This window comes from Xenopus tropicalis, chromosome 4, assembly GCF_000004195.4.
Source record: "Xenopus tropicalis strain Nigerian chromosome 4, UCB_Xtro_10.0, whole genome shotgun sequence".
NCBI lineage: Eukaryota > Metazoa > Chordata > Amphibia > Anura > Pipidae > Xenopus > Xenopus tropicalis.
Genome location: NC_030680.2, coordinates 49,343,846 through 49,465,741, shown reverse-complemented (window position 1 = coordinate 49,465,741; position 121,896 = coordinate 49,343,846). Strand labels below are relative to the sequence as shown.

General features: G+C 39.6%; 2 protein-coding genes across 5 annotated transcripts; one reads left to right on the top strand and one right to left on the bottom strand.

Annotated features, from left to right (window-relative positions):
• Positions 1-2,430: 2,430 nt before the first annotated feature.
• Positions 2,431-55,368, top strand: rbl2 (retinoblastoma-like 2). 2 transcript variants are annotated; one of them, XM_002937323.5, is made up of 22 exons: positions 2,431-2,814; positions 13,452-13,582; positions 16,565-16,765; positions 27,472-27,536; positions 32,093-32,221; positions 32,990-33,150; positions 33,746-33,810; positions 33,885-34,068; positions 34,157-34,323; positions 34,458-34,564; positions 35,120-35,223; positions 40,990-41,127; positions 41,656-41,820; positions 43,324-43,432; positions 44,712-44,951; positions 45,232-45,479; positions 45,689-45,865; positions 46,164-46,235; positions 46,391-46,493; positions 48,453-48,658; positions 49,734-49,901; positions 52,867-55,368. In XM_002937323.5, the coding sequence occupies exons 1-22, from the start codon at positions 2,656-2,658 to the stop codon at positions 53,035-53,037; spliced, it is 3,270 nt and encodes a 1,089-aa protein (XP_002937369.2). In that variant the 5' UTR covers positions 2,431-2,655; the 3' UTR covers positions 53,038-55,368. The 2 variants fall into 2 exon arrangements, with proteins under 2 accessions (XP_002937369.2, XP_012817663.1); XM_012962209.3 differs by lacking the exons at positions 2,431-2,814; positions 13,452-13,582; positions 16,565-16,765; positions 27,472-27,536 and adding an exon at positions 29,686-29,874.
• Positions 55,369-70,725: 15,357 nt separating this feature from the next.
• tppp3 (tubulin polymerization-promoting protein family member 3) lies at positions 70,726-86,975 on the bottom strand. Of its 3 annotated transcripts, XM_012960482.3 has the most exons (5): positions 86,732-86,975; positions 78,875-78,924; positions 77,330-77,563; positions 75,732-75,885; positions 70,726-74,517 (listed from the first exon to the last, which is right to left on the bottom strand). In XM_012960482.3, exons 3-5 carry the CDS (start codon positions 77,515-77,517, stop codon positions 74,329-74,331), a joined length of 531 nt encoding a protein of 176 aa, XP_012815936.1. In that variant the 5' UTR covers positions 77,518-77,563; positions 78,875-78,924; positions 86,732-86,975; the 3' UTR covers positions 70,726-74,328.
• Positions 86,976-121,896: the final 34,921 nt, after the last annotated feature.

Sequence of the window (121,896 nt, the reverse complement as noted above, 5' to 3'; positions counted from 1 at the left end):
CTGGTCCCCACGCCAAATAATGAACATATCGTCAATGTACCTACGGTATAGCAACAAATTGTCTGCATATCTAGGATAGATATATTTACATTCAAAGGAGTTCATATATAGATTGGCGTATGAGGGGGCCACATTGGAGCCCATCGCCGTGCCAGTCCGCTGTAGGTAAAAACTCTGAAATAGTTACATGTCAAGACCAACTGCAACAGAGAGCACAAAAATTCAATTGGCGGAGACCCCTTGTGTCCATCAATAAGTGCCTCCCTGCATGCTGTAATCCCCTCGTCCAGAGGGATAATGGTGTACAAATTACACACATCAAGTGTCACAAATAGTGTATCATCAGGCAGTGTATCACATTGCCTTAAAATCTATAATATGTTGCCGAATGAAGTAGGCAACATACAACTTTTACCAGCACAGGGTGATAATTGATGATGTGCATCTTACTAATCTAAAACTTCCACTACTAAGGTGATGGCTCAAGGTATGGTGATTGTGTTAAAGGTTATATGCAGCATGAATATACAGTAAAATATTTTATTGAAAGTCTGCGGCAACTAAAATGCATAATATAAAAAGCACATAAACAATGCTTAATAAGTATAATTTGTAGAGTGCATGAACTTATTTGTATTTAAAGGTTGGGCCAGCCAGGACCTTTCAGCGTTCCAGAATTTGTACCCTCAGTGGTTTATGATGTACCAACCCTAAAATAATTATTTAAAGCACCAACCAGGGCCTGACTAGGGGCAGGCAGAAGAGGCATGTGCCTAGGATGCAAAAATGGGGGGTGCAAGCACCTACCTCTTCTCCCTGTCTTCCCATAGTTTCAGACGTCTGAACCCTTGGGTCAGGTAAACGGGGGGCATGTTTGGGGTGGCTGCTTACCTTGGTGTGCCCTCAGGCTTAGGTCCGCCATTGGCACCGACATATGTCAAGAGACCATCATCATTCCATTAATGTACTGACCATTTATGTTTGAGTAAGGTTGTTGTGTAAATGTGACATGCTTAATAAGTATTTTAGGCATTCACTTTCCTATTAATATTATTCTACAGTAAAAATGTATTATATTCAGTGCTTTCATTTTTTGATGTATCTGGTCCCTTGCTGTAAGTCATTGTACCAATAAATGTAAAGTTATCCAATTTTACAAATAAAATCCCATGACAGGCATGTACATACACTCAGGGCTGCCATCAGAAATCACGGGGCCCCCCTCCTCTCACGCCCTGCCCCCCAATGCTCCCTCCCATTAGTACAAAGGACACACAGACATTGGTAGCCAGGGCCCCCCTAAAACATTGGTAGCCAGGGCCCCCCTGCATCCTCCAGCTCACCCCCACATCATACTCCAGCTCCCCCCCAGAGTCCTTCCCAGCATCCTCCAGCTCCCCCCCCAAGCATCCTCCGGCTACCCCCAGCTCCCATCAGAATCCTCCAGCTCCCCCCCAGCAACTTCCTGTGGCTCCCCGCTGCATGTGCACAGCTCACCCCCATTGTCCTTCTGCTCCACCCCCAGTAACTTCCTCCAACTCGCCCCCAGCGACTTCCTCCAGCTCCCCCCCAGCAACTTCCTCTGGCTCCCCTCAGCTTTCCCCCACCGCAGCGACTTCCTCCAGCTCCCCCCCCCTCAGATAAGTGAAAAGTACTGAGTAGCAGATCTGGATTTATACAAAGGCCAGGGCCTAGGGCAACATGCAGACCAGCTGCTGCTTCTAAATTTGGACTGAAGGACTAGAGAAATGCCCCACGCACTGACTATAGAAGTGGGCATGCACATGACTGCAGAGACGGGGGTCTAGGGTGCACCCTCTTTGTAAATCCGGGCCTGTTGACTAGGGTTGCCACCTGTCCAGTGTTTTACCCGCCTTCCCAGTAATAAATTATGCTTGATGCCAACGTTATTAATAGAGAAAGACGAATATATGAATTCCTGTAATTTTTTTTACTTATTATGATCCCCATAGCATTTAAGATGTGAATGTTGGTAAAACATGTTATGTCCTAAATGCAAACATTGCATTGCATTTCTAAATTATTTTCTTTTTTATGAATCATACAAATTACTGGATATGTTCATAAAGGGCTGGGTCCCCCGTAATTGCCATTGATACTGTGACATTCCTTCAAGTCGATTTGTTCACTCATTTTGGACCCCCTGTGAAGTAAAGATGACACAGCCCATATAGGAAAACGTGAGTGTTAGTTTAGAAAGCGTAAAAGCAGGATGGCCTCCTCCTCCAAAGAAAGTATTTACATATAGGAACAGTGGGGCTTAGTTGAACTAAAACTTTCTTTTCAGGAAGGAACATAACGCACGCGTACTAACAGAATAGGGCGGCGGATGCTGCTATGTTGTTTATGAACAGAGTAAGAGACTAGCAGGAACTAGCAAGTATCTCAATCGGCAGCGATAAGGAAAGGAAAAGGCCGACCTCTGTGTTGTTTTGGGCGGGGCTACGCTACGCATTTTCCCCATCTATATTAGAAGAACAGTGTCCTACGCTAGTAGGCCTTTCTAATTGGTGACGAGAATATCAAAGCGTTGCTGTCAGTCATTGCCATTTAAATGGCTGCGCAGTGTGAGATGTGGAAGTGCACCGTTCGGGTGGCGGAGGGGACATAGCCGGGCAACTGGAAGGTCTGAGGATGATCAAGGAGGAAGAAGAAGAAGGGGAAGGCAAGCAGGCAGAAGAACAGCTGCGCTGCCGCTATGACGAACTCTGCAGCAGCCTTAATATGGATGAGAGGGCCCGGGGGGAGGCCTGGGAGTATTACAGTAGGATTAGCCAGAATTATACTCTAGAGGTGAGAAATTCTATTTTTTCATGGGCTTGATGAATGCCTGACCTGCGGCCCTCCTACTGCTGTTGGTGCTACTCTGCTCTCCCAGTCTCCGCTACAGGGCATGCTGGGTATGGTAGTACAGTAACAACTGGACTGGAAAAAAAACAAACAGCGTCGCTGCAAGCTTTGGCTTATTAGCAAATAACTGTAGTAGTGCGCTGTGGAGGTTTTTGCATCCCAGAAAATATTTTCATTGCTTTTTTTTAGTTTATTTCACATTATTTAGCATTTCACCTGGATGCCTATGCTGCATGTGTTACAGCTCCTTATCAGATACGGGAAGGGATGAAATGGACGTGGAGTGCAGTAGTCTGTCATAGCTATGACTTTATTCTGATCGCTAATAAGTACAAAACGGTAACAAAAAAGTGCCTTGCGGGGCAGGAGACAAGAAGGAACTGATTGCATGAGCTTACAATCTAAAGTAGGGATCCCCAACCTTTTTTACCTGTGTGCCACATTCAAATGGAAAAAGTGTTGGGGAGCAACACAAGCATGACGAAAGGTTCCTGGGGGTGCAAATAAGAGCTATGGTTGGCTACTTAATAGCCCCCTCTGTGGACTGGCAGCCTATAGGAGACTCTGTTTGGCATTATACTGGGTTTTTATGCAACCAAAACTTGCCTCCAAACCAGAAATACAAAAATGAGCACCTGCTTTGAGGCCACTGGGAGCAACATTCAAGGGGTTGGGTAGCAACATGTTGCGCACGAGCCACTGGTTGGGGATCACAGATCTAAAGGTTCAGGGAGGGACTGACACATGAGGCTGTTGGAGGATGTGTACAATAATTAACATCTTTCTGATTTTTTTTTTTGTGGAAGATAATTAAAAATGATTAACACGGTATTTACAGTAGTTGCACAACTCTGAATTTCTGTGTTTTATAAGCTGAGAAATCTGCCTAGTTATTTTCACATCCTTTTGACAAGCTATATGGAGTGCTTACTTACTGTATTCTCATCTAACTGAGCGTAGTGCAGATCATTATACCAGCTAACTTAAACTTGGAGTTATGCTACCTGTATATATATATATTAACATGCTGTATATTAGCAGCTTTGACTTGATGGCTGCTGTTTGTTTTGGTTGTGATGAGGAGCAGCTTAATGCAGTCTCCTTGGAGATATGTGGACCTTAGCAATTCAGCTGTTTAATTACTAGGGCTCTTGCAGACTGTGTTATTTATATTCTAACACTGTATCCAAGTAACTAAAGCAGAGAAGTGCTGTATATTCTTCCTTTTTTAAAAGAAATATGATACCTTGAAAATATTTTGTGTTAATCTGAACTAGGTATAGTTCAGATATAGTATAGTACTATTTTATGCAGATCTATAGTTCCCTCTTAATTCTTATGAGTTTGTTTTGTACATATCCCTCCTTTTGTGCGCCATCACCAATAAACCTACAAATTCAAATGTGGGATGGAATACTTTTTCACTAGTAAGTAACTGTAAATTAAACTTACCTGCAGCGCATCAGGGAAGGGAGACCGGAGGATTTGTGGCGCACCCTGCGGGGATCGGGTTGGGGCCGCAGGGGCTCACCAGGTTTGTTCCTGGTGCCCCGGCCGCCCAGTTCAACCCTAGATAAATCAATGGGTAGATTTTCATTAAGTCTAGGGAAGGCTAACCCTTTCCAAACCTGTCTGGCACCTAAATTAAAAAGTGGAAAGCTCTTTGCATTCCTGCAAGGTCCGATACCATTGTTACCAGCTGCACTCTGATTGGATTTTTTTGCTTGCAGCTTCTCCAATCAGAGGGCAGCTCTTTTTACAGACAGTACACTCTCTATCAATCAAATGGAAGGTGGGGATGGAGAGATTTCAGGAACTGAAGGTACTTGGAAGCATGGGTAGGCAGAAGAGGCACCTGCCTATGGCGCAACGGTGTGGCCGCGCCAGGCAGGTGGTATTTCTTTCACCAACCACTAGTTCCGGGCCCTTTCCCCCCCCTACTGTAGTACCCCCCCGCCAGTGGCCCCGGCAACCCCGCCACCCTGTGTGTGCACGCGCGCCCACGTGGGGGATAAGGCGGGCCAAGCCAACCAGGTTGCCCAGGGGACTCAGCACTGCTTGGAAATAAGGATTTACAAGAAACATATGTAAGGTTTTACGCTTTTCCTGCCAAGCATGTATGTGATACATGTTGCAGAAAAAGCCTTTGACTGCCAAGCATATATCACATACGTTCAAGGGCCCAAACCTCTAGGTAACGAGCCAAGTCAGTCTTGTGACGCGATTGTTGGAGGGCCCGACTTCTACCACCAGAAACGGTCGCACTCGTGTCTGCTGTTAGAGCTTCTTCCTACTACCTCCCTGAGTCCGCCCTGCAATCTAGGGACCCTCATCGTTTGAAAGGACCCTCCTCACTAAAAAGGTAGCTTTTTTTTTTTTTTTTTGCTTTTTTTTTATCTTTTGCACATATTTCCACACTTCATATACACACATACACACACTTTTTAGAGGTGTATACAGACACACGTTTTTGTTTTTTTTTAGTTCCTTATTTTATTATTTTGTCTTTCCCCTAAAAATATTTATTTCACAGCGTGACCATTGGATCAGGTATTCTGACCGCTAACCATGCTGTAAAATAGTTTTGTTATGTCACTGATTTGCCTAATTGTATTTCATTTTTTGACTTTTACCCTTTCATTGTTGTTTGTTGCATTTCTTTTAGCATTCTTTTTAGCTTTGCCATTTGCTGTAGAAAGACGTCTTTACCTGTTTCGGATTTGTAAGAATGTTTACTTTTTAAAAATATATGGTTTTCTGAGTGTCTCTTTATATAGTTAGGCGATCTTATGGCACATGATATGCAGTCAGGGGCTCTGTTTTCAGAAGCTGACTTGGCAGGTGAAAAAATTCATATGCACTACTTTTATTTGGGGTCCATACATAACCACATACTTTGGTAAATTTATGAATATTGGGCATTAAATTGTTTAGTAGACCCCTGGTGTTCATATTTAGGATGATTTATCATTGTATGTAAAAAATTGTGTGAGATAAATGTGGTCAATTGCAACATTTTTAGGTGATTTTCAGAAATGTCATCAAAACCGCTAAGTTTAGGAAAGCTTTGTGGTTTGGTAGTTTGGTGTAGAAAGATGTCCTTACCCGTGTTTGATTTGTTAGAATGTGTACTTTTCAAAAATATATGGTTTTCTGGGGTTTTCTGTACAGTTTTAGGGTGTTATGGCACATAATATGCAGTCGGGGCCTCTGTTTGCAGGAGCTGAGTTGGCAAGTGAAAAAATTAATATGCATTACTTTTATTAGGGGTCCATACATAATCACGTACTTTGGTAAACCTATGCATATTGGGCAAACTATTCAGTAGACCTTTGGCATTCATAATTGGTGGGTTTACCTTTGTATGTAAGAAATGTTGCAAATTGCACCATTTTTAGGCGATTTTCAGAAATGTCATAAAAATGCTAATTTAGGAAAGCTTTGCAGATTGGTACTTTGGTGTAGAAATGTGTCTTTACCCACGTTAGATTTTTCAGAATGTGTACTTTCTAAATATATATGGTTTTCAAAGGTTTCTGTATAATAAGGGGGTCTTACGGCACATAATACACTGTCATGGGGCTCTGTATGCAAAAGCTGAGTTGGCAGGCGAGAAATCCATATGCATAATTTTCATTTTGGGGTCAGTATACCACAGACTTTGGTATATCTATGCATATTGGGCATCACACTGTCCACTAGACACCTGGGGTTGTTATTTAGGGTGATTTGCCATTGCATGAAAAAAATTGTGTGAGATAAATACGGCAAATTGCAATGTTTTTAGGTGATTTTCAGAAATGACGCAGAAAGCTTTGCAGATTGTCTACTTTCTAAAATACTTTCTAAAAATATATGGTTTTCAGGGGTCACCTTACATTTTGCCCTCTTTTACCACACACAAAACTGCCCATGTGTTTATGAATTAGGTAAATGTAAGCCATGAAATTAGTGTGCACAAGGTATATTTTGGGGTCTGTAAGTGCCATTTACTTTGATAAACCTATGTATATTGGACATCAAATTGTTGGGTAGACCTCTTGTGTTCATATTTTGGGTTTTTTATATGGTTACCTAATAACCTGTAGGAGATAAGATGGCGCAAAGTGGAAGTTTTGAGGTTATTTTGAGAAGTTTTGTCAAAATCACCAATTTTAGAGAAGCTTTGCAGCTTGGTACTTTGGAGTAGAAAGACATGGGTACCCATTTTAGATTCGGGGGAATATGTACTTTCCAAAAATATATGGTTTTCTGGGTGAACGTTCTTTTTTTTTTTGTTTTGTTTTTTTGCTTTGCCCCACATAAAATTCAGTTAATGTGTTGATTTTGCAGAAGCTGACATGACAGAAATGATAGATCAAATGGGGCATTTTTATTTTGTGGCCCCTACATGCCATATACTTATGTAAACCTATGCACATTGGGCATCAAACTCTTCAGCGGACCCCTGGGGTATATAATTAGGATGTTTTATCTTGGTACCTAATAGTATGTTGGAGGTAGGGTGCTGCAAAGTGAAAACTTTGAGGTGATTTTCGGAAATCTCCTCAAAATCGCCGGCTTTGCAGCTTGGTACTTTGGAGTAGAAAGACACAAGTGCCTATTTTAGACTCTGAGGAATGTTCTGTCCAAAAATTTTTGGTTTTCTGGTCTACATCAACATTAGCTTTAAGCCTGTCAGTGTATGGCCAACTTTAGCCTTGCCAAACAGAAAATTCACCCTCCGCCTATGGATAAATCTGTCCCTGACATTACGTCAGCTTGACGCTGTAAAACTGAATTGGGTAGAACTATGTCCCTAGCCTGTGTTCTGAAGAAAGGAATTTAAATAGACAGTGGAAGTTTTACTACACTATGGAAGTATTTTGTTCACATTGGCAGTTAATGTCATACAAAGTGTTGGTTCATGGCATCTGCGTATTTACACAGTTTTTCTGCCATGATTTCAAAGTATGATGAGCACTCCTCACAACTTAATATAGTTGTCTACACTGAGCAGCTTCTGTGTAACTTTAATAGAAGTGTTTGCTAAAGCTTGTGTGCCACCTGTGTTTCAGTGCCATCCGCAGCCCCATAAAGCAAACATTGTACGTCTTTCCTTCCTTGGACTGATTAAAGGAGAGGGAAAGGTAAAAACTAAGTAAGCTTTATCAGAAAAGTCTATGTCAGCCATAAGCACTCAGAAACGCTGCACTGAGTCTTCTATCAAAAGAAACAAGATTTCTTGTCTCCTTCCTTGTCTCTGTAATTCCCATGCCAGAGTCTGCCCAGCTTTCTCCTCTCTCCCCTCTCCTGCTCCCCCCTGCCTCAAGAATGCTAAGAACCCCCCCCCCCTTAGGAATGTGTGAGCTGAGCCATTCAGCAGGAAGCTTCCTCATAGTCTTACAAAGTGCATGTACAGTGCAGGAGCGTGGCATTATGGGAATTTTCTTTACAGAGCTCAGTGGTTTTTTTTGTTTTTGTTTTTTCCTATGAGGCTTCTGATCTTCTGAACAGGAGAAATATGGGGAGACTTAAGGGCACTATTGAGAGAACTGAAGGTATGCCTGCAGCTTGAGATAAACACTTACCGTATATACTCGAGTATTAGCCGAGATTTTCAGTACCAATAATGTGCTGAAAAACGGCCCCTCGACTTATACTCAAGTATATACGGTAGTTTACGTTCTGGCCTCCTGGACATGCGCTCGCTCGCACCGACACCAGGTGCTCTACAGACATTATACATCATTCATTACATTTTGTTTCCCTTTCAGGCTGCAGTTATGGAGCCGGAGTTTCTAGATAAACTTAAACTTGTAATTCTACATCACTCACCCCAAAAAGTATACAGAACTATATAAGAATTAAATAACAAATTTACACATCAAAATTTCAATATGTATGTTTTTATTTTTAATTAAATGAGATATTAACCTGTACAACCTTGCATATGGTTATTTTATGTTGGATGCGCCTCATTTTCCAGCCCATACCTTGTGTTTATTAATATGGTAGTCATGTAAGCACTTGTGAGTGTCCTTTTATTAAATAATTTGATTATGGAAACTTAGCAGTAGCGGCTGCATTTCCCACCCTAGGCTTATACTTGAGTCAATAAGTTTTTCCAGTTTTCTTAGGTAAAATTAGGTACCTCGGCTTATACTCGAGTATATACGGTAATTAGCCTTTCCTTCTCCTTTAAGTTGACCCTATGCAATTAGTGCTTGATTTTTTTGCTGGATAATCTATGGTTGCTGTTTATGTAACTTTGTTGTAAAATGTTTAATGCAGAATCATTCTTATTAAAATTAATAATCCCACATCTGCTTGAAGAAATATGCTTTGAAGGAGAAGGAAAGGCTAAGTCACTTTGGGGTGTCAAAATGTTAGGCACCCCCCAGGGACTTTAATCGCTTACTTTTTACCTCGGGCTGGTGCAGGGCTGGAACTAGGGGTAGGCAGAGTAGGCGCCTGCCTAGGGTGCAATCACTGGGGTGCGCTTATTGAAGGGGAAAGATTTTTTTTATTTTTTTGGTAGTGGTATAGTAGTATTTTATTAACCCACCTTTACTTTAATAAAACCGCCGCCCCATCCCCCCTCTGGCATGAGGAGTTTGTGTTTGATGTTCTAGACCCGGGAGGGCACCTCCCCACCCTTCCCTGCAGCGCCGCTTACCTCCGTACGCCTGCGCATGCGTATTAGGAAGTGGCGCGCACACCTATACACATGCGCGTCATTCGAACACAAGGCAGCCAGAGGAACAGAAGGCGCTGGGGAGCGGCGGTGGGTGGTTGTTGTGCTGTGAAAACGTCGAGGCCTGAGTGAGCAGGACTGCTGGCTAGGACCTGGGAGTTCACTGACAATTCTTAAAAGCTGCTGCTGCTGGCACAGGTACAGATGGGGGCGCAATATGAGGTATTTGCTGCTGCTGCTGCTGCTGCTGGCACAAATACAGATGGGGGCAATATGAGGGATTGGCTGCTGCTGCTTCTGGCACAGTACAGATGGGGGCAGTATGAGGGATTGGCTGCTGCTGCTAGCACAGGTACAGATGGGGGCAATATGAGGGATTGGCTGCTGCTGCTAGCACAGGTACAGATGGGGGCAGTATGAGGGATTGGCTGCTGCTGCTAGCACAGGTACAGATGGGGGCAATATGAGGGATTGGCTGCTGCTGCTAGCACAGGTACAGATGGGGGCAATATGAGGGATTGGCTGCTGCTGGCACAGGTACCGATGGGGGCAATATGAGGGATTGGCTGCTGCTGGCACAGGTACAGATGGGGGCAATATGAGGGATTGGCTGCTGCTGGCACAGGTACAGATGGGGGCAATATGAGGGATTGGTTGCTGCTGGCACAGGTACAGATGGGGGCAATATGAGGGATTGGCTGCTGCTGGCACAGGTACAGATGGGGGCAATATGAGGGTCTGGGTGCTGCTGCTGGCACAGGTACAGATGGAGGGCAATATGAGGGATTTGCTGCTGCTGCTGCTGCTGGCACAGGTACAGATGGGGGGCAATATGAGGGATTGGCTGCTGCTGGCACAGTACAGATGGGGGGCAATATGAGGGAAATTGTAATGCGGGGGCGCTGATTGAAGCCCTTGCGTAGGGTGCCTAAATACCTTGGCCCGGCCCTGTGCTGGTGCCCCTGTTAGGAGAAAACCGCACCAGCCCAGGGTACCTGCAGCAACTGTCTCCTGTTCCTTCTTCCGTCTTCATGCACTTGCGCATGTGCAGTAGAGTGAAAAGCCAAACTTAAACAAAAAAGTCGACTTTTTCATCTACTGCGCATGCACCGGCCCAGGGATTCCGAAGACAAAAGGAAGAGAAAACACTTGCTGTATGTACCCTGGGCTGATGCGGTTTTCTCCTAACAGGGGCACCAGCCCAGGGTAAAAGGTAGGCGATTAAATCACTGGGGGGTTCCTAACATTTGGCCTTTCCTTCTTCTTTAAAGTAACTGAACTGCTGTCCATATATTTATTTGTACCTAACTATACTATCCAAATAGTAGTAACATGTATCTGAGAAATAAAAATTATACTGGGTAGGAGCTAATACTCAAGGTACTGATTTATTCTTGCCAAACATAGCCAGTGGCCCTATATTATGTTCATGGCAAATTCGCGGCCTGTGGATAAGCACAGTTAGACAATCTGCTCCTATGCTCCTAATTTTATTAGCTTCTAATTAACCCTTTAAGTGCCACAGAATGTAGAATCTACGTTCTGTGGATAAAAGGACTGAAGTTTATTGCATTTTCAGTTCTGCATAGGTGTTGTTTGCTTGATTTTGTCAGTAAAACTAATTTGCCCAAGCCAAAATACTGTGCTCACTAATCTGACAGATTACACTAGGCGAAAAAAAAAATGATTTTAGTGGGGTTTTTTTTTTTTTTTTTTGTATTTTAGCGATTTTATTGCATTTGGCATTGTTCTTTGTTACTTGTCTCTGCCCATGGAAATTTTGGCTGCCTCTGTACAACACATAGTTTGGTACATCTATTCATATTGGGCATCAAACTGGCCCTTGACATTGATATTTAGAATGTTTTATGTTGATATATTACAGAATGTGGGGGTATATAATGGGGTAAAATGCAAGCTTTGTGATGATTTTCAGAAATTTCATTAAAACAGTTTACAATAGCTTTGTAGTTTGGTACTTTGCAGTAGATAAATGTATTTACCCATTTTTGTTTTGTCACAATGTGTCCTTTCAGAAAATATATGGGTTTCTAGGGTCTCCATATTGTTAGGGGGGGTATTATGGCACATAATACACATACCGGGTGCAAAAATTGCACCAGCCTGAGCATCAAACATAAAAATTCATATACACTATTTTCATTTGGGTGCCTCCATACACCACATAGTTTGCTAAATCTATCCATACTGGGCACCATACTGTTCAGTAAAATCAGGTTTTTTTTTGTATTTAGAGCTCTAAATCTTGTTCCAGATGTTTGTTCCACAAAGCTCAGGTATATAGTTTTCCTACCTAAACGAACCCACCCCAGTAAATGCTCCTAAAATGATAGAGCACAGAATGTTTACAAAACATCTGGGAAACCAAAATTGACCCGTGTGTGTGTATGCTGCCTTTTTAAGTAGCATTAGTGTCTCATTTTTCTGCTTATTGCCTTTTATGATTACCGTATATACTCGAGTATAAGCCGATCCGAATATAAGCCGAGGTACCTAATTTTACCTAAGAAAACTGGAAAAACGTATTGACTCGAGTATAAGCCGAGGGAAATGCAGCCGCTACTGGAAGTTGAAGTGATATCACCCCCCTCCCAGCAGCCGATCAGCAGAACAATGGGAAGGGAGCAAGATAGCAGCTCCCAGTATATATGAGAATAGCATGCAATAGTAAGAAATCCAAGTCCGGCTTGGGACTCCTCCAGTTACATGGGAGTAGGAGAAACAATAGGTTAGCTGAAAGCAGTTCTAATGTGTAGCGCTGGCTGAAAGCTCAGACTCAGACACAATGCACTGATATGGCGCCTACGCACCAATATTACAACCAAAAAAATACATTTGTTGGTTCAAGAACACAATTTTATTTGCTATGTTAACAGTGTAATTTAGAACTAAAAGTATATCATAAAAATCATGACAGTATTCCTTAAAAATTTACTTGATCACTTGGCACTGTGACCTTTGCTCCCTTTGTTTGGCAAACCTTCACTGTGCAGAGACAGTACAGGCTGAGCAGTGCCCATAATCTGATGATAATGAAGTGTACATGTAATTTCACAGCAGGCTTTGGGTTGTGTAAGAAAGTGCTTGGCAGCATCTAGTACACAATCTCCAGCCTGGGTCTACCACTTCAAAGGCCGCTGTGCCACACACCCACTGCTTTCTGTGCCACTCCAACCTGTTCATAAGATATATGCCTCAGCCTGTGTATGGCCTTAGTGAACCACACTATTGTGTGAACTGGAAATTCAGGCAATATCTGTAAAAAGACCATAAAACCATTCAAAACATTTTTTAAATTATAGAAAGCAATTAAAACCCTGTAAACACAAAGGGGCATATGTGACTTAGGTATACTGTACAGGTGACCTGTTGCGTGTTGGCCAGTATGAAGACTACACATGGAAAACATGATGAACCTGTTCTTTAAGTATGTAGGTATATGCCTCCGTTATATGTCTGTTATCCCCTACCCCGTGAAGCGTCGTGCTGATGCCGCCGCCATCTGATGCCCGACTGTGCACTTGAAGCCGATGCTGGCGATGCTCGGCACCTTACCGATGTCCCGCGTATGATGTCGCTCTAACGTGACAGTGTGCGCGTTACGTCATCGGCAGGGGGCGGGGCGCGCACCGATCACAGTTCAACAGTAAATCCAAATACCGTATATATTCGAGTATAAGCGCGAGTATAAGCCGAGGTTTACTTTTTCAGCACATTTTTAGTGCTGAAAAACTCGGCTTATACTCGAGTATATACGGTATGTGTGTTTTAATGATTTTGAATAAGTTGCTGAACATAATGGCTTTGATATTTTAAACTCCTGTTAGTTGAACTGTTTTAATTTTGATAGAGCACATTTTAATTGTCTATTTTAATTTTTCAGGGGAATGCTCTGCACTGGTTGGCATGTTCATTGTACGTTGCCTGTAGGCAGACAGTACCAACAGTTGGAAGAGGAACAGTTGAAGGAAATTATGTATCCTTGACCCAAATTCTGAGTTCTTCAGAATTGAGGTAAGTGATATGCCAACATTCCCACATGTAGAATTAAACTAAATAGCCAATAGAATAAAAAACAGCCAACAAACAAACATGAACAGCCAAAGATTATCATATGATATGTACACCGATACTATTTCTATATGCCAACAAACCCACTTTGGTTCACGATAAACAATCAATACATATCATCCCTGTCTTTTTCTTTACCATAATTGTGTTGGGTTGAAAACCCCAACATACTGTTCTTCGACTTGGGCTTATTCTTCTGCTTCTTTGCGCCCCCCATTTCTAAACGCAATTTCTCCTACAGTTTTAGGGGTACAACACCCAAACTCACCACAGATCTTCGCCCTATAGCGGAGCAGGTTGCTTGTGCTTTTCTAAGCGATCCCGCCCCCGTCTTTTTGTGGCGCCGCTCCGAACACCCCAATTTTCCCATTGACTTTGACAAGGAGGATTTTCAAACTGCTGCCACTCTTACAGCTTTGAAGCTACACCACCCAAACTTGAATAACATAATAATGGGGTCACCCCGAATGAAACAGCAACATTTGTTGGATGACCCCAAAGTGGGAGGGGCCAGCAACAGCCAATCAAATTTGACCCATTTACTTTAATGGGGAAATTGAAACTGCTGCCAGCTTTGAGGCTACACTCCCCAAACTTGAATCACATAGTCATGGGCTCAGCCTGAATGAAAATATGATGATTGCTGAATGCCCAAAAGTGGGCGGAGCTGTGAACAGCCAATCAGATTTTACCTATGGACTTGTGGAAATCCAACCTGCTGCCATTCTCACAGTAATAACACCAGGGTCCCCAAACTTTGCACGGTTAGGCACCAGGTAACTGTGGTTCAAGGTTAGAAAAAGTGGGCGGAGCCACCAACAGCCATTCAGAGTTTACCTATTGACTTTCAATGGGGAAATTCAACCTGCTGCCATTCTCACAGAATTAACACCAGGGTCCCCAAACTTTTCACATTTGGTCACTAGTGGACTGCCGTTTTGAAAAGTGGGCGGAGCCACCAACAACCAGTCAGATTTCACCTATTGATTTTTATTGGTTTGTTGCCAGGGTTCCCAAACTTTGCATAGTCAGACACTGGGTGACTACGCATTTAAGGTTTTTTGTATTTTTGTAAGTGGGTGGAGCCACCAACAGCCAATCAGATTTTACCTATTGACTTTAAATGGGGAAATTCAGCCTGCTGTCATTCTCGCAGTATTAACCCCATGGTCCCCAAACTTTTCACATTTGGTCACTAGAGGACTGCCTATTTAATTTTATTGGTTTGATGCCAGGGTTCCCAAACTTTGCACAGTCAGTCACTGGGTGACTTCGTAGTCAAGGTTAGAAAAAGTGGGCGGGGCCGCCAAAAGCCAATCACATTATTTTCATTGTTTTAAGTGGGGAAATTTTAACTGTTGCCATTCTCACATGTTTAATGTCAGGGTCCCCAAACTTTGCACAGTTTATAAAAAAAAAAAAAAAAAAAAAAAAAAAAAAGTGGGTGGAGCCACCAAAAACCAATCAGATTTTAACTATTGATTTTTTTTTTTTTTCATTTAAAATGCTACTTTTCTCACACTATTTATGTCAGGGTTCCCAAACTTTGCACATTCAGTCACTGGCTGACTACATATTCAGGGTTAGAACAAGTGGGCAGAGCCACCAACAGCCAATCCATTTCCACCCATTAAATTTCATTGGTTTATATTTAACTGATGCCATTATTTAAGTTTTAATTCCAGAGTTGTTACTCACTGGTTATTTAGAAAAAAGTGGGCGGTGACACCAACAGCCAATCACATTTCACTTATTTACTTTCAATGTAAAATGCTGTCAGTCTCACAATTCTTATGCCTAAGTCCCCAAACTTTGCACAGTTGGTCACTGGGGGACTGCAGTTCAAAAAGTGGGTTTGGCCACTAACAGCCAATCAGATTCCATCCATTGAATTTTATTCATTTAAACTTAAAATGCTGTAATTCTCACACTATTTATACCAGGGTGCCCACTTTTTGTTACAGGGTGATTTTGACTCAAGGTTAGAAAAAGTTGGCACAGCCACCAACCACCAATCACAATTTACCTATTGAATTTTATTGGTTTAAATTTATACTGCTGCCGTTCTGTAACTATCCCAGGGTCCCTAAACTTTGCAGAGTTAGTCACTGGGTAACTGCAGTTCCAGGTTAGAAAAAGTGGGCAGAGCCACCAATCACATGTCACTCGTTGACTTTCAGTGGGGAAATTTAAATTGCTGCCATTCAGACACTATTAAAACCAGGGTTCCCAAACTTTGCACAGTGGTTTTACTATATAACTGTGATCCAAGTATAGAAAAAGTGAGCGGGGCCAACAACAGATCAGATTTCATTCAGTGACTTCACGTTTTTCAACCCAACATGAAGTTTGTTCTCAAACTTCTCTTTCTAGTTCTAATATGTTACCATAAGGCTTTAGGGGTTAAGGAATGGTTGAATTATGGTCTGATCCAGTCTTCCAAGAATCGATTCCCCATTCATCTCTATGGAGTTTTAGGGCTCTGGCACACGGGGAGATTAGTCGCCTGCGACAAATCTCCCTGTTCGCAGGTGACTAATCTCCCCGTATTGCCATCCCACTGGCGAAAATGTAAGTCGCCGGTGGGATGGCACATGCTGCTCAGGCGATTTTGGCAAGTCGCCAAAAATGCCTTGCGAGGCAACTCCGGCGATTTGCCGAAATAGTCTGCGCAGCGTGTGCCATCCCACCGGCGACTTACATTTTCGCCTGTGGGATGGTAGTTCGGGGAGAGAGAGCCCTTATAATACTCTGATGGGGCATAATCTCCATGATACCAGTGTTGCCAGATTTTACATTTGAATGGTCAAAGTCATCTTACATGAGGCAAGAGACAATACACTATGTAAACAGCAATGCCTTTTGACACCAGTTGCCCAGTGACATATAAATAAACTGACAGTCTTTTGTTTTTTCCATTTTCAGTTTGATTGAGTTTTTTAACAAAATAAAGAAGTGGGAAGACATGGCTAACTTACCAACAGAATTCAGGACAAGAACAAAGAAACTAGAAAGGAATTTCACAGTTAGTGCGGTGCTGTTTAAGAAGTATGATCCAATTTTCCAAGAAGTCTTTAGGAGCCCTCTGGAGGAGCAACCACGCCAGCACAGAGGACGAAAACAAAGGTAATTATATGAAGAATTTCCTATATTATATAAAGAATTTGTTAAAGGGAAATTGTCACAGGAAAGCATGTTTCAAAATGCATTCTTAATCTGTTTTTCAAAAGAGCAAAATCATTTTTTATATGTATCTTTAAAATTTAAAGCGAGGCTGTCAATTTTTGACAAGTGCCCCTAGCTATGTGGCTTAATAAACTTCAGTCACTGTCACTATTTACTGCTGTGATGCAAGTTAGAGTGGTATCACCCTTTCCCCCCCAGCAGTCCATCAGCAGAACAATGGACAGGTAACAATATAGTAGCTCCCCTTGCTGAAAGGATTCAGCTGTCTGAACTGCTAGATGCTTCTGTGCTGCTGCCGCAGCTTTGGGGTAGCTTCAGGCATTTCTCCACCAGCTAGCCCCCAAACCTAAAAAAACTAATAACAAGAAGTGCCTTAATACAATCCAACAAAAATGGAACCTATCCCTGTGGCAAAAAACAATGCAAAACCTGCCGACATGTCTGCAATTCAGACAAAATACAGATTCCGGACACATTAGAGGAATACAAAATCCATGGCCAGTACAACTGTTCTTCCTCCAACGTGGTATACTTAATACAGTGCACTAGATGCCCAACAGGAGGACTGTATATAGGAGAGACTGGCCAAAGCCTGAGAAAGAGGAATACACACCACCGCTTTACCATAACAAATAAAAAACTAGACACCAGTAGGGAACCATTTCAACAGCCCTCACCACTCCATAAACGATTTAAGAATCTTGGTCCTTAAGGGAAACTTCAGAACAGGCAATGAAAGGAAGGTTTGGGAGTATAAATTAATGAAAACTTTCAACTCTCTGGAGAAGGGACTGAACCCGGGCCTTGGATTTATGGCAAATTATATAGATTAAGAACTGCCTGCACCCAGCCAGAAATACCAACATCTGTATAGACACTGGGCCAGTTAATCACATGGAATTCCATTCTCTTCACACTTCAGTAACTTACCCTAATTTATATCAAGTCTCTTTGATCCACATTATCCTGTACCTTATCTGTTTGTATCTGTTTGTCCCTTGCAGCCCCCCCCCCCCCATTTATATGACTTTGTTAACACCTTCCACACAGATATTCTTTTTTTCTGGTTATTTGATCTATGAGCTGAATGTTGTATCTATATCAGCGAGCACCACAGCTTCTTTGTAATCAGCTTGAAAAAGGAACTAGAATGTTCTGAAAGCTTGCTATGGTTATCTTAGTTAGCCAATAAAGGTATCACCTTTATACCACTTTTGTTATTTTTTATTTCAAAAGGGTTACCCTGTAAACATTTTTTGACTGGCTAACACGGTACATCACCTTTTCCTGCATCCACCAGCTAAAATACACTCACTGTGGAACAACTGCTGCATGTGCCAAGAAGAAGAAACCCAAGTTGTGTTTTGCTATCTTTTGATTTGGGAAACAACTGAGCAGTAGAAACAATAGCTTATCTGAAAGCAGTTCTGTTGTACAATGATGGCTTACGAAAGCTCTGAATCAGGCAAATGCACTAAAATGGATGTTTACACACCAATATTACAACTAAAAGAGTGAATTATTTGCAGTGTACAAAGTTAATAGTTACTTAATAGAGCTTCTCCAGCAGAATCCTGCATTGAAATCTGTTTTTTAAAAGCACAAACAGATTTTATTTTTTATTTTTTTATATATATTTAATTTTGAAATTTCACATGATCTTCATTTCCTGGGTGCCACAGCCAAGTGACTTGTGCTCTGATAAACTTAAGTCACTCTTTTTCCTGCTGGACTGCAAGTTGTGATATCACCCGCTCCCCCCCCAGAAGCCAATCAGCAGAACAATAGGAAGGTAGCAAGATAGCAGCTTCCTCATACCTGTATTGCTAAAAGTGGTAGATATCAGAATAGCACTCAATAGTAACAAATCCAAGTCCTGCTCATGAGTTAAGCTATTGTTTTCTTCTATATCATGTAACTTATCAGAAAGCCGTTCGAATCGGTAGCGCAAGCTCCTTGTGAAAACTGAGACCTGGGCACAATTCGATGAGATGGCTGCCTACACACCAATATTACAATTAAAAAAATAAATACATTTGTTGGTTCAAGAATACAATTTTAATTGGTGGAGTGAATTATTTGCTATGTAAACAGTGTAATATGGAAATAATATGCACACCATAAAAATTATGACAGGATCCTTTTAAAGGTTTTTGCTCAAATGACTGCTCTTAAACAAGCTTACATATTTTTTCCCTTAGTTGGAAGAGATCTTAAGGGTATGCAGTGCACCCCCCGGTAAAATTGCTCCTCACAAGCAATTCTCCTTAATTCAGCTTAAAAAGTTCCAGTCTTCCAACATTGAAATATTGGTATTGTCTGGCCAGTGCTAACATTTTGCTTTTATTTTGTTGCTAAACCAATATTTTTGACACATTTACTGTTCTGCAGATGTCTTTAAGAGGACTTTTGCTAATTGACAGTGTTTTTTCCTAGATACATATGTTGCTCTGTCTTGTAATAAGGTTTGCTTTAAATATTGGTCTGATTCTGTGGTCATTTGCTTTGCTTTGGATAAAAAGTTATTTGGTGTCTGTCTTAAACTCATTCGGGCACCCTCTGTCAGTGATTTGAAACTGTGTCTTAGTTCTCCCCTGCCATTAAAATACACTGAAATGTGAATCAAATCCTAAGAAGCGTTCGGACCATGGAGTACTGTCTGAGAAATGGCCTGGGTGTAATAAGAATGTGGTTGGGTCAGACTAGGGTTGCTAACTGCTTGGTTTATTTTAGGACAATCTGGCTAATAACCACCTCTGATATCTCTGATATCATGACCCCACCCCCAAATGTCACTGTTGCCTCCAATGTCATCATGTCATCAGTGAGAGCAATATAACTTGAATCAGTTAATGAATAATACAATAAATCAAACTATTAAAAGATCAGTATATACATCAACAGTGTGACTGTTGGCAAATAAACAGTTACGTATACAACACATTCGTTAGTTTGAGCAGGACAGATTGCTGTTTGAGCAGGAAAGATTGCTGTTCAAAGACATCAGTATTGAGTATTCTTGGCATAACAATATGATAAGTTTGCATTCAATAATGTTGTAGCTTAGTGGTCTATGGAAGAAAGCACTTATTAAAGGAGAAGGAAAGTCAACATCTATTAAGCACACTATTAAATAGTACTACTATTGCTGTGTAAAAACACTATATTCCTGGCTTGCCTAATGAAAGATTTACAGAGATACACATACTAGAACCTACATACTTGTTTCAGTGAACGGCGCCGCCATCGTGTCCAGCATGTCTGTATGGGCTGAAAAGCACAAGCCAGTCCCCCCTCCACTCCCCGCTCCTGCCACAAAGCCTCTGCCGCTCCCCGCTCTTGCCACAAACCCCCACAAGCTCCCCGCTCCTGCCACAAACCCTCCGCCGCTCGCCGCACCTGCCCCCCGCTCCCCCCACCTGCTTGTCACAGAGTTCTACGACGCTGCGTCGCCATGGCAACTGGACGCTCCTGCTGTGTACGCATGCACGGCCTGCAGTAACAAGTCGCCAAGTCTTGAAGGAGCGATGCATTATGGGAATCTTCTCTACACTGCTCTGTGGTTTTTTTCCTGTTTGTCTTTTGATCTTCTGAACGGGTGAAATATGGGGAGACTTAAGGGCACTATTGAGACAACTGAATGTATGCCTGCAGCTTGAGATTAACTCTTTGTTAGCCTTTCCTTCTCCTTTAACAGAAAGGTCTTTAAACAGAGCCTTGAGCTTTGGAGCAAGGCAAAAAAAATAGTTTAAAAAAAAGAAAAAAAAACCCCTTGTCATCAGTAACTTAGGTTGCCAAGGTTGCTTTAGGGCTGCAGCAATAAATGGCAGTCACAGTAAAATGATGGCATTATATCTATTACAGGGGATAAAAGTTATCATAGACTCTTTCCTTACTAAGAGTTATTAATTGCAATCTTAATTATCCCCTTAATGATAAGAAACATAACCCAGTGAATGAGGAATGGCAGAAATGTATTTAAGTTAAAGGAACAGTAACATCAAAAAATTAAAGTGTTTTAAAGTAATTAAAATATAATGTGCTGTTGCTCTGCAAAAAAATGGTGTTTTTCCTACAGAAAAGCTACAATATAAATAAGCTGCTGTGTATCCCTGGGGGCAGCCATTCAAGCTGGAAAAAGGGAGAAAAGGCACAGGTTAAGGCACAGATAACTAGTAGATCTGCTAAGTAACCTGTGCCTTTTCTCCTTTGAATGGCTGCCCCCATGGCTACAAAGCAGCTTTGTTTATATAAACTATAGCAGTCTTTCTGAGGCAAACACACCAGTTGTAGCAATGCAGGGCAACAGAACATTATATTGTAATTACTTTTATACACTTTAATTTTGTGGTGTTATTGTTCCTTTAAATTACGTAACTGCTATGTTATAAGATAAGAGACTTAACCATTCCTTTTAGAGGCTATGAAAGAACTGGAATTATTTTAGGAAATGAAGAAGCGTTTTGTTACAGAGGACAGAAAACAATCTGTCTACCACGCCCTTAGCTATCACCTCAATATGCACCCAAGAGGTATGCGGAAGAACTTCCGCATCCCTGGATTCATTGCGGTCCACCAGAAATCCACGGGGGACCGACTGGTGGACCGCGATCGACGTATTGGCCACCCCTGCTGCAGAGCAACCATCTACTGTTGAGCTAATTAAATGGACAGTGGGAGAGCTATGGCTAGGATTTTACACAGGGTTGTAAAGGGAGACTCAAACAACTCTTTACAAATGTAGGAAAGAAACTTCATTTCATCAAATCTGTGTCCAATGAGTTGTATTGTCAGTCTTTATTACTTTTAATGGGGACTTATACCATACATTTTTACAACACACTAAACCATGTAAAATAGAAGTAAGTGCTTTTATTTTAATACCTTTGGGTTCAAATATGTCCATAACTGCTTGAAAACTGTGCTCTACCCAGACCTTTTGCAAGCTTCCAGTTTAGACTCTTCAGTATGCAGATGGGGCCACTGGCCCTGATCGAAAAGCAGAGAGACACAGAAGGAGGAAATTGGGAGGGGTTTTTCCCTGATACTGTTGAGTAAAGCCTGTCAGTCAGTGCTGTGACCACTTCCTGTGGGAGACTGAAGCGACACTCCCATGTTTCATTTTGCTCTGGCTTCTGATTAGAGAGGTTGTGTATGCAGCTCTCATGTAATGACAGTTTTAGGAGGTAAAATTCTTTCAAAACATCTTTCTTTCTGCATCGAACGTTATATAAAATGTCTCCTTTAAATGTATAGTTTATTAGTAGCATGCATTTCTGATTCGTTTATACAATGTTTTCTTTAACATAGGGGTTATTAACAATATGTTTTTTGCTGTAAACGGCTGTGATTATATTACAGTTAAAGGTGGAATAAAATAGGGAAAGGTAATTCATATACAGCAAGGAAAATTAAGTTACGTCAACATTTTTCTCAGTAAATATTTCCAATGGGGCTATTGACATGAAATTTACACCAGATGTCGGTAACAACCCAAGTAATCCACAAATACAAAACAAACTAGAAAGGGAAGTTTTTTCAATTTTTATAACTTTGAACAGCAAATACCCAGTGACTAACTTAGTTACTTAAACTTAAAGGAGAATGCAAGTCAAAATTTAAAAAGCATACTGCCTAATAGTCCTCCTATTGTTTAGTAAAAACGCCACACTTTTGGCTCCCCTAATCAAATATTTACTCAGTCACACTTACTTCACATTTTCTAGAACAGGCAGCCATCTCTAAAAAGGTATTCTCCCTTCCTTTCCCTCCTTGCTTCATACTGCACATGTGTTTCATTCCCTCCCCCCCTCCTCTGTCAGAGCCGCTTCTGATTGGCTGGTGGGCATGTGTAGCTCAGAACAGGAGACAGGATCAAGTTACACACATGCTCAGAGAATAGGAAGGACAGAGATATTTCAGTGATGTCACTGTAGTCTTCACACTGCTGTAGGCTGCCAGCACCATATCTCAGAGAAGCAAGCAGGAATCTGGGAATTTAGATATGCAGTACTTAGAATGCCTTTAGCATGGGCGTCCACAGAAGGGGGCAAGAGGGGGCACTTGCCCCCCCCTGGAAAAGTAGCAAAAAAACCAAAAACCTTACTCCGTTTCTGCACTGTGCCCTCAAGCCCGTTTTTGCTGTGCTCCGATTGGATCTTTCTTCTTGTGGATTCTCCAATCAGAGCACAGCTTCCTTGACAGACAGTAAAATTGACCAATCAGAGCAGAGATGCACACAGGGATCGGGAGATTTTGCAAACTGGAAACAGAAATAAAGACTGAAAAGAAGAATCTGCCCCTGTAACTTTACCTAAGAACCAACTCTCAACTTTTGCTGCAGTTTTCATCCCACAGGTACTATACAGTTCTAAAGAATCACTAGCTGACGTTAAATTGTTTTTTGCCTGACATCTATAATAATTTATAATCTATCCCCTACCCTAACACATGGAGGGTAAGTTAACTCTTTCCCTCTGAAAAAGCTCATTGTGTGTTTATATATGTGTTGTTGTTTTTTGCACTTACTATTTTTTTTTTTTTTTTGTCATTGTTTTGTTCATTTATAGTAAGTTACAGTGGGGCCAATGTTGTGTATCAGTGCCAGTGTTATAGTGCCAGGGCCTGAATATCTGCCATCTGTACCCACTGCTCCTCACTGTATATAATGTGCTGGGTTTGTAAATACGGACTGCGTCTCACTGTATATAATGGGGAGTCAGTACCCACTGCCTTTCTTGCTATAAAACTAACATAAACACATCTAAAGGGGTGGTTCACTTTTAAGTTAACCTTTAGTATGTTATAAAATGGCCTATTCCTAGCAACTTTGCAATTGGTCTTCCTAATTAATTTTTTTGAATAATTTGCCTTTCTCTTCTGCCTCTATACAGATTTCAAATGGGGGCCAAAAAATATTGCTCTGTGAGGCTACAATTTTATTATTATTATAATTTTGTATTACTTATTTTTCCAAGTAGGCCCCTTAACTATTCATATTCCCATCTCTTGTTTAAATCACTACCTGGTTGCTAGGGTAAATAAGACCCTAGCAACCAGATAGCTGCTGAAATACCAAATGGAGAGCTGCTGAACAAAAAGCTAAATAACTGAAAAACCATTAAAAATAAAAGTGAATTCGAATGCGAACTACCCCTTTAAGCTAACTGATCACAAACACAAATGTTTGCAGATCCCCTAACAGAAGTGCGCGTATGAATACTTTTACTACTAATACTAAACATTTTAGGGTAAAAAAAAAGCACCCCCACCCGCACTTTTGTACAGTATCCCTGGGAGTCAGTGGGAACGGCAAGAGGTAGTTGGGAGGTTAACTTTTTACGTCAGCAGCGAATCCACTAAGTGTCACATTAGCTGTAGGTCAGTCTGTGTATGGGCCATATTTAGCCTCCCCAGTATCATCCTGCAAAAAAAAAAAAAATATATATATATATATTTATATATATATATATATTTATCTGTTGCAGGATGATGCTAGCTTACTTGCCCCCCCTTGGAAAATTTTCTGCGGACGCCCATGGCCTTTAGACTTACTTTTAATTTATATTAACCTTTCATTGTCCTTTAACAAAGTTTAACAACACTAGAATTAATACTTAAATAATGGCATCAATATAAATATAAACCATGACATTTTTCAAACCTAAAACTGCAGTCCCATAGTGACCAACTGTGATAAGTTTGGGTACCCTGGTGTTAATATTGTAAGAATGGCAGCAGGTTGAATCTGATTGGCTTCTGGTGGCTCTGCCCACTTTTTCTAATCTTGAACTGCAGTTACCCGGTGCCTAACTCTGCAAAGTTTGGGGACCCTGGTGTTATTACTGTGAGAATGGCAGCAGGTTGAATTTCCTCCATTGAAAGTTTAAAGGTAAAATCCGATTTGCTGTTCGTAGCTCCACCCACTTTTGGGCATCTAACAAATATCATATTTTCTTTCAGGCTGACCCCATGACTATGTGATTCAAAGCTTTAAGATTGGCAGGGTTATAAATTTCCCCATGATAGTCAATGGGTGAGATTTGGGTCATCCAACAAATGTTGCTGGGTGTTTGGAGTTGCACCACAAAAAGATGCGGGGCGAGATCACTTAGAAAAGCACAAGCAACCTGATCCGCTTTGGGACAAAGAAGTGTGGAGAGTCTGAGTGTTGTACCCCTAAAACTGTAGGAGGAGTAGCGTTTACAAAATGGGGGGCACTAAGAATAAGAAGCTTAAAAAGCGGAAGAATAAGCTGAAGTCGAAGAACAGTATGTTGGGTTTTTCAAACCAACATAAATCCATAAATTAATTTATGTGTAGTAAAGTGGAATGACCCAGGGAATAAGTATTGACCATGCTTACTGAAATGTATTTAATACTTAGTAGAAAAGCCTTTGTTAGTAATGACAGCTTTAAGATGCCTCCTGTATGGAGAAACTAGCCGCATGCATTACTCATGTGAATTTTTGCACCATTCTTCCACACAAACTGCCTTCAAATCTTGAAGGTTCCGGGGGCCTCTTCTATGAACTCAAATCTTCAGTTCTTTACATAGATTTTCAAATGAAGTCGGGTGATTAACTGGGCCATTCTAGCAGTTTTATTTTCTTTCTCTAAAAGCAGATGAGTTTTCTTGGCTGTGTGTTTGGGATCATTGTCTTGCTGAAATGTCCACCCTCATTTCACCTTCAGCATCTTGGTAGATGGCAGCAGTTTCTTATCAAGAATGTCCTGATACATTTCTCAATTTACCCTTCCTTCCTTCAATTATATAAAGTCTGCCAGTACCATATGCTATACATACAACAAAAAAATGTCAGAAATCCAGCAACTGTACTAAACTCTTTCAAGCATCCTTTATACACTTACTTTGCATTGTCACACAACACTTAATATCAAATAATGTTGTTTCCTATAAAAAAAAAATTATATGGTGTATGTCTTATCACCACAGTATGCTAAACAAGCAGACAAAATGTCCTCATTTAAACTTATACAGAATTTTCGAAAGAATTTGGGAAGTTTTTATAGGAAGGAGATGGAGGGATGAAAAGAAAGGGTTACAAATTAGTTATATATGGCACTGGTTTTCCTTGCACATCTATGTTATTTTTTCATGTTCCCTCTGTTGGAAAGAATATCTCATGGCCTAACCCTGTGGTAAGCCGTGCCAATGTGGCTCTGCCATCACCTCTACAGGTGAGCCATCGAAGGTCCTGGACCTCTGATATACAGGTTCCTTTCCTGTAGGGCAGGAGGCTCTAGTCCAACTAGAGTCTTAATCTGGAATAGGCTATCTGCCTTAGTGAGTTTAGGGCCTTTCTTCAAACTTTGTATTCCTTCTTCTCTCAAGTTCTGGACTCTTGGGATATCGAGTGGAGTCTTGTTCCAGAAATAGGCTACCTACTTTGGTGCCCCTTCCCTCAAGTCCTGGACCCTGAGGTACTTATGGTATTGGTTAGATATTGTGGCAGCACTCTTGAGCCGTCTGTCCTATAATCAGGCCAATCTGTGCCCTTTGACCTGTTTTTATAGACTTTGTGACATGTGAGCATGCGACATAAGAACATATTAGTATAGGTGTTTCTAGTGGGAGAGCACAGAGATATCTCTTCACAGCACAGAAAACAAAGAACTGCTCTTGCAGCCAAACAGGTGGCCCTGTCTTCAAGGCCATGGTAGTAGTAACTAAGACTAGCTTGAGAACCAAATCTATCCAGACCTGTGGGTAATCTCCACACACAGAATTTATTCCTTATCATTAGTAAGGCTGCTACATCCCCTAAGTCACTTTGGATTCCTTCTCTAACCCACTTGGCCCCCTCCCTCTGGAATTTATTTTAGCTGTTGGCTACGGGTCATGCTCAGTTCTTCTCAGCACAGATTACTAAATATGCCCTTCAGTCTAGCAGCCTATGAAGAAATGGCATCGCTGGTTCCCATAGAAACTCTGCTCTAGCTCTCCTGAGCTCAGCTTAACCCAGCCCAATCCAAGCAGGCCTTTTATACAATATATAATTTATACAGTATAAATTATGCCATATGGGTAGGGGAGATGTGCCTAACTTTATAGATTGTAGGAAAATGTTGGCTTTACATGTCCTTTAAACCATTTCACTGTTCTTCTATAACATGTACAGATGTGCACACACAAAGATCATGTTGTATTATTAATGTTGAGATATTAAGTATTGATCCTGTTGGAGCAGTTATTGGGTGTTCCTGTGCTTGTTAAAGGGAAAGTAACACTAAAAATTTTTTAAAAAAAAGCTATCTACCCTGCACCAATAATTGCCCTATCCTGCAAACCACTTAGTATTTTGAATGCTTTTAGAAAATACCTGCTAAAACTTGGCTACCGGTCATTTGAAATAAGGCGATACGGGCGAAGGAAGGAGCAGCATCCACTATGTGACGATCGATTGATCAAGCCTAGCCTTCCTTCTGTATAGGAAGGAGTCGGGCTAGGATCGATCAATCTATCGTCACAGTGGAGGACTTATTCTTTAATTACTTTACAGAATAGATAGTATGTAATTTCAATTTTTTTTGTTTTTGCTGTTTGGAGTTACTTGTCCATTGATATGATGTTAAAATAGTAAATGATTAACATTCTTTCTTTTAACTCTCTACTTGCTTTTTAGACGGCAGCCCTGTACAGTGTCTGAAGTATACCAGTTTTGCTGGGTGCTGTTCATTCATACTAAAGGTAAGTATACTTAGGAATTATTCTTACACAAATGTTGACACAAATTCATTGGTGTTAATATTATTGTGCTGCTTGAGATTTGTTCAGTCTGATTACAAACAAATTAACCACATGTGCAGTCAAAACACCCCTTGTGTATTTTATAGGTGAGGCTAGGAAAGGGGGTGGAGTTAGTGTTACAGGGCAGTAGAGCTATAAAAAGTGGAGAAAAGATATCATATTTTTATAAGCTACCTAACTGGAAGCCAAGTAAGTGCTCAGAAAAGAGAGTTGGAAGAAAAAAAGATGCAACACCAGTATAAGTGCTGGATTGTCGTGACTGCAAATGAGAACAGGAACAGTAACTAATGGGATAGTGTAGAGTGGATGAAGGAATGTGTTCTAAGTTAAATTAGTATATGGTAGTTATACATTCTCTGTGTGTTTTAGAAGCTTAGGGGTAAGTTTAGCATGTGCCCTGGATAAGCTTGTTTAGGAGACTATCATATATGGTAAAGATTTTAACTCTAACACAGAGAAAACAGCACTTGGAAAGGAGTATGAAGAGCTGTGCCTTAAAGGAGAATGCAAATCAAAATTTAAAAAGCATACTGCCCAATAGTCCTCCTATTGTTTAGTAAAAACGCCACACTTTTGGCTCACCTAATCAAATATTTACTCAGTCACATTTACTTCTTATTGTCTAGAACAGGCAGCCATCTCTAAAAAGGTATTCTCCCTTCCTTTCCCTCCTTGCTTCATACTGCACATGTGTTTCATTCCCTCCCCTCTGTCAGATCCGCTTCTGATTGGCTGGTGGGCATGTGTAGCTCAGAACAGCAGACAGGATCAAATTACACACATGCTCAGAGAATAGGAAGGCTGCCGCTGGCAGCCTACAGGAAGGGCAGAGAGATTTCAGTGATGTCACTGTAGTCTTCACACTGCTGTAGGCTGCCAGCACCATATCTCAGAGAAGCAAGCAGGGATCTGGGAATTTAGATATGCCTTTAGGCTTACTCTTAATTTATATTAACCTTTCATTGTCCTTTTAAGGTTTGCTTGTACAAAAACAGGTAAGCACATTCTGCAAACACAGATACCTGGTTTCTTGACTTGCTTTAGTTGCAGTAGCTAAAGTTAGCTGATTCTTAGCATTTACTAAGCTAAAAGGCAATTTAGGTGCACAGTTTTTAGTGAAAACTTAGATATTTTTGTTGAAAGCCCAATAAGTAAGTCATGCTGCAAAAATAATTCAGACAAATTCCCCTGGCCCTAAGGGCGAAGACACACGGAGCTCTGCTAAAACGTAGAGACGATTATGAGTAAATGATCAGCTTTTTTTATTTTAGTAGCCGTGGAAAGTAGCTGCTACTAGTAGCTCCATGTGTCTTCACCCTTAGGGCTGTGACACACAGGGAAATTAGTCACGCCACGACAAATCTGTTGTCGCGGTCAACTAATCTCCCCGCAATGCCATCCCACCAGCTAGACTGTAAACCGCCGGTGGGATAGCATAAGCAGCGTTGCGGTTTGCCGAAGTTTCCTCTTAAGGCCGGTGATATGGCATTGTGGGGAGATTAGTCGCCCACGGCAACTAAGGGCAGTGGCAGACAGGGAGATTAGTCACCATGCGACAAATCTCTGTTGTCGTGGGCGACTAATCACCATCCCACCAACGATTTACATTCTAGTCAGTAGGATGGCATTGCAGGGAGATTAGTCCATATTACATGCTTTACATTTGACTGTCCACTAGGATGACTTTAAAGGAGACATAATGGATAAATGAAAAAACTATTCTTCTAGGCAATTATGAATAAATTATGAATTAATACTATCTGTAAAAATTGCCCCCTTTTTGGAGCTCCCTATAGATCCTTTTTGGTCCCGGTTTCAAATGAGGGGTGTCCTAAAGGTACTTGCCAAAAGCACATTAGGAGGGTAGTAGCCAATCGCAGCCTTGCAGGCACACAAGCAAAGACAGTTTTCTGTTCCATATCAAGTCAGCCTAGCTGCTGATTCCCATTCTACAGTGCAGTGTGCTGAGTGCTACCGCTGCTGAAACACAACTTTTTTTAAGTACATTCCTTCTATATTAAGAGGAGTATAATGCACTGGTACAATCTTAATATTCATGTGATATGTCTCTTTAATCTAGCAAGCAAGCTAGCTTGGTTGTTAACATAGCAACCACATACAGGAGACAAGTTTGGGCTTGTCTGTACCCGGCAATCTCCACCCCACAGACCCATAGGACAAGTTTCTAGTCTAAGAACCAAGGCTTTTCACATAGAAATTCACCCTTCTGGCTTCAGATATACTGCTGCTGCTGGTTTATTCCTGATCTGCAGAGCTGGTGGGTAATCCTTGCATTTACTAAATGAATAGGAGCAAAGTACTTAGCCTGCAATTAGCAGAAAAATAAAACTGGTGTTTTACAGTGCTTTACAGTATATATTTTTTAGATGCAATCTTTGATAAACACTGTTATCTTAAAATGTACTTAAAATGTTATGCATTATTTAAATGTTCATAAACAAGGATGTGCTATACGTTCTATGTTTTTTAAGAAGTAATCCTATTAATTGAATAACAAAATAGTCTTTTTTTGTAGTTGCTTACAGCAGTATATTGAAGCTCTCTTTATAGCAGAAATATCTCTTTTTTAGAAACTAGGAAGATAGCAGAAGATAAATGCAAAATGGTGGAAAACAGCTTTACTGCAACTTTACTGGTTCAAATGCCCTTTTCCACCTGCAGTTGCTTCCCTGTTTATATGCATAGCAAACATGTGGCCAGTGGCTGCCAACAAGGAAAGAGTTCCAGCAGATGACTCCAAGGGTTGGCAGCCATTCACTTTTTTTTTTTCTATCTCAGAGCAATATAGTAGTGATGTGCAGGCCGGCCCCATACCCACGGGTCGGGCAGGTTGGGGTGGACCTCAGCACATCATTTGTGGGTCGCGGGTGGGTTCAGGTTGGGCCCTCCCCGCGCACAACCTAACACTTCTGGCTGCCTTTTCCAGTTTCTGTATTTATAGGCACGTGCACCACGCCCTGCCTCTTTTGTAATGTCATTGCAGGCACGGGTCTATAAATATGGGTCAGAAGCCGGGTCAGGTAGGTTTAGGGTTGGGTGGGAGATGAGTTTTTCTCAACCCGCATATCACTACAATGTAGATATCACGCTGCAAACTAAGGGCAATGGCAATCTAGCTCATTGATGACCACGGAAGATCACATTTTTTAACACCTTTTAAGGACTCTGGCACACGAGGGAGATTAGTCGCCCGCGACAAATCTCCCTTGTTGCGGGCGACTAATCTCCCCGATATGACATCCCACCGGCGAAAATGTAAATCGCCGGTGGGATGGCATACGCAACGCCGCAATTTGTGGAATTCTTTGGATCGCGCTGCCACGGAAGATTACATTTTTTAACACCTTTTAAGGACTATGGCACACGAGGGAGATTAGTCGCCCACGACAAATCTCCCATGTTGCGGGCGACTAATCTCCCTGATATGACATCCCACCGGCTTGAATGTAAATCGCTGGTGGGATGTCATATCAGGGAGATTAGTTGCCCGCAACAAGGGGGATTTGTCATTGGCAACTAATCTCCCTTGTGTGCCAGAGCCCTAATATAGAAAACATTCATGTGACAATGTGGCTTAATTACTGTAAATAAACCAGTATCTCCGATTATAGTGAATTTACCTGTTACACAAACGCCATCAACTGAATACCAAATTCACCTCTGAATCAGGTTTTTGCTCATCCAGTTACACAAACTACACTTCTTTGTTTTAAAATACACCAATATTTATTAGGTACATCTGATTATAGCAGGGGCTATTTGATGCACAATAAAAAAATGCTTATTCAATATAGATTGCACAAACTTGATCTCCAACTCTTGCAAAATTGTATACATCTGCATAAAATTATAACCATGTGATGAAAAACTTCCAAGCTTCAAGCTTTACCTAATAATTCTCTGGCTGGGGAAAACTCAGAGAACCCCACTCCATTATACACTGCTAGACACTGGTCTCCTCGCTACCCTGTCTTACATTTCTTTCATCCCTTTGTGCAACTGGTGAGTGGGATTTTCTATGCATTTCATGGTTTTTTGGTTTTTTTTTTTGCTGTGACTATAGACAGAACGAAGTCTACAGGACAATCTACCACATGACAAATGCAAGTAGATATGCCTGTGCTTCATTGGCGTTTGTTGGCAGATATCGGCTACTTGTGCCTGCACCCGGGTGGATTCAGTGCTTTCAGGTGCAGGCACAATAAGAAGATTTTTCAAGTGTACAGGTGGATTGTCAGCCTGCACTTATCCGCAGGCTGACAATTGGCCTTGTGGGGCCTTGCCATAAGGCTGCTGTTGGGCGAAACAATACAAAAATTATCCTCGTGTGCATTTTTTTCCTTCTAATAGATATTTGATGCAGAATAAGTATATTATTTTCAGAGGAGGCAGGGACACATTCTAAAATAAATACAAATGCACACTTCGTTGCTAAATGTTTTATTATTATTATTGTTTATATATTTTTGAAACAGGAAACTTTCCTATGATAAGTGATGACTTGGTAAACTCTTACCACCTCTTACTGTGTGCTTTGGACCTTGTTTATGGAAATGCCCTTCAGTGCCCTAACAGACGAGAACTTTTAAACCCAAACTTTCAAGGTACAATATAAATTACAGAGAATTATCTATATTGCATGAGCTTCCATAATATGCTTGTGATCTGCTTAGTTTTTGCCTGCAAAGTGCATGTTTAGCAACAATTTTATTTCAGTACTATTGAGGGCTGAGAGTCATTGGAACCTATGATGAAAGTACTGCTGCTAATAAAGAAAGATTAAAAGTTCTGTTCTGTTTTACACTCATTTTGTATTACTCATAGAACAAATACTCTGATCTCACCCAGCATATCATGTGCCACCAAAATGTAAGATTTAGGAGGGGACAACTATGGTAGAATGTTTGTTTTATGATAATTAACTGTCTTACAGAACCATAGTAACCACCATTTGAAAGAAATTCCAAAAACACGTTTCTGCTGGGCAAATTTGTTACATAAGATTTGATAAAAAATTGCCTTTAGTATCATGTTTCCAAACAGGCATGTTTATTACAGTGTTATTGTGTTTAAGCACAACTTTTTATTAACTTTTACTTTAAGAGTGATATTGGTCTTTTAGCATTTCTTTCTGGTCATAGGAGCATAATAAAGCAGTTTTTATAAAATAAAAATATTCAGTGGTTTTGAAATTATTTGTAACTGCAATTGCTATTGAAATTATCTGCCCTGCATGTTCTGTACTTAATAGACTTTTGAAGATGCATGCTATGCATTGTGGGAACTGGAGTCTTGGGTGGAGTAGAGATGGATTTTTGTTTAAATCAGGGTTGCTGTTTGACCATTTATTTATTTTTTCTTTGATTATACAGGCCTCCCTGAAGATTTTTGTAGCAGAGAGTATAAAGCTCCCTTAGAAGCGCCATGTATCATTGAAACACTCTGTGGCCTCCATGATGGGTTAGTTCTAGAGGCCAAGGGTATCAAAGAACATTTTTGGAAGCCCTACATAAGAAAGCTTTTTGACAAAAAGGTACAGAATAAAGGCCAATTAGTGACAGGTTATAGTAGCTGCAATATTTATATGTATTTTAAAATTGTAACTTATCTAAGCTGTGGTTCAGATTTATGAACAGGTTTCAAGTCTTTGGAAAATGCCTCTGTTAAAATGCTAAGATAGTGTTTCATCTCCATGTATGATAAAGTAGGACCTTCTTATCCTCTGGTCTTATTTGTTTGGTCATTGATATTGCCATTTTACTTGCTTAAGGGCAAGGGCACACAGATTGAGCGCAGGGTGACAATTCGCCCCTACACTTAAAGGGGTTGTACAACTTTTTAGAATATTTATTTTTACTGAATATTTACAGAAAATAAAATATTTGAATTGAATGTTGAACTGTTCTAGACTCTGTTCAGATACTGTTAAAAAATAAACATGATAGCTGTGTTTAATTTGGTATTACTGTAAACAAAACAATTATCAGAGCTAGTTAAACCAAGTACTTTATAATTTATGTTGCATGCTGGCCAAGCTCAAACCACATTGCATGAAGGACACTTGACTCTAGTTTATTAATCAGATTAATAGTATATTTTTGTATTTCATTGTGATTTTTCTGTTACAGATACTAAAGGGGAAATCTGACTCTCTTGTAGGATTCTTAGATCCAGGAAACTTTGCAGACAGTGTGTAAGTAAATTAATCATTAGATCACAACAAGGTACTTGTTTGCTTATTTATTTAAATTCCTCTTGTGCTTGTAGGAAAGCTATAAATAAGGCTTATGAAGGCTATGTACTCTCTGCTGGTAATCTGGATGAAAGAGTCTTCATGGAAGATGTGGAGGAAGAAATTGGGAGAATAGGACAGTGCCTGAATCCCTCGCTGGGAATGGAGTCTGTAGAAAGGGCAAAAGTAACATATAATCTACAGCAAAACTTTGACAAGGTATGCTTAAAATGTGCACCAAGTTTGATTCCTGCAGAGAAACCAGCAATGAATGAAATACATTAATCCTTTTTCTTGTTTTTCTAAGTTTAAATCTCTTCGGGTCTCCACACCACTTACCAGTTTAAAATACATAAGAGAATGCAGCCCATGCACAACACCCATTTCAAGTGCCATGTACTGTGTTAGCCGTCTTTTTACTATTCTGACTGGATTCAAACCTGCTCCGAGTGAGAGACTGCTGCAAATGCTCAGGTGAGAGATGTGTGGTAATATAGAACCAGCTGTATATTGTTTTCTTATGCATGACTAGTTGCAATGTCTTATTGACAATGTAGAGTTTGCCAGTCCATTTTGCAATCTGTTTTATTTTTCATATGGTAACGCAGATCATGTTCCAGAGATCCCACCAAGACAATATTACGGCGACTGAAGGAAATGTCAGAAACATTTTGCGAGAATACTGACAGTGTGGCAGAAAAACAGTTCTGCAGAGGTCAGTAACTGATTGCTTTTGTTACCATTCATTGAGAGAAATTAGTCTGTAGTTGCCTTCTGATAACTGCCTATCCAAAAAAATGTTTTAATAAATACAATTTTGTTTTTGAAAAGATATAATATGTATGGGTAATGGAAGGATAGGGGAGAAACAGTGTTGCAAATAGAGACCTTTTTTAAACTCCATAAGGGCTATCGACATCTAAAGCTGGCCATATACAATAAGTATCAATTCAATCTAACTGCTAACAAATCAGATCTTTGGTTAGTTTGGACACATAAACCTTTTAGATTATGTTGGTGCTTTACCAATTAATGTAATAATACTGGGACAAAGGTAAAATTATCAACACTGTACAGTGGGCAAAGCATGCACTGTCAATTAGATTTTCTAACTGTCAGATATGGACAACTTTGCATTGCATCTCTGTGCATTTCTGTTCCATTCAATGTCAATATGTATCTTTCAATTCTTAGTATTATATATAGGATAAGCCACCAGTTGTCCCAATTTTCTGATTGCAAATTAAATACCTTTTATATTTTTCTCTAGATATCACAAAAAAGTATTTTCGCCTTGCTGAAGTGCTGTATTACAAAGTATTGGAATCTGTCATTGACCAGGAGAAGAAAAGATTGGGTGATATAGATATGTCGGTAAGATGGGGTGGAGGGTAAAATTTTAAGAGTTGTATCAAAATGTTTTGTAATTGCTATAAACAATTTTGGATTCTATACATAGTGATCATATTATCTAAATGTTATGCACCCCAAGTGATTGTAATCACTTGATGCCCTGGGCTAGTGCTCCTGTTAGGAGAAACCTGCACCGGGCTCGAGTACCCGCGTGAGCCAGAAATAAGCCAGATGTTGAGGAGACAGGTTTGATTTTTCTGTTGGATCAGGAAACACATTATCTTATTGATGTGGTCCTCCCAACAGCTTGTATTCATGCAGTTGTAATGGGATAATTTTGCTGTTTATACAGCAAATTATCACACAGCCTGGTATAAGGAAAATGCAAAATACATAATCTGATGACATTGCTTGGGCTCAATTTGCAGTAAGCTCTTCCTGTTGCCCAAAGATATATTTATGTAAATATATGTGTGTATGTATTTATTCTTATATAAACATGTACATGAATATTCCTGGTTATAAGGGTTCTTTAATAAAAGAAATCAAATCAAAAATATACATTTATTAACAAAAGCTATTGACACGTATCTACAGAAACAACATACATGCAAAATACAAAACAGCACTAAATCTATATACAATATATAACTGATATTTGCAAAGATAATTATAAATGTGGATATGTTACGTATAATTTCCACTGCCTCCCTTATACTTATCCTTCCACTGAGTCAGGCATCTCTGTCCTCACTCCAGGAACAGACTAACTAGATTAACCCATGCCATTAACCTAGAGATTGACCATAGGGTTGATGTTTCTAGTTCTGATTGGTCAGTGACCATTACGTTAATTTTAGTGAGCTGGCCATGGATTCCTGAGGCAGGTTAACCTAAGGAATTTGGGAAAATACAGTTGAGGACAAAAGGGATTGAATTTCCAATTAATCTTGGTCAAAGGAGAGTAGACTTAGCAACTGTGTGCTAAATAGGATGTCTTAAAAACTTACATCTGTGCATCCTGATTCTAACTAATATGTAAACTGCACAACATCCTCAACAAATACACAAGTCACAATGTATATATAAAATACACACATATTCTATTTAATAGAGATGTGCTGCAAGCAAGTCTTCCTGAGTTAACACTTCCTGATACCATTAAGTTCTTACTGGTGTTTTTGGTGGATTTTTTAAAGCACAATAAAAGTTATATTTTACTCAGCAAGTACCCTGATTAACTAATGTGTTTTTCTCTTTCTATATAATTCTGCACCACATTTGGTGCACCTTAACTTAGTATTTTCCCTTATATAGACATGTATATCAGAAACATAATTTATATTATGCACAAAAATACAACTGATTTGGAAAGTGCCATGTCTCCCAAATGTGCTACTACCAGCTGTGTATAGTTTTATGGAGATTTCTGGTTAAAAACATTACCAAAGTTCCTGAAATTGGTATATTTTAAATTTCAAGAACAAAAATTCAGCTATTGGTAGGTTTACTTCAGAAACCATACATTTTTATTAAGAACCCAATCTGACAAATTCAAACTATGCAGCTACAATGCTTTCTGAAAGTTCATTTTAAAAATCATATCAAAGCTTCCAGTTATTAGGATCTGCCACGTCATTATGTAACAAGAGAAAACATTCTAAATATGAATGCCAGAGGTCTATTGGATGATGCCTAATGTACCTAATAGTTACATAGGGTTGATAAAAGACCAGAGTCCATCAAGTTCAACCCATCCAAGTAAACCCAGCACACACAACCTATACTTACCAATATATACATTCACATACATAAACTATAAATACAACCACTAATACTAACTGTAGATATTAGTATCACAATAGCCTTGGATATTCTGCTTGTTCAAAAACTTATCCAGGCCCCTCTTAAAGGCATTAACAGAATACCACCTACTCTGCTTCATAGGGTGATTCTTAACACTTCTACTTTTTCTTATTAATGGAATAAATTGAGTAATGATTTAATATCATTTTAAATGACAACCATTTCTGCTCTGTGTTTTTATCAGAAAACATAATGCCCCAATCTATGCCCTGAAGCGCTGCCCTTAAGGAGCTAAAATTTGCCTTCCTAAAATTCAGTGTCTTTGTTGCCCCCGTGTAAATTTGTTTCCTGCACCAAACATCAAATGAAATAACATTATGGTCACTATTACCCAGGGGTTCAACCACTTGCACATTTGCTATACTTTTGACATAAAGTTGTCATACAGCAAGTTTATAAACTTGTTCCCATTTACTGTCCTGGCAGTACTATGGCTCCAGTCAATATCAGGGTAATTAAAATCCCCCATTATTATCACTTGCCCCAAACTAGCAGCCTTTTCTATTTGCAACAGGAGCTGGGCCTCCTCCTCTTCGCTTACATTAGGGGGTCTATAGCATACCCCTACAATTAGTTTGGTAGATTCTTTACTATATGTGAGAAGCTCAACCGATAAGGATTCAGCTCCCTCTGTTACCCCCATCACTTCCTCCTTAATATTTGCTTTTAATTCCTGCTTAATGAACAGACACACCCCTCCTCCTTTTCTATTGCCCCTGTCCCTCCGAAACAATGTATACCCCCCAATATTATGTTCTCATCCCTTGAGTCAATGCCCTTTTTTATACAAGACAACACTTTATTTGCTTTAGTAGCCACAGAATGACACCGCCTGGAATTAGACAACTTGTTATCTACAAAAACCCCTAGATCCTTCTCCATTAAGGATTCCCCCAACAAACTACCATTCAGTAGATAGTTTGCCATTATATTATTTCTACCAAAGTGCATAACTTTGCACTTGTCCACATTGAACCTCATTTTCCAGTTGCTGACCAGTTTTCCAATTTTGTCAAATCGCTCTGCAAAATGGCAGCATCCTGCATGGAATTTATAGTTTTGCACAATTTAGTGTCATCAGCAAAAATAGATACAGTACTCTCTATGCCCTCCTCCAGGTCATTAATAAACAAATTAAAAAGCAAAGGACCAAAGACTGACCCCTGCGGTACTCCACTAAACACACTGGTCCAATTAGAAAATGTTCCATTTACCACCACTCTTTGTAATCTATCCTTCAGCCAGTTCTCTATTCAATTACAAATATTATGTTCTAGGCCAATATTCCTCAATTTGATCATTAACCTTCTGTGAGGTACAGTATCAAATGCTTTAGCAAAGTCCAAATAGATGACATCAACTGCTACTCCAGCATCTAGGTTCCTGCTCACCTCCTCATGAAAGGCGACTAAATTAGTCTGGCAAGATCTGTTACGCATAAAACCATGCTGGCACAGACTTATAGTATTGTGAACTGCAATGTATTCAAGTACCCTATCCCTTATTACCCCTTCCAAAAGCTTTCCTACTACTGATGTCAGACTAACAGGCCTATAGTTTTCAGGCTGAGAACGGGATCCCTTTTTAAATAACGGCAACACATTCGTTGCCAGTCTCTCGGCACCATGCCAGACCTCAATAAATCCTGAAAAATTAAGTGAAGAGGCTTGGCAATCACAGCACGCAGCTCGTTTAATACCCTGGGATGAATCCCATCCGGTCCTGGACCTTTGTTTACCTTTACATGTTCAAGTCTCTTTTGAATTACCTCCTGAGGGACCCATGCGTCAGTAGCTAAATTACTAGAACTGGGCATAATAAAAGGGAAGCCTTCATTAGCTGGCTCCTCAGATGTATAATAGGTTTACCTATGGCATGTAGGGGCCCAAAAATAGAAAAACCCCATATTAGTTTTGTCATATCAGCTGCTTCAAAATCAACACATTTGCTTCATTTTAAAGAAAACAGGGTAACTGCTCACCCCAGGAAGCCATATATTCTTGGAAAGAACACATTATCCTGAATCCAAAATGTAATGGTTAAATATTTCTTTCTACTCCATACCACTAAACTTTCCTAAAGTTAGCAGTTATAATGAAATTGATTAAAATCACATGAAAGTTTCCATTTACAACTTATACCACAAATCCTTCTGTACCAAGCTTTAAAATGTATGCCGTGTCTACCGGGTAGTTTAATGGCCACGTGCATAGCATGTGAAAGCCCCAAAATGAAAGTTATGCATGCAAATTTTTATAGGGATCTTGCTCTGCTTAATACTAACTAGAGAAACGCTAAGCAGAACAACTTCAAAACACACCTTATTTACTCAGAGATAATGTTTTTTTCCTGACTGTAGCCTGCCGGTTAAAATGATCAGCAGGTGCTTTTGTTACAAAATTTTTTATAGTAGGAGTTTTTGATTGCATAAAATGTCTAAAAAGAAAGAATTGTGATTTGCAAAAGTGCTTGCAAGAGCACTCTGAACGACATTAACTTGTTTCGAAAGCTTTATATATCCTTCAACAAATTACATAGGTATCCAATTTTGTAAATAGGGCGATAAAAAGTTCCTGAATGGCAGGAGAATGGCCCTGACAGCAACAAAGAAATTGTTAAATTGGAAAATATTTAACTACTGATATTTAACAAATTACCCCCTAAGAGTTATGTACTTACAAAACACCAGAAGAGGATCAATCACTCTTAAGGTAACCTGTACTGGCATAGTCAGATGGTTCCCATTCAAGTCAATGTAGGGCAGCCAAGGGTACCTTAGAGCCATGGTATATGGATGTTTTAATCACAGCTAAATGTAATTTTAGTCAAAGCCCAAGTTCACCACTGCAAGTTGCTTTCTATTTACATCAGTGGGAAGTGCAGGGTTGCATTTTCTGTATAGGCATCCAAGGGCACGTCCCTAGAGCAGCAGCAATGTGCCCAGCGCCGGATTTCAAATCCGAGCGCCCGGAGGCCACCCCGCTCAGCCGCCCCCTGCGCATTTGCAACTCACCCACCTAATACCCCCCCCCCAGCGCACGCATGCACATTTGTGGGGGCACCGATATGAACACATACGGAGCAGCGGGGAGAGGTCCCCGCTGCTCCGTATGGAAGCAGAACGGCGGGGCGGCATGCCGCCCCTAAATGTTTGCCGCCCTGAATGTGCCTATATCTGTAGCTTTTTTATCTTTTTTTTTTTTTTAAAAAAGAAGGAAAGTCATTTTGGCATTTTTACTGCCAACAGATTTGCCACCTAGAGTTCATTGGTCTTCCTAGCTTTCTGCTGCAGCTCTAGAGGCTGGTAGCTCAGATTACACACAGAGAGCTGTGCAGACTCTGGCCCCAGGAATGAAGATTTTTTTTGAGAGAGGCAGTCAGATACCAAAGAACATGTTTACAAAAAAAGAGACAAGAAATCCTGTGTTTCTTTTGATAGAGGACTTAGTGCAGCTTTTATGTGAGTTCTTATGGCTGTATTTACATAGACCTTTCTGATAAAGCTTACTTAGTTTTTACCTTTCCTTCTCATTTAAAACTCCCTGCTTGCCCTGGACAAATGTGGCTAAATCTGGTGGTTGAGCTGGGAGAGGGTACCCCAGTACAAGGCTATTGCATGTGTGCTGAGGCTTTAGTGACTAGGTAGTAGAGGGAGTGGTCTGGGAGCTGTGCCTATGGAGGGACTGGATGCAAATCTGGCGATAAGGATGTGCCATGAGTTGTTATTCACGAGATCTTTTTAACTGGTACATCCAAGAAAATATTTCATGTAAAGTTTGGGTATGGTGAGGATATACTGTAAAACAAGGTTAATTTTAATTACAATATCCCTTTAAATGATAACCAAAGACCAGTGAATTTTTTTCATGGTTTATTGATGTAACTGGCTCATTTTCTTTGCTCTTGTTTGTTTATTTGCAGAGTATTCTAGAACAAGATGTTTTCCACCGCTCCTTGATGTCTTGCTGCCTTGAAATCACTGTATTTTCCTACAAGCCTCCTGGAAATTTCCCCAGTATAATTGTCATGTTTGAGCTGGCACCATATCAATTTTACAAGGTACTTTTGTAGATAATATCGGTACAATATAAATGTGTAGGTTATTGGTACTTTTCACACTTTTGTTCTTTTGGTTATGAAAACCATATTGATATTTGGGTAGTTAAGTGGAAAGGTTCAATTTCATTGATCCCTTGATTTTTGGGAGACTACTTTCTCTACTTTTTTTTGCATTTGTAGATAAATGTCCCTCTTAGTTTATTTGTTCATCTACCTGTCTGTGTATCTGTCTACCTTTATGTTTGTATTTAGCACCAATAATCCTGTCTTGCTTCCATTTGTTTTGCTGCTGGCCATCTTGGAGTCAGAAAGGAATTTTTACCCCCTCTGAGTCAAATCGGAGAATCTTCAGAAAGGGTCTTTTTTTGCCTTCCTCTTGATCAACTAGTGTTTTGGCAGGTTATATATAGGCACGAAAGGTTAGGCTTATTAGACTTGCGTATTACTATGTTACTATGATGAGAAAAAAAAACAGTGCCATGGCATCCTAAATAATCAGTAAGAACCAAGAATACATTTACTTGGCAGGTTATTGAAGTTGTTATTAAAGCAGAGGAAGGCCTGTGCCGGGAAGTGGTAAAGCATCTTAACAACATTGAGGAACAGATTTTGGAGTGCATGGCATGGACGCATGATTCACCTTTGTGGGACAAGATCAGAGAAAATGATGGAAAGATCCCACTGTGTGAGGAGGTACAGCTCAGAGAATGTGCACATTATTGTTTATATCTTCTTTAGCTAATTACCAAAAAAGGCACAAATTCTGTCTAAGTTGTATGCATGCACTATATTGTAGAAATTTTCCTGCCCTATTAAATATCAAGTGGTTTGCAGCATGTAATTCAAGATGATGACACAACACTAAATGGTTTTGCCGTCAATGGAGACCCTAGTTTTCATAAGACCATAAACTACAACTTATGATGCTTTTCCTGTAGCATAGCAGTCAAATCACTGGGTTTTCTGGGAGTTACCTAGTACAGGTATGGGACCCCTTATCTGGAAACCCGTTATCCAGAAAGTTCCGAATTACGGAAAGGTCATCTCCCATAGACTCCATTATAAGAAAATAATTCTAATTTCCTTTTTCTCTGTAGTAATAAAACAGTACCTTGTACAGGTATCTGACCCCTTATCCAGAGACCCATTATCCAGAAAGCTCAGAATTACGGAAGGCCTGTCTCCCATAGACTCAATTTTAATCAAGTAATTCAGATTTTTTAAAAGATATAATTAACCCTTATTGGATGCAAAACAAATTAATGTTTTATTGGTGTTTCAGTAAACTTAAGGTATAAAGGTCCAAATTACGGAAAGACCCCATATCCGGAATACCCTTGGTCCCGAGCATTCTGGATAATGGGTCCTATACCTGTACTTGATCCTAACTAAGATATAATGATTCCTTATTGGAGGCAAAACAATCCTTATTGGGTTTAAATTATTAAATGATTTCTTAGTAGACTTAAGGCATGAAGATCCAAATTATGGAAAGATCCCTTATCCGGGATCCTAATCCGGGTCCAGAGCATTCTGGATAACAGGTCCTATACTTGTACCTGGTTTCCCAGAAGGGCAAATGCATATATGCAGTGAGCATTCAGGTATGGCAGAGATGTCACCAGGATGAACCCAAGTTTTTAAGTGGTGCTTTTTGCAGGGTGCATAGTATATTATGGGATGCCCATCTAGAATAGAGTCCATTTTAAATAAATAATTCCAATTTAAAAAAGGATTTTTAATTTTATCTGTAATAGTAAAACAGTACCTTGTACTTGATCCTAACTAAGCTGCATAAATCCACATTAGTAGCATGGTGGCAAAACCAAACCTATTGGGTTTACTTAATGTTTAAATGATTTTTAGCAGACTTAAGGTATGGTGTTCCAAAATGACAGAAAACCCCAGGTCCCATGTGTTCCAGATGATATATCCTGTACCTGTATACTTACTTGAAAACACACGGCTCTGTGCCATTTTTCTTGAAAAGTTTAAACTGATATCATAGAGCAGCATAATCTTTTTCAATGATGATGATTATTATTATTATTATTATTATTATTATTATTATTATTATTATTATTATTATTATTATTATTATTATTATTATTATTATTATTATTATTATTATTATTATTAATAATTATTTAATATTTTTTTTGTATCCATGAATTTGTTTGTGTTCTTTTGTTTTAGGTCTTACATCCCCAGCATTTTGAAAAATCTGGTGACAATGGTACCACAGGATCTCTTACTCCAAGAAGAATAAACGAAATACGTGCTGATGCATCAGGTTTAGGAAGGAGTAAGTAAGAAGAGGCTTGACTGTGTGTTACAGTTTATATTTATTATTAGCTGTTTATAGAGCCACATGGCTTTACACATATTATATATGAGTCACATCAGTCCCTGTGCCAGTGGAGCTTACAGTAGTTTATTAATACCCAGTGACACATTATTTTATACTTCAGTAGTAGGTTCAAATAGAGATGCTGGACCTAGACATTTGTGATAACACTCTTATTAGTTGTTTTACGTTATAAACCTATTTTATTATAAAAGATATGCATTTTCATGTAAAAATATGGGGGTTGATGTTCCTAACCAGACAGACATGTCCCATCTTGATTTTGACCAATACTGTCATGGGAAAACATACGTTTTTATCAGTTAAAAGAGCAGAATCCTGCATTGAAATCCATTTTTCAAAAACACAAACAATTTTTTTTTATATTTAATTTAGACATTTCACATCGGGCTAGCCATATTCTTAATTTCCCAGCCATGTGACCTGTGCTCTGACAAACTTCAGTCGCACTTTAATGCTGAGCTGCAAGTTGGAGTGATATCAACCCCTCCAATCAGCAAAACAATAGGAAGTTAGCAAGATTGCAGCTCCCAGTAGATATCAGAATAGCACTCAATAGTAAGAAATCCAAGTCCAGCTTGGGACTCCTCCAGTTACATTGGAGTAGGAGAAACAATAGGTTACCTAAAAGCAATTCTGTTGTGTAGCATTGGCTCCTTCTGAAAGCTCAGGTTCAGACATAATAAGATCCCCTGATGATTGGTCACATGACGTGAAAGGCGTAGTTGCTACTACACAGATTTTCTCAAGATAAAAGGAACATGCTGACCCACCCTCCTTCATTGTTTGCTGAGGATACTAAAGAAAAATTCAGCCCAAAAGACCAGGAGGCCAGTAAAAATACAGGTGCTCAGTGGAGAAGAAGGGCTCAATATTGGCTACAATAGCAGGTCTCAAGATGAACATTAATAAGTGTGCTAATTAGTGTCCACATGCTATGTAACCTGATTGAATCAACTGTTACCTGCATACTGGGAAAAGGCTACTTGCCTGATATGTTTTTGAAAATTATTCTGGTGAGCAGTTTTAATGAATAAAAGATTTTTTAAATGTTTTTATAAACCATACTATAGGCTCTCACTGCTTGTTTTTTTTTTTTTTTTTTATACAATGCGATAAGATGGCTGCACACCAATATTACAACTAAAAAAAAATATATTTTTTACAGGAATTAGTTTAAAAGCTGCACTTATATTTTTTGCTTGTTGTTCTGCAGGTGTCCCCTCATCCCCAGCTACATTGTGTGACAGATATAGCTCTCCTGCTGCTGGTACAGCACGTCGGCGGCTCTTTGTTGACCCAGACAGTTCATCAGAAGCGGGGAGCCCAGCACAGGCTTCTCCACTTGCCACTGATACTGTAGCAACTCCACCTGTTCCAGGGCAGACTTTGGTAACCATGGCTACTGCAACTGTCACAGCAAATAATGGCCAAACTGTTACTATTCCTGTGCAAGGTGAATATAATGTAAATCCTTCAGGAATATAATTTTGTTGAAATGCGTCAGATTTTCACCATACTATAAACATTGTAGCTTGCATATTGAGTGTTATGGATTTGTATTCCTCTGCTCTGCACTGTTCTTTTATGACTTGTGACATCCAGTTACTATAATGTGCTGTTCTAAACCTGAAGGATATGATTGTCATCTTTTATTTTTCTTCACAGTTTTGCTCCTAGATATCAAAGAGTCTGTCTAATGTAGCTTGTTTTCTCTGCCTGACACTTTTGCTTAGGTATTGCCAATGAAAATGGAGGCATCACATTCTTCCCAGTGCAGGTGAATGTTAGCAGCCAGCCTCACTCTGTGACCAGCTCTGTGCCACCCCTCACTGCTCAGGCTCTTGCAGGTCCACTCAATCCTCAGCAGATTCAAGGTCAAGTCAGTGTTTCTCAGGTCCCAGCATCTCCTGGGCAACAGAGTAAGCAGAACCTGACCAGCAAACTGAAGAAGGCCAGCTCCTTGACTCTCTTCTGTAGAAGGGTGAGACATAAAGTCAAGGTTTTTTTTTTTATTCAATGAATGTGATTTCTTTGATAGGCTTCTGATATAAATAAAATACTTTATGGTTAGCTATATGAGCAAATTATAATTTTTGGTCTAAATTTTTATTGTTTTTTTTGCATCTGCTTTGAGGTACTTATGGCTTTTAAAGTATTTTCATTCCTTCCTCCTGTTTTCCACTAAACAAGGTGTACTGTTTAGCCAGCATTCGTCTCAAAGACCTCTGCCTGAAGTTGGATATTTCTGATGAACTAAGGAGAAAAATTTGGACTTGTTTTGAGTTCTCGCTTGTCCATTGTCCTGAACTGATAAAAGACCGACACTTAGACCAACTCCTTATGTGTGCTGTGTATGTGATCACCAAGGTGAGGGCTGTGCATGTGTTTATAGAGAAAACTGGGGTAAAAGTAATGACCAAATATGCAGTATATTGGTAATTAAAGTGACCCACACCCATCCCAGTCGGTTTTTGATTTTCTTCTGTTTGTAGAAATATGTAGTTCCTATGTTCACTAATTTTATTTATGCTAGTGGTTCTAGTTTACAAACTAAGAATCTGACTGCAATAAAACTAAAGTACATACTGAAATAGTAAAACATCCACTGAATTCAACAAACGACAGTGTAAATCAGACCACTGATTTTATTTGTTTTCTTGAACAGGTGACCAAGGAAGACACTTCATTCCACAATATCATGAAGTGCTATCGTGTACAGCCACATGCGAGCAGCCATGTATGTGACTCATTACTCTGTAAAAATAATTAGATGGCAATGGAACCAACCTCCAAAAATATTAACATGTTGTGGAAAAAGATTTATGAAACGACTAAGACATCCAAATTCTTATACAGTATCTATAACTGTTTATTATTTTTGTAACCCTGTAGGTATACAGAAGTGTTCTCTTAAAGAAAAGAAGAAGGCGGCAGTCAGGAAGCAGTGACCATATCCTCCAGCCAGGCTCCCCTGCAGAGAATACCAAGGATATCTGTAAGTCAGCTTCACATTTGAAGTGTGAAAACAGACTAAGGGGCCAAATTATTAATTGTTAATTCTTTATGAGTGACACTAATGCATATTACTTATGATGAGGTAATGGTAGTTTAAGATTTTATTTATTTTCTGATCTGGAAGCAAAACATTTCTGCATGTAAAATAATTGCCAGAATCCTGACACAGTGCTGCTTAAAGCTGTCGAACATATTTCCAGGAAAATTTTGATAAAACGTAAAAAAACAAAAACAACATATTTCTATATATATAAATATTTCTGCAGTCATAAGTGGACCACAGATTTTAAGACACTAGAGGGCCACTTTCATAGCCTCAGTTACGTAAAACATTTTTTATTGCAGTGGGACAGTCAAATCTAGCATCTTCAGCTGCATGACTTTGCTGCCAAAGCTATTATACAAATTTCATACTTTACCAGTGACAGTGTGAAAAGATATCACTTATCACTAGAGCAAGGTAAACAATTTCATTTGATCTAACAAGCCTCTATGTATCAACCAACCTGCCATGTATAGGTCCTATATTAATGGTGGCCTAGGGCCAACGGGACGTGCGTGCGCACGCAAGGAGGCGTGCGAGACCGGGCCGCACGGGTGAGTACCCTGACACCCCGTTATTGCGGTATCTGAAAAATAAATATAGTTTTTAAAAAAAAAAAAAAACACCGGTATTCGGTATTAAAGGGGAAGGAAAGGCTAAGTCACTTGGGGGTGCTAAAATGTTAAGCACCCCCAAGTGACTTGAATCGCTTACCTCGTGCCCCGGGGTGGTGCCCCTGTTAGGAGAAAACCGCACCAGCCCGGGGCACCTGGGGCGATGCACTTCCTCCTTCCGCCTTCGTTTCCCTGAGACTTCAAGTCCGGCGCATGCGCAGTAGAGTGAAAAAGCCGACTTCTCTGTTAAAGTTCGGCTTTTCACTCTACTGCGCATGCGCGCGCAGTGAAGCAGGAAGAAGGAAGTGATCACTGCTACCCCGGGCTGGTGCTGTTTTCTCCGTACAGGGGCACCAGCCCGGGGTAGAAGGTAAGCGATTCAAGTCACTTGGGGGTGCCTAACATTTTAGCACCCCCAAGTGACTTAGCCTTTCCTTCCCCTTTAAACGGTATATAGCCCAGCCCTAGCCCTAATTTTATATATGTATATCATTGTCTGCAAAGTATAAAGGAAATATATGGTGGACAATATATACTTTATAGCCATAAGTATTCAGATACCTCTTTTAAGAGGGATTGGCAATTTAAGCCACTGATAGTGCTGATATGGTTAAAATTAGATGGTGTATAATTAGACAAGGAACCATGTAATACCAGCAATTAACAGAATGGGTCATGCTGAGGTACTTTAAATCTTTCAGTGTAGCATCATATACTCTTGGCCATATATTAACTGTTCCTACAATCCAGCCTTGTAGTGAAGGCCCAACAGTAAAGCATATGACATAAAGTTTTATCTGCCAATCCTAAATTAGTTAAACAAGATTGGTGTTCTAATAAGCATGTGTATTTATTTTAGGTCCCATACCAATCTGCCAATAAATTGGGTGGTCAATGGCATGAGGGAATAAGGGGTCCAGTTAAGTTATAACTTTTCTGATCCACTTCAGACTGGAACAAGTTATCTACACGTTTTATTTTTCTTTCCACCAACCACCTCTAGGCATATTAATCCCTTTTTTTCCCAGAACAAGCAGTTGTAGTTGTGACTTCATACTGGTTTCTTACAACAACTTTAAAGACCACTTGTTATTTAGAGTAAGGAATTCTCTTCTAATCTCTTCTTGTCCACTATGAAGTTTATTGATTTTAATAAAACATGTGAGTTTGCTTTTGCCATTGACACAGGATAGACCTACTAGGACCTGGCCCATCTGTCAACACCATTAAAATTTCATACAAGTCAAATTCTAATATGTCAAATGCTTTTTATAATTTCTAGGCAGCCGAGAGCCTAGTCCTGTAATGAGATCCAGCAGCACTTTACCTGTTCCCCAACCCAACAGTGCTCCCCCAACACCCACAAGAATCACAGCAGCTGGTAGCAACTTTGTAGAAGAGGAGAGGGGAGATCTTGTTCAATTCTACAACAATATCTACATTGAGAAAATCAAAAGTTTTGCGATGAGATTTTCTCAATCCAATACAGTAAGTAATGGGAAATCAAGAAAAAAAGACATCCAACTTAAGTGTAAAAGTTTCCACTGGATATGCTCATAGAGTAAAATTTCTTTGTCATTTTTTGAATGATCTATAAATGGTTCCTTGGTTCAAAATTTTAGCAATGTAATTTTGATAACACTATTCTGTAGTTAGCAAATTGTTGGCTTAGAAGTGTTTCTATAAAACTGTCAGACAGAAATCTCATAATCTGTGAGGTGTTTTGGATAAGGTTTTGAGTCATACGTCCCCTTTAGGCTGAGATGTGTTGATGTAAACTGCCGTATCTGAGGAAAGACTTCCTCAGGTACGACTTCTTGAAATGTGTTGTGCCTCTCAATAAACAAAGACAGGTTGCCTTTACACTTTCCTTTACAGTGCATGCTTTCTATTCTTAATGATGATGATGAGGATGCTTAGGGGTTTGATAATTTACCTTTAGGCTAAGAGGTATCAATGAAAATGTGCAGGGGTTACAGACTATTGTTTTCTTTAGGTTGAGCAGTGTTTCAAAATGACTGGGTTCTGAGATTGTAAACAAAAAACCCTATAAGGCTAAGTTTACTTCTGCAAAATGCTTTCAGATAGATAGATAAACTGCAGAGTTGAGTAATAATGGACCAAAGTGGAGCTAATATGTCTGATAAAAATGCATCATGCAGAATAGCCAAAACCTATTGCTGAGGCTACAGTTGTATTGTTATTGCTGCTTATCATTCTGTTTAGGCCTTTTGCTATATATTTGTACTCATTTAAACCATTGCCTGGTTGTTGGGTAAACTGGGCTCTAGCAACTAGAAAGCTACTAAACAAAAATTGCTAAAATTGAATTAAAAGGTAAGCTACCCCTTTAAGTCAGGGCTTTCATCCTCTTAGCTAAAATTCTGATTAAGAAGTGTTCTCTTTTTTTTATTTTTCACTTTTCTACCTGCAGCTGGCTAAAAAATCTGATCAATGATTGGTTTCTATGCCCCCCATGTGCAAATTTGTCCAGCTTTAATAAATGAGCTGGAGTGATCTTATTTTATCTTCTCCTTAACATAGCTCTTCATCTTTTTCATAGAGTGAAGCTACACCTCTTTCTCCTTACCCTTCAATAAGAGCTGTATCACCAAGACGTATCCAGCTGTCACACATCCATTCCATCTACGTTTCTACCCACAATGATGATGCCACCACTGTATGTCCTCGTGAAAAGATCTGCTACTACTTTGACCTTAGCCCAGCAAAGGTTGGTGTACCATACATAGATGACTGTAATAGAATCATATTTATCTGGTAGGTTTCCGTGTTCTCCAGTTGTTAGCCTAAAATGTTACTGTTTTCTTTTGCTCAGTGATATGAAATTGATGTGAGAAGATTTTCTTGTCCTCCAGTGATTGATTTTGAACTGATGTGTCGAGGTTTATTTGTGCCCCAGTGGACTGTATGAAATGTTTGTGGCTAATGTTTGTAGAATTTATGAAGCTTTATTGGTTGGTATAAAATGTGGGGAAACTATGGGTGTTCTAGTGTCTTATGAATTTGATCTGGCAAGTTTCACAGTTAGTGCATTAGTTAATAAATTAGTTAGGAATTGATGTAGGAAAGTTTTGTTGGTCTTCTGTCTTTGGTCTGAAGCTGGTTTGGGAAACTTTTCTTGTATTTTCGTGGTTCCTATAAAGCTGTTGGCACAATTTTTATTTTTATGCTCTGGTGGTTTGAATGAAACTGATGTTGCAAGGGCTTTGTACTAAGCTTTCTTGTGGTCCAGTGATTGGTATGCAGTGTGGAAAGCTTTCTTTTGTTGCAGTGGATGGTATTAAACTAATATGGGAATAATTCTGTTTCTCCATTGGGTATGAAACTAGTGTTCAGAGGTGTTCTAGTGGTACAGTGGTTTCTATACAGCTTGGTTGTAGAAAGTACTCCAGCGACTGGCATTAAGCTAATGTGAAAACCTCTGTAGTGTCCCAGTGTTGGTTATAAAGCTGGTTTGGGAAGGTTTCCATGTCCTTCAGTGGTTAATATAAAGCTTGTGTTATAAGGGTTATATGTTCTCCAGTGGTAGGTGTCAAGCTGATGTGGAAAAGTTATGTTCTTTTGGTTATGAGCTTATGAGAATGGTTCCTTGTGCTCCCTCGGTGTGTCTTAATTTGTTGTAAGTCTTCGTTTACTCCAGTGGTGGGTATAAAGATGATCTTGGAATGTTGTCCTTTGCTTCATTGGTGAGTATGACGCTGATGTTGAAAGGCTTCCCTTGTTCTGTGGGTGGTGAAAGGAGATGTCAACCCTAATTTTACTTTCACTTCTAATGGATAGGGCGCCTTACCCCCACTTAAACCGCAAGTGCTGCTCCCTCAATCTCCTCCTACAGCCTGCACCACCGCATTCTTTTCTGCTCCGTTCTGCATCTCACCAGGCGGCCATTTTGCCGGGTGACATCATTGAGAGCGCGCACCTGACCTCTTCAAGGATTTTTTTTTTCAAGCTTCTGCTTTTTTAAACAAAGCTGTACAAGCTTTTTCCTGTACAGCTTTTTCCTTAAAATGAAACTGTTAGGGCATTAAACAACAATAAAATTAAACAGGAATGAAGTGTACCTTGCTTAAGTATTTCAGCAAACACTGTTTAAGCTTGCAAGACTCACTTATAAAATGCCTGCAGATCAGATTCAGCGGTGAAAAGGTTAAACTTTCCTGCCTGCAGTCAGTAGAACATGTTCCAAGAGAGGGAGCAGAGAGCTCTTGTTTACAAAGGCAGAGTTAGTATAGCAACTGCCTATGCGATCGGCTCATTGGAGGATTGACTGTGGGTGTGGTTAAAGAGTTCAATCGTCTGCTGTGTAGAGAAGAGATCCATCTCAAGTGAGCATGCTCATAAAAACGGCTTGGAACTGGGCATGTGCACCACGCCAGGCAGACAAGGAGATTCTGAAGGGAGGGGGGAGAGGGAGTTACACAGCTCTACAGTGAGAGAAACTCCAAGGGATCGCTGCAGCTTCAGTGTTTGCTTTTGAGGGACAGGAGTGGCAGGTATTTAAAAAGTGCTGTGAGGCTTTCCTCTGCTAAAATTTTTGGTTGGGGGGTTGACATGTCCTTTAAGAAGTTGATGGGGATGTTTCCTTGTGCTCCAGTGGTGCTGTGGGTATGCTGCTTTGTGCTCCAGGGTTGGTTATAAAGTTGATATTGGAAGGTTTCAGTGGTGGGTGCGAAGCCGATGCAGGAAGGTTTCATTTAACTATGTGCCAATGAGCCACATAGGCAAAAAAAACCTGGCTACATCTATCAATAATATCAGTAACTTCTATGTCAGAATAACACTGAAGTATTTTAATCAAGGTCTGCAGTATACTACTTTGGGCTTGTTTAACCTGCTTTTCTGTCACACTTACCCATGTGACCATCTGGTCCACACACTCAGCCAGCATAGGGGTAGTCACAGCAGCAGGTAAGAAGACTTGAACACATCAGGCAGAGATACTGTAACTTTATAACATTTTATTGATGTACACCTGTCTGGGGACCTGTAAAACAGTAGGGAGAACACTGCCACTTTCAGGTACATCACAAGGCCACCAGCCTACTTCTTCTGTGGAGCGAATGCGCTCAGAAGTCATAGAACAAGAACAGTGATCATATAGTGGATTTTACATAACAGAGAAATTTCAACACGTGAATATAAACATACCTGTAAAAAAGTCGGAAAACACTACCACTTTCAGGTACATCACAAGGCCAGCAGCCCACCTACATTACAACAGGAAGTTAATTCAGCATATCGCCATTAACATATTACAGGATTTATGAAACTGAAAGGAAATGCAGCATAGCTGAAAAATATGACACATTACGGCATAACAATCTCAGCACAGTACATTAGGCAAATCACAACAATCAGGCGACAGTGTGAGGATTAAATCATATAGGTTTTTTCACAGCAGCCATTTTACAAACTTTTGGTAATATGTTACACACACTGCAAGAACTGCTAAAAGCTTGAAATTGCTATAGATTATATGTTGCACTCCTGTTCAGTATATTGGTACAATCCAAATGATTTTTCCTGTCAAGAGTTCTTCTTGCAGATCAAAGATATTTGGCAAATATTCATAAACTTAACTGTGTTACACTTGTACATACTGCTAGACATTTATTAAACACTGTATTTTACTGTCAGTATTTAGAAAATCAATGCAGTTTTTTGTATTTTCATAGAGGCTCCAGGAGATAAACAGTATGATTAGAACTGGAGAGACCCCCACTAAGAAGAGAGGAATTCTTTTGGAAGATGGTAGTGAGTCACCAGCCAAGCGAATATGCCAGGAAAACCATAGTGCTCTTATAAGAAGACTGCAAGATGTTGCTAATGACAGAGGGACTCACTAAGTTACATGACTTAAGTTCTTATCTCTTTATTGTTTTATATTCTATTATGTCAATAATTGGCATTTGTTTTATTTGATTTATTAAGAAACTATTCTTATTCTTCTGGCAGCTTTATTGATTATGGATAGAATTTGACTGATTAAAGAGCTGTCAAGCAGGCAATGCGACATTCATTAATTTTTGTTATAAGAAAGGATTATGCTGTCTCCTGCCCTTGCTGATGAAAACCAGTAGTAATCTTAAATCTAAGTCATCATGCTAAAAGGAAAGCAATACGGTTTATAAAAGATTCTCTTGCAGTATTAAGCATTATTTTATACACATTATATATAAGCTGTTCCTGATTTGGGAAATTACTATTCACAGACATTAAAGACCTTCCAGTTTAGAAAGAGAGAGGAAATTTGGTTATACATTGTATGATTTTACATTTGTTGAAAAATCTGAAGGTTTATCTTGTATCAGAGGGCACGGGTTAAGATACAGTTGCCAGATAAAAAAAAAAAAAGAACCAAATTAGTTAATCTGGTTCAGAATGCAGCAGATATAGTAATAGTTACGTTTTTTTCCCCTCTCTGCTCGTATGTTTCTCCTTCAATTTAATGTCAGTTCTAGGACTGTATTATTTATTGTTCTCAACTTTAAACTGAAAAGTAAATATCCCAGTCTCAACAATCAGATAAAACCATTTATAATGAAATTCTCATTATAACCCTATACTACACCACTGACATATAGCAGCTTTATGGATAGGTGCCACTTCCAAGCCTCTTAGAATTTTGCACCATCATCTTATAATAAAGCAATCTTATAATAAAGCCTGCTTGATTAGTGGCAAAACATAGTGTAATTGTCCTGTTATGAAAAGTCTTCACTGATTCTCTCATACGTGACCCTTTATATGTACATTATACATGTATGTTCCCATAATACTAAGCTCAAAACATAAGTGCAAGATGTTGATGGTTTTTGAAGTAATTATACTGTGTTCTGATCTCAACTCTTTTCTCCTTTGTGCCCTATACCACTGAAGTAAAGTGACCAGTTCAAGAAGTGCCTGTTTCCTACCAAGATATATACCTGTTATATAAATGTGTCCATATTTTGTGTATATGTGGCTTAATATTAGGCATCAAAAGAAAATGGAATTTAGGTGATGATTGTTATTAATGTATGTTATTTTATGCTAATCTAAAAGCGTACATGTACTTATATTTGTATATACAATTCTGCTGTTTAATTGTGCTAATGACTTTGTTAAAGCACTTTGTGGGGGGTTAGTGTAATTTGTTCTTGCCAGTAAGGAAGAACCTTTTTTACTGCTAGTTTCAGGAAAGGGAATTATTTAATATTGTTTGCTTGTTTCATAAAAGTTTATTGTTAAACTGTAAATATATTTATAGATTTGATAGATTGAACAGCTTGCTGTGTGAATAATATTACTTATCTTACATAAAGAAAATTTGTGTTGCAGTCAATTTTTTTTGCTGTAGTATTGAATGGCAGTGACTGGTAATTTACATCTTGCTATCACATAAATGGTAATAGAATTGCAAAACTGTACATTGCTGATTGTTAAGGATACTTTCATCAATATCACAGAAATGGTCTATATTGGGCTATTACATTGCCATTTTATGGAGTTTTTTTTTGTTTTCTATTTTTGCTGTTTGGGTAAAACAAATGTCTGTACTTATCTCCATACTAAGTCAGGTTCTGAAAATCTATTTTCTCATAGACTTGACTTATTGACTTAAAAATCATAGTAAAATTTCAATTATTTGTATGCTATTTATCGATTTATAGAAAATATTAAATTTATTTTGTGTCCCAGTATATATATTACTGCACACGCCAGTGACATTTCATTATTTGTTTGTTTAATCTCTCATACTGTGGAATGAGAGTAAGATGAGACACTAGAAAGGTAGCAAAGATTAAGGAAAATTGATTCAAACAAAGCCAATCTGGTCTATAATAATAACAACAACAACAACTTACTTGGCCTACACCACATTTCTTCCCTATTTTGTCCTGTGAGAAACTAAGCATTTCCAATGGATGTGTGAAAGTTAACGACAAATCTTTGTTATCCAATTAATCACTGATGTTCATTATAGTTCTGGTAAAGTTAATTTGCTAGTGAATATTTATGATGAATTTACAGTAATGTTTCCAAACCATGTCTATTAACCACCACATGAGTTGTTTATATGTCTGGTACAAGAGCTTTCTGTACTGTAGCCATACTTGGAAATTGTTAGTATATGTTTTATTCAAAATTCATCATGCAATGTTAAAGATATTAAAATATGTTTAAATGCTGTTAAAGCCTGACATCTGTTTAAACCACAGATAAAGCATTAGATATAGAACAGGTAGAATATATGGAAGAATTATAGAAAAGTAATATGTTTACAAGTCATGACTGAATAGTATTCCTTTTATTATTCTCTTACATTTTTTAAGGCAAGGTAAGGGTTAGTAGCTGACCAGATACTAAATTCAGACCATTTTAAAGGAGAAGGAAAGGTAAAGACTAAGTAAGCTTTATCAGAAAGGTCTATGTAAATACAGCCCCAAGCACTTACAGTAATGCTGCACTGAGTCCTCTATCAAAAGTGTCTGACTTCCTCTCTCAGAAACAGCCTTAATTCCCAGGGCCAGAGTCTGCACAGTTCTCTCCTCTCACTCCTCTGCTGCTCCCTCTCCCACCAGAATGCTAAGAACTCCCTTCCCCCTCCCTTATGAATGTGATCTCAGCTATGACTGGAGCTGCAGGAAGGAAGCTATCTAAAATGACAGCTGCTATCTTAAGCAAAAGGAAAAAGCGTCTAAAGCTGTTTACTCAGGTATGTTAATGGTTTCTGCAGAATAAATATATTGTTCTAGGTGGCACTAATGTGGCAAATCTATTGGCAGTAAAATGCCAAAATAACTTTCTTTTTTGGGGCTTTCTTGGTTGCTGCATTATATCCTAAGCCAGGAAACAGCACAGTGACCAATGTTTCTCCTTATTTGTATACAGAATAGTATGCAAAGGTCTGAAAAATATTTAATGCTTTTTATACCCTCTGTGTTTTAAAGCACAGCTAAGGTAGGCAGAGGACGATCATATTAAACCTGGTGCCTAAGCCTGAGACATAGAAAATGTTTAAAAGTAACAAAGATGGTATAGCAAAAAGAACAGTTGCTGTGAAAGAAAGGTTGGTCCAATTGGCCAGAATGAGGGTGAGGTATTTACTTGTTTTAATAAGGCATTTGCTCTGGACATTTTATTTTTTTTGTATGTGTTTGTTGGAATATTGCCACTTACTCTGTGTCACTTTATGCAGTACAGTGTTTTGCAGTCAAAACACTTATTTTGTGCACTGAACTACTGCACTATCCCATGTGGTATATCTAACCAAGAGCTTTATGGGATATGCTTAGTTCAGTGTTTCTAAGGAGCACCCAGTTGACAGTGACATTCAGACTAAAGGGAAGCTGCACAGCTTGAGAACCTCAGATTTATCCGGTTCATTTGTCACATGTGAATTGTAGAATGCTGGGGAGTTGTCATTCACTAATAGCTAGCAAGCTGCTGCTTGTAGACTGATTTGTGAAGGAAGTATCAAACATGTTGCTGTTAAAAATAAATGCTCTGACCTAATTTTGAGTTAATGCTAGTTGCTCCTCTGTTACTTCACATGAATGAACATTTGGTCTCACATAAAAAAGAGACAACGTTAAGTTATCCCAAACCGGAAAGGTTTTATTTATAAAATGGATATGTTTTATTTTACAGAAAGATAAAATTACATTTTATATTTAAACAGGATCTGGTACAAGCATTCAATTCCCGATTTAGACATGAGAAACTGTCAGCTGCATAGGACAACTTTATTTTAATTCTAAGCTAGGCTTAAAATGAAAACAGATAATGCATTATCTGCCTCTTATGATATAATACCTTCTCTCCCCATGTGTTCACTTCATTTAAGTGCAAATAATCTGACAACTACAAAAAAAGTAAGAGAACTACATCTGTAAGAGATGTAAAAAAAAAAAAAAAGTTAACCTCGTCGGGGAGGGGTTGTGTTCTTATTGGCCCAGTGGTGGTATAGGAAGATATTAAAAAGGAGGTGAAGCTATATTCTTCCACTCTATTGAAGGGTTGGTTATTCCTAGTGTGCCCAACGAAGGAGGCCTTGCTATAAGAGAAGCCAAAATCATAAGTTATAAAGAACACCTTTGTGGGAATTGTTGAGAGGGACCCCATGAATGAGGGCTAATAGGAAATGATAGGATAGAACCTGTAATAGCACACTCCATGAGCTACACAGGGTTAACTAAAATGAGAAGTCTTTTGCTCTATAGAGGAGGGAAGGGACTTCAGTGTGTAGGGGCTCAGGGTTGAGTACATTCCCTTTGGAGACTACACTATGGCAGATAATTGGAGCAGTTCTTACCTTTTATTGGTAAGATTGTGCAGTAACATCTCTATTTGGATAGTCTCCAACAAGTCTAACTAGTAATGCAGTCTGGAACCTTATTTTTTCACCACAAACCCTGACTTATTTCTACATACAGACTCAATTCAGATTGCTTGTAGAAGGATAGTCGGACACAATTCTGCTATATAATGCTAACCATGCAACTGATGACTGACTATCTTACATTTTATGTGTACCCATATTAGGGTATATAAGAGCCTGCTCATAAATATCTCCTAGATCACATGACTATCCATATATTCTATCAATAACTCTGCAGAACATCATAAATTCTTCCAGTGCAGGTCTCATTTATTTTGATGTATTTACTGATTACTTCATGTAAACAGTGTGTGATCTTAGCAACAGTTCTGCTCTCTGCCCCTGACACTGAAGATCTAATTACTCTTAAAATGTTGGCCCCAGCTAAATGTATGAATTGTATTGCTGCCCTTTGGTAATTCTAAGGGTTACGGTGTAATCTTGCAATATCTGAGCCTTCACCATCTCCTTTTATGTCCTTTGCAGAAGTGAACAAATGACATCCACACATGGGTTGGTGAGCTTGTTGTTAAGTGTGACAGTGTGTGTCCATATAAACAGTGGCTACCAAGCAACACACAAACACAACATGCAGCACACTGCTTCCTGCTTGGGCAACAGCAGAAAAAGGCGACTGTCGCCAGGTTGGAACATAGCTCCCTAGTTATTCAGTACAGGGCTAAAAAAAGACGATTACTAGACAAAGAAATTGTGTATACTATATGTCATTTCTTGGCTAGAAACTCCATGCAAAGAAAACTACTGGATGGGGTTGCTGGCCCCGGGGTGATGAAAAGGGCATGATGCATACTAAAATATTAAATAAGCATATATAGAGATATCATTTGTGTGTGCAAGGAAAATTAAATAAATCACCAGCCATAAATCAAAATCTTAACATGATTACCCATTCATTAGTGCTTGGTTTGTGCATTAACAAAATCTCTAGTGTAAAATTAGTGAAACGAAACCTTGTTGTTCTGGAGAAATAAAACTGCTGCATTCTGGGAGATTGCTATTCTCCAATATCACTCCAGCTCAGGAATCATTATTACATGTCAATGACTGGTCTTACAATTTTCCATTCCACTGCTGTCTGCAGTAGAAAGTATAATAAACAAGGACAGAGGTCCCAAAGGGGGGGCCTCCCCCACATTCTGCCTTCTCCTATCAGTATTTATCTTACTGTTCTGATTTATACGAGCTTCAACAAATACTGTATGTGAAATAAATATATATTAAATCTAACCTCTACTGGGACCTTTTGTATCCGTTAACATGTGGCACTGCAAAAATTGTATCTGTGTATACATTTGATTGACAACAGTAAGGGTGAAGACACACAGAGCTACTTAGTAGCAGCTACTTGTCATGGCTACTAAACACCAGAAAATACCCTGCCATAGGCAAATACTGAGAATTGCCTCTGCTAAAACACACGTAGAGACCATTATCAGTAAAAGATCAGTAGTATCTATTTAAGTAGCCATGACAAAAAGCTGCTACTAGTAGCTGTGTGTCTTCACCCTAAAATGTACAGCGGGGTACCCAACCTTTCTTACTCGTGAGGCAAAGACACATGTAAAAAGACTTGGAGAGCAACACAAGCATAAAAGTTAATGGAGGTGGCAAATAAGGGCTAAGATTGGCTATTAGGTAGCCTCTATGCACACTATCAGCTTACAGGGGGCTTTATTTGGTAGTAAATCTTTTTTTTATTCAACCAAAACTTGCCACCAAATCAGGAATTCAAAAATAACTACCTGGCTTGGGGGCAGTAAGAGCAACATCCAAGCGGTTGGGGAGCAACGTGTTGCTCATGAGCCACTGGCTGGGGATCACTGATCTACAGTGTTGCACAAATAAGAAGCACTCTGCTATCAGAAATGCATACATATATACAAGTCCCAAATCATAAAATCAACTCTATTCACAAGACACACCCTCCCTGCACAGAGTGCACTTTGTATTATTATGTCTCACAGGAGATTAAAATAAAAAATTTAACAATTGGATCACAATTATGCATTCATTTCAACTAGAGGCTGGTATATTCAAATTTGCATTTGTTGAGATTAATGAAAATTTCAACAAAATGCAATCTTAACTGTAATTTAGATTTAAAACTCAAATATTCAATGTATATCTTATTAAAAATCTCCAACTAAGTACTCCACCAACTGTTGAGATACAATAGAATTCACAGCAAGTGTATCTTTTTTTAGTGATTTTTAAAAGGTCGTAATGGGGGGTGCAGGGCCCACCAGGGTTTCTGCCTCGGGGGCCCCCTGCACCCCCCAATGACCCCTGCTGCTCCAGCTCCAAATTACACGAAGGTCGTCTCCCATAAAATTTGTTCAAAAATGTTTTAATTATTTTCTTTATTCTCTGTACTAATAAAACAGCACCTTGAACTTGATCCTAACTAAGCTGCATGGATCCATATTGGTGGAAAACCATCCTATTGGGGCTTTTTTTGAATGTATACATGTTTTTTTTAGTAGAGAACCAAATTATGGAAATCTCCCAGGTCCAATGCATTCTATATAACAGATCCCGTGGAATGGTTTAAGAACAAAAAGGCGATGTCCTGCAAGAGCCAAATCCTGATGCCAGTTTACTGAGAATCTGTGGGACAATAAGATTAGAGAAAATCTGCCAGGAAAAATGGACCTAAATTCCCAAATACTTGTATTTAATTGTCTATTGCTAACTGTTATTGGGTAAAACAAGGAAAGCCTCTTTATTTGAGCTTGCCAAAATGTTAGGCACCCACATTGAATAGAATTCCTAGGCTTGTTCCCAGGGTCAGTGATTCTGTTAGGAAAAAAATGCTCTGGCCTTGGAAGTTTGAATTGCAGCTCCGCTGTGCCATCTTATCTTGTTGATCTGATTTTCTGTCAGATTTAGATTTGTGCATTAGTGGAAAGTCTTAAAATCATTACACTACTGTGTATGCACCAATGTAAATCTGACAGAGGGGCAACTGGAAAGGCAAGGTAAGATGGTGCTAAGATTCAAACTACCCCTGGCCACTGCAGTTTTTTCCTAACAGGTGTACAGGGACTGGTCCAATTGCCATCTTGGAGTCAGGAAGGAATTTTTTCCCCTCTGCGGCAAATTAGAGAGGCTTCAGATGGGGTATTTTGCCTTCCTCTGGATCAACTAGTAGTTAGGCAGGTTAGATATAGGCATTATGGTTGAACGTGATGGACGTATGTCTTTTTTCAACCCAACTTACTATGTTACAGGCCCCAGGAAGTAAATAAGTCTTTCCTTGTCCTTTTAAATGTGGGGCTAATGCTAATCTGTGCATGTTTAATCTCCCACTGCCCCAAAGGTAATAGGTTTTTAGAATCACTTAATCATAATTCCATGGGGGAGTTGATTCAACAACCATATTAATTTATTGCTTTACCATCTTGAGATGGCGCATCTAGGCAACAGCAATAGATTGTAAATTATATTGCTTTAATCACTGATTCGCTGGAGGAAATATGCTGAAATCAGGGGGTGGTTTTTGAAAAAAATAAATTGTACAGTGGGATTTCATTCGTCCTCTCACACATTTATGTGTTAGGAGAACACTTCCTATTAAGAAGCAAGTTTCTAGCATCCATCTGTATATACGTCCAGTCCAATAAATACAAGAGATTTGTGCATGTAGCTGAAGTATCTTTGTTTGGCTAGCCATATCTATGTGCCTCTTAGAAGTCAAGAGTGTTAATGGCCAGAGGTTATGATATGCCAGATATGGCAGGGAGAGAAGACAATTACTGTTCTCCCTTGCCTCCCTTGTCATAAAAAGATGGCCATACATTCCAAAACCTCTGTATTATACTTGCAAGCCAGCTAGGTTATATACAGTATAAATATATATATATGCATGTGCTAAGCTGGAGGAATTTTAGTTATACTGATCATATTACCCAGCATGCTTTATATAGAAAGGACATATTTTATTCATAATTGCATATAAAGTAGGTCAGAAGCTATCTAAGGAAAAGATGAGGTAGAACTGCATAATAATGGGTTACTATTCACAAATGTATTTTCTGTTCATTATGACTGTATGAAAATCATCAATATATACAGTCAGAAGAACAGTTAAACACAGATTTTTGTGTTGTGTACACTCACTTCCAATTCCAAATGTGATTTTTATTTTTGGTGAGGCTAAATAAAGACATTTTCCACACAGAATGCTTCATATTAATCCAAGGCCAGTGCCACATATAATAAATGAGGCATAAATGAGGTGGAAACTTCATGCACAAAAACACCTTGTGTAATACCCAGAACATATGGGAGGATAAATTCAGTGTCAGGTTCATCTATATCATAACCCCAGGACACAGTGCCAACTTCATTTAAAATGCCTAAATCAAAAGTGCCAATTCCAGGAATAATACCTCAATTGTGTTTGTTGTAGGAAGGTCGTAGTGGTGTAGGTTTGGAGAGGATAAGGGTTTCTGTCATGATTCTTTTTTTTGTAACTTGAATTTCTAATTGAAAGGCATTTCAATGGTTTACATACATTATTAGAAAGTAAATAGTAAAAGAGCTAAAGAGAGGAGATGGGGGAGGGGGTAAGAAGGAGATCAGTTCAGCATTTGTATTGTTTTAAAATTTCCGTTTCTATGATGTTGCTAGTTTGATAGCACCAATGATCCTGTTGACCTAGGGGGTTGAGGCTAGTATTTCCCATGGGGCCCATATTTGTAGGAATTGTGGGGTCCTGTTTTGCAATCGGCAATGCTTAATTCAAATAGTTTGTTAGTTTCCACTCTGCGTTTGATTTCCATTAGTGTTGGTGGAGTTGAGGATTTCCATTTTGCCGTTATAGCCTGACGTGTAGCAGTGAGGATATGGTTGATCAAAGCCTGAGTGGATCTGTGCATATGTGGGAATGGTTTACCTAAGAGGAACATGCTTAGGTCTATTGGTATTGTAGTATGAAATGTTTTGTTGAGCAAGTCTGAGACTTCCAACCAGAGTGGGGTTATGATGGGGCATGTCCAAAAAATATGAGGTAAGGTGCCTATCTTTGAGTATCTTGGCAGATATTGATACAGATACAAAACAGATACAAAAACTTTGGCATAATGGTCATTTTTATGGCTGCTATTCTGCCAAACCAAGAGAGGGTATGTTGTGACCAGGATTGTAGTAGACCTTTGGTCTTATTTATTAGTGGTGTGAAGTTATATCTAAATAGATCAGAGTATATTGAGGTTATATATGTGCCCAGATATGGGATTGCATTTGTTTGCCAGTTGTAGCGAAAGGCGAAAGCCTTGCAGGGAGTTTGGTGGAAGGTGTAGTGGAAGAGCTATAGTTTTGGTTAGGTTGACTTTATAGTCTGAAAGTAGGCTATATGTATCTAGAGCCTTATGTAGGTTTGGGAGCAAGATCGTTGGATTTGTTAAAGTGAGTAACACATCATCTGCAAAGAGGGCTATTTTGTAGATCGTTGATTGTACCTCGATTCCTGAGATATCAGGCGAGTTCCTAATAACAGCTGCTAACAGCTCTATACTAAGCGCATACAGGAGGGGGGACAGAGGGCAGCCCTGTCTGGTACCGTTAGTTATAGCTATTGATTTAGAAGCCTGACCAGGCAATTTCAGCTGTAATGTAGGGTTGCTGTATAGGTTCTTGAGAGCTTCCAAGAAAGGCCCTGAGAAGTTAAGGTGTGTTAGCAATGAGAACAGATAGGGCCAGCTCAGGCGGTCGAATGCTTTTTCAGCATCTAAGCTTAACAGGACCGCCGGCGTGGAGTTTCTGTTGAGTATGTCTATTAGGTCAATAGTGCGCCTTGTATTATCTTCTGCCTGTCTCCCATAAATGAAGCCTACTTGATCTTTATGAATAAGTTTGGGCAGAATGGGTGCTAGTCTGTTTGCTAAGATTTTAGTGAACAACTTAAGGTCTGAATTTAGCAGCGCTATGGGTCTGTAATTGGAACATATGTTTAGGTCTTTCCCTTCTTTAGGAATGAGTGTGAGATCTTAGTGTGGAGGAGGGAATGAGGTGGCCTTCCAGAAATTCATTAAACAGCTTTACTAAGTGTGGGTTTAAGATATGAGCGTATAATTTATAATATTTGTATGGAAAGCATACATACAAGTCCGGTCCTGGGGACTTACCATTAGGTATTTTTTAAGGACATGAGCTAATTCCTCTAGTGTGATAGTGTCATTTAGCGCCTGTTTATCTTCCTCCGAAAGTTTAGGAAGGTTGGCTATTGCTAAGAAATCTGAAAGCATGTTGTTTTAGGTTGTGGGTGGATTTCCAGAAGTAGAGGCCTTCAAATTGTACAGATGAGTGTAATACTTATTCAATGTGTCTCCTATTGAGTTTTGGTTGTATGTCAATTGCCCAGAGGGGGTTTTGATTGAGTTAATCTTGGACTGGGCTTTATTGTCCTTAAGCTTTCTTGCTAAAAGGGTGTGTTGTTTGTCTCCCTGTTCATAGAATTTTTGTCTTGTCCATAGGATAGCTTTCTCTGTTGCTTTGTGCTTTAGTGCTGAAAGTTGGCGTCTGGTCTCTAATATCTGATTTAAGAGCTGGTCAGTATGTGTTTTGTTGTATTGGGTTTCTAGGGTTTGGAGGTGAGTTAGGAGGACTGTATGCGAAGCCTGTGCCTCTTTTTTCTTGCTTGTGGTTAGAGCTATAATATGTCCCCTAATTGTGGCCTTATGTGCTTCCCATAAAGTGGATGTGGAATTAACTGTGCCTTCATTGATGCTGAAATATTCTTTGATGGTTGTTTCAATCTGGCTGAATGTGTCTGGGTCGTGCAATATTGATTCATTAAGGCACCAGTGTGGCTCCCTCGGTGGTAGTTTTGTTAAATCTAGTGTTAGCCGTATGGGTGAGTTGTCGGACCATGTTATGGGATATATCTCACTGGAGTACTGCAGGTGAAGGCAAGGTTGTGAGATTAAAAAGTAATCTAGGCGGGAATGTATTTTATATACTGGTGAGTAGAAAGTGTATTGTTTATCTTTTGGATGATTGATCCTCCAGCTATCAAAAAAAGAGTATTGCCTGGTCAGCTTTCTAAATTCTCTGGACATATGGTGTGCTGAGTTGCCTGGAGAGGGGCTGGTTCTATCTCTGAGTTGTGAGAATGTTAAGTTGAAGTCACCCCCTATTACTTGGTAGGCTATGTCTTGAGATAGGGATTTGTTGAGTATAGATTTCAGAAACCTAAGTTGGTGATTGTTAGGGGAATAAATGTTGATCCAGTTTAACGGGATGTTCATATATTTGCAAGACAACATAATATATCGTCCGTTTGGGTCGCAGCACACCTGGTCCACCACTACTGGGCAATCTTTATGTATTAAAATCGCTACTCCAGCTGTTTTTTTTTGGGCCCGAAGCATAGAATGTAGTTGGATAATATTTAGATTGGAGTTTGTATGGGCTATTTTGTTGGAAATGGGTTTCCTGTATGAAAGCTATGTCCGCATGTAGGTAGCGGATCTCTTTCAGTACTAAATATCGTTTGGTGATCGAGTTTAGGCCCTTAGCATTGATGGATATTATTTTTTACCATTTTGGGTTGTTAAGATCTTTGGCTACGTTTGCTAAGATTGTCAGGAGTGGTATTATTGAGCCCTTATCAGGTCGTCTGTCATGATTCTTATGGTGTCATTTCTCTTACTTAGTGTAACCGGAGGAGTCATAAATTGGGTGAGCTGGACTTGGGTTTTTACTATTGAGTGTTATTATATTTACCATTAGGTGGAGTGTGGAAGCATTTTTAGCAATACAGGTGTAGCTGCTATCTTGATACCTTCCCATTGTTCTGCTGATCAGCTGCTGGGGAGGAAAGGGAGGGGGTGATATCACTCCAACTTGCACTTGAGCAGTAAAGAGTGAATGAAGTTTATCAGAGCACAAGTCACATGGCTTAGAGCCCCTGGGGAACTAAGAACATAGCCCCACGTCATATTTCAGAATTAAATGTTAAAAAATCTGTTTGTTATGCAAGTTCTGCTGGTGGAATGCTGATGCGTTTTATAAAAAAAACATATTTTCCCGTGACAGAATACCTTTAATTTTTGCCTGTGGTTCCTTCCCATTATAGGTCTTATCTCTCAGAACAATGACAATTCCCAATGCCCTCATTGCCACAAAGGAAGCAGAATAAGGGGTGACTCTGTGACTTATACTCATATTTATTCTTTATACTTCTCTTCCATGATAAGCAAAGCATAACTTTCAGTTACATTTTATTTTCCTAACTTAGAAGTAAGTACATTAACATTGTCTTGTGCAGCCGATTTAGCCTGTTTTACCTACAATGTAGCATTGTAAATGGACCCTTATGGTTTTGTTTTTCATTATTTTTGTGTTCTACACACCCATACTTTTCCCTGTTGGATGCAAAGGTTAGAGAACAGTTTCCACATTCCCAGATCTTCAACAATAACATTCTTCATTGTTCTGCCTCAATCAAATGCCAGAAATTGTGTGTGATTTTCTGAATGGTCTCCAGATTTAATCCTAACCACTTTTTTTCTTGCATAAGGCACACCAATGACCATAGTTTTGTCTATGTAAATTAGCATGAAGGCATGACCTAATCTCAATCATCAACACCAGATTTCTTATCCGGGCACCCAAGGCCACCCCCATTTTCTTTAAAATATCTAAATTTTTCTCTCATCACCTGTTCTTTCTTTATTAACCTTCCTGCCTCTTCATATTCAGTTCACGCTTTCCATGCCCCTTTTTTTCTCATCCATATTCTGTATGTATGGCACATCCATAGTTCATAATAAAACAGAAGTAGATTGAGGCATTTCCATGCAGCAGTAATGCAACAACACATAACATGAGTTATGTGTTTTTGCATTACTGCTGCCATTGTATATTAGTATATTGGGGCAGATGAATCAAATTTATAAAATGAATTAAAAAAATAAGGATACATTTATATCCCAAGATGGAGGAAGCTTTTGCAAGTCAGGCACATTTTTTTTTGTATGCAAACAAGAGCAGTGACCCTTTCAGCACTATGCTAGCTATCCACATGTAAAAGTACTGTGCTCCATGGCCGACATTATCACTGCTTGCCACATCCTGTGACCTATGCAGCATAATCAGGAGTGATGTCAATATTGGTCTCAAATAAGTAAGCTGTTCTTCGAGACTGCTACATTTATAGTGGTTTTCCAAACCAGTGGAAATAATTTTCCTACAAGGTGAAACTACTGAGTCCCAGCTGACATCTGGCCGTCTCTGTGCCACAAACGTGACGTATATTAATAGAGTTTGTCTCAGCCGGGAAATTTGTCCAGCATGAAGTAGAAGGGACCTTGGCAAAAATTGTTTCCAAAATGTATAATCCACTGAGGTGTTAAAGAACAAGAATCTTTAGCAGCCAACCTCTCAAAAATCCTTGTGTAGATGCAAATTGATCACAGTCCAAAATATGACTGTGCTACTGATGGGCAGCTTTGGTTTATTTGGTTATTAAACATAGAACCTGAATTATGTCTCTCTTGGAATACAAACAAAATATCTTCTTTCTAATGGCCTCATAATCCATATTAACAATTCCAGTTCCTTACATACTTGCAAATAAATTCTATAATGGAGTGATGGAAATGTATTCCCTTTTATGCACACACACTATATAAAGAAGCAGCCCAGTGGATCATAATGATACCTATAATTTTTACTAAAAGAGCACTTAAGATCTGTGTTCTCAACCAGCATTTAAGCTTATGAGGAGTTTGTTACTGTTTGTGATTTGGGTTCACTTTCGCTTGAATATAGACTGCAAAAAATATTTTAATTACAGTATTTCAATACACAATAAATGAAACAGAGTGTTAAATTTATTTGAGAGATGCTTAGCACTACATGTTTGAACCACAAGGGTCCTTCCTAGGGTGCAATTTACAGAACAATGAGAGTAAAATCCTGTAGATCCACATAACCCAAACTACATCTAGTCATGTGACCAATAACACCAGCCCCTTCTAGTGGCCAAGTGTGTGTATTATCGTTTTTATCACAGTTAAGTTCTATCCATTAGTCTGGCATCAGAATCACAAGCTCTTTTAGTTAAGCAAAGTTGCTCTTGGGCCATATATTGCAAGCTGAACAAATATACAGTAAGTACGTGACATATTTCCTACTATACAATTTGCAACAGAAAACACTCAGTAATGTGCAAGTTATTAACAGGTTACAAGCAGTAGACAATTAGGACAAGTAAGTATCGTTCTTAGGGTAACACTGTCTTCTTTTTTGATGATATTTAAACTCCAGTAGAAAATGTATTCATCTATTATTAAACTGTAATAATAGTGAATTAAGAAACCATGGGGAATTAAGAATACCATATTTACAGAGCATTCAGTGCTGGAAGTACCGTAGTACCGAGATAGAAAAGTTCAGTAGTGTTATTTGTAATGAAAGGCTGGAGGCTTCTTTCTTTACCAAAATGCCCCTATGCTAAGCCCCCCAGCCAAGAGGTTCTGACCTCACTGAACAGGTTTAAGCTGCTTGAGTGGGTTCTGCCACTCATTCAGATCTAGCTGTACCATGATCCTCCAAACAGCTGGGGTAGTGTTTATATTTGTAATCCAGCCTACAGAAGGCTTGCACTGTCCCCAGCTCTGGGTAATCAAAAAAAAAAAATCTTGCCCTACTAAGTGCTATCTGTGCTAGTTGGGAGGGATAATTCTTAGAAATGGGGACTATTAAAGTAGAAGGAAAGCTACTGATGCATTCTATTGCCAATACATTAGTCATAATAGTGCACGCTAGAACGCTATGTTTATTCTGCAGAATGCTTTATCATACCTGAGTAAACAGCCGTAGAAGCTTTTCTCTGTTTGTTAAAAATAGCAGCAGCCATTTTAGCATGGTCTGACTTCACTTCCAAGCAGCAGCAGCAGCAGCAGCATTCAGACAGGGAACAGCTTCCAGCTCAGATTACAGCAGAGATGGGAAGGGGGATAGAGAAGAGGGGGTAGAGAAGAGGGGGTAGAGAAGAGGGGGTAGAGAAGAGGGGGTAGAGGGAGAGAGCAGAACGGAGGGAGAGGAGCAAACTGAGTAGACTCATGCCCTGCCCTGAAGGATTTTGGTAAGAGAAGGAAGTCTGATACAGGAGATCATGCATACAGAATAGAAGGAAATAAATGTGGTATTTCTTTTTCTTTTCACTGAGAACCACAGAGCAGCAGTTCTGTACTTGGTTATGGCTGTATTGACATTTCCAATAAAGCTTACTTAATTTTTACTTTTCTTCTCCTTTAAAGGGGCAGAATGAGTTTTCTCAGTAACAGCTGAGAGGTTGTCTATGCTTTTTCTTGTTATCAAATATAGTTTGACTCAGTATTTGTTAAATATTAGTTCTTCAACGATACTTTTTAAATTTTTATTTCAGCTGTGTTTTGTGTGTGTTGTTTTTGTTTGAGTAATCTCTTTTTTAGTCCCATTTTGGCAGCATTGGGCCACTGCCTAGTATTGTCACCTGGCAGAGCAAGGCAGTGCTTGTTTGTTAAGTCCAACTAATGCACATTTTGTAATAAATCTTGTGGTCTACTTTCTAAATTGAATTTAGGATCTGCATTTTCAAGGGAACTGAATCCTTACACAAGCTTAGAACATGAATGAGCAACCTTGTGTGTAGGGTTACCTGTATTCCCTTAGAGGCACAATATGCTCGACATGGAAGGTCAATTTACCAGAAACCCCACAAAATAAAGAGTTTTGTATGCAATCAAATACAATACATTGTTACGCAGCAAAAAATATAATTAAAGGAGAAGAAAACCTAAAAATCACTGGGCAGTGCTAAGTCGTTAGGCACCCCCATTAATTTCAGTCACTCACTTCCTATCCCGGACCAGCTTTTATATTTTTCACAAAACCCAGGGCCCATAGTACTCTAGGCTCGGAACCACTGAGCATGAGCCCTTCTAGCATCAAAATAATATCGCAATAAATACTGCTTTATTCACTAGTAAAATAGCAACAAACACCAGAAAATCCATTGATATAGGAAGACTGGCGGTTCCATTTTAAGACAAAATGGAACCTCCAATGGAGGTTCCATTTTTTTTACAGTGAAAGGTACAAAATGTTTTACTCTCCCTGAAATGGTTGAACTGGCAGATACATTAGATAACTTTAAGAAGGGGTTGGATGAATTTTTAACAAGTGAGAAAATAAACGTTTACTGAAATTACGGTTACTAAAGTTTGTTCAGGGATGGTCTGAATCAGGATGGAATTTCTTCCCTTTCTGTGGCAAATTGAAAGACACCATATTGTGAATTTCGCCTTCCTGTGGATCAGCAAGCACTTTCAGGTTTCATTTAGACAAACAACTTGTTGAACTTGTCTGTTTTCAGACATTTACTATGATTTTATTCTGCGTGTGTAAACATTACAGACCAGCATTTTATTTTCCTTCATCTTCAGGATGCCCTTCATGTACAGTTAGCTAAGCCCTGACAATACAAATAAACTGCACCCCCAAAGAAAATACTAAAATAAATCACTTTTAGACATGTACCATTTCAGAGCTTCTGTCATTCCCTCTGCAAATCAATTTTTTTTAATAAGAGAAAGGGAATAAGGTGTTAATACTCACAATACAACAGATTTTCTAGCATTTTATTTTGTTTAGTGCTTATTAACAAATAAAGGAGGATTGTGGGTTCCAGGTGGGCAATTTTAACCAACTGCTTTTGTTCCTTTAAACTCAATCCAATCCTCCAACAGTAGCAAAAACAAGATTAGATTTGGTCTGTAAGAAACGGAACATATTGAGGCTTGTCTCAAAGGGTAATGTAAGGGCATGCATTTAGTGAAGGCCCTGTGAAATCAGGGTCATGTAAAGTGGAGTTCAAACTGTTGCTATGGGAACCACAACATACTCAAAAACATTAAAAACACCTGGTATGATCTTCATGTTTTTGTTACCAAAACATGGGGCCTCCTGGCAACCGTGTATTGTCTCAAAGATTAACCCTTTACTGCCAGACTGTTTTTTTAAAGCTCACTGGGACATACTAATCAGCATCTTTATTAGAAAACATTGTTGTCTTTCTTACAGCAGCTAATAATACATTTTTAAAAATAACATTTCTGTTACTTGGTGCATTTTTAACAAAAGAATCCAAACACTTGCATATATAAAAAGATAGATTTATTGCAGAGTAAAGATTTTCAGATACTTAAATTGAGAACAGATCTTTTGTACACATTAACTATTTGCTATTATGGGAGAGTTCTGTTACATACAACCAGAATAGTAAGCTTGTGCTCAGCTCAGCATTTAGGGGGTTAAGAGTACTTCCCAAGCCAAGTCACTTCTGTGGTTAAGCTGCACTTTAGTTCTGTCTGTAATGTATCTTATTTGTACCTTATCTCATGAGGGATTTTGGATGGCTAGATTATTTTTAGATAACAAAATCTGTGTGTAGCAGAACTTTAAGTTCTATTAACAGGAACGTCAGACTCTACCTGTTGTGAGGACAAATGGTACGGTCGAGATATAACACTGTAGGAAAGTGGCAGCAAGTTGGTAACTGGCCAGGGTCATATTTGGTTACGTTATTGTATATTTGTGTGAAATAAACCAGGATTAGGCCTATTTCTCAGTAACATTAAATGTATTGGCTTCCATGTAACAAGATAACACTGTGAGCGTCAAAAGGCACAGCCATTGTCTGAAAGAAAATTTATGATGTGACCTAACAATACAAAAGTATAATGTAACTTTTGGAGGCACAAATGTGAGTGGGCCTTTAGCTCTTCTAATACAGGGGATAGCTGGAAGGTGAGGACCGCAGGAGTTGAGGTGAGGTGTTGATAACTGGGTGTGTTAACATTCAATTGCACTTAATATTGAAAAAAAACATGCGCAATAGAGCAGGCTATTGATTTGTTAAGTCTATGAAATTTAAGTTGCTTTAAACTGATCTTTATTTGTATTATTTTAAGCTCATGTCCAAGACCCTATCTGTATGGAACACCAGGTTTATTATTTGAAACCCTGAGCGCATTCTTTCTTGCACTATGGTTAAACGTCTATGCTGTGGACACAGTGAATATGTTACTATATTAAAGGTAATACAAATTCTTCCCCCCAAAGTTTAAGTATTGTAACATTATCCCTTAAATGAAACCATCTTGCCAAACAGATTAAATAATTTAAACATTTGTTATTTACATTTTACAGGATACAAGTGCTAGCTCTCTCAGCAACCCCTGACAGTTCTGGTCTTGAACCCAGTAGGATTTGTTTCTGTGCCTTCTACTGACCATGGTGACACCAACCTGGTTGATTCCATGACGACCAAAACTTCCCCAGATACAGCTAATAGAACTAGTGTGTATATCATATTAACAGTGAATAAAATAATATTTTATGCATATCACAAAGTGGTTTCTTTTAAGAAACAGTTACAATCTCTACACTTTGTAGGAAAACTAATAGGACATTCCTATAAAGCATGCACTTCATTTGCCTTTAAGCATACAATCCAACTAAAGCCACAGTATATTAACATATAATACTGAATACAGAACTGAACACAACAATGCCAATCAACAGTAGTGATTCTCTATACAGTAGAATACTTAAACTTTGGATGTAGTTACAGATGACTACGGTTGAGGTTATTTTTTATAATGTCATTAGCAAAGACATTTGTTTAAAAGATGAAAGACGGAAAAGTGAAGAAAAAAAATGTATTTTACTTTCGCCAAAATTTAACAATTAGTATCTCCATTATCCAATAACTTATTTGGTCATTATTCTTTTTTTAAAAAAAAACATTTTATGAAAAGATTAAATTTATATAAGCACACCAACCCATATCAGCATACATCTTTCCATTTTCTATTGCTTTTTGAGCTTTCATTTTATGTGGTGTAGTTAAATAGTATTGAGGGCCCCATTGTTTCTGTGAATACAACCATGTACCTGTATTTCTTTGGGTGTCTCATATCATTATTACCTACATTCTTACTCCATATTGCCTTTAACACATTTTAATAACCCCACAAGATTGGCATGGAATTACTGTATTCTGTACCTCTGTGTGACAGCTTAAGTGTTCAGTCCTGATTTTATAAAACTGCTAAAATGCATTTCTTTATTGTGCCACATCAAACCTATTAGTAAACTTATTTAATTTGTGTTCTATATCTCATTTGTGATTTTTTTTTTTAATAATGATTTGCCAGTTATTGCGTGTACAGGTGCAAGAAGTTAGTTAAGAGCACTGGGCAGTGCAGATGTTCAAAGCCATTTACCCAGGCACAGAAAAAACTTACTATAAAAAATACACTTTGACCCACAGAATTCTTTATTTAAATTTCTACATATTTACATCTAAAGAAAGGAATGCCTCTCCAAAATAGGAATCCAATGTCATCTATTTGACAATTACATATTACATATACTCTCAAGATCCCTCTTGCATTTGTGCACACAGTAACATAGCTGAGCTGCCCTTAACAAATAAAGTTACATAGTTACTGTCCCATTATGTAATGATCAAAGTAAATAACGCTGTTATCACCACATATACATGACAAGACTTACTACATAGTCTAGCTCAACATTTTGGTATACTTGCCAGTTGCCACTATATAATACTCAGTCCTGCTGTTTTTATGGTTGCATTTACATCTCGACAAAAGGCATGCGCTTGGATCTTAATCTGGGCTCCATTTCTTTACAATCTTAGGTTTTTTGTTAATATATTTTTTGTTACTTAAACCTGATAACCGGTTACTAAAATCTAACAAAACTTGTCTTTACAAAATTATAGCAATTGACAACAGTTGCATCCATCCTTATGGACACAGTGGTTGCTAATAATTTTGACCATAGCAAGACCCAGAATTTGGGTTGGAAAGAATGAATAGGGTTGTATTATTGTAGCTATGTGAATTTAGCAAAATACTGGAATATTGTCATGATCTAAAGGGAAACTAGACAGAAAAACCCAACACCAGGATTATAATATGTAAATCAGTGCCATGATAATCCTAGTTTGACATTTTTATAGTTGTTTGTCCATAGTTCATGAGGCTGCATAGAAATATTAAATTCAATATTAATCAAGCTGCAGATTTAACCAAGCACTTTGTGTTCATGCAAGTTAAGGTAAATTTGCACCTGGAGTTGTTTGGAACCATAAGATACATTTATATATATATATTTATATGAACATCCTGATAAATATAGGCTTCAGGGGTAAAGACACAGTTTGATCTATATATCATAAAACAACATTATTAAGGACTATCAAGCTATAAGTGCCACAGTGTAGGTAGAACAAAATACTCAGCTTTATTATTGGGGCTGGCCGATGTTTCTTAGCACATTTAAACGAACAGAGTGCTTTTTGTTCTGAACAAATGACTCCCAGCACCCTGAACAGGCCAATAGCAGTCCTGCATAGCACCCAAAAAATGTAAACAACTCAATAGAACTGAAAAATATTTATATTCCTAACACAAACTCATTACATTCCTTTAAAAAATATTTTATAATATATATATGTGTGTTTACAAAAAAACTTGGATCCTGGCGAGCACTAAAAAGATGAGGTGAAGAATAATACCACTGGATAAATCATCACCTTTAACTCGTGTTAACTGGGTGCTATGAAGGACTGATTTTTTAAATGTAACCCTATAGATGCCACAAAGGCATGATTAGCCATTCTGGCAGAGAATAGGTTAATAACTTATATGCAAATACTCCATTATGCACTTTATTTCTTCACTTTAGCATCATAAGTGCCAGCAAGTTTGTAGGAGCTCACATATCCTGTGTTCTCCACTATTGTTTCCCGGCCACCCTTTCCTTTCCCTTTGCCACTCTCATCGAAGCGCTCCTTGTGGGACCCAGTATATTTTGAGGTGTCTGTTAAACGGTCCACTGCTCCAGTAGCTGCAGGTTTCTGGAAATGGGAGATGGCATAAAATCAGTACAGGGGAATTTATAAAGAACACTTAACACTGCTCTGTTAAAATAAAATGGCATTTCTACATAGAAATTATGTCTTGGACTTTCAGTGCATTTAATATACATGTAAATACAAATATACACAGAGGGTGGACAAAATACCAAATGGCTTTTTTAGTAATATGAAAACCTACTTAAAGGAGAAGTAAGCCCTAAATATGGCTAGAAATGCCATATTTTCTACTGTATACTGAACTGACTGAACCAGCCTAAATGTTCAGCGATGATGAGTGATGATGAGCGAATCTGTCCTGTTTCACCTCCCCCAAAAATGGTAAAAAAATAACACGTAAAAAAAATGCAGTACACAACTTTTTTTTTATGCGCTTTCTTTTGTTACGGGCACAACAATTTTTTTTTTTTTTACGTGGGCGTCCGTCTTGCGAAAAAATCCACCAATCCAATCAAATTATTTCACCCATTGCTATTCAGCATCTCTATAGTAGTAATGATTCAGGCCTTGAAAGTTTTCAGAGGGGATCACCATACTGGAATCTGTTTTTAACACTGTGTACTGAGATACTGGATTCTCATTCCCCAGTACTTTGAGGGATAAGGGAGGTGAATAAAATTTCTGTGCCTCTGAACCTCCAATAAAGGTTCAGTGGTGTTTAGATCTGGTGATTGGGGAAGTCATGGACTGTAATCCACTTCAACCTGGTGTTGGGGAAACCTAGCTTTGATTTGTCTAGCAGCATGTATGGGGGTGGCCTTATTATATGACTATTTGGCAAGATCATAACAGAATAGTGTTTGCATTTTGCCCAGGTGCAGTAACCTATAGTAACCATCAGCAGGTTACCTTTTTATAAGTAAACATCTTATTGATTGCTATAGGTTATTAAACCTGGGAAAACCTTATGCCTTTTATTATATATGGGGCAAATGAGCAGAGAACATCAAATAAGTGCAGCTGTTGTATATTCTAGTTACAGTAAAGTAGCAGCCTTTAGGGTCAGACAAAGCATATCTCCACTTTTCTCAGCACTGTGCTTTTCTGCCTGGCTGAGAGAAGTGGATCCCTTCTCTTAGTGATGTATCTAGTTTTAATGCATGTAGCTCTCATTGTGTGAGCAAAGTGTTAAAAAGTGTAAAAGAATTTGATAATGTAGATATTCATATGGGTAAATGTAAGGATAAATATCATACCGTTATACCAGCGCTAACAGGTTCCTTCCCAACCACAAGCTTGCAGATAGCCTCATAGGCCTCTTCCTTACTCTTCCCTTTAAACCTCTTGCCAGACAACTCCTCTAGTGCCTTTTTAAACTCTTCACAGGTGATCACTCTGGCTGATTTTCCTCTGAAAAGTCAAATTAATACCCATTAAATGTTAATTTCAAACACACCTGACAATGCAATTGCGTCATTGTGATGTGGTCTCAGTGTTTTAGATGTTGTTGAATTCCATAAAGCTGGCAATACAGAGGCTAATTAAAACTGCCAACTTGATCCCTACAGGGCGTAACGATTGGGGGGCGTCAGGCAGGAGCCTCTCCTGACGACCCTTAGTCCACGCCCATTTGTCATTGCCCCCGCCATTTCTCATTACGCGGTGGGGGCAATGACCCATCGCATTGCACCCAACCCCCCCGTGGGAACTGCCGGAAAGCACACACCAGGGGGTGGGGGAAGGTGGCAGGGGCCAGGAGGCCTACCGGGTTGGCTATGGAGTCCAGTCGGCTTGGCCCGCCCCTGGCTGGTCCTACTGATATCTGGCAGAAAATCAGCCAGAGATAGGTTGGAATATGGTCACATTTGGCAGAGATCCGCTTGTTTGGCAACCTCATCAGATGAGCAGATTTTACTATGTATGGCCATCTTAATCTTTGGGCCAGGAAAATACATATTAAGACATAATGGTTCACCTAGATTACCTAGATTACTCTCAGGTCCACTTTATGGTACCGGTAGGCCCTTGATAAAGATCTTATTGGTGGGCCCCCCAAACAAATACATTTGTGATAGAACATTAATATAATGCATATTTGCTGCTCTGGGCAAACAGTAGGAGTTGATAACCGTAATTATATACTATACCACATTATTTTATAAGAAAAAACCCTCAGTAATATATATTTGATTACAAATTTAAGTAAAAAAAAAGAAAATAATTGAAGTTAAAATGGGTTTTTAATAAAAATTATTTTTCTGAGTGTAGAGCAATCTCCCTTCAGCAATATATTTAACCCTGTAAATACACCTTATCTAATTTTTTAGTGCAAAAGGCTGCAGGAAAGAAAAGTTTCTAATATTTTGAGATTTACTGTGCAACAAAATGTCTAAAAATCTGAATCCTACATGATCTTGCAAAGTTTTTGCTGGCGAATTGTAGAAGTCAATGGCAGATGTCCCTTTCCTTCCCTGGAGGATCCTTTTTTGCTATGAAACTTTAGAAGTTTTCGGATTTTTGTGTGGCAATTCGAAAAAGTCAGTTTTGCAGACTTTTTAGTTAATGACAGACATTTGACAGAAATGTGAGAGTTTTTGTAAATCTGCCCCTTAATGTATGTGAAAATACACACATGCTAAACTGAGAATTTGTTTATATTATTAAACATCTGATTAGCTTTAAACATTGTGGTCATGAGTTTTGCAACATAAGGATTCTTATGTTAATTTTATTATTAACCCCAATGTGTCCCATGACTCCCACTAACTGATAAGCTTAGGTCCCTCTTTTTAAATACATTTTTACTTGCAAATTATATACATACTTTAACCTGAAGAATACAATGCACACATACTTTACTTTGGAGAATACAATGTCCACATCAGTGCCAGTAACAGATTTTCCATCGATGACTTTGCAATCTTTACATAGTTTTGCCCAGTTTTTTCCAGTCATTTCTTGGCCTGTTGCCTTGGTATCACCATAGATGGCAAACTTGCGAAAACTTTCTTCCAGAGAGGTGAGATCCGAATTTTCAGCCATGGTCTTTCTCTGAAAAATGCTGAATATTCCTTGCCTTTATGATTAGCTTCATCGGAAATTAAAAAAAAAAAAAAAAAAAAAAAAAGAGTTGGAAATACGAATTTTGGTAGTATCTAAAGTGATTTGGGTAGACTTTGATTTACCAGTTTTGTATCCAGGAACGTATTAGGGTAAAGACACATGAAGCTACTAGTCACAGATACTTGTCACGGCAACAAAAACACTCCTGACAATGTTGATCATTTACTGATAATTTTCTCTCCGTGTGTTTTTGCAGAGGCAATTCTCAGTATTGTCTATGGCAAGGTATTTTCTGACAATTAGCTGCTACTAAGTAGCTCTATGTGTCTTCACCCTTATCTATAAAGCTCTTTATTGCAGGAAACTTATCTCCAGAGAGACCATTAGGGCTCTGGCACACGGGGAGATTAGTCGCCCGCGACAATAATCTCCCCGAGTTGCCATCACCTGCCATCCCACCGGCGAAAGTGTAAGTCACCGGTGGGATGGCACACGTGGCGGCACGATTTTGGGAAATCGCCGAAAAAGCCTTGCAAGGCGCCGCCGCGTGTGCCATCCCACCGGCGACTTACATTTTCGCCGGTGGGATGGCAGGTGATGGCAACTCGGGGAGATTAGTCGCCCGCGAACAGGGAGTTTTGTCGCGGGCGACTAATCTCTCTACACTTAAAATTTTGTAAAATTATTTCCTTTTTCTCTGTAATAATAAAACAGTACCTTATACTTGATCCCAACTAAGATGCATGAATCCATTGCTATTTTTTTGCTACTTTGGCAGACAGTAACAATTAGTTTTACAGCAGATTTGATGTGCATAAGATTTTCTGTATGTACCAACATCCAGTAACTAGAAAAAGCTCATTCTAGCAGTTACTGGTAATTAAACAAGACATAAATAACTGAACACACATTGAGCAATGAATACACTCGGGTGTAGGCACATGTAGCCACCGAAAAACGCAAGACTTTGCATTTTTGGCGAATATCAGCTACATCTGCCTGCACCCAGGCGTGTTCAGTGCTTTCAGGTGCAGGCACAGGTAGGAGGATTATGATAGGCATAGGGGCATATTCTCGCCACATCATGGCCAATTGATTTTATTGCATTATAACGGAATATTCTGCAGGTCCAATTTTCTAGGAGCACAGACTTTTTAATATATATAATTCACTCCATATACAGAGTATGTTTTTATCTTTTTTTGAAAATGCTTATGCATAATGATATAAACTAAAATAATTTTTTTAAGGGAAGAGAAATAAAAATGTGGCTATAACTTTGCATGGGTGTTGTTAAAGGAGATGTAGTTAAAAGAGTGTAGCTTAGAAGTATTACCTCTTGGTCTCCAGTCCTTAAGAAGGATATTAACAAGCTGGAGAGAGTACCTGTTGAAAATATGAGGATATCAGACATTACCCCAGAGTTCCATGACCTATATAAAAGCACTTAGCCACAGTCTTGTTCCTCTACTGGCCATGTAACTCTTTGGTGACTTATCCTTATATTTCACAACAGTGTGTACTATTCCCTGTATAAATGGTGTTTGGGATATTTTCAGTTATAGTTTGTGCTAAATTAGGTCACCTGTTACATGACTGATAGAAACTTTTGTTTTATAAAATGTAATGTATCCCCTGTTGTAAAATAAAGGATGTTAGAAGTTAATAATAGATAAATACAAGTTACTGAAACTAATTTTAGTACAAGTGGATCCAGGGACTGGTCCAATTGCCATCTTGAAGTCAGGAAGGGATTTTTCCCATCTGAGGGAAACTAGAGGGACTTCAGAAGTTTTTTGCTTTCCTCTGGATAAGGATAAACTAGCAGTTAGGTAGGTTTCACTTAGGCAATAAGATTACACTGGATAGATGCCTGTGTTTTTTCAAACAACTGCTAAACGTTGAAGTCCTATGACCTGTATAAAAGCCCTTAGCCACAGCTACACAATCTGCAAAAATAAATCTCCTCATTCTATAAATAAGTAAGTTAGAAAGTTATAAACCCATACAATATATCCCAAAACCCAAACACAATTAACTGCAGAAAACAGATCTTGGGGAAAAGTCTAACTAAACAAGAAGGATCCTTACTACTAATATTCTTACAACAGTGGCCAAATACAAATGAGCAGAAATCACAGTATTTAAATTTAAATGAGGAGAAGGAAAGGTAAAAACTCACTCACAGAAAAGCTGCACTGAGTCCTCTGTCAAAAGAAACACAGGATGACTTGTCTTTTTTTGTGTACACATGTTCTTGGGTATCAGACTTCATCTCTCAGACAAATCCTTCATTCCCAGGGCCAAAGTCTGCTCCCCCCTCCCACAAGAAGGCATAAGAACTCCCTCCCCCTCCCATTCAAATGTGTGGTCTGAGCTACCAACGGCTAGAGCTGCAGCAGGAAGCTACCAAGACCAAGCTAAAATGACAGCTTCTATCTTAAACAAATGGATAGAGCTTCTAGGGCTTTTCACTCAAGTATGGTAAAGCTTTCTGCAGAATAAATATAGTGTTCTAGCTTGCACTAATGTGGCAAATCACATAATATTGGCAGTAAAATGCCAAAATGACTTTCCTTCTCCTTTAGGCATCCTCTTAAAGGGGACACAGAACTCACTGTGATCAATGACCCAACATGTCTAAGCCCCCTTTGCAGTGTTATTTCACTTACCAAATTGCACAGAATGCAAAAACACAGAATGTGAAGAATGAAGAGAAAATACATCTAAGGGTTCCATTTGAGTAAAGATATCATGTAATATATTGCTCCAGCTGTGCCTGCAATTCTGACAGGATTTCTAGCCAATGCTGCTTACAGGCCAACCAGCTTATCTGGCCAATCACATTTGAGCATTCCAAACTATTGAAATATTTAGCAATGTAAAGTGATTTTTGTAAAAATAAAATGATTCTATAATTTTGTTGCTGGCAATGCCAGGTACATCAGCTAGTATATATATATGTATAACCAATATGTAGAAAGCAGAAAGCACTCATGGCAAGAAATATATAAGTAGTCCATTTATTAAATCATTGCATCTACGCATTTCAATCCCCACAGGATCATCATCAGGATCATCATCAGGATCCTGTGGGGATTAAAACGCGTAGATGCGATGATTTAATAAACAGACTACCTATATATTTCTTGCCGTGAGTGCTTTCTACATATTGGTTGTGTATCCTTGGTCAGCACCCAGCCGTTACCTATGGAGCGGTGAGTGCCGATTTTTGGCTCACACACAATAATGAGTAACCAATAAAGTGTCCTATAAAAAAAAAAGCAGGCAAGCTGTATGGAGTTAAAGAAAAGACTTACGCTCATATTTAAAATAGGCACTAAGGTTGCCCATGTGCAGTAACCCATTGCAACTGATTAAATGTTTGTTTTAACCAGTAAATGTTACATGCTAACTGGTTGCTATGGGTTACTGCACATTTGCAAATTTTGTGGGGAACATTTACATTTCACTGAGGCACAAGTGCAAGAGCAAAAGGGGCACAAGAAGCAAAGTGCTGCAGCAGGAGGCGTAGGCGAGCCCTGACCTTACTGCCTGCCAAAGACAGCGCTCAAATTCAAATATGCAAATTATGTTTCTGATTTGGGCCTAATCTTTTGTGGATGATTTAGTTTTGGTGCATCCCTAGTAAGTAAATTTTGATGATGGTTATGAAAAATATGGTTTACATTGTTCCTTTTTATATCTGTCAGTCTGTATACATTATTTCTTGGTCTGCTATATGTAGGTTTGTTTGCACATAGGTTTTTTTCCACTGGTAAGTTTCAGCTGGTAGAGAAGTGCCTGAATCCTCCTATGCTGCCTTGCAGTCACATGAAGAGGAGAGCTTACTGCTGAATGAAACACATCAGTGGGGTAAATACCCATATTGCATCAGCTAAAGAGCCTATCATCTGTAAAGGCAGAGTGCTGTGTAAGTGCTTGCTCCTGCTATTTAGAATTACTGCAAGGCAAGCACAAAATGATTCTATTATGACATTAGCCCACCACATGTCTTTTATGGCACGAGTGAAATACATTGATATGATTTCATTAATATAACCTGCCATGGAACCCTGTTAAAAAATGCAAGCTACTTATTAATCTCACACTAATATGGAATATTTAATTAAAATATTTATTGAAATATACCAAATGGCCAAAGTCCTATTGCTTTTTACCAGTCATAAATTCAATCCTTTGAAGAGGCAAAGTAAACAAAAGTATTAGGACCCATGTTATGTATTATGTATAGTGATTAGCAAAATTTTTCTCCACTATTTACATTTATGCAGCCTGTAAACATCTAGAAAATGCATTTATGGTGAAATCTTAAGCTTTTCCGTATTGCATATTAAATCTTCTCTGCACTGGCCCATGTGCATGTCCCAGTTCTGCTGTATTTAATATTAAAGGGTGTAGCTGTCTCCCTGGAGAGACATGTCTGTGTATAGTGTGGGCCAATATACACTAAAAAGTCATTATTCAAAAAGTCAAATGAACTAGAAAAAAATAATATATGACAGAGGGAGATGTTATAGAAGAGTGTTTAGATGAAGTGCCAAAATGGAATCATGCCTCTCAAACAGACTGTTGGTACTAAGAATCCAATACCTTGAATATACATCAGGCACTAGGACCTCTGGAAAAATTTCAATTTGCTTTTGTGTTTATTTCATGAATTTAAAGATCAACCTCTTTGTATAAACATACAAATAAAGTAAAAGTGTAAAAATAAGAAATAATAGCTGAAAGAGTTTTTTTTCTCTTTTTACTCCTCTCTGCTTTTACAGTATGGATAAACACAGCAAGTGCTCAGTCATTCTCCATTTCAGTACAGGTATAGGACCCGTTATCCAGAATGCTCGGGACCAAGGGTATTCCGGATAAAGGTCTTTCCGTAATTTGGATCTCCATACCTTAAGTCTACTAAAGAATAAATAAAACATTAATTAAACCCTATGGGATTGTTTTTCATCCAATAAGCATTATTTATAATATGGATTATTTATATACTTAGTTGGGATCAATTACATGATACTGTTTTATTACTGCAGAGAAAAAGTAAATCTGAATTATTTGATTAAAATGGAGTTTATGGGAGCTTTCTGGATAACGGGTTTCCAGATAAGGGATCCCATACCTGTACAAAATTAAATATACCTCCTTTCATCAGGTGCTATAATTTGTCCAGGAAATGCTGTGCAAGTGAAGTTAATGCACCTACACAGGCTTGCTGTAAGCAATTACTTCCTGCTGTAGCTGTTTTTAGCCTTGGAATGCATGTCTGATGCATAAGGAAAGTATACATAAAGGGAACCATTTTATTATATGATGTAAACTGTAATGGTATCTGCATTTTTCACTACAACTAATCTGCCTGGAAAGAAACTGCCAATGTACTAAGTTTCATACAAACCCATACTTTATAAAAAAAAAAAAAAGTTTTCTTTATTGGCTGAAAAAATATCAAACTTTACTAAGTCATCCAGGAAGCCAATAGCAACATCTACATAAATGTTAAGAAATGCACCCCATAATCACACTGTTGCATGCTGAAAGGCTTCAGCTAAACAATATTGTGGCCAAAAATGTAGCACCACTTTTTTGTGTTTCATAAGCATTCTGTTATGCATGTGTATTAATGTTATTGTCAGTTGCATAACAGGATGCAGTGTTCCCTCTAATTTCCTCTAACCAAAATCTTGAGGCATGTGTATATGTGGGGGTGACAAGGACATAAATATTTTTTTAAAAAAATGTATTAAGCAAGGATGCACAGTGCTGAAACAATTCAGAGTCTGCACAGGGTGAACCTTCTCAGGTTTAAGCATGGCCACATTTAGTTTGTTTGTTTACTGTCCAGTTTTACAGGAAGAGTGCAATATATGAAAACCACAAACAGCAATTGGATAAAGTAGGTGCTAAGAATTAACTTGCCCACAGAGATTTTACCAGCACCTTTCACTGATTTCACATTTGATTTTCTCTCCCTGTGTTGTGAAAGCGAACCAATTTATCAAGTTTAAAAACTTGAAGTCACAAATTTACAGCGAGCAGACTAACTCTGCTATGCAGATTTGCAAAGAATAGCATAAACTCTGGATGCAAACCTCTACACAACATTTGCTCTTCTAATAGGGATTTCAGACACTATATAGGAAAGCACATAACTGTGAGCACAAGGGCAGTTTATAAAGAAAAGTTAAAGAGCAAAAAAACTGGGGTAAAGGGACAGATAAAAGCAGAATCATGTGATGGAATGGGAAAAGGGAGCAAAACAGAATAAATGGGCAAAGGTTGGGGATGGAGACCAAGGAATAAAAGAAAAACACAGGAGAAGAAAATTTGTCTAAGTGAGATAATAAATGGACTTCATAAGAGGAGAGAGAAAAAGGGGGAAAGAAAACCAGAAATCAAAACATGATAGTTGATAGTTTAAGAACACAGAAAAAGGGGTGGGATAGAAGAAAAGTCAAAACAGAAGGTAATTTAAAATGTATAAATGTGAAGACCATAATAAAAAGGGGAAGAAAACAGGATAGTACCCAAGAGAAAGGTGTGCCAGACTTAAGTAAAGCATAAGAAAAAGGGAAGGGGTAGGGAAGGACAGATAACAAAGGAAAGGATAGTAGAAAAGTAGAGCATAAAAAGGGTTGGGAGCATAATGGGAAAGTATACAGATCCCCACCACTACTTATGCAGCCTTTTCCTAGTGTTATTATAGCCCCATACTTCTAATAATGACAACAAATGTTTATTAAATTTATTAGCAGAAGGCCACAGGCAGCCTACTCTAATTCCAGTGCAACAAGGATGTACGTAATATGGATTTTAATGAGGTTTCATTGAATCTGGCAGCTGAGCAGTTAATATGTACTGGCTGTAGATAGCTGGTGCCTCTATTTGTTTTGCAGATTCACCACCACCCTACTGAACATCCCTGTGGGCCCTGCAGGCAGATCATGTCACTGCTATTTCTCATCCCTTAGATCTCCATGGCAACAGTTTGTAATCGTGTAAGCAATGTGTAACTGCTAGTGAGCTCAGGGTGGGAGACAGTCCGGCTCTTTCACACAGTGACTGGATCAGGATTGTGCCACGTGAGTGCATTCCTTCTAATGAAGCCACCATTTAACTCTTTCATGGCAAGCAGAACTGGGTGAAAAATTAATTTGATTTAGAAGCCATAGATTGCTAGTGTTTTGCATGCTGTAAAAAAGGAATAACAACTCCTGAGACCGACTCAACAGATGTTCTGCTATGAAACAAATATTCCCTATGGACTGAGACAGATTATTCCTGTTAAATGATTTATCCTCTCTGGTTCAAAAGTGATAAACAGCACAAAGGTGCTGAAGTGCAGTTCCTGAATACAAGGTACATTATATTAACTTGGCTTTTCTTGCTCAGACATAACAGGCTGAAAATTAATTAAATTAGCCTTTCATGAATTCCTAACAGAAAAAGAAATGTACAATTTAAAGCCTGGAAGCAAATTGGAAGGGGCATATTGGGTGTGGCACCATAAAACAAGGAAAAACTGTGGATTCTGCTTACAGCTTTCTTGTCTGATGCTGTTGGATTGCCATGGAATGTGCCATGAGTTTTCCTACCAACACACTTTTGGCACTCTCAACATGATATCCCTTAAGCAATAATCCCCAATGCAATATATTTACTTTAACCGACTACTGTATTCTCACTTGTAACCCCAACATTTATATTGCCCAACTGCACATTAAATACATCATGAACATTAAAAACTACAATATATTAAACACCATCTAGCACTGTCTGTCTTTCTGTCTGCTTATCATATAACCCATGAGAGACACATTACACAAAGATTAGCACACATATGTCAGCAGTACAGCAGTATCTGTAGTGTATTGTTCTGTGGAATTAGTACTCAGACCAAGCACACTGAGCCATCAGAGTAGCACTTATACTGGTGGTTAGGGTTATTTTAATAATGTAGTGTCACACTTGTTCACGTACATACAAGGCTTGTTTATGTAACACGTTTAGGTGTATGCTGCTTGAGTTATGATCGGTTGTATTTGGAAGGAGGATAAATGGATGTCACCTTGTCCGGGACACTTGGTGAGTACTTAGCAGTGGAGAATGAGGTAATAATTATCATTTATACTGTGCCAGTACGTTTTGAAAATAACAAACATGGATCCATGATTTCAATGATTCAGCATAAAAGACTTACAGAATAAAACAGAATCAGAGGTAAAAACAATAGAACCTGTGTGAAATACAGAAATATGCAGAAAAATAGAACATCTACAATGGCAGTTTTACTTACATGGGTACTGGTTTATTTACCTTCTTGCTATATAAACCTAGAACATTCCAGCATAGTGATGTTTTGTCATAAGCGGCAAATCACAGATAGGACCTGCCTTAAAATACTGTATATATATATATATATATATATATATAATATAGAAATGCCACTCGCATGCAGAAGTGAAACACATACACATAACACACAGACACAGTCCTGCCTGTATACAAACTGTGTTTCACAGTGATCCAACACAATCCTGCCCTCCTACAAACTGTGTATAAATTAATTCATAGCTCTTTGCTGTGATGAAATTAATGGCCGAAATCTGTAAGGACTGAAGTACTCTTGCTTTTGATCTTTAGAATTCCTTAAAGAATTCCGTAAGTATTATTTTCCCACTCTACATGAACAGATGCAGAAGAGGGTCTTGCTTCTTGCTAACACACAGTAGCTAGGAGGCAGAGATAAAAATAATCCACATTAGCAGGCAAGTGTCTCTGAAACAGCTCAGGACGGCACAGTGTTTACAAAAAAGCATGCCTGTGAACAGCTTCAGCATGTAAAGCTTCTGTTCTAGTGGGTATCACTATCACACACCTCTGGCTGCTACTGGCATGTCAAAGGATGTTGCCTCTTAGCAGCACGATTTGCAAATGAAAAAATATGTACTATTTCTATCTTTTATCAAGCATGTTTCTAAGGAATACAAAGCCCTTACTCTACATGCACCTGTAAAAAAGGGTTTAGAATATGATGTTCTTCAGAGCAAGAAATACTTTTAATCTCATTGTCATTCCAGTTAAATTATACTAATCAAGTAAAACGTGTGGGTTGTGAAAGAGAGGATGTGATGTTATATGCAGGGTTCTCAAGAGAAGAATCTTCTCTTACCTCCTGTTTGCCTGTGCTCTGCTATAGACGCCTCCTCTCCCCTCCTGGGCTGTAGAATGAAATGCTGCTTTAAAGACTGTAGGGCTATTATCTTCTGTTTATTCCTGTATCCATAGAGACATCCTGTAAAACATCAAGGGAGTGTAATATAAATATAAATGACCAAGGTCATTTAGAGGCATAAGAGATGCACCCTCCTTGATATAGCAGGCAAGATTTCACTGGGTAGAATCTGCCATACAAGTCACTGGAAGAGGTTCTTTGTAAGAGGGGTGTGGCATCCTGCACAAAGACTGCCAATTAGGTTTGGCTTTAGTGATTTGCTGGTTAATGCTTCGGTGACTAGGCTCCTAAAACTGCAGGTATACCCATCTTCAGTCTCCTGCCTAATGCAGACTGAATGATGCATTTCGAAAAGATTTCTTACAAAGTGATACTTATCTACAGAATATTTTGTCAATATTATTTAAAGTTAATATTTCAATCTAGGTTTGTATTGGATATTTAAGAAAAACTACAGTAAGTGAAGATTCCCAGTTCTAAATTTATTAACCTTATATATCGAAAATCAGCTTTTTTTTTTTTTACCAGCATGCGCTTTACTGCATGTACTTGCACCTCAATGTCTGCCAATGCAAGAACACATAGAAGTTTGCACTGCTCTAGCAGTCACACAACAAAAACATTGTTTTACCACCAAAATATTTCCAACAGTTTCAAGATTATTTACAAGTCAGGCTACCAAAGTGCAAAGGGGAAACAATATGGGTACTAAATGTATCAGACAGTCCAGAAGGCTGAAATTTACTAGCTGTAAAGTATAAAAAAAACAAAACTATCCAATTTTAGTAAATGTGCTGCTAGGTACCTGTGCACTGTGCTGTATGTCTTCACTACCTTTATTGTATTTAAATTATAGGAAAATGCTGTGTTTATTAAAACAGGGAGAAAACAAACATTGCATTTTCTCTCCAAAACATGGATAGTTTAAAGGGAAAATACAGTTCAACTTCACAAGGGAAAACCCTGTCAGATATATTTTTTTCTAAGTTTATCTCAGGCAGTTTTCCTGTTTCTGACTGTTTTCATAGGGTTACCACAACCATACTGCTGATATTGTGAATTGCTGAAAAATGTACCATATGACCATTTTTCTATTTAAGTAAAGCCAATGCAATACTGCTACTGGCAATGGTGTTTTAGTTAAAAGTTAATGTAGCAAACTCTCTCTTTTCTGTCATGTAGGAAGAAAAGCTGTACCTGCACCTGTATTGCAAGGTTATTGCAGAACACAGATGGACACTGAGTGGAGCTGATTTACAAAGATGTTTTGATGTCATTAACTCTTATGGGCTATTGGGAGCTTGCCAAAGCCAGCTATCTTAATGTCTTTGTAGTCACCAGGGTCGGAACTAGGGGTAGGCAGAAGAGGCACCTGCCTAGGGTGCAACGGTAGGAGGGTGCCAGGCAGGTACCTCTCCTTTCACCTACTTCTTTCCCCCCTCACTGCAGTACCCCCACCAGCGGCCTGCAACCCTGCTGCCCTGTGTACACATAGGTGGGCCAAGCCAACCAGGTTGCCTAGGGCGCCCGGCCAGCTTGGCCCGGCACTGGTAGCTACTGTGGCCATGGGTAGAGCTATGTCATGCCCTGAGCTATCTAGATAGACTGCCCTGATACATCCACAGAATGGATCGGTCACCTCTTTTTTACTTCAGAGGATACATTTATTATTATTAGTCTTTATTTATTTACAACTAGCATGTTATGCAGCAAGGAATTATGGTGAGAACAAACTCTCTGCAGAAATGCCCTGTTCAGAAACAAACTCAGGACTCCTGGGTACATTTTAATACATATGTGGATTTAAAAAGCAAATGTTTTTAGCTTCCCTTTAACTGTAGAATTGGGTGACTCTTAAAACCTTGTCTGTGATCTATCATCTCTGTAAATGGTAAAATAAGGGACATTTCCACAACCTGACTGTGCTACCATGCTTATTCCTTAAACACCTTTCAGTGGTTCCTAGGGACATGCCCCAAACAGCAACCAAATTAACCTTTTGTAATTGGATAGAAAACTGGGGAGAGTCCAGAGACGTTCAACTAAACTGGTAAAGGGGATGGAAGATTAAACTATGAGGTTAGACTGTCGAGGTTGGGGTTGTTCTTTTTTCCATAAAAATGATCAGTGCACCAGAGGCCACCTGTTTAGATTAGAGGAACGGAACTTTCACTGAAGCAGAGTAGGTGGTTTTTCCACGGTGAGGGCAGTGAGGTTGGGGAATGCCCTTTCAAGTGAGGTTGTAATGGCAGATTCTGTTAATACCTTTAAGAGGGGCCTGGATGAGTTCTTGAACAAGCATAGTATCCAAGGATATTGTGATACTAATATCTACAGTTAGTATTGATGTTGGTATATATGGTTTATATATGTGAGTTTATAGATAGGTCAGTATAGGTTTGTGTGTGCTGGGTTTAATTTGGAAGGTTGAACTTGATGGACTCTGGTCTTTTTTCAACCCTATGTAACTATGTTACTATGTAACCTACACAATGGATTGTATAATATTTACTCAAACAGTTGAGATCTGTCTTCACTCACATAACTCAATAATCCTCAGCAAATGAAACACAAAGAAAAATCATCCTTGTGCAGACATTGCCCTATTAGCAGACTTTATTTGCTCTGCCTTCAGTCTGTTTACCTGTTTCCTCCCATAGAGCAACTTACTCAATCAGTGTTATTATGGTGCATCATACACAACAAACATGAAAAATAATCTGTTGTGATCTGTTGTCAAGAGAAATAATTTGTTGTGACCCAAGGTGTTGGCATTTCCCACTGCCTTAGCAAAAAGGTTATTTAAGTTGTCTCTGGATAGGAGCTGATATCAATTCTTGTCGAATGCATTAACGGCATCGATTTTTTCAGCCTTCCCTGCTTCATGTAAAACATTTGCACATAAACAGAAACATCCTCTGCACTACATCAAAGTCATCCCTGGTCTAGCCAGTCCTACACTCACTTTTTTCTGATTTAATTCTAAGGCTTCATTATACATTTTACATTTGGATTGAGTTTTACCTGGAACTTGCTTGCTTTCAAGGTCAAAATTTCCAAATGGTTGCCCTTTAATTGGCCCCATTGGGATCACCTGACTGAGGACCTCTTGTTGCTGTCTATATAAATGTTGTGGTCACAGCCTCATTGCACCCCTGCTTAATGGTTTAAAATTTAGTGGTAAACACAACTTCCCCAGGCATTAGCATATCTCACATAGCTACACATTTTGACAAAATGGAAACTTTTCAGAGAATTATGTCAATACAAATATTGTTAAAATTATAAAAAATAGATTATATATTTTAAACACATGTAATGCTTTTGATGACCTAGGAGGTAGGTTTGGGGGGCCCTGATGACCTCTTATTGCCTACTATGCTGCAGTCATTCCTGAAATTCAGTTGCAGGACCTTACAGCATGGCACTTTTATTTATATTGTAATTAGATGTATCTGACATTGTTAGGCAGCTTCAGGGGCCCAAAACTGGGTCCTGGTGCCAATTAGAAAGTATCATTGTAATGATTTATAAGCTCACTATTTACCTAACTGGGGTCAACTTGTATGTAATGAATCCAGGTCTGCCACCCACTTTTCAAGCTGTAAACAACAGAATCTTAATAATAGGAAGAACCCACAAAGGTAATTTAGTTGAGCTTTTATAGACAATTCTCTGCTGCTGTGATCTACTGGTCACCAACTTTAGATTCACTCGTAGATCATGATCTACTTTTTTGAAACCATTGCTATTAAATTTAATGAAAGTACTACATACAATAGAAAATAGTAATTTAGGGATTCATAGGCAGGGATTAATGAAGATTTAACAAAAATTAGCCTCCCCAAAGGCAACCAACAGCTGTATATTTATATATAATCACAAGTTTAATGGCCTTCTATTGGTAGCTTCCCCAAATGTATAGATTTTAACCCATAGCCCTGAACTGAATGTTGGGCCATAAATCAGGCCAAGAAACTCTGCTGTTACCACAGGCCACAATGAATTCCAACAGTTGTAGTGTTAGTAATACGCAGTGGTATTGGAAAGTAAAAAAACATACTGATTAGAAGGTTTATGAGGATGGTATCAAGTGGTGCTATAGCCAGGAAATGCAATTCCCTTGGAATGAATGGTAGCTGAATGGCAGTTTTAGAGGCTTGCCCTTATTTCTGACCTAGCACCACTTCATACATAACCCTGTTAATGACATACTCGCATACTGCAAATTCTTATCACAGTAATGACTCTTCAGTAGTCATGCATGCACAGTATATTTACTTGCAAGGCAACTAAAGCCCTAAATGTTTCTTGCAAGGGATCATATGCTTTGCAAATTCACACATTTAATGTCATTTTATAACTGTAGAGATCTGAAAAGACTTGCATTTAATTTGAATTACTTGCTCCAAATATACTGTTATAAAATATACTGTTTCTTTTAAGACTGTAGGTTTGTCTCTATTTTCCCAGTCCTCGGGCTGGGTAAAACAGTTACTTTGCTACTGATATGATGGCAACAGGAGCAGGATTGCCTGCAGGGTAGTGGCTCCACATTACTCCAAATCTAAGTGCCCATAAATATTCCTTGTTGGTGCAGTGGAGAAATTATATAAAAAGGTAAAATGCTAATTTACTTACACCCTGGAACACTGGAATAGTAGCGTTGTAAAAGACCAGCTAATCGCAGGAAGCAGCACCATAAAATATCTCCTTTTATATATATATATATATATATATATATATACTTATTTATATTAGTCTTGGTATTCATTCTTCCTGTGAATACCAAGACTTATACTTATTTATATTAGTCTTGGTATTCATTCTTCCTTTGTCTGGTGGCACATGGGTTTCTACAAGCAACTGGCTATAGTTCCAGAATGCTGAGATCTGGCTGTTATGCTAGACATCTGCTTTTATAGATTATAATTTTGTAGAAATATGTTTTATTTTGCGCAGTCTACCTATATTACCAGTTTCATTTTTACTCTGAACTGTTCCTTTAAGGAGCAAAGGCTCACAGAAAGTGAGGATACATCAGTGAAACATATCAAACTTTTAACCCATATGAGTAAATTCTGAAGCACTGTGTTTCACGACTTGAACCTTTACTGATCCTTAGGTCAACCAAAACTGCAAATCATGCCTATAAAACCACATATTTTTATAGTTTAAAATAAACGTATATACATAGTACAGGTTTTAATGGGACAATAAGCTCCACATCAACAATGTTCACTAATTAAAAGTGTTTATGTTATGTTATATTTAAAGGAACAATTTAAGCCTGCACCAGATGTATTTATGTGTGTATTTATCTCTCTATAGGTTTTATAATGGCATTGATCATATGGCTAATGTAAGGGAGCACATGGCTCTTTCTCTATTTCTGGACTAAATCATAGCAGGAGGTGGATCAGCTAGTGGTCTGAGATGAAAGTAGGTCCTTGGAGTTCAAGGCCAAGCCCTAAGGTAACCAGCCGTTAGTGAATTATTGCACCAAGGAAGTCCTTTTTCTGCTCAATAAACAATTAGTTCATAGTTATGGACCACTATGTTTATTTGCGTAATTCTTTATTCTGTCTCATAACTTTCCTACAGACATTTCTAGCAAGGGCTTAGCTGAGAGGGAGGGTTGCTACAGTGTTAAGGTGTTGTGGTGGAAAACCTTCTAACTGTTATGTATGGTATATATTGTGACCTGCTGAAAACTATGTTTTAATTGTGATTTTTAGCAGTGGCTATGCTGATTTTGGCTTGACAGTGAAATAGTGGCCACAAAACTGGAGTACTCCACAGGTAACTGTGTTCACTGACACCCTTCTGGGGACCAGGGTTTTCTGCAGACAGAAAGCAAACCCTACTGGGAGAGCTAGACAAACAGAACAATAAAATGGGCAGACAAAGCTGTTTGAGAACAGACAAAAGATAAAGTGAGGAGCCATATATAAGGTCTGGCAATGCTAGAGTCCCAAAAAGAGATTTTGTTTTCATTTTTTTTTTTTTTTTTTAAACCAGGGACAAATATCCAAAACTCATTCAGCACAGAGGCCAGGCCTAAATACCTAATGTCTTCTTTTCTTGGTCCTGCCTTTATAAAATGTTTTGAGGCAGACAATGAAGCATTATTCATAGAACTTCTGTTAAGGTCTTAACTGCTGTTGTTTTGCCCACATATAAAATATTGCACAGACAAAGAAATCAACACAGGATTAAAAAAGGCAGAAAAAAACAACCGAATAAGAAAAACAAGGACATTTGTGGCACAAAGCATAATGAGAAATATGCAACACAGTAACATGTTGGCAACAACCAATAAAATAGGCAAGAAACACATCTTGGTAGCAGAAATTCAAAGATCACTAGACCCCATGCACCAAAATTGGTCAGAATGTTCCTGGGTCAAAATCACATGGTTTATAGCAGCATGCAATTGAATTGAAATTTAAAGTAATCCTACTCAGACTACTCTCTTGATCACTTTTGCAATTTAATTCTTAATATTTTTATGTTTTGAACCCTTTAGAGGTTATTAGCAGTTTTCTATTGCTATATTGTGACCATTAACTCAGCAGATTTCTGTCATGGCTGCTCACCCGGTGGTTGCAAGTTTAGGTGAATGTGCCAAAAAACAACCTTCGGACCAAGATTTGTTAGTCCTTAGCTTGCTAAATATTTGGGTCCTATCAGCAATCTGTCATGGACCTGACATCGGCCTATTCTCTCACTTACTTTAAGAAAAGTGATGATTTCTAGATCTACAAGTGCTTGACCCCCAAAATCCAAACTCCATGCTATGCACCATTTGGCGCTGGAATATTTTCTTTTTTTACAAAAATGTGATTGTGTTGTTTAATATAGCATTTTAGCAAACGAGACACAACAAGGTTATTGCTATTAATACCTTTAGTGCAATGTTGATCCTGGAACTGGTCCAATTACCTTTTTTGGAGAAGACATGAACGACATTTAAATTTGCTTTTGCAACAAACTTGAGAAAGCTTTAGATAGAGTTGTTTTGTACCTTCCTCTAGATCAGCTACAAGGTATGTAGAATTCTGTTGAAGAAAATTTTATAGACATGTTTCTTCAACCTCAGCTGTTATAAAACTATGAAGGAAAGTAAAGGAGGATGAAGAGAAAAGAAAGTGTGAAGGACAGAATGTATTAATGTATGAATTCTCAGGTGAGCACATAACAATTTTCTAGGCCACTGACATACATCAGTAAGCTATCAGAGAACCACAGGACTAGGTACCACCTCCCAAGTTCTAGCCACAAAAGACCCTCTTTCAAAAAGATAACAGAGGCACCAAGGAATGAAGTCTCCCCAAGGACCAAATACACAAGATATTTAAAATCAATTCAATGACATCAGGATTCCAGGTATGAGGTTTGATGGAAAATATAATGTGGAACAAATATACATTTTCGTTTGCCTTATTCAGAATTGATTTTGAAATGCAAACTACTAATGTCATATTTGTCACTCCAGGAAAAACTTTGTGTAGATGGCAGAGAGCCAACTCCTACAAGAGGTGGCCTGTTATGATGAGTTCTATCCAGGCATGTAACGGAGACTTTCCTAAAAGAGGATATTGTTTATTAATCTTATGGGAAAGTGATAAATGACTTATAATTGCAATACGGCACAATATTCACTTAGCTTTCAGATATCTAGGAGAAGGCCTTTTGTTTTCATTATATACTTCTCACCTACTGCTACCTCTAAGTGCTATGTGCCTATCTTTTTGGAGAAGTCTCTGGCAGACCTACAAACCTGAGTTTAAGCAGAGTTTAAAGGAGAATGCAAGTCAAAATTTAAAAAGCATACTGCCCAATAGTCCTCCTATTGTTTAGTAAAAATGCCCCACTTTTGGCTCACCTAATCAAATATTTACTCAGTCACACTTCGCATTTTCTAGAACAGGCAGTCATCTCTAAAAAGGTATTCTCCCTTCCTTTCCCTCCTTGCTTCATACTGCACATGAGTTTCATTCCCTCCCCCCCCCCTCCCCTCTGCCAGATCCGCTTCTGATTGGCTGGTGGGCATGTGTAGCTCAGAACAGGAGACAGGATCAAGTTACACACATGCTCAGAGAATAGGAAGGCTGCCGCTGGCAGCCTACAGGAAGGACAGAGAGATTTCAGTGATGTCACTATAGTCTTCACACTGCTGTAGGCTGCCAGCACCATATCTCAGAGAAGCAAGCAGGGATCTGGGAATTAAGATATGCAGTAAGTACTTAAAAAGAATGCCTTTAGACTTACTTTTAATTTATATTAACCTTTTATTGTCCTTTAAACAATAACTGTCATTGTTCTTTATGGTACAATTTTCCACCCCCAATTTTGCACATTGCACTGTATTTGTCATTGAGCCCTAAATCCTCACAGAAGCCATACCTGTCTAACAGGACACTGGATTTAGAATGTTAAAAAAGTAGGGTAGTAGAAGTGGATAGTTCCCTTTAATATGAAAACTGGGGATAAGTCTAAGAATAATTTTATGCACAGGATGGTCAACCTTTCTGTCATAGTGGTAAACATTAGAATGAAAAAAACCACTGGAAAAAAAACAGGGAAGGGGCTACATGGAGACAGCACCATTGATAGACAAAGCATGACCCTTTTGTTACAGCATTAACAATCTGTATGAGCAATTCATCTGTTTATTTATTCTTCTCTTGTGTGAACACATTTAGCACTGATTATGCTCTCACAGTCCCAGTGTAAATGAAGAGTTTCATCAACTTGGCAAAGGTCCCTGGGAAGGGCTAAATTGCTCACTTAGTTCTCCAGCAGTCAGGAGGTGTTTGACACACAACACAGATCACATACAACATTTCTCTGTCACAAATCTAAATAAGATGACTTTATACTGGATGTGCATTAAATATACCAAGCAAAACTTTGCAGCCACACCTGAATTTTTTAAAATCCATCCAGTACCTCATGAACGCTAATCCAGTTTTAAGTACAGTTAAGATTTTTCATGCAGAGTGTATACAGGTATGTATGTGCTTGATATCAATTTTTCTGTATTCTCCCATAACTCTTCCCAGGCCCCAGACTTGATTGGACAGGCAGCCTAGGATTGGGTCATGGTCTGGAATCACTGGCAGAATGAGCAGGTCTACTGAAGAAGAGAAGGCAGAGCTTATATAGAGGGAAACAGTAGGGTTCATTTACCCTAAACAATTTGCAAAAAAAATCTAATAGCAACTTGCAGAATAGAAATGCTAAATCAGTTCCATTGCACCATCCCTTAACTGAGGTTGAACAGGGTTTCTTTAGCAAAAAGAAAAAAAACTTTAGCTTTTTTTTTGGGGGGGGGCATAGAAATGGCAACTTTTTTAAATTGTTGCCCCAATTGTTTAATTTTTTCAAATTGTTGCACAAAAACCAGTGCTAAAAATATAAAACCCCTGAAGTTTTAAGGCAAAAGAAGGATCTTTCAGGAAGGATCTCGGCAGGTTTTAGCTGGTAAATTGAATCGTATTCTGACTTTTTGGCATCCCCTCAGCTGCCCCCTACATCCCCCTTAAGGTGGCCATACACGCACCGATATTATCGTACGAAACCTCGTTTCGTACGATAATCGGTGCGTGTATGGCATGTCGGCGAGTCGACCGATATCGCAGGAAGCTGCCGATATCGGACGACTCGCCGATCGGACAAGTTTGAAAATTTTGATCGGGCGCCATAGAAGGCGCCTGACCAAAATTCTCCCTTCAGAGCTGAATCGGCAGAAGGAGGTAGAAATCCTATTGTTTCTACCTCCTTACCTGCCGATTCAGTCCTGAATGGTGTGTGGCGGATCTTACGATGTTTCGTGCGACCGATGGTCGTACGAAACATCGTCGGATCGCCACGTGTATGGCCACCTTAAGTGTCACTAAGACTCACACATTAAGGAGCAGCAGAGAACAATAGGATTTTTTTGGAGAGACTGAATCACTAATGCTAATTCAGTTATACTCCCCTAAGTCAAAATATCAGGTGTGGATATCGGGTGTGTTATATTGCGGACTAATATAAACACTTGTGCTGATGTTTGCTTATTGTGAGTTTGTAGTAAAGTGTTTTAGTAAATAGAGCGGTTATTCAAAGACAAACATGAACTAAGAGCTTTGGTTTGCTAAGATGCATGGTTATAACTAAAATCAATATTCTGAAGTACATTTACATTACTAGTGAAATAAACCACTCCAACATTCCGTATTTCAAGTAAGAATTTGAAATAGCTTAATTGACTGTAAAGGATAGCTAGAGCTGCCTGTAAATATTACCTTTACCCGCTAGGTACTTAATGACAAATTATTTTAAAATATTTATAAGGTTTATTTTCTCATGGGCAGGAAGTATGAAATTACAGAGAATGAAAACCTGGCAAAACAGAGAAACTGGCCCATTACTTGTACCTGCTTATAAAAAGCAGAATAGAGCAGCAGAGTTGGCCTGCAACATCTTGTTCCTCTTCTCTGATGGGCAACTAAGATGATGTGCAGTTAAAGCCAAATCCAGATCAGCTTCAACTGTATATGCTCCTATAGTAAGAGGTCACCATTAGTTTGCATTAGTTTGCCCCTGCCCAACCCTGAGTTTTAGAACCAGGTACCAGCAAGTTACAGAGAGTGGCAAAAAGCACTTAAAGAGATGCAATTCTGACTTCCGGTATAAAATCAAAGTAAATCAATACTGTGCTCCAATGTGCATATATATTTATATAAATAAAATAGCCCATAGGGTGCACACCATTTGCAGCAACAAAACCTGCGTGTTATTACCAAACAGATGCACTGGAACAAAGGCAGCACTCCTAGGATTTAAAGAATTGTAAGCAAAATTTAAAAGTAAAAATAGAAAGGTTTATTACTCAACGTTTCGGTCTCACACCGAAACCTTCATCTGGAGTGAAAAACATTTTTTTTTTCACTTTCACTTGGTTTGGCAGGGCTCCTCGGGAGAATTAGAAGAGTAAGGTTCACTATGGAGTTCAGTGAGTCCTCTATACATCTATACATTTCCTAGATTTGGAAATATATAAGGAGGGTAACAGACTAGCCACTACCTTGTTCTGCAAAGCCCCTCACAGGAACACCATTTTGCACGCATATTCACACCACCCTATTCCTACCTTCAGGGGGTCTTGCATTCCTTTGGATCCTTAGGAACAATTCTGACTGGGACAGAGCATTGTTACAGCTGAATGAGATGGCGGAACGTTTCCTTGAACAAGGTTATGATCTTAAGCTTATTCTACTGCAAAAAGAAAAGGCTCTTCAGCATACACAAAGTGACTTATTGAAAGCTCAACCTTCTACTTTCCTAACCTTCCTACTACTTCACCATTAATCTCTACTAACACCTTTTCTACAGAATGTAAGAAGATAAGGACTGCCCTGATAGAATAAATGGGGGATTGTTAAATCAGACTCTATGGCTTCCATTCACAGAGATTTCCAAACCAATTATTGGCTACAGGCGGGCCAGCAACCTTAATGATTTACTTATGGTAAAGGATCTCAAACCAGCCGGAAAAACCCTTACTTGGTTGGGTATATTGAGCAAACATGACTGCTATAAATGTACTGGTTGTCTCACTTTTGTAGCAGGATGGCACAGGGGCCTATATTCAGTCACCCACATACTGGTCATAGTTACAAGATTAGATATAGACTGCCATGTTTAAACTCCTTTGTGGTGTACTTGGCATGGTGACCCTATGGTCTGGCATATGTGGGTAAAGCTTCCACAACTTACCAAGAGAGGATGAGCTATCAGATATGCTTTGACCACTAGTGAGGTGGCTCAACCAATTGCAAAACACTTTCTAAAAGCCAAAAATTCTTTACCATAATTTTGCCACATAACAATCGACCATCTGCCTGCAAATAGAAGGGGTGGTGATAGACTAGGCACATCAGCCCCTAGGGGCCTGAATGAACATTCGCCTATCAATTTTTAATTGAATTATTAACTATTCCTTGGGGATTAGGGAAACAATACACTCTGATGGTGGTATGGACCAATGTATTGTTTCCTTTTTTTCTATTTACGTTTGTTGACTGACTGGCTCCAGACATTTTTTATATAACAAAAAGTTACATAATCTGTTTGATTCTCCTGGGGGGACCCCCCATTCTGTTTTTTTGGTGTGCCTTATTGTGACATTGCAGGATACTAATGTGAAGCCATTTGATCATCATAACTCTGCCATTTTCAAATGTACATTAGACCTTTACAGCACACTTACAATTATCATGACACCTGAGCCCATCAGGTTTAACAAATACATTTTATTTATGATCCCACAAGTTTTGGTATAGTATTGGCACCTCTGTTAACTAGTTACTCCCAATTAAATGATTTGTTTTCTATTTGCCTAAGCTGATGTGATTCATGCTCACTGGAGCGGTTCTGTATCAAATTTATCATGAGAATAGTCCATTCATCAAGCGACCTGTCATGGTAGGTGAACTAACCCCTTAATTGCACTAGGTGACTACAGTTGTACTGCCCATGGGTCACAATGGGGCTTGACAGGCCTGCCAAAGACTCTTCTCAATAAACCTCTACTTTTTACCTCTACCTAAGCATCCTAACAGGGTTGCTCTGGTTAAGTTGGGGACCAGCTGGTGAAAATGCAGATAGTTTTATCACTTTGTACATGCTATGCTGACAGTTAGTTCAGGAAGAACATTTGTTGCACACTGAGATTGACTGGGAGGTAGTATACTTTTCCTCTATAGGGTCTAATGACTTTGGTATGCCAATGTACTCTTCATTGAACTGCTCTATATCCAGATGGCAGAAATGGTGTGCTTTAGAATTTATTATCTCTGGGATGCTTACAAGACAGCAGTGCATGCACAAATTTGACTTCATTAATGCTCTAAAACCTGATGTGCTTGGCTGTGCTGAACTGGGCCACCTCTGGTCCCAATTACCTGTGATCCCAACTCCATGACAACAGCTTTACTGATTTTGTATTATGATGAGCTGTATTATACCCACCACCCCTGGTCCTTGGAAAAATTGTCTTGCTTGAAACCGGTCCGTGGTGCAAAAAAGGTCGGCGACCACTGGTCTAAAGAATATGTAGGACTAACTGGGACTTTGATCCTAGACATTTAATATTTTGTTTATAAACAATTATAAACAATAAATGTTGCAAACAGCAACTGTCTTTAGGCACATAATGTAGCTACTCTATTTGCAACTGTTTCTATGTACTGTATGTATATCGTTTTTTTCTGTGTTACACCGGTGTTTGCTTTTTTTCTAGTCTCATACACAGTTCCACATGTTTATTTACAATGATTGCTATGACACACTCGGGGAGGGTATTTAGCAGTTTGTATTGATCACACTCTGGTTTGTTATCCTTGAGAAAGAGCACAGCTGGTGTTGTTAGTTTTTCACAATTTTTCCTGTTGAGTGTGGTATTATGCTTTTCCATATATAGCGAATAATGTACCCACTGTTGTGAAATAAACACCAAGGAGTTCCATGACCATAAAAAAGCACAAGCCCGAAGGATTATTGAACTACAACACTCAAAAGCTGTACTTAGCAGAAGAAGAATCTTTTTAAAACAAAATATAATACTGTCTAGTTCAAAAATGGACAGGCAACAATCCTTACCTTTTGTATTAGTCAATATTTGTATGTAATATCTATAGTCAGTATATGCACATCTATTGTACAGTGTTGTGGAAGATGTTGGTACTTATACATACATGTTAATATTTAATTATTATAATAAGCATCATATATCTGGAATTCCCTACATGCTAGGGTAATCTCATGCTAGTGAGATTTCTCGTCCCTGGTAAATCTGTGCTATCGTAGGCAATATATCTCCCTGTGTGCCATAACCCTAAAGGAGAAGGAAAGGATAAATTACTTTGTTAGGCACCCCCCCCCCCCCGCCTCAGTGATTATAACCAATAACCTACCTCCTGTTCCAGCTATCCCATGTTGCTGCTTTGTGCTGTACACATGTGCAGTAGAGTAAACTTGGCACTTGTCAGTGATTAAGCCTTTTCTTGTCTTTCAAAAAGCCTATTGTATAAAGTAGTCTATAACTTGCCTGCAACAAATTTATTGGCTTTTCCTGCTATGTTTTTAAAATGCCCTCATTTAAACACAATTGATCAGAACCTACTATTATTCTTTGGTTACATTTGAGAAAACTGACAACTATTAAAAGTTCAATTCTTATGGCTCCTGCATTAATGGTATTATTTTTTTGCCTATTTCCTGAAATGTTCTTGAACCAAATAATATTGAATGACTGAATGTAGGTTATAGGCAGCTACGAGGAACATGATCTGGATGGATGCTTTCTCCATATCATAAGCAAAAAGCTGTCTGCCTAAGGAGAGATGGGAACTTGAACTTGTCTTATGGGTTTATTTATCAATTTTCGAGTTTAATGAATCTGAGTTTGTTTTTATAAATCCAATAAACTTGCATATTGAATGCTTGATTATTTATTAATTAAGGAAACCTTGTTCAAATAAAAAGTGTTTGAAAATATGGGTTGACTTTGCCTAGGACAAGTCCCATGGACTTCTATAGAGACTCGCAAGCTTTTAGATGGCAAATTTTTACACACTAGTTTTTGGGGTTTTAGCACTTAAGAAACACCAGACATTCAAGTTTTTCTTTTACTTCAGGGACATGGGTTTCTTTTCAACCTCAACTACTTTTTTACTGTGTTAGCCTTTATGCTAACCATTTATTTATTGATATAATTTGGAAAACGCAGCACTTTTTCTATGGTGGCAGTTAATGAACAAATCAAAGAATTTACTTGCCAATATATTCTGAAGCCAAGGATAAAGAGTGTTATACAGAAGTAGAGAAGATAAATCAAAATGGCTGTACCAGATTTAGGGAGTATAATACAAGGTTATAGACGAACTGTTACTGATAACAATATTGAATGTCCAGAAGTATTTTGTACACAAATGCTGAGGTCAGAGCACACAACAAATTATGGTTCGCCAAATGAATTTTGTGTAAAACTCATAATTTGGTACTTATTTTTAAAAAAACACACGCCAATGTGCACAAACAGAAAGATGAATAATGAAAATAATGATAAATGAAGTATTATGATGAAATTAAAATTGGTCCACTTTCCCTATTTTTACTCCTTGCTAAGGGAACTTATTGTCCATTTAGTGGTTCATTATTGGCCAGTGCCATGTTAGTGAATTTGATTAACTCTTTTTTATCAAGCATGGTGGCACAAGTTTAACAGATATATCATACAGAGGGAATAAATCACCCCCCAAATTAACCTTCCCACTATACCCCTTGGTTACATTTTTGAGCTGCACACTCATCCTGACTCATTCTATTTGCATCTGGCAAAAATTGTCTGGTAGCTTTGCACTGTAAATAATACTGCCCATATCCTATAGTCCTAAAGTCCTAAAGTGTAAGCTTTGCAGGGTAATTTTGCTTTTGCAATAGCTTCTGTTTGTTTTTGTCTTTTGGATAAATATACTGTACTTCAGCCTCTATGTATAAGAACTTTAATAATAAGATTAAATGAGACTAGATATTAGCATCGTCCAATATCTCCAGGTGATAATTTTTTTGTATTAGAATACATTTTATTAGTGGAGCCTACAAATTAAACATCTCTGTGAAAGCTATATTATAAAAAAATATTGATCATAAAGTATTTAAAGGAGATTTCTCCATTTGATGGAGAAAGCTCAAAGCTAATGCAAGATGTTGCTAATCATCTGCCAAGAAAGTTCCACATTGCTTGACCTTCAGTGCCCATCATGACTAATGTAAGTACATGCTAGTTATTGTGATTACACTTCCAGGAAAAAGTTGCAGGAAAGTAGATATAAATCAATACTAATATAATATCAGCTTCGTAGACTGGATGTCTCATGTGAGGGCTACAATTCTATTTTTATTACATACATTTTGTTTTGTTCATACATGTTCAGTGGCCATGCATTCAGTTGTTACTTTGCCATGCATTCAGTTGTTACTTTGTTACTATTTGATCTATCCCAGGTATGTTAATCATTCATATACAGTTACAGCTATAAATAAATGTGGTGCAATAAAACAAAAAATGCATCTGTTAGGCATATTTATAACATGTTGGGAGAACAACATCTGTACTACTTAGAATAAGGGATCATTTCCAGCATGGCATAATGGATAGAATAAAGAAAAATATTATAAGATGCTGCTGCTTCTTGATACGTCTTATAATGACAAATCACTTTGTAGATCATGCTTGTAGGTAATATCTAGGACAAAAGGTGGGACCCATACCAATGGCTTTTTGACCTAGTCCTCTGGTCTACTGATTATGCAAAAGTAGTGCCTAATGAAAGTGTTAAGAGGCCTGCGAAGTTTAATAGATCAAGACTCTAGATTATATATATTTTCTTTTATATTTGAACACAGAGCACTCTTGGGAAGGAAGGGGAAACTAGGATTTGATTCCCAGAGTAAGGATGGTGCAACCAGGAGTGAGCAAAAGCCAGTTTTGACCACCTTTTTTTTTTAAATCACACTAGAGCTTTATGTAAGTAACTGATCATGACCACTCCAACATGAACAGTTTGTATTGCAGTTAATACAGTGACACAATACCAGCACTGCCCTTCAGTCTAAGGTGTGAACAAGTGAACAAAGTGGGATCCTACAGTCTGAGGTCTTACATGTGTGAACAATGTAGGGACTCACAGGTGTGAACCACACAGGGACTTACAGGTGTAAACAACACATATGTTTACAGGTATGAACAATACAAGAGATTACAGCCTGAATCTGAGCTGTGAACAATGTAGCTTACACAAAGGTAAGCAGTCAAAGCAGCCAGATGGGTGGGGGGCCCACACAAGAGGGGGGAGGGCAGCAGGCCGCCAGTTAGACAGCACTGATCTAGGGGAACATAGTAACATAGTAAGTTAGGTTGAAGAAAGACATATGTCCATCAAGTTCAACCTTAATGTCTATATCTAACCTGCCTAACTGCTAGTTGATCCAGAGGAAGACAAAAACCCCATCTGAAGCCTCTCTAATTTGCCTCAGAGGGGAAACAATTCCTTCCTGACCAAGATGGCAATCGGACTAGTCCCTGGATCAACGTGTACTAGGAGCTATCTCCCATAACCCTTTATTCCCTCTCTTGTTAAAAAGCCATCCAATCCCTTCTTGAAGTTATATAATGTATCAGCCAGTACGACTAGTTCAGGGAGGGAATTCCACAACTTCACAGCTCTTTAAAAAATCCTTTCCGAATATTTAAACGGAACCTCCTTTCTTTCATCAGAATGGGTGCCCTCCTGTAAGTTGGAAGGACCTACTGGTAAATAAAGCATTAGAAAGGTTATTATATGATCTATTTAGACCATATATGTCAAACACAAGGCCCGGGGGCCAAATCCGGCCCACCTGGCTGTTTTATGTGGCCCTTGGTGAGTGTGTCTGACCATCCAGCCTGATCAATTTCCATTTTCCTCACATAGTAACTAAGACTAAGGTGTATATTTATTATGCTGTGTAAAAAGTGGAGTGAAGCATTACCAGTAATGTTGCCCAAGGCATCCAATCAGTAATCAGTAACAGTAGCAAAGCATCTATTGGCTGCTATGAGCAACATCACCGGTAATGTCTTACTCCACTTTTTACCCATTGTGATAAATGTACCCCTTAGTATCTTGCTAAGTATATTAATAAAAAATTTGGCCCGCGACTTAGCCTGTGTTTTAGATTTCGGCCCCCTTATGTGATTGAGTTTGACACCCCTGATTTAGACCTTTATAAAAAATCCTCTAGGATCAGGTGCTATGCAGTATATTCACCCTTCCCACCCAGGGTCTTTCAAGTAATACAAGTTGAAGTAACTGCAGCACACTGTTGATCTGTATATTTGTTATAACATGATTTTATTGGCTTAAAAGGTAGACAAAAGAAAGGCAAAGTTCCGGGCCTTACTGGGCCCTTTATCAAAGCTTGATAAACAAAACAAAAGTTGGCCCAGTACAGAACCCTAAGGGACCCCACTAAGAACCTTAATCCAAGTAGAGAATGTACCATAAACAACCACCCTCTGTACCCGATCCTTTAGCCAGTTTTCTATCCATGTGCAAACAACTTCACTAAGGGACCTATGTTTAGAAAGCAGTCCTTTGTGGGGAACAGTATCAAATGCTTTGGCAAAATCCAAATAGATCACATCTACTTCCCCCACTGTCCAGCTTCTTAATAACCTCATCATAAAAAGCAATTAAATTTGTCTGACATGACCTGTTATTCATAAAGCCATGCTGATTACTGCTCATAATGCCATTGTTCAGTACATAATTTTGTATGTGATCCCTTAAAAATCCTTCCAATAACTTGCCCACCACGGATGTCAAACTTACTGGCCTATAATTGCCAGGCTGAGATCTTACTCCCTTTTTAAATATAGGAATGACATTAGCCTTCTAACAATCCATAGGTACCATACCAGATGAAAGTGAGTCTGAGAAACAGAGTCCACTGTAAAACTGACCCTAGCTCTCTCAGTTTCTGAGGGTTTATTCCATCTGGCCTAGGTGCCATGTTCACATTAATCTTGTGTAAACTTTTAAGCACCAACAGGAACAGAAAGGGGGGTTGCTCAACCGAGCTCAGCCAGGAGGAGAGGACTTGAATTCCAACACCACACCAGTTAAACACATTATAGGTGCCATGGCCTATTTTATAAGTTTACAGGCAATGTAATTGCCCTCTAGCCATCGTGTATCATAGCCCCCCTCTTTTTACATCACTACCCCACCCTCCCTTAAGTTACAGCCCTTATTGCCTTTGTTATCACCCCCCACAGTTATTCAGAAAAGTGGCAACCCTGTTAAGTGTGCTAGCACCATGTATCTGACACTTATATCCAGTGAGCCAACCCCTGAAAGTTCACTAGTATGTATGTATATCTTTATTTATAAAGCGCTACTTATGTACACAGTTCTGTACAGTAGAATACATTAATACAAACAGGGGGTTATTAAGATAATAATAGATAAATACAAAGTATAACAATAAATAAATAAATACAAGATACAGTTGCAATAAGTTGAGAGTCAAAGACACAAGAGGATGGAGGTCTCTGTCCCGTTGTCAGGAACCGTCGCCGCTCCCGCTCCCTACCTGCTCCTGGTGTGCGGCGGCGTCTTCCTTCTCAGCGCGGCGAATCCAAGATGGCGGCGCCCAGGACTCCACGTGGGCGCAAGGACGCCGGCGCGATGACGTCACGCGCTATGGCGCCAAATTCAAACTCAAAAAGACGCCAGTGACCCAGGTTCAATGCCCGAGTATAGCTCAACATACCTATTGTGTTCCTGGGTCTCTAATATTCTTATCTGCTTCCTGTTGCTGTTTATTTGCCTGTTTCTGACCTTGAACCTTGCTGCCTGCCTTTAGTGACCTTTGCCTGAACCTGACCTCTCTATTGGATTATCCTGCATCTGTACTTCGCTCGGACTCGCTGGAAGCGGCCTTCCTCCTTGATCCTGACTTCACCTCTCCCGTGGGTGCCGGAGGCCCCCGCTGACATTATACTCGGGCCATGGATCCCGAGGAAGCGGTACCGGACGTCGGAAGAGCCCTTCGCGGGCTGGCGTCCCGTATGGAGGCGTATGAATCCCAGCAAGTCAGAATTGGGCAAGTACTTGATTCCATTTTGTCCCGTTTGCCCGTTACTCCCGCTGTCGCGGAAATTCCTCCTGCTGTGGTGGTTCCTCTGCCAGCGATGCCGCCAGCTCGTGAGCCACGAATACCTCCTCCTCCGCGCTACAGTGGCAATCCGCAGTCCTGCAGGGGATTCGTGACTCAATGCCAGATTCAGTTTGAGTTCCAACCTTCCCAATTCTCCTGTGAACGAGCGAAGGTGGGCTACGTTATGTCTCGTCTGGAGGGCAAACCACTGGAATGGGCAACTTCTCTCTGGGAGAGTCAGTCACCCCTGACATTTGATGTGAAGGAATTTCTACAGATGTTCAGAACCATCTTCGATGCCCCTGGTCGGGTCGCTACTGCCTCTTCACGCCTGCTGCAAATCCGCCAGGGCAGTCTCGGTGCCAGTGAGTATGCCATAGACTTTAGAACCCTCATGGCGGAAACTTCCTGGAATGAGGAGGCTTATAAGGCAGTCTTCTATCAAGGCCTATCGTCCCGTCTGAAGGATGACCTGGTATCCAGAGATCTACCTGACTCCCTTGAAGATTTGATTGCTCTCGCTATTAAGGTAGACACTCGCCTTAAGGAACATCAGGCTGACAAAGAGCAGAGTAAAAAGTCTCATCCAGTCCTGGCTCCGCGCTTCCAGAACCCTATGATACCACCGTCTTCCCCGCAGTTTACCTCTTCCCCTTCGGAGGAACCCATGCAACTTGGGAAGGCTCGACTATCTGCACAAGAGAAGCTTCGGAGACGCCTTTCCGGCCTATGTCTATACTGCGGCGGACAATCCCACTTAGCGGTTTCCTGCCCTGTCAAGCTGGGGAATTCTCCTGCTTCAAGTAAGACTATTGTTTCTTTTGCTGGTAGTATTGTTCCTAAGTCAGCGGAACAATCTCACCAATTTCATGTTCCTGTGCAGATCCGGTTGCCCTCCCAGGCAATTCCAGTCTCAGCCTTCCTTGATTCCGGAGCTGCAGGAAACTTTATGGACTTGGCATTCGCAAGAAAGGTTGGCATTTCCCTCTTTCCAGTGACTCCTCCTATTCGGGTCCTCGCCATCGATGACAGACCTCTCTCCACGGACACCATCACTTTAACCACCGGTGAACTATCTGTGCAGATTGGAGCACTACATCTGGAAAAGATGTCATTTCTGATCATCCCATGTCCTTCGTCTCCCGTTGTGCTGGGGTTGCCATGGCTACGACTCCTTAACCCCTCCATTGACTGGTCATCGGGTCAAATCTCCCGTTGGAGTCAGTACTGCCAAAGACATTGTTTAATTCATCAGCCACTCCAGCGGGTTACAGTCTCCTCTACGAGTCTTTCAGCTCTGCCCTCCGTCTACAGGGACTTCTCTGATGTTTTTTGTAAAAAGTCAGCAGAGTTTCTTCCCCCGCATCGACGGTATGACTGCCCTATTGATCTCCTTCCTGGAATCATGCCACCCCGTGGGCGGACCTATCCCTTATCCCCTGCGGAGACGGCTGCCATGAAGGAGTATGTCTCTGAGAATCTCCAGCGTGGATTTATCCGTCCTTCTACCTCTCCAGCAGGAGCTGGCTTCTTTTTTGTCGAAAAGAAGGACGGTGGACTCCGCCCCTGTATTGACTACCGGGGTCTCAATAAAATAACTGTTAAGAACAGATACCCTTTACCCCTTATTTCAGAACTTTTTGACCAACTAAAAGGGGCCAAGATTTTCTCTAAGTTAGATCTCCGTGGGGCCTATAATCTCATCAGGATCCGAGAGGGCGATGAGTGGAAGACGGCTTTCAATACCCGTGATGGGCATTACGAGTACCTCGTGATGCCCTTCGGCCTCTGCAACGCTCCAGCCGTCTTCCAAGAGTTCGTAAACGATATTTTTCGGGACCTCCTGGGGAGGTCTGTTGTCGTGTACCTGGATGACATCCTTATCTTCTCTCAAGATTTGGAGACCCATCGCTCCCAAGTCAAAGAGGCCCTTTCTCGCCTTAGAGAAAATTCTCTTTTCGCCAAGTTGGAGAAATGCACTTTTGAAGTACCAAAGATCTCCTTCCTGGGCTACATTATCTCGTCTAGGGGCTTCGAAATGGATCCTGCCAAGGTATCTGCTATCCAGAAGTGGCCACTCCCCCAGAGTACTAAAGCAATCCAGAGGTTTATAGGATTTGCGAACTATTACCGCCAGTTCATTGAAGGCTTTTCTTCACGCATTGCTCCTATCCTTTCCCTCATCCGCAAAGGAGGGAGACCCAATTGTTGGCCCCCTGTGGCCCTTGAAGCCTTCCAGTCCCTGAAGGATGCCTTCATTTCAGCCTCTGTTCTTCGACACCCGGAGCCCCATCTACCCTTCTTTATTGAAGTCGACGCCTCTGATGTAGGAGCAGGTGCTATTCTTTCCCAGAGACATTCTGCAGATGGTAAGCTCCATCCATGTGCATACTTCTCCAAGAAGTTTTCCTCCGCCGAGCAGAATTACGACATTGGGAATCGTGAACTCCTGGCTGTCAAACTCGCCCTCGAGGAATGGCGACACCTCTTAGAGGGAGCATCTCATCCGGTCACGATCTATACCGATCATAAGAACCTAGAATTTCTACAGTCTCTAAAGAGACAGAATCCCCGTCAGGCGAGGTGGTCGCTTTTCTTCTCCCGTTTCAATTTTGTCCTGACGTATCGTCCTGGGACCAAGAATCGGAAGGCAGACGCCCTGTCCCGGAGTTTCTCTCCAGAGGATCGTCTACCTATAGAGCAAGAGCCTATCATTCCTCCATCCAGGATTATTGCCTCTGTATTGCCCCAATTCGCTGAACAAATACTGCTAAGCCAGTCTGCCGCTCCTCCAGATACTCCCATAGGGATGGCATTTGTACCTCCTGAGTTACGCCTTCCCATTCTCCAGCAGACTCATAGCTCCAAACAAGCCGGCCACCCTGGTTCTGAAAAAACTCTTGAACTTCTTCGACGCCTAGTTTGGTGGCCGACCATCCGCAAGGATGTCCGAGACTTTGTCGCAGCTTGTACTGTATGTGCCACCACTAAAGCCAGCCACTCTCGACCCTGCGGTCTTCTGCATCCTTTACCAGTACCCTCTCGCCCATGGACGCATTTGGGTATGGACTTTATTGTGGAGTTACCGCCCTCCTGTGGTAACACTGTCATTTGGGTAGTGATAGACCGCTTCAGCAAGATGGCACACTTCGTACCCTTGAGGAAACTCCCCTCGGCTGTAGAACTGGCTCAACTCTTCATACAGCATATCTTTCGTTTGCATGGTTTCCCTGTGGAAATTGTCTCCGATAGGGGGTCTCAGTTTGTGTCCAGATTTTGGCGCTCCTTGTGCAAGTCTCTGGGAGTATCTCTTCAGTTCTCCTCGGCCTATCACCCTCAGACCCATGGGGCAGCAGAGCGTGTCAACCAAGCTCTTGAACAATTTCTGCGAAACCATGTTTCCCTTTGCCAAGACGACTGGTCAGATTTACTCCCGTGGGCAGAATTCGCTCACAACAATGCCAGTCATTCCTCCACTGGAAGATCTCCTTTCTTGTCAGTGTATGGTCAACATCCTTTGGCCTTCCCTCAAGATTTTCTCCTCTCCGAAGTTCCCGCTGCAGATGACCTGGCGGCTCACATGTCTGTTATCTGGGCTGCCACCAAGTCTAATTTGGAGAAAAGTTCCCTGGTACACAAAACCTTCGCTGATCGTCGGAGAAAGCCTTCCCCTCCATACAAGGTTGGTGAAAAAGTCTGGCTTTCTTCCAAGAACATCCGCTTGAAGGTACCAAGTTCCTGGGTCCCTTCTCCATCTCTGAGGTGATCAATCCAGTGGCTGTCCGTCTACAACTTCCCCCAGAGATGCGGATTCCTAACGTGTTCCACGTTTCCTTATTGAAGCCAGTAGTGTTCAATCACTTCTCCTCTGCTCAGTCCCCTCCTTCTGTCGTCCTCGTGGATGATCAGCAAGAGTACGAGGTTGAGAAAATTCTAGATTCTAGGCTCTCCAGGGGATCACTCCAATACCTCGTCCAATGGAAGGGATTCGGCCCTGAGGAATGCTCCTGGGAGAAAGATTCTGATGTACATGCTCCTCGTCTTGTGAAGGCGTTCCATGGTCAATTTCCTCAGAAGCCTCGGCCTGGTGGTCCAGTGGCCCCCCGTGGGGGGGGGGGGTACTGTCAGGAACCGTCGCCGCTCCCGCTCCCTACCTGCTCCTGGTGTGCGGCGGCGTCTTCCTTCTCAGCGCGGCGAATCCAAGATGGCGGCGCCCAGGACTCCACGTGGGCGCAAGGACGCCGGCGCGATGACGTCACGCGCTATGGCGCCAAATTCAAACTCAAAAAGACGCCAGTGACCCAGGTTCAATGCCCGAGTATAGCTCAACATACCTATTGTGTTCCTGGGTCTCTAATATTCTTATCTGCTTCCTGTTGCTGTTTATTTGCCTGTTTCTGACCTTGAACCTTGCTGCCTGCCTTTAGTGACCTTTGCCTGAACCTGACCTCTCTATTGGATTATCCTGCATCTGTACTTCGCTCGGACTCGCTGGAAGCGGCCTTCCTCCTTGATCCTGACTTCACCTCTCCCGTGGGTGCCGGAGGCCCCCGCTGACACCCGTAGAGCTTACAATCTATATATATAAGTGACTAAGATGCATTTTGGAGAGTATTGGAAGAATCACAAGCCAGTGGCCCCCGTGTGAGGACCTTTTAGTGCAGGTCCTGTAAATGTGAAACCTGTTGTTGTAGTGCTACCTGGAGAAGCTCTTATAAAGGAACAGTGAAGGAAAGAACAACTGCACTGTGCCTTAATGTGCCCATCTGAAGCCACTGTTTGTACTATTACTTTAAATAGCCTGTGCTATTTTTTTTTTCTTTCAACAGTTTATTGGTTTTACAAATAAAATCATTGTAAACAATATAAACAGGGTTGACAGCTGAGTTGCACTATTTATACAGTAGTAGTTCCTTATTTGACAAGGCACATATTTATATTATTTTATATTTATTCATAGTTTTGTACATACTTTGTGGACAAACCCTGAGGTTTGTTGTGGGTTAGTAATGCAAGACACCATGGTTTTTCAGAGACGTTAGGCCTTTATGTAGTGGGTGTTTGTGTATGATTGGTTTTCAATGTGTTGTTGTACGGGGGTTTTCGAGCCATGGGCCCCAAACTTTGTCATGTTTTTCTGGATGCCCTCTATTCCTGTAAGTGATTTCTCTGTAGGGGAGTGCTTGGTTTACAATTGCCCTCCAGCCATTTAAGGTTGGGGGTTCTGTTGATAGCCACTTGCTTGTTATACTGTATGTTTGCAGGCTAAGTAGAGAAGCTCATTCGTTGCTGTTCTTTTGTATGTGTTTGGGTATAGGTGTTCAAGATGGCCAGTAGGCCATACCTTAGGGTCTAGTGGTACTGGGGATCCCATCACGTCATGAATGAATTGGGTTCCTTGTTTCCAGTAGTCTATATTAAGTGGTAGAAGTGGGGATTGTCTGAGTGGCATCTGGAGCATGTTATGTTTGTGTTGCATCGGAAGTGCCTGATGGTTAGGGGTGTTAAGTATGCTCTGTGTAGCATATAAATTTGGATTATTCGTTCCCTTGTGTATGAGGAGGCATATTTGGGGGACTCTAGGGCTTCTTCCCATTCCTCTTGGTCAATCTGCCCGGTATTTTCTTGCCAGGCTGTTTTGGAGTGGTCGGTATGTGTAATGATATTGGGATTGAGGAGTATGTTGTATAGTTTGGATATCATGCCTTTAACATATCCTGCTTGTATAGCAGTGATATGGGGTCGTGTTTCAAGAGTTGGGTATCCTAAGGGGTATTGTGTTGATAGGGCATGTCATAGTTGTAGATATCTAAATAAGTAGTGGTTGGGGAGATTGTATTCTTGTTTTAATTGTTCAAATGATTTGATGGTATTGTGGTCGAGGATTTGACCCAAACACCAGATGCCTTTCTCTTTCCAGAGCACGGTGTCTTGCATTGTACAGCATTCAGGTAAGGAGCGGTTTTCCCATATTGGAGTGTAGTGTTCTATCACTCCTGTTTGGTGAGGTACCAGTTTGTTGACCTTGTCCCATATTCGGAGTGCCTGGTTCATAAGTGTGTTGGTTTGTCTGGGGGTGGGACAGCCCGAGTAGCCTTTCAACAAGTGGTAGACTCTGTCTCTAGTGGGTGCTGGGCCCATGAATCCCATTCGTTTGGCACTATGTTGGCTCTGTGTGTGGAACCAGTGCAAAATTTGTGTTAGCTGTGAGGAGATGTAGTATAGGTGGAAGTGGGGGAGAGCCAGTCCTCCTGCTGTGGCGGGGTTTCGTAGTAATGTAAGTTTGAGTCTAGGTCTGGTTCCCTTCCAGACTAATGTAAGGATGTAGGATGTGATTATTTGGAATAGCTTTTGTGCTAAAAATATGGGAGAGTGCATAACTATATACAGTATTTTGGGGAGTAGCGTCATTTTCACTAGATTCACTCTACCAGCAACTGTAAGGGGTAAGTTTCCCCAGGTTCTCGTTTTGTCTCTTACATATTTTATGAGGGGATGTATATTCTCCGGGAGGTAGTCCTGTGGGTTTTTTGTGATAGTTATGCCCAGGTACTTAACGGTGTTGACTACCATCAATGGATGGTCTAGAGGGGGTCTGTGTTCTCTGTCTCTTTTAATGTAAAAAATATTGGACTTAATGCGCAGTTCGGAGAACTGGCCCATCTCCTCAATTGTTGTGAGTGCTCGGTTCAGGGAGTGGGTGGTATCTTTTAAGAATAGGATCATGTCATCAGCATATAGGCCGATTTTATCTATGTATTCTTCCACTCTCAATCCCTCTATTTGGGTGTCTGCTCGGATTTTGGCTGCCAGGGGTTCGATGGCCTTCAGGTGGCAATCCATCCAGGCCTGGAGTTTTCCGGTTGGGTAGCTGGGATATGGCTGCCTTATCCTCTTCTAGGGTAATAGGGGCGAGCGGAGAGTTACTCTGTGTGCTGTGTTAAATTTTGGGAATTGTATCTCGGATAAAAAGGACTGCGTTTCTGTCTGTGAGAAGGGAGAACTGGTTGTGTATAGTTATTGATAGTACCGTGCATTTATCTGCTGTGGGTTTGTTAGTATTTGTCCTGTCTCATCCTTAATTTGAGTGGTTACTGGGGGCGTATCGTCTGCTTTAGCTATCTTTGCTAGTAAGGTTCCTGTGCGGTCTCCGTGTTCCAGAAAGTTTTGTTTTGTAAAGAATACTTTGCGTTTGGCTTTTACCTGTAGATAGTTATTGTATTCTCTTTCTCGCAGTTTAAGTTGTTCATAGTTGTGGGGAGTGGGGGTCTGGCCGTGAGCTCTTTCCGCTTGGGTAACCTGGGAGCTGATAGTAAGTTCGGTGGCTGCGCTAGTGCGCTTGATGTTGGTTACCTTGCTTATTAGGGAACCTCTCAAATGAGCTTTGAACATTTCCCATAGTAGTATGGGGTTGGTGCTTGAGGTTTGGGTGTCTAGGAAGGCAGTCCAGTCGTTTTCTTGTGTTTCTATCTCAGGGAATAGGTTTAGCCAGTAAGCATTGAATTTCCAAAAGGGTGAGGGTTTGTTATCGTACCAGGAGAGAGTTATTAGGATAGGGGAATGGTCAGATATTCCCCTGGGTAGGTGTTCTACCTGGGGAGCAAGAGCCAGTGCTAGGTGGTTAGCTAAGGCATAGTCTAGTCTAGATAAGGTTTTGTATGTGGTCGAGTGACACGTATACTGGCGTTGTCCTGGGTTGTGGAGGCGCCATAAGTCATGTAATCCTATCTCAGATACCAGTTTAGCGAAGGACGAGATCCCACGGTGTGGGGTTGCACCTTGGGATAATGTTTGTGAGGGAAGTTTAACCAAGTTAGCGTCCCAGGTACTATTAAAGTCGCCCAGCCATATGGGGGGGTGTTCGGGGCTTGCGCCATAAATACTGCTCCCTTACGAACTGCTTCAGGGTGATATGGGGGTGGTATATACACATTCAGTAGTAACAGTGGGTGTGAATTTACTATACAGTTGAGAAAGATATATCTACCCCGTGGGTCTTGTTGTATGGAGAGCATTTGGAATTGTACCGATTTTCTAATAAGGATGGTAACTCTTCTGGAGTATTGTGAATAGGTGGCGTGGTATGCCCATCCTACCCATGGGCGCTTAAGGGCCAGAGTTTTACTGCCTGTGATATGGGTCTCTTGGAGACATATCACCTCGGGGATATAGCGCTTTAGGAAGTTAAACACCGTAGCTCTTTTAATCCTGTTGTATAGGCCCTGAACATTCCACCCCAGTACCCGTATGAGCTGCTTAGTTTCTCTGTTATTACCTTGCAGCATGGGCTTCTATGATAGGTTGTGTTATGCCTTGCCGGTAACTCAGTTGTGTTACAATCTCAGTATGTTGTTTGGGGGATTTAAAACATAGAAGGGGAAACATGTCTGGTGCAACTGGCAGCCAGAAACTTGCCCAACAATAGTCCCATAGTCTTTTGCCCACCCTGCTGTGATTTGAACACATCACAGCCTTGTACCCCGAAAAGAACTATGAGCCAACAGAGTATGTCAGTTGGGGGGGGTTATTGTCTGGGGGATCACCCAGAGATGTAGTGGTGGGCTGACGGTTCTTAAGGTTAGAGTCTGTGGCATTAATGTTCATGTCTGTGAGATCAGAACCCGGTTGGGGTCTTGTGTGTTTTTGGTTAGTCACGGCCTCTTGGCGACGGTGGGGCTCTGTAGCTAGTCTCTAGCCAGGCGTGCACGTCGAGAGATGTGAAGAATGTAGCTTTCCCATTATGGTTGATGCGGAGCTTTGCTGGGTACAACATTGCGTACAGGACTTTGAGCTGTTGGAGCCTTTTCTTGGCTTGTGTAAATTTAGCTCCGCATTTCTGTAGGTCGATGGAGAAGTCCGGGTAAAAGGATATGTTGGAATTTTCAAATGCGATGGGTCCCTTATCTCTGGCGAGGCGTAGGACTGTGTCGCGGTCGCGGTAATTAAGCATCTTGGCAATGAATGTCCTTGGCGGTGCTCCTGGTACCGGGGGTTTGGGTGAAACTCGATGTGCCCTTTCTACGACGAACGCCGCTGAGAAGGCTTCCCTGGTAAAGGTGTTTATCAGGAGTTGTTCTAGGAACGTCTCTGGCTGGGCTCCCTCTGCGTGCTCTGGTAGGCCTACAAGTCTGATGTTGCTGCGGCGCATGAGGTTTTCTAGATCATCTGCATGGGCTTGTATGGCGGTAAGTTGCCGTACTGCTGTTTGTATAGGGGAGATGATATCTTCTGCTGCGCTGAGTCTGTTCTCTGTCTCAGTGACGCGAGCCCGGATATTTTGCATGTCTTGACGAAGTAGGGAGATGTCTATCTTTACCTTGTCTATTTTCGCGGTAAAGGTGGTGGTGAGTGCGACAGTTCAGTTCAGTTGTTTGAGTCGGAGGTGTGGGGTCCTGCTTGCCCGTGTCTGAGGTGGTGGGAGTTCCGGGGCTTTCGCTTTCGCCGCCATCTTGGTCTAGCCATCGGACTTTTTCAAGTTTGTCTCTAATGTCTTGCTGGCGTTTAGGTGGTGCCATATTTTAGGTATTGCACAGAGTGACCCTTGCCAGTTGTCTGGGTGTAAATATAGTGGTTCTGGTGTCTCAGAAATGAGCTCTGTTAGTGCGTCCTGCTACATCGCTGGCTAAGCCACACCCCCAGCCTTTGTTATTTTAGTAAGACATAAAGCCCTGTATAGGACATTATAGGACAAGGCAACTTACTTGGCTTGCTTTTAAGGTTAAACCCCCAAATGGTTGGTCTTTTATTGACTCCACCTGACTGTAACTGGGAAGGGTGGGAGCTACAACATGGAGCTGGCCACTGCTCCTGTTGTCTATATGTATTTTGTGGTCACAACCTCATTGCACCCCTGCCTAATGGTTTAAAATGTAATGGTTGAGCACAACTTACGATTTTGTCCCTGAGATTTATCCCTTGGAACCCATTAGGTAGAGGAATTATGCAATTAGGTTTTCCAGTCATCCCACCAATACTTTGAAGGGTCTCCAGGCACCCTGTATGTGCTTGGATGTAATCCTGCCGAGGAAGATTTTACCAGTAGCTGGTTACAATAATTAGGCTGCACAGATATTTATCCAAGAAAATCAGTAGTAGTTGTAGCAACAATCTGTATCAACAATGTTAATCTGTAAGCCCTTTTTCCCCCCTATAGAAGCGTGTCATTTTTCAGCCTAAATTAAATTTATTTAAACTCCCACATTGTGCTGACATCTGGGATAAAAAGTGGAGGGTCCCAGTTAGTACATCTCAGCCCCCAAATGGAGCTGCATATGTTTGCATTCTACTTTGTGTGCTTGTGTATCCATTTGCAAACCAAGTTCTCTTCATCATGGATTTGTCTGAGTCAAATACTCTTCCAAATGAAGAGAAAAACCCCATCTTCCCATCCCTTCACAAACTCATATTTGTATTTTTGAAAACATAAATACAATATTTATTACTCTGTTGCTGTGTAATAAAATGTGAAAGCTGAAAGCAATTAATCACACCATAATTATAAGGACCATAAATCAGTAAGCACATATGCAGTCTAACCTGTTGTATCCTCACAGATCCTACAAGATTATGGTTTTATGCCAAGTACTGCATATTAATTCAGAACAATGCAAAAAAGTCAAATGTTTTCCTCTAGTTGTGAAAGCAAACATTGTCACCAAGACAGCCATCCTGATACAGAGCGACTGGCTGATGTTTTACTTGTAACTGAATTATATAACAACTCCTGATAAAATCAAAAACACAACACACAGCTCAAGGAAATTACTTAACTTTTAATCATAACAGTCTTTTCTAAGCACTGCTACGCCCATAGAACTCAGGAACAGACAAAAGGAAAAGAAAACTATGTGATATGAGTAGCCATGACTGGTCCTTAGATTGTTTGATGTATCCAGAGAGCAAAACAAACAAGAGGGAAGCCACGCTAATCATTTTTTATTTGTAGCCCTGTAACACAAAGCTTCTATTAATCTAGAAATCACATGGCACATTTACAACTGCAACTCTAGCTGCGGACTTGAAAAATGGAGTTGTTGGGCTCATTAAAGCCATTCATTAAAAGTACTTGAATCCATAGATCCACTCATCGTCAGTGGGTCTGACAAATTGATGCAGGGGAACACTGGAGCTAATGCCAACCTAAAGATGGTCTTAATTACAGGTCTCCAACTGCAGACTGCATGTAATAGGCACAGCAGACTTGGGCCTAAGGAATCATGAGCAGACATCATTTTCACGCTGGATGCTGTCATTTTTAGTGTAATTGTGTCTAAATTATCAAAATGTGCATGCATAATTACACATTTTGACACACAGCCTATAACTGCATGAGATACAACCCCACTTGCAACTACAGTTATGCTGGAATTGTGGGAAAATGCTTCATTCTGGCTAAATTGCCTCCAAAATTGTACTTTGCATGAAGCATTTGCAGTCATGGATGAGTTATTTTATAAGCCAGTGAGTAAGATTTTTTAACAACATTTATGAAGTCCCTATTTTCCCACAGGGCAAGTAACATTTGCATTTACTCTGGTGGGTCCAGGGTAGGAAACCACAACATTTAAAATTATTTCACCTGTAACTGATATTATGGCATCTGTGCTCAGGGAACAATTTAAGGCTCATTTACAAGAGCCGCCAAGTGTGGGGCACTAAAATGGGAGACTAAGTTATGCATGTATTGATGCTATATATTAGCCAAAAACATGATCCTTGTACTTGTGCTGCCCAACTATACAGCTATAAACCATGGCGAAAGTGTGTGTGTGGAGGGGAGGGTGGTTAAAGGCTTGCTTTAGGAATACAGGGAATACTGGAAAAGACAAGTTGAATATCAGTATAGCCTAATTTATAATAACATAAATTAAGAAGATTATAAAGACACGAAAAACAAAATAGGTTAATAAATAAGAACAAATTCCAGATTGCAATTCCAAGGGGTAGATTTATCAAAATGTGGGTTTAGAGCTTAATACATAAAAACTCACCCACATTCTATTTATTCCTATGGGATTTTTAGAAGTGTATTTATTAACAGAGCACTGGTAAGGCCCCATCTAGAATATGCTGTTCAGTTTTGGTCTCCAGTGCTCAAACGGGACATTATAAATTAGAGAGGGTCCAAAGAAAGGCAACTAAGCTGTTAAAGGGTATGGAAAGTTATGAAGAAAGTTCAGTTATGAAGAAAGAGTGGACAAGTTGGGTCTGTTTACACTGGAGAAGAGGCGCTTAAGAGGTAACACAATAACTATGTATAAATATATAAGGGGATCATATAATAACCTTTCTAATGTTTTATTTACCAGTAAGTCCTTCCAACGGACACGAGGGCACCCACTCCGTTTAGAAGAAGGGAGGTTCCATTTAAATATTCGGAAAGGATTTTTTACAGTGAGAGCTGTGAAGTTGTGGAATTCCCTCCCCAAATAAGTCGTACTGGCTGATACATTATATAGCTTTAAGGAGCTGGATAGCTTCTTAGCAAGTGAGGGAATACAGGTTTATGGGAGATAGCTCTCAGTAAAAAGTTGATCCAGGGACTGGTCCGATTGCCATGGAGTCAGGAAGGAATTTTTTCCCCTCTGCGGCAAATTAGAGAGGCTTCAGGTGGGGTTTTTTGCCTTCCTCTGGATCAACTAGTAGTTAGGCAGGTTATATATAGGCATTATGGTTGAACATGATGGACATACCTCTTTTATCAACCTAACTTACTATGTTATTATGTTACTATGTTATCAATGGGTGAAAAAGTTTACCAACTGTCATAGGAAAATGTTTTTTCCATAATGCATCATTCCCTTCATTCCCAGGGTGCCACAGTCATGTGACCTGTGCTCTGATAAACTTCAGTCACACTTTACTGCTGAGCTGCAAGTCAGAGTGATATCACCCCCTCCCAGAAGCCGATTAGAAGAACAATGGGAGCAAGACAGCAGCTCCCATTAGATATCAGAATAGTACTCAATAGTAAGAAATCCAAGTCTGACTTGCGACTCCTCCAGTTACATGGGAGTAGGAGAAACAATAGGTTACCGGAAAGCAGTTCTAAGGTGTAGCCCTGGCTAACCTGGCCTGACCCAGGCTCAGGCACAATGCACTGAGAAGGCGCCTACATACCGGGATTACAACAAAAAAAATACATTTTTTGGTTCAGAAATAAAATTTTAAATGGTAGAGTGAATTATTTGCTATGTAAACAGTGTAATTTAGAAATACACACACTATGGTGTGCAATAAGTACACCATAAAAATCATGGCAGTATCCCTTTAAATATGCTTCTGAATATCCCATAGGAATAATAGAAAGTGGGTGAGTTTTTATGTATTAAAGGGGTGGTTCAACTTTAAGTTAACTTTTAGTATGTTATAGAATGGTCAGTTCTTATCAACTTTTCAATTGGTCTTCATCATCATCATGGCGGTCACTTACCCCTAGCAGCCAAAAACTATTGCTCTGTGAAGCTACAATTTTATTTTTATAGTTACTTTTTATGACTTATCTTTGTATTCAGACCGTTTCCTATTCATATTCCATCCTCTCATTCAAACCACTCCCTGGTTGCTAAGGTAATTTGTACCCTAGCAACCAAATAGCGGCTCAAATTTCAAACTGGGGAGTGGCTAAACAAAAAGTGCAATAATTAAAAAAAACACAGTAATAAAAAATTAAAACCAATTGCAAATTGTCTTGGAATTTTACTCTCTACATCATATTAAAGTTAACTAAGGTGAACAACCCCTTTAAGCGCTAAACTCACACTTTGATAACTCTACTACCTAATGTTTCTTTTGTTTAGTTATCTGATGAAGTGGTTTATATTAATGTAATTTTTTTAGTTATAAAATCTTGAAAAGTCTTTAGAGCACAGTAGGGCACCTTGAGATCTAGGAGACAACTACTAAGAGTTCCACCTTTCCTGCATATGATTAAAGTAAAGCCTGTCAGAACATGGGAATTTAGGATTTTCCTACTAGAAGGACATTCATTATATGGGAATTGAACTTCATGGTTAACCAAACCAGAGACACAAAAGAGCTTTAAACAGGACTGACAACTTTGTCTCATGACACTCATTTTCTTGCAAAGTAAGCTGAATATTTTTCATCACAGATACATGACTTTTGAAGGAAAACTAAACCCTAAAAATAAACATGGCTAGAAATACCATATCTTATATACTGAACTTATTAAACCAGCCTAAATGTTTAGAATCTCTATAGTAGTAATGATCCAGGCCTTTAAACCCCAAAACATAATGTACAACATTTCTAGCCTACTAAACATTGGTTCTCCTTTAAGAAGCTTTTTATTTTGGCTTTTCAGGCTTGGTCATATCCCTTTCCACCCTTTCAGGTCACCCAGTAGTGATGATTGGTAGACAATTTATTGACCAAAGGAGACCAACAGAATCTTTTGCTGGAACTGGTTAAATCCATAGTAGGTGAAATAATGTGAGAAAGGTTAAAGTTACATTTACAATAAGAGTTTGCAAAACCAACACATCTTTGAAAAGGCTACCACCAACAGGTAGTTGGTGAAGGCCAATCCAAAATAGCTGAAATCTTTTATTGATCCATCAAAATAATATTGGTCAAAATATGAAAACTGAGGAATTCAATAGTTGTCTTTTCCAATTCACACTTCTCCACTTAACACATAACTTATGTGTACAAAGTGATGTTGTGGAAGAGGAGAAAATCAAAATATCATCTAGATAAACAATTACAAATTTATCAAGAAAGTCCAAAAATATGTAATTGACAAAATGTTGAAAAGTAGGAAGGCATCACCAAGTATTCTAAATAACCGTATTTGGATCTGAAAGCCTTCTTTCATTCATAGGTATTATATTGTAAGGATAATGGTTTTTGATAGTAATTTTGTTCAATTCCCTATAATCAATACATGGCTGGAGGAAATAATCTTTCTATTTTCCAGATACCTGCCCCAGCCAGGGAAGTAGATGGCCTTATGAACTGCCTCTTAAGGTTTCAACAGTGTACTCTTGAACCTTAAGTTTGGGTTCAGAAAGAGGATAAATTCTGCTAAACGGAATACTTGCCCCCAGAAGTAACTCAATTAGACAACTTCAGTAAACTTTAGGAACTATCTTTAAAAAACTAAACAGTGAATTAATCTCCTTCATTCTGCTCCAAAAGAAAAAGAGAGACTCACTCTGCCTCACTTGCAAAATTACTATTTTGCATCCCAGTTATCCTACATACATAACTGGTTTAACCCAGACCACAGTAACTCCCTGACTGCACTGCATACACCAATCGTGGGTTCCTTAGAGGCCATACATAACTCGCCATATAGACGGAATAATGATCTCCCTCCC

What these genes read in the sequence shown, in the direction of transcription:
- rbl2 (XM_002937323.5), top strand. Translation starts at nt 2,656, where the DNA reads ATGATCAAGGAGGAAGAAGAAGAAGGGGAAGGCAAGCAGGCAGAAGAA. An exon ending in GCCAGAATTATACTCTAGAG is followed by an intron (nt 2,815 to 13,451) that starts GTGAGAAATTCT and finishes TTAATTTTTCAG; the next exon opens with GGGAATGCTCTGCACTGGTT. An exon ending in CTGAGTTCTTCAGAATTGAG is followed by an intron (nt 13,583 to 16,564) that starts GTAAGTGATATG and finishes TTCCATTTTCAG; the next exon opens with TTTGATTGAGTTTTTTAACA.
- tppp3 (XM_012960482.3), bottom strand. Translation starts at nt 77,517, where the DNA reads ATGGCTGAAAATTCGGATCTCACCTCTCTGGAAGAAAGTTTTCGCAAG. An exon ending in ATTGTATTCTCCAAAGTAAA is followed by an intron (nt 75,886 to 77,329) that starts GTATGTGTGCAT and finishes TTGACTTTTCAG; the next exon opens with AGGAAAATCAGCCAGAGTGA. An exon ending in CTGTTAGCGCTGGTATAACG is followed by an intron (nt 74,518 to 75,731) that starts GTATGATATTTA and finishes TCCCATTTCCAG; the next exon opens with AAACCTGCAGCTACTGGAGC.